This window comes from Argopecten irradians, chromosome 9 (assembly GCF_041381155.1).
Source record: "Argopecten irradians isolate NY chromosome 9, Ai_NY, whole genome shotgun sequence".
Taxonomy (NCBI): Eukaryota; Metazoa; Mollusca; class Bivalvia; order Pectinida; family Pectinidae; genus Argopecten; species Argopecten irradians.
In genome coordinates, this window is record NC_091142.1 from 19,493,571 (window position 1) to 19,637,749 (window position 144,179).

Here is a 144,179-nt window from a genome sequence, read left to right on the forward strand (position 1 = left end):
ATTAAGGGTGACATTTTGAATAAGATGGTCAAAATCTGGGATTAGTTCTATGATGAAATGGCGGTAGCAGGTTCAAATTCTTTGGCCCAACCAGTGCGACTTAACATAGAATTATTAATATTTCCAGAATCCACAAAAAAACATACACATGTATATGACCCTCTGGTTATTGATCGGACACTTTATACAGCACTCGACTTAATGGAACCTTGCCTTGGTTGAGAGTAGTGAGGTGGTCCTTTTTACCTATGGTAGATATAACGGGACCAGGTGGGGTGTGCTGTTCGGTGTCTTTGGTAGTGAGGTACCACAATGAAATGGACAAGAATTTATACATATATGTACCATAACCTCCCTTGGCCAAACGGATAGGTACCGCCTGCAATACATCACATACACGGGTGATATCTCTAAAATGGTCTTAATTAACGGCATTAATTAATAAGCAAAAACAACCAACCGCGTCACTTTTTCGATAAAGACATCAACGTCGAGGAAAACAAGTCGTGTTTATATATCCAATGAGGCAAGTCGATCTCTGTTTACATAATATAATCTTTAGGACTTAGAGGGAACAGCACATAACATCTTTTGTAACAGAGAAAACACGAGAAACTCCTCTCGCCAATGCAGGGTTTAAACTATCGACCCCCATTTGGTCAAAAGAAGGACACTCGTCACACATTTAACACTTGTGTGATAGTAAATATCAAGTAAAACCATTATCAACTTATAAAAAAATCCGTTTGAGGTTACGAGGATACAAACGACTACACGACGACAATATTGATATATTCTGTACGTCGTCTTGACATCGATTATAGTAATTACCACACTGTCTATTTCGTGGGCTTCATTGATTTCGCTTAATTTGGTCTTATCAAGTCGAGATGGATCGAGTGACCAAAGATCAACTACCGTGCAATCTTTGTAGGAAAGCAGCATCGAGGACCAGTTTCATTCCTTTAAGAATTTAGTAGTTCTTTAACTTAATATTCTCCATAGAAAAGCTTTTCATAATTTAAGGAATGTTCCTTGATTTAAGATGTTTTCTTAACTTGTAAAATACTTTCATATGTTGAATTTTAAGTTAAAGATTTCTTACAGTTAAGAAATAATCATGAAAGTGAACTCATATGTATTGTAACTGCTCTTTGCGCACGTATCAATATCAATACAATTGGTGATTGTTTTGATGTAATATATGAACAACAGAATTGTACAGTTATTTTTTATGTACGACAAATGAATAACAGTACAGTAAATTCAAACTCCGCAGCAGCAATGAAGGGCATGTTATTGCTGCCATCTCTTGCCTTGTGTAATACTAAGCTTCTGTATATAGCCTGATGAAGCCAGTACCTAAGCCACACTAGGGGTGATATGATCGATATATAAAATGCTTGAGTGTGGCTGGTCTAGCCTTGTATCACAACAATGGATGATAACCTGGTGTCCACCACTATTCTATTGATGATGATGTATGGACAGTCCTCACAACGTAAGTAGTCCATGTACTTTATGTATTTATATAAACAATGAGCAAATAATGTATATTATGTTTCCTCGTATAACGTTTAATCAAAGTAACCCTTTCTGTAGTTATGTTCAATATCGCAAATATCTCTATTGTCTATATTTTTTATGAAACTTACGACTTATACTCTTAATAAGCTTTTGCAAATGGCATTTGACAAATCACTAACATTTTTACTCACCAAACACAATATATTTTTTGTATTTTAAATGGGTCAAGTGTATACTTCAATTTTAGAAATCAATTCAAGACAAGAATCAAGTTGTATTTATACAAATGCGATATGAATTGTGTATTTTTTCGACAATAATCAGAAAACAAATTTCCGTGAAGGAAGATTGGACTCGAATAAAAATCCATTCGCCCTGAAAATGCACGGTATTTTTGTGCAATCAATTTTCAGAGTAGAATTGATTTTGAGCTCATTTGTACGGTTATTCATTGGCTTATTCGTAATAATAATAGCATTACTTAATGTGATGTAGAAAATAAGATTAGCAAAATCATATTTTAGCAAAACCTATTTAGTGCGAAAAATGTTAAGATATTATTACCGCTAAAATACGTGCGTTTGTTCAAACAATTCAATGCTGTCTTTTTTCGTGGGAGGTTTTATACTATCAATGAGTGGCTTTCTTTGTCACCAAACTCTGGTGTCATTGTTATCACAGTGTACCAAGAAAACAGTTGTAATCTTTGTTTTAAGTACGGACAATATATGAATTGTTTTATCAAATTTGATATGGTTGTGATTTTGATCTGTCTGATAATGACTTTCACACTGACTTGACCTGAATCTCCGTTCCTGGAATGATAGATATCCTTGTTTAAAAATGTCTTTTCAGAATAATATCCTTTTTACCTTGACATTGCATATTATAATATAGGAAGGTGTTTGAATTTTGAAAATCCCTATTATATACTTTTATGAACACTGCATATGAAGACTAGATTTAAGGAAAATTATTAAACCGCTGTATTTGAGGAATAACATGCAGAATTCTTTGGGGGAAGACTCAAAATCATAAAGTTAAAAAAATCTTAGAAGCAGCATTCCTTCTAATTTCGAATGTTATTGGTATCAAATAAAAAGTCTCCATATGTCATATTAGCAAGCCGCCATTTGCATACAAAGGTCAAAAAATGACTCAATGTATATGCTTTTGTAGAGTCAAATCTTGTCAAACACTTATAGCACTTGTAGCACTTATTATATATACTCGTTTAACATGTAAATATAAAGACATTGTTCCATCGTAACAAAATATATTGATATCTTCCTGTACCTTTTTTGTATATTGTAACAAAAATTATAAGCTACACAACAAGGTAGAAGTCAATAGTAGATTAGTCCTAACGCATACGAACAGTTTTGAGCAATTTAGAGATCGCAGAACCAAATTATTTATCTTAGACGAAAATGGTTACGTCTGCCACTGTCCAGGTTGAAGTTGTATTTCTTGTAATTTCCACTGAAAGGATATGTCGTTTTAACATTTGATATTTGAACATGGAAATGTATCTTGATGGTTTAGCTTCGGGTTTTGTCGGAATTCCGAATCGTACCACGTGACTGACGTCCACACATCCTGCACGTGGTGATCCAGGTAACTAGCGTAAGCGCACATGTGTTTGTTTACGTTTTCCTTCTGACTAATATGAGCAAATCGTGCTGGTATATGTCCACAGAGCGAGTATTTGAAACATCTAATTCACACATTGCCGCAATTCACTATTGTGTGTATCAAATATTGTAATGTGCGAGAATTATTTTCTTTGTAGATCCAGGCTGCTGAGGTCGACCACATGTTTTGTTTACACAAATTGTTGAGATTTCTCTTAGTTTCACAACTCTCGTGTTACTTCGGGATTGTCGTGACGATGTTCGGAAGAGTTCGGAATGATTCGGCATCTTTCGAGTCTATTTCATACGTGTACAAGTTAAAAAGATTTTTTACTTTCATAATTAAAATACTTCAAGTGCTGCAACTTTCTAAAAGGTGGTAAAATTAGAAAGTTTAAACCTCGGACAGACGGAGACAAATGTGTATAGCACCTTTACCGTTTTTACTATGACAAAAAGGCGAAAGTGATAGACCATCCAACTTAAAATGAGGTTTTCAAGTCTAGTCATTCATCACTTATTTGGAAGATCATCTCAGGCAGGTGTGAATCATTTTGGTAATAATGTACCATCTGGCTAAAAGTTTAGGTTGGGGTGTCATCTTGTGTTGAATTATTGCACCACAAATAGATAAATTCATAAAATTGCAATATTTATTATCTCCTCTTGTCTTCACATTTCGCACATTTACATGTATTGCCCAGCCCACACATTAAATATTTGAAACTGTATATGCATATTAAAGAGTTATCTGCCCTTGCAAGAAGGTATTGATTGTGACGTCATGTGTTTGCAAGCGTAACGTCACACTTTTCAGAGAGTTTCGCTCACAAAATAGACGTCACAATGGGTACATGCCCACAAGGGAGGTTACTCTGTAATATGAAAAGACAGATTAACCAACCAACAAGCTCCAAAATATTCACCTCTCTATCAAATCTTCTGCCAAGGAATTTCCAGAAAAAGGATTCTAAAACTCTATTTTCAGTTTGGTTCTGTGGTTCTTTTAGAAATATTCAAGTGCATCAATGAAGTGATTTTTAGACATACAAAATTTCTCTAGTTTAATTGAGCGACATTACCTCAACCTCAGTATAGGAGTGATAATAAGCCACCCCCATCCCCATATTTTTCCCAACATTTTGATAATTACAATACTTACAAGTTAAATTTTACACAGACAAATAAGGACTCAAAATGAATTTCGGCACACTGCAAAGAAATCATTATATTTCTGTCTACAGAGCAGTAAAAAGGGTTCATATAGTCATACTATGAAGCTTATTTATTGGTCTACAATTTCATTTCACAATTATAATGTTATTAGAAATTGTTAAGTATTTTCTGCAGATGTGGTTTCATCTAAACATACATAGACCATAAAACAACTTTTACAGTGCAAACATTCTGTGTTGTAACTATTGTTTATACGGCATCAGCATGTTTGTCTGTACCTTTGAGTGATTTTCGAAGCTTAATTCATCAAATTTTATGATTTTCAAAAGAGTACCGAAAACAAAAATAATTTGTCAAATTTTTCACCCATTCATGGCACATAATGGTTATGTAAATGTCTTGAAAATGTTTTGAAATGAAATGAGATGCTTTGTAATGGTTTTAGTCCAATAACCAAAGGCATTTTCGTGTGTTTTTCGCTGTAAATAGGTGTCATTCTAGAACATGTATACCAAAATGTAAATCGAAATATACCACACACTCACAAATCTTAAGATGTTGATGAAAATAACAAGCAGATGATTGGATATGACAGCTTGTAATCGTATCATTAGTAAAGGTTTTTTTAGCATTCACCTTACGAATCTTTACATGTGTTATGTAGTGCTCTATATCATTATTAAGTGTTGTCACGTCGTACTCAAATGCATGCACACTACACTTGGACGTCATTGATTTTGTATTGCTCTCTCTCTCTCTCTCTCTTTCTATTTCTACACTAATATTTCTCTAACACCATACAAGGCAGGCCAATTACAGCTGGTAATAAGTTGGACGTTTATAGAGCGATATCCCTGTCTGTTTATAGATTTGTTATGGGGGTTACTTCTAAAAGATGATCGCCAAGGGATCGCGTGTTGACAAGCCGCCAACTCAACTATTCGTTCAATCGCTTTCCTAGAAATCCTCATTGTTATCAGACAATGTATTTTCTCGCGAATCATATATTGCATGCAAATATGAAATTAAACTCTGATCATTCCAGTGTTAAAAAGTTCCATTGCTGACTTGCATTAGTGTTCTATGTAATCTTTGTATAGTCGTATTATATTCTGTATACTACCCACATCATTTATTACGATATTTCTATGTTATTTACTGTAACGGGGACTACTGAAATAACATTGCTTCTCACAACAAATTGATTACTGAAAACAAATTGATTTCGCGTGTGATATTGCAAAAATTAATTAGAATGTTAGAATTTGATCGTTAAAATGCATCTTTGCTTGCCAACGATATTCAATGCCATATTCTTCTTTTCATCTTTGATTTATTACGAGTTAATAAATTCAAAAAGGAAATGGTCACAAATGTTCTGAAATGAAGATGTACATAATTATACTGATTTTATCTTTCAAAGTAAAAACAAAGTGGTGTGGTATTGATTTCAAGAAAAAAAATTGGTAGATATTAATCATAAAAATATAGAAATTAATCATACAAATGATATATACAATATTATAAGACTCTTTCATCTGTGGATATGAAGTATAAGAATATTCTATCCAAGTGTCACACGTGGTGTGATCTTAATTTCAAGAAAAAGAGTGTAACACGTGTAAACTTATTTTTATTAAAAACTGAGGGCATTGTCAAAATGATTTAGTCTTTCATGGAGATTTTTTATTTTGTCTGGTCAAAATATCTTTCACACTATTGAGATAAGCATATAGAGACCGCAAAACCAAATGATTTATCATAGACGACAATGTTAACGTTTGCCACTGTCCAGGTTAAATGGATTTTTCAAGTCTTGTCACCCGTCACTAATTTTGAAGAATCATCTCACATACTTTTTAATACAAAAGAAATAAAGATCTACCATCTTGCTAAATTTTTATATGAGGGATACCATCCTATGTTGAATTCCGCACCAAAAAATGACCAGTTTTCGTACAGTTATTGTAACATGCAAAATACACAAACAAAAATCCTTGATTTCGATTCATTGCGCATGGAAATCCAGAAAGTTCAAAACCATTCAGATATACCATGAGATTTGAAATCAAGGACATCTTCACAGCCAATATTTCCTAACCTGATATTGACCTGAAATTCAGATTTGAAAATATTGGTTGTATACAGACAACATTACAAAACTATCCGTCTACAAGGTCGTTTTCTTTTCATCACACTCGATAGGGACAACTTACAGTTGTAGTTTATGATCAGAGCTCGAAGGAATTCATTTTTTTTATTCTCGATGTTTGAAAATGATGTTTCTTAACACCCCTTAGTGAATGTGTGATCTCATACCCTGTTAATAGGCATATTGTAACATAATGTCTTCTATATATGGGAGTGGCAGATATGCGTGGTGTAGTAACAGCTCTAGTAAAAAACCACAAATCAGTCCACATATCAGTACATAAAATTTCATTTTCCAATAATAAGAAATAAAAAATATACATATGTCAGAGCGTAAATTTGTGGTCCAGAATGTTTCCATGTAACCAAACATATTGGATATTGGGGATCTTACACGAGTGACTATGTGATATGAAATTTATCGAACGAGTCCAATAATTTGGTTTGCCACGAGGCTCTAGGCGAGTGACTTTAGGTGAGTGGCATATCAGATTATTTAACGAGTTCAAGATTACAGTCATCACATTATCGTTTTATGACAGAAATATAAGTAAAACTTAAGATTTCGTCTCTATATAAAATATTAGAAATCCGTTTCGAATGTGACTCTTCTATCTACAATGTACTAAGACAATCATAAATAGATTATGACGTCAAAATTATATGTGACGTCATGATAGTGTTATTACACACGTGTACGAGGGGTGTTCCAAAATTATTGTTACTTTGGTGATTTCTCGTTGATAGAAGTAATTCTGATCATTTTACTTTGCCCTGTCCCTCGAAGTACTCCCCCTCTGCATTTATGCATCGTTTCAACCGATCGATCCACTTTTGGAAACAGTTTTCGTACTCTTGAATTGGTATACTCATAAGATACTGGTAAATGGCAGAGCCAAGGGCATTTCTTGAATTATATTTTGTTCCAGACAGGTGAATTTTTAGTTTGGGGAACAAGAAAAAGTCACAGGGGGGCAAGTCTGGTGAATATGCAGAGTAGGGGAGGACAGTGACCTTTTCTGCCTTAAAAAACTCCGTTACAATGCGCGCCTTGTGTGCTGGCGCATTATCATGTAAGAGCCTGAGGTACTTCAAACCTGTCTGTGGGCGGCGGCGTTTGTAGACTTTCTTAAGTTTTCGAAGTACAACGTCTCTATAATACTTCGCTGTGACAGTTTTGCCTTTTGGAACAGGGATTTGAATGATTGGACCCTTGTTATCAAAGAATATGACATACAAAACCTTCCTCACGGTGCGTATTCTTTTAGCAATGCTAGGGCGCCTGGCGTTTTTGCTTGCCCAGATTCGATTAGAGCATTTTCTTTTGGGTTCGAAAAAATACACCCATGTTTCATCACCTGTGACCAAATTATCAAAAGCCTTTTTGCTGTATTTTGGGTATTTCTTCAATAAGGATTTGGCCTTGTCAACCCGGGACCTCTTTTGTTTGTCAGTTAGTAAATGGGGTATCCACCTGGCATTGATCTTGCCCAGCTTAAGATGTTTCTTTAAAATGCAATGAATACGTGCTAAAGACAAGCCTGTCATTTTAGCTAACTGCCGGACAGTGTACCTTGCATCTTTTTCAAGGATTTGCCGAATTAGTTCAATGTTATGCTTTGTTGTTGTTGTTGCAGGGCAACCTGTGTGGGCAGCATCTTTAAGCTGCTGGTGTCCCGACTTAAATCGAGCAACCCACCTACAAATAGTCATATATTGACCCTTCCCATATATATCACACACCTCACGATGAATATCCACCGGCTTTAAGCTAAGTAGAGACCTACCTTTGATATAGGCCCTAATTTCAATTACGTTTTCAACTCTCTTGCCAACCAAATTTGTATAGAGTGTAACGAGTGCGCTACAAAACAGTGTACACAGCACCAAGGTCAGTGAAATTGTGAGCGAGATATTTACCTATATCACGCTTCAGATATCACGCTATCGCCACGAGGTAGTTTTAAGCCCATTTAGCACGATTTCCACGATATATTGCGCAAGTAACATTAATTTTGGAACATCCCTGGTATCTTACGATATTAATGTCAAGGTCGTATGGCATGGCTAGACGGGCCAGTGTCCTTTGTCTTAGAAATGTCTTTTATGTACAGATATACACAGATACTGCGCTCTTTTATTGTGTCTGAACGTTTTTTGACACATTTTGTTTCTAAGCAGACGCTGAAAACATATTGAAATTATATTGTAATCTATGCTGGAAGAAAAAAAAGAGTAAACTGGAAGAAAAAAAAGAGTAAATTTAATAGAAAGTTATTTTCATCTTGATGTAGTTCTGTATAATATATAAATGTTTTCCTAACTCAGAAGCACAAATTGACTAGTGACGGAGCTAAAAATCGATACCATCGCCCATGTTTTACGACTAGTTTGTCATTAGGGTAAAACGTGTAGGTGTTCTTGTAAATGCCAACTCAAGTCAAAACAATAAAACTAAATAAGACATGGAATTGCCTTTGTAAATAACGATTCAATAAAGGTTTTAAGTGCCGTAAGGTTTTACCAATAGTTAAATATTTTATCTTTAAAGAGAGATTAACATGTGAACTCATCTTAGGTTTAATTTGGTACGGTGAGGTTTCAGTAGAGCTGAAGTGGTTTATTTAATATTCATGTAACGCGCCAGGTTTTAGAGGTGAAGTGACATTACAGTAAAGATATTCTCTGGCAACTGACAGACTCCTCTTCCAAAGATCATCATGGAATGCTCTTAAAAAGAGTACAGAGGATAGGACTACATGAGATATTTAAACAAGGGCAATATATATATACATGTATATTAAAATACCAAGAATGTTCTTAAAAAGAGAACATAGGACAGGACTACATGATCCGGAAGAATGAGGTTCTTTTTTTTTCTATGACAAAAGATAATATCCAAGTGAAGGTCCAATCTGATTTACGTTGTTATCTCGAATACGAATCGTAGCTTTCATACAATTTAGACTTGGTGCATTGATTTTTTTTATAAATAAAAGCAATTGAGGTGCAACATCATAAAAGTTGTCAGCATATTATGTCCGATCAGTTACTACTGATGTATGCCCGTTGGTGATGCTTTAACCGAAATAGCTGTCGTGTGCAAACAATTAATATCATACAATAATATTGATATCGTACGCAGCAATTCTAGCCAAGTCAACTAAGCAGCAGGGTGTACATAGGAAAGACGTCTATTTGTCAACCAACGTCTTATCAACCAATCCTTCATTAAAACATTTCGTTACCGTATTAAGGTCTAGGTAATACGTTGATTTTTTTCTATAAGCCTGCTCATATAACCGTGGTTCATGGTAACATTAGTGACACACTGCATCACAAAATTTAAAACAAACCTAAATATTGTTAGATGATTTCAAACGTTAAATGTTAAAATGAAAAGTGGTTGATAAATAACGCGCTTTTACACCACCTTGATTCTCATAATTGTAACCAAGCAACACTCTAAATAAAATGGCTGCCGCTTTATAAGAAGTGATAAAAGGAAGATTCAGTTGTTGAAGAGGGCACTTTAAACGAGTTGAAATAATAATGGAAATAAGTTGTTCTAAACACGGAGGATTTTATCTCGCATTATTAACTTAAAAAGAGGAGTTATCTCAAAAATTGACGATTTATTATTTTCTGTTCTCAATTTATATAGCTTGACTGAAATATGCATAGCAATGAATGATAACTGGTTTTGTTTTCAGACTGTGACGTGGGGTGGATAGGTTATGGCGGAAGTTGCTATCTTTTCCAAACTTACCACTGCGCATTTTCGGAAGCTGAGACTCTTTGTATCCAGCACAGAGGACACCTGACAAGTGTCCATAATTTAGACGAAGTGAATTTTCTAAAATCAGAAATCCAGACGGTGTTCACAGATTTCACCGGAGTGGAATAGTAAGATGATTAATGTCGATGAGATGAATTCTATCATTTTCATATAAAGAAATAGTGATCACACAAACTTACCATAAAATTATAATTATATACAAAATCAATCGCAAATTCATACTATCAAACTCGAACCTTTCATTGTGATAATCATTTCGTATTTTTTTTTCATGTTGAAGAATTCTTTTTAATAAGCCGAAACCTGCTATAAAGGACACATCTATAGAAAGATTAACCCCGTTTGGTGCAATATACTATATAATGGACCTCTATATAAAAGGTATTTTTGCTTTGTCCTTTTGCCTTTTATAGACTGTAGTTTCATGGATAAATATTTAACAAAAATTGCTAGCTGACATTCAGATAGACATATGGAATCATAAACTTGCAGTAACACGTTCTGGATCGGATACAATGCACAGGGTGGGTGGACGGACGGGTCAGATGTGGACTTCATTGGATGGAACAATAACCAATCATCGTCTAGTTTGGAAAGGTCAGAGTTCATCAGTATCGGACGGCGTTGGGCTATAGAAACAGATCCCAAAGTACTTCGGTACTACATTTGCAAAAAGCAAGCAGGTATCAATCTTTATTGTCTCTGTTTCTTAAATGTCATCAAGCAGTTAATATTCTATTCAAATTTCTAACCGGATAAGGAGGCAAATTCCATGAAGCGCGCTAGCGTTGCATGTTGAATTTGCCACTGTTCAGTTGGCATTCATATTGGCTATGAGTGCCAACTGAAAGACGGACAATGCTTATATTTACATTTGGTTACAATTTTATGATGAAATCCAAACGAATTTTGCACCTATAGTGAAATAATCATTCGTTATCGTCATGGATGGAACAGCCATTTGAACAGCCGTCTCCCGTGATCGCTGGCACGACAATTGTGACGTCACAATGGTAATGACGTCATCATAAGCGATTGAAGTTCATAGTCTATATCACTGCCAACTGCGCTTGATAATGTAACATAGTGCTGCTGCAGTGGGAATTTAAATATATGTGCATGCATACCTATCCAATGCATCACCTTTTAAGTGAGTTTCATGAACACATCGTATCCTGTTTGAATATTCGCATAAATGAAAGGGTGTGGTATTCTCTATCATTAATATGTAAACCATTTGAAATATAATGTGATTGAACACAGATCTATATGATAACATATACATCAGCTCATATGCTGTCTATTTTGTTTAATAACCACAACGACCACATAATTTACCAGCTTTATTCTGTGTAAAACCAAATAAGGGATGCAAATATAAGGATTGATCTATCTTCAAAAGGAAGATCCATTGGTGATCGTCATCTTCAAAAGGAAGATCCATTGGTGATCTTCATCTTCAAAAGGAATTTCATTTCGTCAGTGAACTGTATTAGACACATTTTCATTATTATTTAATCCGTTGCGCTATCTGTTACTTACAATGTATTTTATTTAGAACCTTAGAATTATGTAAGTCCAAATATACAATAAACTTTCTTTTGCATGCGATGTTAATTTGTAAACTTTCGCGTTTTGAATTCGTGGAAAGTAATCACCTCACAGCAGATTCCATCACATGAACAGTAGAACCATTATGATGGTAACTTTGGCATTAATTCACAGTAAAATTGTCGTCAGGCGTGAAACGCGAAATGACATAGACACAAAATTCTTTTGGTTTACAGTAATGGCGCGTTACCATGACAAATTATTTCTTGGCATTTATATCTCGATGACTGTGAAAACCTGTAGCGAGCAAATGGTATTAAAGTATTTTTTGTCGTTTCTCCTGTGACAAATGTTATGTGGCAATGCGATGTTTTTGTCATTTCTCCTACGACACATTTTATGTGGTAAAATGGGGTATTTTTGCCATGACTACAATAAAACACATCGTCTTATCATATTTGTCCATAATTCCTTCCCACGTAGTAAACTGACTTTGACGTTAACCCTGCTAGGGCTAAACAGCGAGAATAGCGATCACATCACGTCTGAATAATACAACAGAAGAACTCCTACCAGACTCCACTGGGATACATACTATTACATGTAAAGAAATGTTCTACGTTTTCCAATCCTCGTAAATCGTGACAATGTCAGAAACTATTATTTATAATGTCCGTGACGCATGCTCGCAAAGGTTATTGCAGTGTTGATTTCTTAGAAACTCGATTCGTTCCGTACTGATAGTTTGAATACAATTTAGGGTTTTAAATTGCTTTTCACTAATTGTTTGGGTCTATCAATTGCTTTAAAATACTTCAAATCCCACCTGAGTTTTGACTTGACATGTGTTGCTTAACGAGCATACAGTCAATTGATAGGTTACAACACACTAATGCCATTTAATATATTACACGGACGGAGTAACAGGATAGCGGGGGAATCATATATGATAATTATATACATTACTGGCGGAGTGATAAAACCACGGAATGCACTTCACCGAGATAATAAATAGACACACTGATGAGAGTACCGCAACTTTTAAATTATTGACAGCCTACCATGTATACTGTAAACCAATTTTCTTTTGCGTGCATTTTTTTCGCAAATTTCGCGATCAAGGTTGATTCGCGAAAGTTTATCTCCGCGAATTGATATTTATCACATTTCGAGCGCAAATAAATTCAAAGATATTTCCATTCAATTTAAAATCTACGAAACTTATCATCCACTAAATGTTTTGAAACGGAAATCGCAAAATTTGGTAGCCGCGAAAGAAAGTTGATTTACAGTAATACATGCATGTCCACGGTGACAGCGTGTTCCTTCAGTAGGTTGTGATATTTCAATGTCTCCTTGGGATAATGGGAAGCTGTTGTCTATCTTTATAGTATAATCACACTGCAACATACTGCCGAAGACAACGGGCAGCACACTCCTCCAATCTATATTGACAACAGGCGAACCAGAGGACTTTCTCTCTAAGCCTTAGCAAACCAATTATTGTAATCGTTCAAATAAATAACAAAGATGTGTCAGACATTAGGAAGAACGTATTTAAAACAAAAATAATCCCCAATACAATTATCACGGGAGCAACGTTTTTCATACATAAATTGGTCACAGAAAATACTTTGCAATAAAAACATCATAATGGAGAGTTATTTCCGGAATCGAGTCGAGCTTCGTTAATCTATTGTTGCTTGTAATTGAATTTATGGAAATTGTGAATTCGTAAAATTTTAACATGTCAGCATTTTTGCAATGTCGTATTTTTCTTTCAAAATCAATTATACTGCGTGGGACTATGAACTAAATGTTATCGAGGGCAAGTGTAATTTAAATCTAGGTCAACTCTTGGTTGTGCTGCGTTGTCACAGGATGACAAGAATACAAAGTCCATGAAGCAATGACTTTCATATCGTCTAATCAAATAGAATATCACCATGGCTGACAGTGCATGGTGTCAGTGTACTCATCATACTGTATCTCTCAAAACCACATTTAAAAATCGATCGCTATCCCTGGTGACAGATGACGTCTGCGATAGAAATCGAGATATATAGAGGATATCCCTTGTTTCTTGATGAATGGACGGTTATATTTTATATTCTATTGATTACTTTTCACGTCTCTATTTGAAATCTAAACTAGGCCAACTGTTACATGTGCCAGTACATGTGTTTTAATCAGCCGCGATTCTCCACGCTTACTTTGTTCTACACATACATTACATATTCCTAATAATAAAATAATCTAATGCATCACATGTATGCTCCAATAACTAAACAGGGAAAAAATAATGGAATAGATGCCATATAAAATATATCTTTCGTTTGACAATTAAAAAAGTTATTCCCGCCAAAACGATATTTTCACTGTAAATGTTGTGTTCCAATTCATGAATATTGAATGAAATTATCAAAAGTCATTATTTCCACAAATATTTTCACCGCAGAATCTCATATTTCACTCTAAAAATTGAAATAAATAGTTCTATGATACTGATTTGAACAACTCCAGATGGATTTGTTTATATGCGCTTAACAGCTTACCACTATAACCTTTATATGCATTGACTTGAAATGCTTATTTTATTGAATTGTACTTGCATTACATCGTCGTGTAGAAATTTTGAGTTAGTTGCGAGGTTGTCGTCCTTTTTAGGGTTATTTAAGGAAGCGAGAAACATTTTAAAGATTCAAAACAAAAACCATATATTGTCAATAATAAGGCATCGAAAAAAGACTAGATAGGGCGGATTCACGACGTAGCCGGCGAAATAGGTCAACATTTATTTTCGTTTCTTATAAAATACAATGCCAAAAATGCATTAGTCGTCGGGAAATGTAGCACCTAGGTTGGTGAATAAAACAAATACGCGGCATTCTTTCATCGATTTACAATTTGTCTTGTATAATGAGGCCTACACAGGAGACTTAGCTAGCTACCATTAATACCCCGAGGCATGTCCGCAAATCCACAAACGGCTATACACTGTAGATTGTGATAAATACGTCTCAGTCGCCGGATGTTCTTTGGCGAATCTCCTTTTTACATTTTTTGCATTAGTAGTATGGAAGGTCTTTAATTTTATTCGAATTCTAACTAGACCACATTTTTAACTAAATACATTTTCGAAAATAGCAAAGCTTGCGTTAGAGTAAGGTGGCGTTATTTTGAATTGAAATCGTCAATATTTGAATAGAAATTCTTAATACTATTGGTTATAGTAATATAACTTGAATGTTTTACTGTAGGTTAAAGCTTGTCATTTCTAATCTTTTTTCTCGCATAAGAAAAAAAAATGACGCCATTGGAGACAATACCCGGTAATGATGCTGCTTGCGTGACGAGGATGTCGCATATCTGATTGCAATCAGCGGGGACCCTTGCTATTCATATAAACTGATTTGCTGTTTCAGACAGAGGCTGTCCTTCATATTGCCCTCGGCTGTCCGTCTATAATCATTGTAGTGGACATAGCTACAGATTTGTCGGTAAAAACGTCACATGGAAGGAAGCGGAACTGGCATGCGCAAACATGGCCACAAACAACACTTCCGGTTACTTGGTTACCATTGACAACTACAAAGAGGCCATGTTTTTGTCAGCATTCCCTAGCCGTTTAATGTAAATATTGCTGACATTTGTCTTGCAAAACTGTACATGTAAAGTTTAGGGAAAAAAATACGTCTATCGCGTTTAGTTTTAAATTATGCTCATTCGAAGGATATGTCTTTGCTTTTTAATGTGTAATGATACTCGGCTGTGAGGCAGGTCATTTTTAGTAAATTGTAGGCATTGCTCAATAAATCAAAATTATTGCATATATTGTATTCTATCAGTTAATTTTGATATAGTTAATACTGTAATGTTACTTTTGTATATATTGCAGAAAAAGCCGGTACATCTGGGCAAAATATAGGAATGTCGGTAGTAATGGTGAATGGAACAGCCATAATTGTACCAAACAAACACAACACATACAGCACGGCATGCACAATAATGTGTATAACGGTCGGCATAGGCTTTGCAGCGTGACAGATATCCTCTTGAAAACCAGAAGTGTTGGCATCTGTCAAGATATGAAGCCTGCTCTGTGCGAATTCGAACCATTCGAACCAGGTAAAACCATTCGAACCAGGTAAATGGTACTTTTCGGTTTATAACAAATTTCGGGTCAATCGAAATTGTGTATTTTGTGTCTATTTGTTATCGTTCTACCTACAGATGACTCACGAATCACCACGTCTGTTTCCTCAATAAGATATAAGAACGAAATTAAAAGCATCAGCTGTTCTTATTGATTAATTATCTTAAGAAGCATCTTACTCACTTTTAGTTTTTATCTATATTTTTCTTCTTGGTATCTGTTGACATCGCGTCACCTATAGTCTTTAATTAGGTGGTCCCCCTTGTATGGAAAACTTTAGGTTCTGTCACTCTTTGCCAAGAAATACCAGAATGTCTTGAATGTGCTCAGCATAACGACGGCGAGTTTGCCTGTTATCAGTACATGACCGAACGAGGTGTGCTGCTCGGTATCTACTTCGTATGGTTCATGCAGATAACACAGTCACGCTTAATCACAAGACTGACCCTAGTTACTAGTAGGCACAAACACCATACATACATGTATGTATTTGTGTGTATAGAGAAGCAAAAGTCGTCTTAAACAAGACAGAGTTACGAGCCTTCAATTAATCAAACTACCGAGGACACTATAAGTACATCTCTTGTATGGTGTGAAACACTCTGAAATTAAAAAATATCCTCACTTTTAGAAGTTTAATTTGCTAAGAGCCATATAATTTGATTCTTAATTTGTATTCAGGAGTATTCTGCCATTAAATGTTATAAATCATATAACTTAATTTATTTCTCTTGCAGATAAAAGGAAAACAAGTAATGTTCGTTCCTGTTCGGATACCTCTTCATCGACATCATTTTCAACTACGCAGACATCTTTACAACATCTTCTCAATGTAGGAAAGGGAGTTTCCGAATCGTCTGCAGTTACTCGAGATCACAACTCAGAAGAACGATTGAAGAGAAGAGTAATTGCCCTTGAACAAAATCAAACTACCGACTTAAGTAAAGTTATTTCCAAAACAAATCGGACAGATCATAAGACGTCAGAAACATACTTAAATTATAGCATCAACGACATGAAATCAAATAATATATCGAATAATTCCGATGCAAATTTTCATATATCATTTTCGAATTCAACGGAAGTGAACAAATACGAAAATAACTCTACCATTCCTTCCGGTGTTACTCCAAATACGGTTCACGTGGTGATAGGAATTCTGGGTATAATTGTCTTTGTGATACTAATATGTGGTCTGTTCATTAACGACCTCAAATCTATGACCTTACATATCGTTAGAGGTGAAGAGGGGAGAGCAAACAGAGAGAACCACGCCCTTTATCATCCTAGATTAACTGTGCACGCGAACTATCAGAACGAACTCTCCTCCACACAAACTTTGTCTCAGTCACGTGACCGCTTGTCTTTCAAGGATTAAAATGAAGAGAAATTCTGTACACACCCAGTTTAATATTTTTCGTTAGTGTCAAAAGCAACGTTTGCTGATCACGTTCAATAATTCAATCGTTAAAGATGCTCCACCGCCGGCAGAGCATAAATAATATTCAACATTTGAACAATAATTGATGTTTAATCGTGTATATACATGTCTAATCAACACAAAAATAAGTATAAGATTATGTATTTTGTCTATGGGGTATGTACAATCAGTACTTCATTTCATATAGAATATAGAGCCACGGATTTTTTTCGGGATGCAATTAAATATTTTTCATATCTTTAACGTGAAATAAAATTAGAAGCTCAAACTTTTCAATGGTGGTAATGGTGTAAAGTACATGTAAGTAAGTTTTGTAACTTAAGACAAATACTAAATCGTCTACTCCTGATTTTGGTAGTGAAAAAATACCATTTGTCGGCGGTGGAGCATCTTTAAAAATAGGGTATAAAGGATTTAGAGAAGAAAAAACTATTGACTACTTGATCTACATTTTGATTGAAGGGTTGGCATCGACGTACGGAAAGTTAGACATCCAAAAGGTGTTGGTTACATAATATGATATAAAAGACTTTATGTTGACATTGTCATCGCATATTGTATTCTTATATTTAGAGACCACTCTTCGAGCAGAATGTTGCCAATGTTTTTTTTAATCGGATGAGTTGTATGTTTTTGAAAATTCATTCGAACATGTTCAAATTTAGTATCCTTTTTTTTTTTTTTTTTTTTTTAATTCTATTATTAGTTTATCTGTTTCTTGATAGCCTTGATTCGAAAACTATTAAAGAGACACAATTGTCGAGAGTGGACGTGATCGTAATGTCATTTGATAAATTACACAAAAGAAATAGTTTGCATTTGTTATCGAGGTAAACACAATTATAGAACAATGAGTGTTTTAATACAAGTGGTCTATCTTCATTATATTGATGTAAGATGATATTGCTTTTTAACAATCTTGGCGCCCCACCATTGGTCATGATTTGAGCGCTCGATTCTGTGAGAAATGTTTTCGGTCCTATCCCCTAGCTTAGACACATCATAATCTATAAATTTGAAGTTTCTACTTCTGTTTAAATATCAGCAAATGAATAGACCAAGTGTTCTACTGCCATTATAAGTATTGTAATGTGACCAGACGGGTTGTGCCTTTCGGTGTTAATATAGCCTAGAACTCCACTCAGACGCCCTCACTCCACGCACTTTGAATGACATAAGCCTTTGATATGCCATTAAAGGGATAAATCAGTCTAAGATTACTTATGCCATATTTTGCTTCGTGGTTATGTAACAGAATAGGCCTCGCTTAATTGTCCCATTAAGTATGACCAGTTAACCAGGCATCAAACATTGCCATGGTTCCTTTTCTAGTGCTTATACTTAATTCAAAGTTTAAGGCATTTATTCTTTTGTGAATACCTCCCTCGCCATACCCGAACTGCTGTCCTGTAGTTAAGATGTTAGAGTTTACCTGTTGTCTCCATTGTATCTGAGTTCAGACTCCTGGTCGAGAAACACCACAGTCAATAATAAAACTGGTCGTCTCTGATCCTGTTTAGCGTTCAGCGAAAGAGAGAGCTTTTTTCGTTTTCCTGATGTCTCCCTTGACACCGCCTTGGCCACATTTGGCCTTGGGTTGAGTGTTTGCCCCTATGTGTTATGCTCAAGGTTCTGTCTCCTGGTCGAGACACAACAGCCTATAACGATGGTTGTGTTTGGTCCTGATTATCAGAAAGGGAGTGAGACGACTGGTTTACCTGTTGTCATTACAATGTGACCGGGCGAGGTGTCCTGTTTTGTGTCTCTGACGGCATGTTTCAATGTGATAGCACTGTAAAATGGGTAAGGGTTCCAACATCACAAGGAGACACTAATAATTAAATAGCGTGACTCTCTACAAAGCATACAAGAAGCAAATTGTTTTTTCAAAATGGCTGCCAAATTAATCTTTCCCAAAATCCTATGTATACAAACTTTTTCAGACAACAGAAGTCTATCATTGCCACATTTGGCATCGGCCAACTGGCTACAAAGGAGACAAATTTGTTTTGGAAATCACAAAAACTGTTACGAGACTTGAACGTGACTAATACTTCACACACAAAAAAAAGATTCCTATATGACCTTGGTTTTTAAAAGGGCGTGACCATACTCGACGGGTCGTAAAATGTCATAAGCCTGTTCTTCACAGTAATCCAACGTAAAGATGTATATAATAATGGTTGATACATCCTAAGCAAAGTACTTTGATGCGTTGCTTAAGAAATGAGACATTTTTAATCTATGTTGTATATTTTTTTTTTAATTTCTGTTCAATGCTCTCTCAGTTTGAAGCATAAAGAAAGATAATGATGATGATGATGATGATGATGATAATGAATGATGATAAATGATGACGATGATGATGATACTCGAAGGGTTGTAAAATGTTGTCACAACCTCACAACCTTTTACCTTAATAGTAAACGCAAAATATAGAGCTTCTGACAGGATAGATAAAATGGTGTTGCGCAGTCTGCACCAAAAAATCATTTCGTAAAAAATGAAATTTACTGTGCATCGATGATAGACAGTGATTACTAAATTACAAGCAAACAAAACGTTATACAGTCTCATGGCAAAACGGCAAAAAGCTATAAATAAACATGATGAATCTATAGCTATAAACAATGAATATAATATATCTAATAAATGGGAAACAGGCTAGGCTAGGATACGGATACTTGATAACAGGAAATAGTAGCCAGGAACGGCCCTATTGTTTGGAGATCGATCGAGTGTACTACACAAGTTGTTTCATGCCTTATCATAGGTCCTAACTCTTTTCCACAGGTTTTGGGACCAACCATTGGAACTGTTTTTAGAGGCCGTTTTGTTACCCGAATAGTCCAAAACATATTAAATCGGTGTTAAATAAAGCAAAAAAACGAAATTTTTTATTTACATTTATACAGAGAGTGGGGTATTGATTATATACCAGTAAAGGTCATTAAGGTCGTGACCGGGATGATCTAGATCTGTACTCGACGTTTTGACCGGGTGACATCACTGTCTGTCTAGAAGTCTTTAGGGCTACAATTTTGTAGCTAAGGTGTCTTGTATGGAAGTAAATGACATCGTATTGTAAAAATGTATAAACCGACTATTCGTATTCTTCGTTACAATATGTACATTCTACTTTATCTAATAAATGACTACAACCATCACAATGCACTTTTTGATAAGAAGCAATTGAAAGGACTATGTATGGTTTGGGCCCTTTTTGGCTCCAGAATTCGGCAAATTTTCAAAATTGTTATTTAGTATTTAAGATGTTGGAGAATACATAATTAGTTCATCCCAAATTTAATTGTATTGCTAGTTTTCTAATTTCGCAGCTTCAGTTGCCACTCGAAATATGCATAAACTGATTATGACAATATTGGCCATTTTTTGATAGGTTTTTGTTTTAGAAACCATAGAGCGTATCCTCGAACCAACTTTACATTTCTCCTGAAGATGTATAGGAAGTGCAGACATATTCTAAGTAAATATTAAATTTGATCAAGGATGCGCTATATAGTTTCATATACAAAAACTTAGCAAAAATAGGCCAAAATTGTCAAAATTTTCACAAATTTCCATAATTTATGCATATTTTGGATGGTTACCATGGCAACTATATTTGCCAAATTAGAAAAAAAATCATTATAGTTGAATCAGGGATATACTAAATATTTAAAATACAATAACTTATCACTAAATAACAAGTTTGAAAATTTGATGGACTTGGGGGCCAAAAGGGGCCCAAACCATATCTAGTCCTTTACTGAAAACATACTTGTTTTAGCGGTCGTCTTATTTTCAGCGCTTTTGTTTTAAAACCAGCTAATTTCAAATGGTTCTTTTTACACCATTGCTATGACGCATATTTAAAACACACATGTTCACAAAATGCTATTTTGTCAGTGTTAAAATGCATAATTTATTATTCAACACAAGCGTGTTTCTCAGCTCATATGACAAAGAACAGAGTGGATTTATTGTCTTTCTATTGTCAGTGGAAAACTGATGATGATTTTCTATTTCTGCAGAAAATACAAATGTCAACTACATGTAGCTAAAAACAAGACAAAAAGCCCTATCATACTGCTTAGGAAATTTGAATTTCAAAGGAGATTTGGATATTGAAATTTGACAAAACAAAATAAAACACTACTTAAGCAATATACTCATGTCCTTCCAGCTATTTAATGTCAATGTATTAGCTAAATGGTCATCCTCGATACTCCAGGGGTTCCGATCACTTACAATCTCTACACACCTGGACTATCTCATAATAAAACTGGAGACAACAGAACAAAACAGGTAATTTAGTCATTTGGTGTACATGAAAAGAGCCCTATAACGGTACACTGTGGTTGACAGTGTGGCTTTGATGTAAGGCGTCACTCTCTCTGTAATCTTCAAAGGAAATCTTTGCTGGCCTATGATTGGTCAAATGTTTTCCTCTGAGCTGCCTTCAATTTCACTACGAGATAGTCCAGGGGTGTAGAGATTGTAAGTGATCGAAACCCCTAGAGTATCGAGGATGCTAAATGGTTGTTACATGTCCAGGTAACAATGGGATATAGGTGTATGTAAAGATCAATCATAAAAAAAATGGGTCAGCTATTACATCCAACCACATTGTTTTCATTTTGCAAATACTGATTTAGTTAGGCCTCTGTCAAGAACTCCCTTTGTTCCACATAGAGACAAGTTACTATCAGAAACAATGTCACAAACTTTGGTCAAAGAAAAACAAAGACTAAAATCGTCAAGATATGTGTGGTTTATTGTCTGATTGGTATGAAATACTGATCACCTAAGATCATTGGATACTGATATGTCAAACACTTAACTAGGAAATATGCTAGAGTATTAAAAAGTACTGGTAAATATCAAACCTGAGACAACTTTCCTCTGTATACAGCACACGTAAAACAGGAAAAATCAACACAGAACAAAAACAAGAACAATCCTACATGAAAGTTTTAATGTAATACATGAAGCACTTCAAATGAGCAATAATATATAACAAATTAAAATTGTGTTTAAAAGTTAGGGACCAAAACACCACCTTGGTAAACACCTCACAATTCCGGAAAACACTTTTTTATCTGAACCCATTAGGGTCTTTTGAACAAGAGATCAAACAGATGAACAATTCCAGAACTCAGTTTCATTGAAAACATTTCTTAACTTAAGTTTTTTCCTTAACTATTTTTTATGGAAAATTTTAAGTTAAATTTTGTCGCTATCAAACAAGTTAAATTTTGTCGCTATCAAACACAGGAGCTGTCAAATAAGTATTTTTCTTCAATTACAAAAGTTACTTATGGTAGTTCACACCATTACCACAATTGAAAAGTTTGAGCTTGTCATTTTACTTCAAATTAATTATATTAAAAATAATTAATTATGTCCCGAAAAAAAATCTGTGGTACTATGTCTTATATAGAATGAAGTACTGATTGAGCATGCACCAAAAGCCAAATCTTATATATTTTTTGTGTTTTAGATAAAATTATATATATACACGATCAAAAACCAACAATTTTTCAAATGATGTGTATCGTTTATGCTCTGTCGGCAGTGGAGCATCTTTAATTAAGGAATCCCTTGAATTTAAGGAACATTGAAGAAACCGAGGCATGAACATTTATGGTAAAATCATAATGAATCATCTATGAATGTAGGTAGGGTGGGGGAATGTAGTTTTACAGTATATATAATATACAAATATAATAATACCACAGGGTACAATGTAAAAATCATTTCAATTGGAAATCGAGGAGACACTATATAAGGTTTACATAAAGGCCCACTACAGAAACGGCTCCTGATTTTTAAAAAGATAATGTAAAATGACATTGATAATTTTCATAGAGTTGCAAAAGTTATTAGCTGTTTACCGTTTACTACACTTATCATCACCTTCTGAACAATTTGATTAAAATAAATTCACTCTTATTTTTTGTTTTCTGATCGGTAGTGGGCCTATGCATTGTTTATAATAATATGTATAAATACACATTCTTCACAAACATCTTGTACGCTAATTGGCATATATAGGTAAATATTATGGTTTTCTAATTTGGCACTTCATCTCAGTTAATATGTATGCATAGGAATTCTTTTCATTTAGCAAATAAAGTATTAAAAAATCTTCACATCATCATCAAATGTAGAAATAACATTACTGAGAATATAAAACATATATATATATATTACACTCCAAAATCAATTTACAAGCTAAGTTTTCATTATGGCTCAATAGAAAAGAAGATTTCCTAAATCAGATTTAGTAGATATAATTCATTTGTTCTGAACAGCACTCTTGTTTAAAATTGTATCAAATAATTTAGAAGCAATTTTCATCTCTATTGAATTGACACAAGGATTCTAATGATGTACATGTGTTAGAATTGGGAGTTTATTTTTTAATGATATAATGTTATGAAATTTGTAATGAAATATAAGCATACAATACTTTTTAATGATTATTTTATTTCATACTTTTTCATTTTTTTTTTAAATGATACTATACTTATTTTCAAGCGTTGACAGTTTCATGATTTTGACTTAATAAGACCACTTTCTTGTAGTCCTAATTGGCATCATCATGGCATTATCAAGTCAATCTGAAATACATGTTTATATACATTGGATGGTCTTTATACAATCATTTTAATGCATAAGACCAAAAAATATGTCTGTTTAGAGTTACATTGGCAAAAAAACCAGGGTCGGTAGGTCGGGATTCTTTTTTTTTTTTTTTTTTTTAGTGTCTTTCACTCTAAAATAATGGCCGGAACCGGAGTCTGATGATATTGATGTTAATTCTTTTTGCATGCATCTTCTTAATAAATACAATTTTTAAATCAAAACAATAAAATGTCTTGAACGAACAAAACCAGTCTATACATGTTGTACACATCGTTTCAGCTGGATTTTTTCTGTTTTCCAACAGACATTCCGAACAATCTGAAGACACAAAGTCGTATAAGTTCAAAGGTTATTGTCAGAGTAAATTCTGGTTTCAGCATATGGATCTTTGGTACCCGACCTACAAAAGAAACACTATAATTAATGTTAGTAGTAGATGTTGATTTACGAAAATAAACTATTAAACTCTAGAATTTACTTTGAAACTCATGATAGTAAATTGCACACAACAGAACAGTAAATAAATACTACAATATCTAAATACTGTATCAAATGGTACAACTATATAGACTGAGTTTATGATCAGAAACAGATGATACAGTATAAACAACAGATATAACTTCCACTCACCTGTCATGATGTCGGTCCATTTTAACAAGAACTTATCTCCTTTACGTATCACAGCTGCGGTGGCTGCATCCAGTAAGATGGGGAAACGGTACGTCAGCTGACAAAATGCCATGGACCTGTGTATAAAAAGCATCTCTACATACATCTGTACACCCAAGAACATAGCAAAATGGTACATAATGAATTTCAGCTGTGTGCCAGGTTAAGAGACGGAAGAAAGTATTTGGGAAAAAACCCTATCAAACTACATTCAGCAATTGGCAATTGCACCACTGGGATTTGAACCCACAACCAAAAGTTGGAGGGCTATTGGTAATACATGTATATCAGGACACCTTTACCACTTATCTACTGCAGCGTCTTTATATATATCATCTAACTAATAAGTTCTATGAACTCTTATATTTACATAATTTCATATAGGACATTTTGAACCAATATTTTTTTCAAACAAATCCTTATAATTTAGTTGTAATGACAACACCAGCTGAATTTGTTGGATTTTTATGATTCTCAAACTTAAGAAATAAATCTATGGACACATAAACTAATTCTAAAAAGAAACCTCTGATAGATTATCCATAAGTTTTGAACATTGATATATACAATGGCAAGCGAAGTGTTTTCCATACAATACCAGAAGACATTATGAAATTATACAGTCACACTTTTTTAATGACCAACTCTGTATAAAGATCACCTGCATAGAAGAACATTTTCTTTGGGTCCCAATTGACAATTTTAATGAACTTTACCTGACATGTGTATGTGAAGATCCCTTGGCTATATACGCGTAGACCACTTTTTTCTTGACCTGTGGACAGTTTTAAAAGACAAGTTTGACGGATTGTATCAAAATACCCATACTCACCATCTAAAGTCAAACCCAAACTTGTTCATCCACCTATGATGGTAAATCTGCATCACATCTTTATTGTAGCTACCGTGAGTCAAAGTTTCGTCTAGAAACATGGCAGCCATTTTCCCACCTTCCATAGCATGGTGAATACCTTCCCCTACAATACAACAATAAAAGTATCATATCTATTGGGTTTTAATTTCACCTAAAATATCGAAATTTTTCAAAACTCAATTTGCTCAATATATGGTGAATATACAGTGTATTTTGTCAAAACTGGCTCTTGTCTAATCCGATTCCTGTGTATCCTGACATAATTTTATGGCATTTTCCTTCGTATAATTTATAGTAATTAAAGCCTTAGTGTTTAATCCGGAAGTAGCTATATTGGCTAAATATGCTGGTCTCAGTGACAACCAAATTAGACATGTTACACAGTGTATATATACAAATCTGCTATAGCTGGTCTCAAGCCCATGCTGAGAAAAGAGGAGTGATATTTAAGTAGAGGAGATAACCTAAATCATTAAAAAAAACAAATCAGTCCTATTTGAATATAGACATTCCTTATAATTCACCTGTCATAGGATCAATCATGCCTGCTGCGTCACCAACGATAAGGACATGGTCCCCATAGGTCACCTTCTCTCCTCCCAGTCTAAGGCTGGCTGTGGACAGAAACAGACCAGTATATACCATAGTATAGCTCAAAAAAGTACTTGTCCATGTGGATAGGTCACTATAATAATATAATAATTATGCTTTTATTAGAGACAGATACAGACCATTTTCTATTTACTTAATATCTTTATCAGAGGTATACCGTTTTCTGGACAATTAGTCGCACATGTGTATAAGTCACAAAGGCCTTTTTTAACATTTTTTTTCAGGCTTTCATACACATAAGTTGCACTGATAAATAAGTTACACGTAAAAATTGAGGCCCATGGACCCACGTAACCCTCTGTGTATACGATCCATCCTAATGAAGTAACGCTGTAATGATTATCGACGACTAGAATCACGAAAACTATCTTTCAAAAAACTTGTACTGTAAATAAATAAATAATACTAACAATGATGTAAATATTCAGCAAGTAAAAATGGATTTTTGTCATTGTCTGAATCCTTGTTTTATCTTAAAGTAACACTCACTGTACTATCCCAATGTTTCAAAATGAAAAGATTTGAAAACCAGTACCTAAAGGACCTCAATAAGGCAACTGCAAGGTTATCTGAAACATCGTAATCTCAGGACCTTTCATGACAACAAGTTCACTTACATACTGTAAGTTCTATCAACCATACTGCACAAATGAAAATCCAAGGACATGAAGGTCCTTTTTAACTCACTAAGTAAACGTACCAGCCTTCATTCTCTCAATTTTGAAGTCATCTCCAAGCGCCCTGCTGATATTCGGGTCGTTCTTCATCAGGTCATCATGCCAGTGGGTAAGGTCGTCAGGCGTGACCTTTGGGTTACCAGGTATGATGTACACACAGTAGTTCAGAACGTCGTTAGGGTGTCGGAATAATGCAGAGTAGCCTGAAATATAATCAGAAACCATGGTGATAGTGATATACATGAAATTCAATTGCCTTTTACTTAACAAGTTTAGGTTAGGACATTGCAGTATTATGATGTCCTTTCCACAATTATGTTGATGACAAAAATTCATAATTTCATTCAGGTTACATCATCCTTGCTTGCACTGCTGACACCAACACATCATTACTAGAGACACAAAGTGGTGCACATGGTAAGAAAATTATCATTCACAATCTTTGGAGTGAAACAGGAGATCTCATCCCTTGGAAACCTCGGGGTGACATTCTCCTGACTCAACCCAGCCCTAAATGTGTAAACAAATCTATTATTCTGTGTTGCCACTATCATACATACCTGGCAGCATCCCCTTGTTGTAGAATACAACACCGTCAGCTTTGAATTTGTGGGTACCACCTTCAACATAGGCCCGGGAACAGTTACTATCAGGGGGGCGGGTGATGAGGCCTAGCTGAGGGGGTCCCAAGGCGCGAGGGGGCACCATCAGCACACACCAGTACCTGGGGGTAAAGTTTACAGATATTATAAAGATAGGAAGGCCTAGCTGTGTCCCGAGGTGTGAGGGGGCACCATCAGTACACACCAGTACCTGGGGGTAAAGTTTACAGGTGTTATAAAGATAGGAAGGCCTAGCTGTGTCCCGAGGTGTGAGGGGGCACCATCAGTACACACCAGTACCTGGGGGTAAAGTTTACAGATATTATAAAGATAGGAAGGCCTAGCTGTGTCCTGAGGTGTGAGGGGGCACCATCAGTACACACCAGTACCTGGGGGTAAAGTTTACAGATATTATAAAGATAGGAAGGCCTCGCTGTGTCCTGAGGTGTGAGGGGGCACCATCAGCACACACCAGTACCTGGGGGTAAAGTTTACAGATATTATAAAGATAGGAAGGCCTAGCTGTGTCCCGAGGTGTGAGGGGGCACCATCAGTACACACCAGTACCTGGGGGTAAAGTTTACAGATATTATAAAGATAGGAAGGCCTAGCTGTGTCCTGAGGTGTGAGGGGGCACCATCAGTACACACCAGTACCTGGGGGTAAAGTTTACAGGTATTATAAAGATAGGAAGGCCTAACTGTGTCCTGAGGTGTGAGGGGGTACCATCAGTACACACCAGTACCTGGGAGTAAAGTTTACAGATATCATAAAGATAGGAAGGCCTCGCTGTGTCCTGAGGTGTGAGGGGGTACCATCAGTACACACCAGTACCTGGGAGTAAAGTTTACAGATATCATAAAGATAGGAAGGCCTCGCTGTGTCCTGAGGTGTGAGGGGCCACCATCAGTACACACCAGTACCTGGGGGTAAAGGCATGACAAAAAGTTGAGGTTGTTTAGGTGGTACACATTGAATAGACTGGTAAGGGGATGCTTACTTATTTATTCTTTTGATTCTATAGAAAGAGAACAACAGTACTGTAAACCAACATATTTTCATCTGACTAATGGACAAGATCGTGTATGCCTTCAATGTCAGGTCATCAATGTTATTCAGTTTGATCCTGACCCTCCCTGCTCTACAAGTATTATGGAGGCAGGAAATACAACTGGATACATTGGTTGCATACACCAGATCGTGTTGGGATCAATGCCTTTTGGTAAATCTGGGATTTCCTGCCATTTTACATATATTCAACATATTTTCATAACTTAATATCAGACAGGTTTTTATTTCTAAAGCCTTCTTCAGAGTGATTTAATTTTGCAATTTTCAATTTAAAAAACATAAATGTATTGTTCTACATTCCTTATTATGACAAGAAATGTGACAAATTCCACAAAAACATGGTTAAGTATTTTGATTTAATACTATTGAAATTCCCAAATCGTTGATCAATACGATTAAAACAGGTACAACATATGTCAAATTCACTGCACGTTTAAACATTAACCACTGAGGAGTTGATGAAATTATTTTTAGACAAGAACATGCATCTTACAATGTTAACGCAACTGTAAGAGCGATTTGATTAGTTCTAGACAAAAAATTGTTTACTACACAGACAAGGGTCAGGGTTCGGCATACAAGGCTATGTGTAATGGCGATTGAACTTTTCACTTACATTTGACTACAGTGAGCTTTTCTGACATATCACAGTTAAACAAACTAATCTAATTTCCCTTAGAACTAGTTTGTTTTCGAAATATGTGCAAGTTTAAATGTACTCTTAGACCGAATTGTCCCTTTAAAGCAACCTATGTTTTGAGAATTTTAATTGCCCATGACATACTTGAAAATTAATCACACCAGAAAATGATTTACCTTGATGAAGAAGTAAGCTAAAGAATAAGAAAACAGATACATACCCTAGATTTAAATGTGGCAGTGGTGCCCTCTTTATGAAGTGTCCATAGTCCAGACTCCTGGTCAAACTTAGCTTCAGTCACAGGCCAATCCTCCCTCAGGTCCGCCCCTATCCTAAGTAATGCTTATCTTTATAACACATGTTATGTAACTAATATCACATTTGTTAACTTTTGCCATCATACTATTTGTGTCACTTGAACACATGTATAGTTTTAAGTAATTAAAATGGAAATTCTACAACATTAAGATATTCAGAATGTGTTTGTTATAGTTACAATATAACTGTTATGGTATTTAATTTTTTCCAATACAATTTGTACTTACTTTCTTGCTGCCTTGGTGAGAGCTTTGTCCGATACTCATTTTCTATCTGCCTTGGTGACAACTTTGACAAATACTCACCTCCAGGCATTTGTTTTGTCCAATCCTCATGTCCCTGCATGTCCCTGCCTCCTAAGTTGGTGACAGCTAGTTTTATCCAGTACTCACCTTCTTGCTGCCTTGGCGATAGCTTCGTCCAAGTGTATACGTTTACAGGCGATAGCAGCAGGTATATCCCCAAGTCCTTCCTTACTTCGGCCAATATAGCTCAGGCCACCAGGACTACACAGCCCTCCACTGTCTGCCTGACAGGTTCAACAATATACAGTTATTAAAGTGAACAGTCGGGCAAGGATGGCTAAAGTCGGTAAAAATGGTGTGAATGTATCCAGTATAATTTCTTATGAAATAGAAAAATAAAATCTTTCGTCAAAATCTGTCTGCGTACAAAGAAATTTATTTAAACTATAGCATTCCTAATACCTCCTCCCGGCTGACTATGTCCGTGGTTACATTTCCACGCAGCCTTGCTTTCAATGCTTTCAACTTTCTTTATTTCAATGGTCAGAACTGGGAAACGAAAGCAGAACTTGACCGTCCGTAATACACTTTGTACTTACTTTCTTGCTGCCTTGGTGAGAGCTTTGTCCGATACTCATTTTCTATCTGCCTTGGTGACAACTTTGACAAATACTCACCTCCAGGCATTTGTTTTGTCCAATCCTCATGTCCCTGCCTCCTAAGTTGGTGATAGCTAGTTTTATCCAGTACTCACCTTCTTGCTGCCTTGGCGATAGCTTCGTCCAAGTGTATACGTTTACAGGCGATAGCAGCAGGTATATCCCCAAGTCCTTCCTTACTTCGGCCAATATAGCTCAGGCCACCAGGACTACACAGCCCTCCACTGTCTGCCTGACAGGTTCAACAATATACAGTTATTAATGTCATACTCAAAAGTTTATGCTTTTCTTACATAAATAGAATTAACACCACTACCTTCCTATTGATGTATTTTGTACAGTAATTCAAATTCAAATTGCATTTGATATCATCTATCACTGAATACAAAAATTTTCTTATTATTATCTAGACATAACAGACATCACTATCTATATGTACCCTGTGTATTACTGCATAATTATATAGCATTTTCCTTCTTAATTTACTATTGTAGTAACTAAAACCTGTATAATCCGGAAATCTGCCTATATCAGCCAAATATGCAGGTCCTAGCGATAGGTATTAATTAAGACAATATATACATGTTTCATATGTTTGCCAGGATAAGGTCATCCTAACTGTGTCTATACATACCACGTGAGCTTTCTTGTCCTTCAGGAGTTGATCATACAGGCCCATCTCCATCAGGATTTCAATGGCAGTCTTACATACAGCATCCCCACAGTATTTATCCCGGGGGAATTTCTTCTTCTCTAACAACAGGCACTTCCATCCCAGCTTACCTAAACAAATTTTAATGTAATATAATGTATTTAATTCACTTTTCATTGTGTATTTTCTTAGACAGATATTTGATTGCTATGCATTAAGAGATCATATTTTACATGATTTTGTGACATCATAATCACCGAAAAATGGCCTAATCAACCCTATATCATACTTTACCCACATCATCATCGCTGTATTAATCTGCTTATACATAATTACAAAATTTCCCACTCAAACAGTTACTGATCACATAGACAAACAATCTATTACAGGGTTTGGTTGGATTAGTTTAACGTCCCAATAACAGCTAGGGTCATATTACGGATGTGCCCAGATTAGATGGGGGAGGAAATCTGGGGTACCCAAAGAACAAACACCAACCAGTTGTCATTACCTGGCAACTGCCCCACATGGGATTCAAAATTGCGACCCATAGGTGGCGGATTTGTTTCATATTTCAAGCCATCTTAATCACTCAGGCAACATAGCCCCTTCGTATTGAAATGGATATCATATAATTTAGTACATGTAGCCGCAAAAGAAAGTTTACATTAATTTGTCAAGAATCAATACAAAAGAATCTAATATTAAGTAGACTGAGAATGCTCATTTTTTCTTAGACTAACAATTATGACATTGTACTAGGAAGTCTTAAGCAAATGTTGTTAATTTTTGATATATCTTATCACTTTGATCTTGAAAGTAGGTCAAGGTCATTCAAGTAAACAAACTTGAAAGTCGGAGCTCTTTAGGCATTTCACATATTGAGATTCCGTTTGGAAAATATTCACAAAGTAGGAAAGCCCTAATTCTAGTATACTTGTAGACCTCTCAGTTATTGAAAAGATCCAATTTGTGACATATGCAATGAAATTCCAGGCAATTTCTTTGAACAAATGTTTTGGTAGCAATTCATCCCAGAATACTTCAGGGTCAATATCCGGTCTCTAGGCTTTTTAGTTATATATAATAACAAGAAGTTGTTTAAAGATTTTATCCTATTTGATCCCTGTGACTGACCTTGAATGGCAGTCATGCTTTAAGCCCAATATCGCGTTTATCACGTTATATGATATCGACTGAAGGTAAAGGTCATTAATTTGAACATGCTACAGGGTCAATATATATGAGTACTACGGGCCTTTTTGCTATAGAGAAGAAGCTGTTTAAATGAAGTTTAAGGACTGTACATGGCTGACAGCATACAATGGCTATAGGTCATACAGCTGATACTGTGGGTCAGATGACCTAAAAAAAACGTAAAATAATGTGTTCCACTAAATATTGTTGACCTTCACAATCATTTGGAAAATCGATTTGGTTACTACCTGACATTAACATATTTTAATAATATACCCTGGTAAATATTTATGGTTCGTGAATTTTTTAAGGTTTTCATGCAAGGATCAGAGAGGATCCCATTAACACCCCAGGCAACTGTTTAACTGGCAACAGGTTTGACATAATTTGCTACTTGAATATGTTGAAATATGCAATCTTTATTATCTTTTTTCCATTTAATATGCAAAAATTTTAAAGTGATCATCATTAGATATAATTATATAGTCATATGATGCTCTGTACATGAATCAAATTAACTTCAGGTATATACCACTTACTACCTGCCTTGGAGATCAATTATACATGTCATAAATTCATATATCTTAGATAATATCCGTCAACAGGTTGATACTTGTAGCCAAAGTTTGACTATCAATCCCTGCTAAACTATTTACATCTATTAATCCTAGGGGTCAGCACGGCAAAATGGACATATGTTAATGTATTTCTCAGATGACATTATTACTAACAATATTTCCGCATAACATCTGGTTTATTTCTTAACACTAATAGAACTAAATGGACATCCATTGTATTTTCAAGATGGTATAACTACAGTATAACTTGTCTAAACCGGATGTGAACGGGACCAGTCTATTTGTTCGGTTTATACAGGTGTCCGGTTTATAAAGGATAGAACCTTATCACAATATGTTCACATGGAAATCATCAGAAGACTTTTTTTATTACAGCACAAACAATTATTCACACATATGTACATGGTAGAACACAGAATTCCATCCTACGTTTTCTGAGGTGTACATGTACGATCCATTTCTCTGTGTGTGCTACATTCAAATGAACTCTCAGAAGTTATGTGTATGTTTTATTGTTAGAATTGACCGTGAAAAGTATTCACAAATACAATGTACATGTAACAAAACCGTCGAATGAAAAGTGAAAAGTTGTCACTATCTAGCCCTTAGTATACCGGTACAGGTAAATCCCCTTAGGCGCCTCATGATCAGTCCCATGTTGTGAAAACATTGCTGCCGGTTTGCCCAAATTAATTTTACAAAGAAAGGTATAGTAACATTACCTAGACAGTTCCGGTTTTCAGAGTAGACAGGTTCCGGATTATGCAGGTTTTGGGTACAATAGTTTATTAAGAAATTTGCCGGGACCAAACAAATTAATCGGTACATTGTATAGACAAGTTTCCGGTTTATACAGGGTTCGGTTTAGACAAGTTATACTGTATTACCAATATTTCCACATGATATCTGGTATTAATTCTAACCACTTAGAGAAGTAAATGGATGTATATTGTGTTTCTAAGATGATATTAACTATTAACAATATTTCCGCATAACATGTGGTATTAATTCCTACCACTAACAAGAGGAACAAGGACATAGTCATTCAGATCCCCCGCCAATGGAGATATCAAAGCTAAAGTAAGTTTGATTGTGGAGACTTATGTGTATGAAAAAACCCAGGAAAAAGGAAGTTGAGCTAAAGAAAGATGGTGTATAATTCAAGTAGAGCGGGGCTGCAATTGTTGAATCAGGTATACAGCCTTGACATTTATATTAGACTATATACACAAAGATGGGTGGAGTTTTGCAAAGTAACATTTACCATTTACCATGATATTTTCAGCAATGTTTCTATGGTAACGGAAAAAAAGTGCAAAAAATGAAAACCTAAAAATAGCAAAAGGTACAACTAGACCATAAAAAGAATGTGTCTATGAAGTTTCGTGGAAATATCTCTGCTGGTTTTAGAGTTATACTCCGGAAATGAACCTGCTACAAAAATATGATATTTTCAGCAATGTTTCTATGGTTACAGAAAAAAGACACGAAAAGTGAAAACCTAAAAATAGCAAAAGGCACTACTAGACCATAAGAACAAAGTATCTATGAAGTTTCATGGAAATATCTCAACCGGTTTTCCAGTTATGCTGCGGAAACGAACCTACTACAAAATATGATATTTTCAGCAATGTTTCCATGGTTACGGAAAAAATGCAGACAATGAAAACCTAAAAATAGCAAAAGGCACTACTAGACCATAAGACCAATGTGTGTATGAAGTTTCGTGGAAATATTTCTACTGGTTTTAGAGTTATGCTCCGGAAACCATTCGTACGGACGGACGGACAGAACCCATTTGTATATCCCCCGCCAACTTCGTTGGGCGGGGGATAACAAATGTATGATCACATTCAAATTAAGTATTGATTCAAATAAACCATTATTTTGTGCTAGAAGATAATAATTGCGTAATTAGCAAAGGACTATTCAATGAATGTTAACAAACAAACAATAAACAAACAAACAACCAAAAAAAATAAATAATGGTGCTGACCTACAAACATGGTTTAATTATTTGTATGTAAGTTTGTAGTAGCACATATCAACCCCACACTCACTAAATCAAGCCACCAGGAAGTGAATATGTGTATAGCCAATAGGTAATTATACTTGTGTATAGGGTACACACTTATCAGTGAACCAGTAGCTAAGTGATGATTAGTACCTATCACTAGGATCTCCATCACTCTCATACCATATTTGACCCAATGTGATTACCCTTATATTTACATACTTGCCAACTTTTTGAAATTCGCATGGGATTAATTTCACATTTATAAACTTTAAAGCTCAAGAATATCAACTTAGTAACCCCTATGCATATTTTGAACTGTTCTTTCTGATGGTATAGTCAGATTTTTGATATTTTGAATGTTATGGTATTGAAAAAATTGGATTTGCCAAAATGGCCTAAAATGGGGGTTCAAAATCGGGATTCTCCCTCCAAAATAGGGCGGGTTGGCAAGTAATACAACATTGCACCTTGATTGAGCCTTGTGTGCTTGACAAATTGACAAAAAGTGGAGACAGCCATTCAGAATTGACTAAGTTAAGGACTACCATTACATGATTTTTGCCATTTTTTGCCATTTTTCGCTCAGAGATCCGTAACATTTCTAACTTGATTGGTTGGTTGACAGGGCATTTATGGGGTCAAATACAGTATGTCCATAGCAATATCGTCAGAAAAATTTGGACTTTTTCACTCGGCACTTCAAAAAATTAAATTCAAGATAAAGAGGCCTTGAAAAGTGGCAGCTATGGGGTACTTTTAGACAGGGGCAGGGATATTTATTGGGTCAAATACAGTATTATTTTCATGGTCACATTCATTTATTTCATTATCTGTAACTGTTCTACTGTAGTAGTACTTGGTCATACAGTTAGGTCCAAAGTGAGTTGGGGTTCAATGTACAAGGTCATCATGGATATCATACATGTAGCTTTAGATTTGTTAGCAATAAATACATTCACTGTTGTGTTAGCTAGAGTATACCAGTAAAGCCCAGAATTATAAACATTACCATATTCAGCCACATAAGTGCCCCTGTCCCTAAAAGTGTCCCTCCCACTTTTTGAGACCTTTATTTCACCATTGTAGTATTATATAATGTACCTTGAATTAAATGCAGACAGACATTATAAAACTGGGTGGGTTTCTCATTTTTTTTTTTTAAATTCAATGATTAAAGCTTTATAATAATCTGTGCACTAATTTTGTGAATGTTAGCCCAAATTTTGCCCTTTGAAATGCCCCTTCATTTTTTCAATGTTTAAATATTATTGCCTAACATATTGAACCAATAAGCACCTCTAGGGTGTTTAAAATAATGGAAAGGTGCTTGGTGATTTTCTTACTCAATAATTTCAGGGGCCTGTACCTTTTCACTTGGAAAAAATTTACATAGCATTTTTCTTGAAATATGTATATTTTGGAGAGTTTTTCTTTATTTGGGAAAATATTTAAATGAAACTGGGAATATATAGCAAAATTTCTCTAGGAGAAGGGGCCTTTATTCGGCCCCAAATGTACCTAAAAAATCACTGATGCTTAATGAGACAAAATTATTGCAAATCTATGCTGTTTGGTCTTTATTTATGCCCAGGCAATTGAAATTGAAGCCTCACAAGGGGGAGGGGTGCTTATAGGGACATTGGCGCTTATTGGGGCGAATACGTTAATTGTTTTATACATTATTATGTTCATTACAACATTTCCAAAGTACAATGAACAACAGTATAAAACAAACAACTGGGGACCAACAAGATTACTTTTTTATAAGCATAGTTTACATATATACTGGTATATATAAACGCCTTATTGAAAACTTCACAGTCAGCAATGAAAATTACTATACGTTATAACCATGAATTTGATTTAATTGTTTCCATTATAAACATGTTTCATCCAATTATTCTACTTTGTAATGTTTTCAAATTGTTTATTAATAGATTCATTGGTACAGGATTTTGAATGAGTTTTCAATATTACAGTGTACTGATTTTTTGCTGTAATTAGAGACTGGAGTGTTTAAAAATTACAGTGAATTGATGCATTCATGCAAGCGTCCAGAATGGTCTTTTGGATCATTCAAACAACAAGTAATATGAATAGTTTCAACTGAGCATGTGCCTGTGAGTAATAACTTTGAAGAGCGAGTGAGAGAGAGTGACAAATATATTTATTATATATATATATATATATATTCATTGCATATCAAAGAAACACAATTTAACAAAGGATGGCAATTTATTGACTCATGCCCTATTAGGACCTCAAACTAACAATGTAATGGCATCCAATCGCCTAGCCAAACATACCTGCGCCTTCTACCACTGCGCCACACCAACCTCCCAAATAAAGGATGTTTCTATGACAAAGTGATAGTCGGTTCAATATGCTGACATGATCAATCACTGTGTAAATTGTCAAATTAGACCTTTGGATCAACAACACATGGTGTATATGATACATTGTGTTTAATAATTATGACATGTCAAAGAAACACAATTTTAACAAAGTTTTTAGTATTTTTCTTCAGTTACAGAAGTTACTTACTTTACACCATTACCACCATTGAAAAGTTTGAGCTTCTGATTTTACTTATAGTTAAAAATATAGAAAACAATTAATTGCATCCTGAAAAAATTCCATGTCACTATATCCTATATGGAATGAAATACTAATTGTGCAAGCACCAAAGGCAAAATAAATTATTTCATAAATATATGTTCAACATGTACGCTGTACCTTTACCCGAGTCAAAGTCACGCACGTTTAACAAATGCAATACATAACCACTGAAGAGTTGATGAAATCATTTTTAATGAAGTCATGCATCTAATAATGTTAACACAGCTGTAAGAGCGTTTTGAGTAGTTCTAGACAAAAATTCTTTACTACACAGGCAAGGGTCAAGGTTCGGCATACGAGGCTATGTGTTATTGCAATTGAACATTTCACATACATTTGACTACACTGGGCTTTTCTGACATATTACAGTAAAACTGACCATAGTCTAATTTCCATTAGAACTGGTTTGTTTCCGAAATATGTACAAGTTTTAATGTACTCTTAGACCGAATTGTCCCTTTAATTTAATATTTATGTTTGTTGACAGTAACATATTTTGAAATGAAATGGAAATGAATGACTTTAATTAACTTCTAAGCTGATTTCCAATAATTTCAATGCCAAAATACATCATGAAAAATCCATAAGAACTATAAAGGCAGTCATTTTGTCATGACATTTTCAATCCTGAAATCCTGGTCCGTTTACGATTATACCGTTTGACTTGTTGGGCCTATAGTGGTTCGTTTATTAATGAAAGACGGACCTAGTGATTTTATATTGTTTTCAGACGAGCCTTGGCAAAGCCCTCACAGGCCTGTATCAAAAACTGCAGGTCCCTCAGGATTTATACCTGAAATAATGACTTTAACCAACGGTCGAACCAGTTGTTCTGAATAAAGGAAAATGGCCCTGATGTCATGTCATAATGTTTACTGATGTCAAGACATGATATCATCATGGAGTTCCTGATCAGCACAAATAAGAAAAATATTATTTAAGTGAAGGCACTGGATACCAATTGTATGATGAAAACACTTACCCAGGAAGTATCCACATGTGGCTCCTGCAGGACCCGCACCAACAATTGCCACATCATAATGGTCCTTGTCTAAGTTCTGTAAAAATATACATTTGATAAAAGTTTTAGTTCCTATCAACAGCCAAGCTAGACTGATAGGCTATCACTTGAACCTGTAATTAGCAAAAGACTGTGTGTAGATGTTCATATTTCCTCAATAAATTAAGTCAGCAGAAATCTTCTTCTGTATTCACATAGGCCTATATAGAAGCATGATTTCGTCATGGAATGAAATTTAATTCACTAATTATCAATGTACAAAGTCTGGATCCTGATTTCAGTTTTCAATATACATGTATTACCTTAATGTTATATGTGCCGTAACTGGACGAAAATTTTGGTGTGTTAATTTTTCTTCATTAATCTATTGAAAATCATAAGGTTTGATGAATTAAGCCATGAAAATCATTCAAATGGCTTCAGATGCCTTATAAATAATAGTTACAACAAAGAAATTATGTAACTGTAAAATTGATGTTTTTATGCCTTATATATGTTTAGATGGATACTTTCCTAGAGAAATCACTTTGCAATTACTAATAACACTGCAAAAATGCAAAATGAAATTTTAGACCACAATTTGGCTTCATGGTCTGACCGTATATGTGTACATGTATAGGTAAACTTCATTTTAAAACCATAAGGTTTGATGAATTAAGCCATGAAAATCATTCAAATGGCTTCAGACTTACAACAAAGAAATTATGTAACTGTAAAAATTGATGGTTTTATGCCTTATATATGTTTTAGATGGATACTTTCCTAAGAAATCACTTTGCAATTACTAATAACACTGCAAAAATGCAAAATGAAAATTGTAGACCACAATTTGGTTTCATGGTCTGACCGTATACGTGTATAGGTACTCATTTCGCTTCACTTAGATGTACATAATAACATTTAATGATTTTTGACAGTACTGCTAAAAATCATTTTCTGCTCTTATTTGTATTTGTAAAATTAAAACAATGCATTGAAAGTTTTGTAATTTTCATCATGTTAGTAACTTTTGGTGATGAATAACATATTGAAAGCTTAATTATCTTAATTTGTGAGTATAAAAATACTGCACATACAATGTATAACTTTAACTTTTTACCCCTTTTCGATTGTCTGATGATGAACATGATGATGATGATGATAATATGACACAAACAAATCTATTTTCAGAGAAAATTCAGAGAACATAAAATTTTAATGCAGGGGAATTTTGAAAAAATATTAATAAATTTGTTTTCGCTTTGAATCTAATATAGCAACATCATTTGATTATATGCCTTTTATAACTTGAAAATGGTGACAATAACATGTACTGTATTGCAGGCCTAGCATTTATATATATTAAATTTATTTCACCTAGATCTATGTATTTGAAATAAATATTATCGCTGTTGCTGCTGCTGGAAGTGATGAGGATGAGAGTTATCTCCCCTGGTCCGTAAGTCATTTAGAAGGCTTACCTTGTCTTTGTCATGTGGATATCTTGTTGGAAAACTTTTAACATCTTGTTCTTTTGCTGGTCTCAGGTAAACAAAATAGACGAAAAGAATGCTTAAAAGAAAACATAAGAAAATGCCAAGCCACAATGCAACCATGACTGTGCCTTTTAGTCACTAGGCCTAGTCTGTAACCTACCGGTACATTGTTTGTGTTCGTGCCCGGCAGAATGACCTTTGACCTCTCTGTATAGCATGTGAAACATTTTCAGTTCTTCATCATAAAATTATCTTCTGGTATATTTCATGTGCAATTTTTTTTTTAAATATTACAAATCACAAACAGAAAAATGAACTGTAGATTTATTTATTCCCTAAATATTCGCACCGGAAGAGCACCTTGCATAGTCCGCACGTGACGTCATATCTCGATCTGCTGCGATCGGCCCACCCGTTTATCACGCTGTCATAGCGAACTGACAAGGAGGATGCCTTCTATTTATGAATAGTAAGTTGGGGATGTATACTATCGTCATATATCGTGACTCTGATTTGATAATCGGTCGGTCAAATTATTCGGCCGCCGATGTCCATTTAGGCCCCGTTTAGTTCGGAGGTTTAGTTCTATGATCATGCGTCGCGAAGGCCATTCAAGACTGTATAGTGATTCACTGAAATTACAAATAGACCACAGATTGATTGTAACATATGTAGTGTTAGTGTCTCGTGAGATACATAGGCCGATCTGTAAATTCTTATCCAGTACAACAAACTACATGTATTTGTATGGAGTGATATTTGGGACATATTGATTTTTTGCCAAGATGATACAAAAAGTCGATACATGTGGTTTGGTTGTAATCCAGGTACTTTGAATGGCATTCACATAATACCCATTGTTATTATTTTCTCGGTGTCGTAATTATTTATAGTACAATGAGAGGTAACAACTGAATTGTAAAGCAATGTTGGTAAGAAGGCGAGATTTATTTTAACTTGTTGGACATATTGATTATTTGCTGTCTTGGGGTGATACATAACAAAGTACAACCTAGAGAGATTTGGGTACCAATCCAGGTATATTTTGTTGTACTTCGATTAAGATCATGGTAACAATAGAGAGACTGGCTGTGACATTTTGTAGTATCATAATTATTTAAACATTACTAACATCAGAAAATATATATTGATGTCCTAAGATGAGGTTACAACACCAAACATATATATGCATGATTTCTTGCGTAATGTATATATATAAAAACAGTGGAGAGTCATTTCGCTATTTTGCCGTCTGGTGATGGTCAACTACCGCGCAGCTAGTATTTAGGATGACGGCAGGAAACAAAGACGACCCGCATTATGACATTTTATTTATTCTACTAATCAAATTGTTCTGAAGGTGATGATACATTGTATGTGAAGTATTAACAGTTAGTTAATAACTTTTGCGACTTTAAAAGTTGCTTTGGAAAGGTAGTGGGCCTTTAGAATGTTATTCCAGTGCATGTACTGCAATGTTTACGTTACGCTCCAATTAATTAAAAGGTCTCGCAATTAACTCCCCTTATTTTTCCCAATTACAAGGAAATATTCCCAAATCAAATCGCTGAAAATTGTCTTCTCTCCACTCGTTATAAAGTAATTATCCTAAAATTAAAAACCAACTACACTCTGAAGATCAAAGTTACCTTCAGATAAAATTAAATACTTTTACAATATCTAATTAATCACCTTTACCATATTCTGTAATGGGTAGCTTTTTCCCAAAATTGCTCATTTCCCAGGTTCTCAAATTGTTACAAAATCTGTTTTCCTAAATTACCCTGAAAAATCACAGAGTTGCAATTGTAAGATCTTGTACTGGGGCATCACAAAGAGCATCGTTGTGGAGCAGGGGCTATATTTCGGTTATATCATCCGTGTTTTCTGAAAAAAGGTTGATTTTTTCGAGAGAGAAAAAAATGATTATAAAAAAACCAATAGTTTAAGTATCTTTTTTATCATGAAAGAGGCTTTATTCTATAAAATTTCGAAACAAAATCTTGCCATTTGAATTTGATCTGCACATATAGACTTTATATAGCTCAAATTCTAGATCTGCTATTTTGCTGTTGAGATCAGAAAATCAAGTTGCTTTGACACTACTAATGCGGTATGCATATTTAGAGTTAGACAATTTTACTACATGTACTTGGTAATAGACCAAACGTACCTGATACTAAGTATATTCTATGTGCGCACAATATCAACAAACAGCTTCTCTCTTAGTCATCATGCAGTGTAAAATTTTCTGTGAGAGTTTTTTCCTGCAGTTCATCCCCTGCGTGAATAAACTTCTATCTCAGAGAATGAGAAATATATTAATGCAGATTATATACAACTTATATGAGTGCATGAAGGATCTAGAAATATTCCACACAAGGTGCCAGCTGAACCTAATATAATGATACCGAACGTGGAAAATTCCTATCCTTCATACCCAGCATATAAAAGAGAACAAGGATTATCAACAAATTAATTATAATTATTAATTATGTTCTTTTGTTGTTGTTTTTCAGTCGTGTGGTACTGCCCATGACAGTAGCAGAGGTGAGTGACTGCATTTATTAGGTTTTATTTCAATATCTAAATGGATAATTTATATTCATTTACATGAATTTGAGGATTTCATTCAGTTTTTTATGAACTAGATACTTATGAACTATGTATATATATATCAACTTTATTTATTTTACATCGATTGCGAAACAAGTTATACAACTTATACAAATCACTTACGATGACCTGGATGAGCGCGCAAGGGGTCTTTGAGTGCCTGGAAAAAATCAACATTTTTGGGCAGGTCACCCCTGATCTATGACCTTTTCGCGTCCATGCCAGGGATCGAACCCCGTCCAGCTAGGTGAAAGGCGATTGGCCTAACCACTACACCACCCAATCACCTAAGACTTATGGACACTTAGGATAGCGTAAGGCAGGAATTCTGGATATGTTGGGATAGCATAAAAGCAAACCCTTCTCAATGGTGTCTAATGAAGTCTTGTAAACACAATCAAGGGTTACATAGATGATAACATGTACAAAAAATGCAACCATATTCAAGTGTATCAATGCTGATTTAAAAAGTACTAAATAGGATTACAGCAAAAATATGTACTTTTATATATTACCCAGAAACGATTATGTGACGGTACGTTAAACTCTTCAGTACTTTTATATAAATATTATAGAACACAACATGAATTCAGTTTTATAGTAAGATATCAAGCAAAAATTAATAATTGTGAGAATAATCAATTCTGAATTACCGCTATGCAAACTCAAGGGGTCAATACACCGTGTCAAAAATATCAATTTGACAATTTGTCGTGTTGCAATAAATCAAGTTTCAACTTTCTTTGCCAATAACTGTAAATTATATGTTTTCAGTACCAAGTGGCACAATTATGGTCTGTGGCTGAAGCTAGCAAAAATGAAACTGGAGGAGGTGAAGGCATCGAGGTCCTTGTTAATGAAGAATTTGACTTTGAGGATGAGATTATGAAGAAAAAAGCAATCGATAATGGTTATTTTAAAGACCAAGACAAATTTAAGAAAGGCCAATACACACACAAGATCTACCATTTAGAAAGGTGGGTATATAAATACAAAACTATTACTTCAGAAAATATGTTGCACTTGTGTCCTATACTGTTGCGCATGCACCCAAAAGCAAAATGATTTTTTGTTTTTTTTTGTTTTGTTAATTAGACATATTATATATACATGATTACACACCAATTATTGTTCAAATGATAAGTAGTTATCGTTTATGCTCTGTCAGCAGTGGACTGGAGCATCATTAAGTTCTACAAAATAATGTTGTAATGTTGTTATGGGGGTTATATTAAAACCCTTTTGAATTTGTGTTCATTTCAAATGCGAGATTATCAACTTTGTTTCAAAGATTTGATTTTACTTACCTTTAACTTCTAGATGTGATACATGAAATAGAGGTATATAAAAGACACCAGCTTTAGCGAGTGTCTTTTGTGACTTTTAAAAAGTAACTTACAAGTGTGTAATGAATTCCAGATTGGAGTTGTATGACCTGTTTCTACCAATTTCGAATCATCTACAAGAGGGCCAAAACAAGATAACGTTATTTGCCAACATATGCAAATAAACTGTAGTGATATCATCATAAGCAAATATGCAGTGATTAATGTTCAAAAATCCTAATTGCTCAAAGAATGTATTAATAACAAATCATTTTAATTATGAACAATTGTTGCATGCATTCCTACCTACTGAATGTCCTTTTTAATCTAGATTTCTATAGGTAATTGAACAATGAACTAATGGTTGTCAAACAACTACATTCAGACATGTTTACAGCAAAGTGACATTCAATGCCCACCAAATATTCATCAAACCATTGTTACACTCTGGTAATGTTTTAAATTTATGAAATGAAATATTCTAAAATATGGCTTTCAACATTTAAAAAAACTAAGTCTAACATGAATATATTTCTGGTTCATTGTAATTTCTAAAGTCTGGAATTAGGGTGTTTTTGTATTACTTTATGTACTAAGCAATCTTTTATACTGCAAACACAGACTTGAAACTTGCACATGCTTATATTTTTGGTCAATGCTATTTATTTTATTTTGCCTTTACATGTGATTTCTGTGTTTGTAGTCGAGTACCAAAATTCATCAAAATGATAGCACCGACGGGATCATTAAAAATCCATGAAAAGGCTTGGAATGCATACCCATATTGTGTGACAGAAATTACAGTAAGTATATATAGATACCATTAAAAATGGTATCAGTTATTTAATGATAGTGATAGTGAACCTTTTAAAAAAATATCCTGGTTGTCTAACAAAAACTACATAAAGATTTTATTTACTTTAACATTGTGATTATATGATAAAATACATAAGCCATAATGCAAACAATGATTTTTTTTAATATAAAACAAAACTTCAAAGTCTTCAGAAGATTATGTTCTTACACACACTATCAGTCTCCTTATTTAGTCATTTTTCACATGTGAATTTCCTTAGAAAACCATGTGATTATAGCAATAAAAGTAATTATAATTAATAATAATTAGCATCCACTAGCAAAATGGCGCTACTTTCTGTATCAGTTACGGTAAATTCAAAGACGATTGTAGAGACATTCTTTTTGTCCTGGTTTATCTTAGAAAGTTGAGTTAACATACCAACCAAAAGTGTAAAACTAGCATCCTTTCTTTGCTATATGTGTTATTTCCAGAATCCAGACTACATGAAAGACGGGTTCTACATCATCATTGAAACTATACACGCTTCAGACAGAGGAACACAGGAAAATGTAAGCAACAGGGCAAGGATAATGGGAGGGACTGTTGCTGATTTAATACAGGATCTTGCATGGGTTTGTCAAGTGGACACAAATATCTCAAACAGAGTGAAAGATTTTAGTTAATCTCAACATTCCACCTGACAGAATCTTTTTTAGCTCACCTGGACCAAAGGGCTGCTGAGCTTATGTCCTGGTGTGCCGTCCATGCGTTGTCCGTCCGTCAATATTTCGTTTAAATCACTACTAGTCATAGAGTTCTGCATGGATTGTAACCAAATTTGGCCACAAACATCCTTGGGGGGAGGGAAACAGAACTTGTATAAATTTGGGCTCTGACCCCCTGGGTGCAAGAGGGGCAGGACCCAATAGGGGAAATAGAGGTAAATTCTATAAATCGCTACTTGTCCCAGAGTTCTGCATGGATTGTTACCAAATTTTGCCACAAATATCTTTGGGGGAAGGGGAACAGAACTTGTATGCATTTTGGCTCTGATCCTCCGGCGACAGGAGGGCAGGGCTCCATAGGGAAAATGGAGGTAAATCTGATAAATCGCTACTAGCCATAGAGTTCTGCATGGATTGTAACCAAATTTCGCCAGAAACATCCTTTGGGGAAGGGAAAAAATGTTTGTATAAAATTTGTGTCTGACCCCTGGAGGGCGGGAGGGGCAGGGCCCAATTAGGGAAATAGAGATTAATCCCTAGAATTTACATCGCTACTAGTGGATTGTAACCAAATTTAAACAAATTTGGCCAGAAAAATTATTTGGGGAAAGAGAACAGAGGTTGTCTTTGAACCTCTGGAGCAAAAAGAGTACATGGGGCCCAATAGAGGAATTAAGAAACAATGGACCTGTATTCAGATCATTACTTGGCATTACAAACCAGGTTAGCGATACAGGCCCTGTTGGCCTCTTGTGTAGAATTTGTATGATATTGAGTATAAGTGTTGCATGTATTTATTCATAAAAGACAGAGTTATCTTTCCCATAGCAGTTGCAGGATAACCCAGTCAAGTATGGGATAAACAAAACGAGAATGGAAGAGAGAACAAAGTCAATTTAGTGATAACAAAATGGCCTGTTAAGAAGGGAGGGGGGGGGGAGCATAGGTTGAAAAAGGTGACAAATTCAAATCAGTTCTTATAGATGGGATGGGAGTCCAGTTAGGTGAGGGAGAAAACATTTTTGGGGATGAAACAGAGGAAAACAGATATAGGGGAAATTGTCATCCTCGAAACAGGCAATTAGATCCTTTGATGTACATCAAAAAAATCAAATAATGGTAAAACTGTGGTTGACTGTGTGGCTTTGAAGTAGCTATGTATAGGTTGTCGCTGTCTCTCTAATCATCAAAGGAAGTCTCTGAAGACCTGTGATTGGTCAGTTTTTTTCTTCTGAACAGCCTTCAGTTTTACTATGAGATAGACAAGGGGTGGATATAACTACAGTAATAGTAACCCCTGGAGTACTGAGGATGGCAAATAGTATGTTAAATTTTGAAATAGGGATGTAAAAATAATTTCACTGTGATGATAACTGAAGTAATTATATAAATGTATGATATTAAAATGCCTATACATAATTTATTAAACTGTTTTAGACATCATTTATTAAACTGTTTTTAATAGGCTCGTGGAGATTTTTGTACTGTTAATAAACAAACTTGTTGTTTTAACAGGCTCATGGTTTAAACCCTGTAGACGCTAAGGCTCGAGTGGTTGTACCTATTGACATTTCCAAAGACAAAGTCTCCAACAGTGTAAGTCCTGATTTCTAGATCTTGATATTGGAAATCTGTATTGGTTTTCATTACATCACTATTATATACAAAATGATAAGTATGTAGATCATAGAATATCAAAAACCATGGTTTCTGATTATTGGATAATATTTCATACACAGATCTTCAAAATTATACTATATTTACTGATTAATCACAACTAGAGATTGATACACATCAAATAAACACTCAGAAAGCTTCCAGACAAAAAATATTTACTATGTCCTTTTCTGTCCTTGCATATTAGAGAGTTAGCTCCCTTTTGGGTAGGTATCGATTGTTACATCATTATTTTGTGAACTCAATTCACGTCGTTTCCTCCAAAACTTATGACGTTACGCTTGAAACACATGACGTCACAATCAATACCTGACTACAAGTGCAGATAACTCTGTAATATGCAAATTAGGAATATGGAATGAAGTACTGGTTGAGCATGCACCAAAAGCAAAATAGATTATCTTATATTAGTTTTTTGTGTTAATTAGGCATATTTATTATATAATTTGTTTACACCAATCTATATATCAAGAAATATAATATTTTCAACTATTACACCGACTGTTCAATAAAACCTTGTTATATTGCACGGTTCGAAGTTATATTGCATGCTTCCATGGAAACGTTATATTGCATGGTTCGAGATGTTATATTGCACGGCTTTAGGAACACCTCGCTGTTGTTGTTCAGTTTTGTAGAAAACTTCCGAGGAACTGCGAGTAACAGTGAGTTACGTTATTATGACGTCACAAAGGTTCACGCTCAATTTCGCGCTGGATTTATAGATCTCGAATCAAGCACGTCATGTAGACGTTTACTGTACCGAGTAAAGGACGAACACGATGAATGTATTAGATCAAAAGGCTGCAAGCAGGTCTAATAATGTGAAAACAGACAATAAGACATCCAAACCGGAGTTACAACGTGACGTACGTGGGCTATACGTCAATCTTCAATAGGATATTAAGGTTTTTTCCGTACGGTACGGTGTTGATGATTTTGTTAAGTGATTGTCGTATTCGTTTTATAAAAAAAATATTCAACTGAAAAACTGGTGATTATGTAATAAAACAAATATTCCATGGTTACTGTGCTCTAGTTCATAATATTTACCCCTCGGTGATGGTAATCAACAAAAATTATATTGCACTCGGCCTTTGGCCTCGTGCAATATAACATTTGTTGATTACCATCACCTCGGGTTAAATATTATGAACTAGAGCACAGTAACCCATGAAATATTTGTATAATATACACCATTAAACACCAATTATTGTTCAAATAATCAGTATCGTTTATGCTCTGTCAGCGATGAACTTATGAAAATATTTTACTTGTGATCTTACTTGTTTTCCTCCATAGCATTGGTAGTTAACCCATTTACTCCTAGAAACACATTTAGGCTCTCATAAATCAAGGATGAGACCACTCCATAATTAATAAATCAAAGATGAGACCACTCCATTATGGAAAATCATGGGTGAATGAGTTTATCACATATCCTTGACTGCATGGTTATTTCAAGTATTCACTTTTTACAGGATTACAAAGCAGAGTGGGATCCTGCTAAAGTGAGAGCTGAGAAGTCAGAGAATACAGGGAAGCCGATAGGCAGAGGTCCACTGACGGGTGACTGGATAGTAAGTATTAGTGCACTGATATTAATAAAAAAAAAAAATCAATCAATAAAAGATTTACCGACAATCAATCGTGAAATTAAAAAAATTGGATTTTGAAATTAGGAAAAAATGATTGTTGTGAAATTAGAAAACATTATTAAATTAGAAAAATCTATATGGATAACATTTAAAGATTATCCGATGATCAAAATTGTGAAATCTGAAAAATTGATAATGAAATTAGAACAAATATGATTGTGAAATTAGTAAAACATTATTTATGAAATTAGAAAAATCGATTATGGAATTAGAAAAAGTTGAACACTTGTGTCAGAAAGCAAATTTTTAGCCCACCATCATCAGATGATGGGCTATTCAAATCGCCCTGCGTCCGTCGTCCGTCCGTAAACAATGCTTGATATCACTATTTCTTAAAAACTGCTGCAGGGATTTTGTTCAAACTTCACATGGAGGGTCCCCTTGGTCCATATTTGTGCCATACAGATTTTGAGGCTGATCGGATAAACAAGATGGCCGCCAGGCAGCCATCTTTGATTTTGGCAGTTGAAGTTTGTTATCGATATTTCTTGAGAACTATTGAAGGGATTTTGTTCAAACTTCACATGGAGGTCACCCTTGGTTCCTAGTTGTGCCATACAGATTTTGAGGCTGATCGGATCAAAAAACAAGATGGCCGCCAGGTAGCCATCTTTGATTTTGGCAGTTGAAAGTTTGTTATCGATATTTCTTGAGAACTACTGAAGGGATTTTGTTCAAACTTCACATGGAGGGTACCCTTGGTCGTTAGTTGTGCCATGCAGATTTTGCGGCTGATCGGAAAAACAATGATGGCCGCCAGGCAGCCATCTTTGATTTTGGCAGTTGAAGTTTGTTATCGATATTTCTTGAGAACTACTGAAGGGATTTTGTTCAAACTTCACATGGAGGTTACCCTTGGTCCCTATTTGTGCCATACAGATTTTGAGGCTGATAGGAAAAACAAGATGGTCGCCAGGCGGCCATCTTGGATTTTGATAGTTAAGGTTTGATACCCCCATTTCCCAAAAAATGCTGAAGGGATCTTTCTCAGATTTATTATATAGGTTTCCCTAGGGCCCTTGTTGTGCATATTGCAATTTTGGACCAATCGGTGAACAAGATGGCCGCCAGGCCACCATCTTGGATTTCGATAGTTAAAGTTAGTTATGGCTATTTCTCAGATAGCACTGAAGGGATCTGTCTCAAAATTTCATATGTAGGTTCCCCTAGGGACCTTGTTGTGCATATTGCATTTTGGGACCGATCGGTTTACAAGATGGCCGCCAGGCAGCCATCTTGGATTTTGTTATTCAAAGTTTGTTATCGCTATTTCTCAGAAAGTACTGAAGGGATCTGTCTCAAAATTCATATGTAGGTTCCCCTAGGGCCCTAGTTGTGCATATTGTGATTTGGGACCGAACGGTCAACAAAATTGCTGCCAGGCAGCCATCTTGGATTTTTATATTCAAAGTTTGTTATCGCTATTTCTCAGAAAGTCTTGAATGGATCTTTCTCAAATTTCACACGTAGGTTCCCCTAGGGCCCTAGTTGTGCATATTGTGATTTGGGACCGATTGATCAACAAGATGGCCGCCAAGGAGTCATCTTGGATTTTGATAGTTGAAGTTTGTTAACGCTATTTCTCAGAAAGTACTGAAGCGATCTGTCTCAAATTTTATATGTAGTATGTTTGAAAAAGTTTAAAAAGTAGAGAAAAGATCCATCTTTCCTTTGTCAGATATAGATCATTCTTTGGTGGGCGCCAAGATCCCTCTGGGATCTCTTGTTTAAAATCTTTTGACCTGTTATAGGAATCTTGTACAAGTACATGTAGTAGGATTGAGCCCTTGGCACAATATGGGATAGCAAATTATATTTGAACTTTGACCCATATATATAGATATTTCCTGGTCATGTCATTATAACAGTTGAAGTTCAATCCCTTTATCTGTATAGCAATTTTGAACTTGAGAATAGATTCCTTATTTGACTTGCATTATGACTTAAAATTGTTACATGATACCTAGTAAAATAATAAAATTTCATTTAATTGCTCAATTTTACTGAATGTTTATTTTTTGTACTTCAGTCATATTCATGGTGTTTATTTTTTGTACTGCAGTCATATAAATTTTATGATGTTTATTTTTTGTACTTCAGTCATATTTATGATGTTTATTTTTTGTACTTCAGTCATATTTATGATGTTTATTTTTTGTACTTCAGTCATATTTATGATGTTTATTTTTTGTACTTCAGTCATATTTATGATGTTTCATTTTTTGTACTTCAGTCATATTTATGATGTTTATTTTTTGTACTTCAGTCATATTTATGATGTTCATTTTTTGTACTTCAGTCATATTTATGATGTTTATTTTTTGTACTTCAGTCATATTTATGATGTTTATTTTTTTGTACTTCAGTCATATTTATGATTTTTATTTTTTGTACTTCAGTCATATTTATGATGTTTATTTTTTGTACTTCAGTCATATTTATGATGTTTATTTTTTTTGTACTTCAGTCATATTTATGATGTTTATTTTTTGTACTTCAGTCACATTTATGATGTTTATTTTTTGTACTTCAGTCATATTTATGATGTCCATTTTTTGTACTTCAGTCATATTTATGATGTTCATTTTTTGTACTTCAGTCATATTTATGATGTTTATTTTTTGTACTTCAGTCATATTTATGATGTTTATTTTTTGTACTTCAGTCATATTTATGATGTTTATTTTTTGTACTTCAGTCATATTTATGATGTTCATTTTTTGTACTTCAGTCATATTTATGATGTCCATTTTTTGTACTTCAGTCATATTTATGATGTTCATTTTTTGTACTTCAGTCATATTTATGATGTTTATTTTTTGTACTTCAGTCATATTTATGATGTTTATTTTTTGTACTTCAGTCTATATTTATGATGTTTATTTTTTGTACTTCAGTCATAAAATTTATGATGTTTATTTTTTGTACTTCAGTCATATTTATGATTTTTATTTTTTGTACTTCAGTCAATATATTTATGATGTCCATTTTTTGTACTTCAGTCATAATTTATGATGTTCATTTTTTGTACTTCAGTCATATTTATGATGTTCATTTTTTGTACTTCAGTCATATTTATGATGTTCATTTTTTGTACTTCAGTCATATTTATGGTGTTTATTTTTTGTACTTCAGTCATATTTATGATGTCCATTTTTTGTACTTCAGTCATATTTATGATGTCCATTTTTTGTACTTCAGTCATATTTATGATGTTCATTTTTTGTACTTCAGTCATATTTATGGTGTTCATTTTTTCTACTCCCAACAGAATACTGTTGAGCCTGTAATGTGTGCATACAAACTAGTGTCCTGTAAATTCAAGTGGCTGGGAATTCAAGGAAAGGTTGAACGGTTTATACAGTCGGTAAGTGAAAACCTCTGTAGCTGAGAGCTCTTTTCTATTCTGTGTAGAGATCAAAATTGTTTTAGTAGCTGAGTTTTTTTCTGTAGGGATGAAAAAATTTCAGCAGCTGAGAGCTTAAATTTCTCTTTTAATCCAGAATATGATCAAATTCTTCTCATATATTGATAAGTGTATATCAAAGGCCAAAAAGAGTTCACATCTATCTGTGACATTCTATATTATTAGCCTGCACATTCTATGTAAGCCTATGAAATCTTTTTTATTTATACCTCCGCAAAGAAGTAAAGGGAGATATGCTGGAATTGGGTTGTCTGTCTGTCTTTCCATCTGCCTGTCTGTAGACACAAATTTGTCTCCTCCTAAACTACTTGACAGATTTTGATAAAATTTGGTACACAGAACCCTGATATAAAGGGAAGTTGACTTAATTGTAGAGTTATGCAATACCTCTATCAAAGGCCCACTACCTTTCCAGAGCAAAATTTAAAGGTTTCTTAAAAACATTATAACATAAGAAAATACATATCAATGACCTAAGATGAGGTAACAACACCAAACATATGCAAGATTTCCTGTGTAATAAATGATAACTTTGGAGATTCATTTCGCTGTTTTGCCATCTGGCGCAGTGAAAGTCAACTACCGCGCGGTATTTTAAGATGACAGCGGGAAACATAAGACAGCCATCATTATGAAAATTAACGTTTTATTTATTTTAATTAAATTGTTCAGAAGGTGATGATAAGTGTAGTATTAACGGTATTTATAACTTTTGCAACTCTACAAAATTATCAATCTCATTTTACATTCCCATTTTAAAAATCAAAAGCCATTTGAGAAAGGTAGTGGGCCTTTAATGGAGTTATTACTAAATTTGTGCAACAGGAGGTATTAGTGGGCCACTTTGACAAGATATTAGTGCTTCTTTTGAAAGGAAATTTTCCAGTTTCAAGCATTTTCAGAATTAAGAGACAACAAACACAATTAATGAAAAAGCAGGTGTTATCAGTTGCAATTCTGTCTTACAAATGATATAGTTGGCTATTTCTTACACATTTAGCAATAGGCCCTATAATAATTAAAAACTGAAGAATGGTCAAGCGGGACTGTTGTTAAAAAAACATTTTTGTCGTAATCGACACATTGATGTATCATGTTCGATATCATGTTTAATTACGTCATGATTCAGCTCACACCAACTGTATAATACAGGTGGAACAATTCCGGAATTTAATTCTGGTGCACTAGATTTTGATTCCATTGATTTGGGACGTTCCGGACTGTGAATCGAGTACTCAACTATATAAAGTTATGAAATTAGAGATTGGTAAAAACACTGATTTGCTTATTTTATTTTCTGCAGCAAGAGAAGAGGATATTTACAAACTTTCATCGTCAAGTGTACTGCTGGATGGAGAAGTGGTTCGGTTTGACAATGGACGACATCCGTGAAATTGAAAGGAAAACAAAGGCAGAATTAGATGAGGTAAGTCATTTTATAAAAGCAAACAAACAATACTATTACTTCTTTTATTACCACATTCAAACTAGTTAGTTTTCAGGGCACTTAAAAATTGAAAAACTGATGGGGGCACTTAACAGGACCAAAGGAACCTTTCACAAAATAAATGAAGTCACGTGCACCAAAATGGGTCAACATCATCACCTCTCTCTATCGCTATACTTACTGACATCACTCTCTAATTTCATTGTCCGTCATTGTCGTTATGGAGCCGTCGATTAGCAACTTCGGCAAACTTTTTGAGAAATAACTAAAAAATTAGAAACATTGTGGGGAAATAAAAACACAGACATAAAGAGGAGTATGTATGTTTTTGTTTGTGACATAGCTGGTTTTTATTAGCTCGCCGATTCGAAGAATAGGGGGAGCTAATGTTGTCACCCAGGCGTCGGCGTCAGCGTTGGCGTTCCATTTCACGTTAAAGTTTTTGAGCAAGTTTCTGTTTCGTCAATTGTTTAAGCTTAAGTCATCATAAATGTTTATGATTTTATTTTCCTAATTTGTATGGATGCTGAACGTGATAATACAACCCATTTGGGGCCCTTTAGGGGGTTTTTGAGTCTGTTAATTTGTCATATTTTCATGTTGAAATAGTAAATACTTGAACATCAACTTCTTCTGAATAGGCGAGCTTTGCTGTTCTCCAACAGCTCTTGTTAGGTCACCTGAGTTGAAGTCTCAAGTGATCTATTCGAATCGCCTTTTGTCCGTCGTTGTGCGTCATGTGTTCCTAAACAATTTACATTTTCGACTTCACCAAAACTGCTGAAGCAAGTTCAATGAAATTTTGCACAAACCCTCTATAGTATAAGGTGTAATTGTGGGACTGTTGGAGGGGCCAAAAGGGGTAAAATTGACTAAAATTTCAAAAATCTTCTCCACTTGCTCATGTTGTAGAATCAAATACTCTTCATAGATTGAAAGGTCACAAGACCCTCTACAAAAATTGTGAATTTCATGGCCGTAAGGTCTCTGATTTTCCTCAGTGGATCGAGGGGGGCAAATTTGCTATAGTTTATATAGAAAAAACACATTACTGAGCATTATTTGCTCAATTTTCATAGGAAATTAGTCGAACTTAGCTAGTATTATTAGCTTGAGATAGAATCATATCAAATATAGGTCCTGGCTGACCCCAGGGGCCAGAGGGATGGCCAAAAAGAGTGAAAATGCTAAAATTAAAAAAAAAAAAAATATTCTCCACTCGCAGAATGGTAGAATCAAATATTATCGCTATCGCTATTTTTCACAAAGTGCTGAAGGTATTGTTCTCAAAATTCATGTGCAGATTGCCTTAGGTCCCCACCTATGCATATCACATTTTGGGACCGATCAGTCAACAAGATGGCCGATAGGCCACCATCTTGGATTTTGATAATTGAAGTTTGCTACCGCTATTTCTCAGAAAGTACTTTAGAGATCTGTCTCAAATTTCATATGTAGGTTCCAGTAGGACCTTAGTTGTGTATATTGCATTTTCGGATTGTTCGTCAGCAAAATGGCCGACAGGAAGCCATCTTGGATTTTAATAATTAAAGTTTGTTTTGTATCTCAGAAAGAACTGAAAGGATCTTTATTAAATTTTGTATGTAGTAATATGTAATTGTTTGAAAAGCAGAGAAAAGATCCCTCTTTCCATTGTCAGACGTAGATCATTCTTTGGTGGGCACCAAGATCCCTCTGGGATCTCTTGTCATAATTTTCGCATATTTAAGATGGTTACCATAGCAACCACAGCTGCACTATCAAAGATGTACCCAATATTTGATATTCAAAAATTTAATTACTAAATAACAGGTTTGAAAAATTGATGGATTTGGGGGCCAAAAGTGTTCCTTTAGTGGTATTTGTATGAGCAAATCAGATATATTAATAACACATGTTTATTTGTCTTTTTTAACCCAGCAACGAAAACAGGGTGATGTAAGAGGTACAAAGGTGGACGATAAGGACACTAAATGATGATTCATGCATTAGCAGTTGACTTGGTTGGAAAAAGCTATGCTGTGACAAAGTGCCACTGAATGGCTGAACATGCAGAAACCAGACATCTTCTGTCAAACATTATTTTATCACCTGTGTCCAGTATTGGATTTTAACAAACTGATGCTGTTTAGGACTCTCTTTAATTGTTTTCCTGCATAAACCAGAACAGGACAATTTTCTGAATTCATGTCTCCTAGTCTTATGACTCTTTTAACAGAGACTTTTAACTGTTATGAGCAGTTTAAATGTACTCATGTGCTGTGAAATGAAGATTGATGTAAAAATAATGGTATGAATAGCACAGAACTGCAGCTGAATGTGACTGACAATGAGTTGTAATCATGGTAGATTTTAAAAGTTGAACGTATCAATATATGCTTTGTCTAAGTATTAGTCTATCTTTAATTAGATCTTGCACTCTGTAGAAACTACACAAGACAAGGAGTACATTTATTATTAGTTAGAATTTATCAGAGGAAAACAGGAGAACTCTGGTTTGTCACAGTACAAAAAAACACTTTCACTTTGATGTTCATAAGAAAGACCATCTGTATATTTCATGTGTGTTTTTTCTCATCATAATTTTGTTTTAATTCCATTTGATCTAGAAATACCAGGTATTTTTACAAAAGGGGTTTCACAATAACCCCTCCCCTATAAATCGTGGTATTTCGCTCTCATTAATGTGGAGATTGTGAAGCGGTATATTATCATGGATGACTAAAGTAATTATATGCAAATTATATATTTTTGAAAATGTTGGAAATCAATTATTGTTTATTCCATGCTATAAAAAAGTTGCTAAAATAACAGTGTAACCTGTCCAAACCAGCACTTTTCTAATCAAGGTCCCTTTTTCTCTTTAACTTACATGTACAGTTATTTATGAAAAACCTGTAAAATCTGCTGGATTCCTGTGTTTACGGCATAGTTGTAGGGCATTTTCCTCCTTATAAAGAACCTGTCTAAACCGACAAAAAATGCTGGTCCCCGAGACATCCAGTTTAGACAAGGTGCACTGTATTGGATTTATAGAACTTTACGTTTACGAGTGAGGGGATCCTTTATTGTGGATGAGATACCACTTATTAAAGGTAACTTCTCAATGTCTTTATTTTGAGGAGTACAAAATTTGTGGAGGGTAAGAAGTACAGCTTCATAAATCATGTTAGTGATGTGATTCTTTGTGATTGATGAGATTGATATTATGAGAAGTTATTATTAAGCCTTGATTCAAAGGAATTGCATAATAAACAACTGTACAAATCACTTCACCTTGATATACATACTGTTATGTATAGTGTCCTGAAGTTCTAAAGTTTCTATTAAGGAAATTACTCGTAAAAAAATTGTCGTAATAAGAAATGATTGTTCTGGATAAAATATGTACAGGCAATTCTATTCATGCAGCTTTTATACATTTATGGTAAAACACTAAAATTAGCTGCCAAATAAAATAGAATGAATAAAAGGTCAAGTGGAACTTGTATTTCTCACAAAATGAAATAACTGTGAAAAATTTTGTTAGCATGAAAATGTGAAAAACATTCAATAAAATAAATACTTTCTCGGTTACTTCTATCATCTGTTCATCCAATGAAATCGACCAATATAAACAAACAATTGCAGAAAAAGACCAAGTTACAGTTAACAGTACACCTACAAATAGACTTTATATTAGATGTTCTTGATTTTAGTGTGATATAACTGTAAAATATCTATACAGGGTGTATTCTTCATAATTTATAGAGTTTCAGTGATAGTGATAATTTTATTGTGACATCGCCTTTTTTTTTTTTTTGAAGAAAAAAAAAATAAACAACTGTACAAACTTTTTTTTATGTTTTGGTACATTTTGTGAAATCCTTTTTATTTGTACATTTTCTATTTTCAACCTACATCACTTTGAAATATACTATTCACATCAATAACACCATTAATTTTAGGTATAGCATATTCAAAACAGGCAGGTGAAGCAAAGACCACTGAAACAAACATGAATGTATATAAAAGTTACATTGTAGATTACCATTACCATGAGGTGTGGGCTTTAGATTCTTCTCAATGTTAAATACTGGCTAAAACAATCTTCACACTTTTTTAGAAGTCTATAATAAAATATTTTAAGAGGGAACTGAAAACCATGGTTTTGATTAAATTTACTCTAAATCATCACTTTTCTTCACTGTAAAACTAAACAGCACCATAATCTTTTCAATGTTTGATTAACAATTGAATCAAGTTGTTAATATAATTCTCTGAGGATGGTAAATTGATCTGGTTTTACTGTCCTAATTAAAACATCAGTCTTTTTTCTGGTCCTGTGTGATATTACGAGTATCCATTTAGGCAATGATTGAGTACCAGGTATTTGAGACTTTTTGTGTTAGAGTTGTCTCCCTTGGAAGCAGGTATGACTTGCGATGTAATGCCATTTATTTTGAGTAAAACATTACTTTCTGTGAAAATGACACATGTGAGAAAACCAGAGATGGAACAACTATTACTTACTTTCAAGGGAAGAAAACTCTGAAAAATAGGAAGTCCAAGTATAATTTGGAATCTCAGTATATTAAGATTGTTTGTTTGTTTTATTATCAAGTCTTCATTTTGTTGTGAGATTTGAGAGATAGTGTTACCGGTAGTAGTGGGTAGCACTGCAACTGTACTTGTAACTGGAAGATAATATAAATTATCATTAATTTAACTTTTTTTCTGTGCTTCTCTGATACTTGTGTTAACACTATACGTATTATGTATCTGTTAGCTCTTACTGGATATGTTATTGAAGATGATCTCTGTTATTGCATGGAAGCTGTGACTTACTGCTATTAAAACCGAAATTCAAAACCAATGATTTACCAGGTATGCATTTTGATCTATCAGAGTTACTTCCCCTTTTGTTTTATTCTGTCAGTATACTAATCGCAACATCTCGGATAAATATCCCACAAACTTTGGTTATATAACATACATACACACAATGTATATGATATCTGAAGATTGCTGGAAATCTCTCAGATAAATTGTGATTGTGTCAGTACCTCACTCCATCAGTTCTGATGGATAAGACAAAGGGAAGTAACTCTCATGTAACAGAATGTTGGATATGTTGTGTGGTGAACATTTGTCTTATGTTAAGTTGTTTCCATTTTCTGTCCTAAGTGTTCCTGATAACTTTTCCTACTACAACTAAGTATTATAGCCCTGCAGAGCATGGTTGTACAGCGGTAGACAGGGAAAATATCATCACTATTCCATATTTGTGTGTATTTAGATACGATGATGGCAGTGTGTGGATCTTAGTAACAAAATCATGTCGTTCTCCGATATTGTGATTTTCAGGATAGATATTATTGATATGTTATGCTTATTTATTAAATGTGACAAGTACCAAGCTCATGAATTAAATATCTTCATACACATTGCCCCTTAGTGTTACTCTTGTTTGTGACAATATGGAGTTATAATACAGTTCATCACATAAATTGTCTAATGTGCAACCCCCCCTCCCCCCTTTTGCATAGTACAGAGTAATCTCCCTTGTGGGCAGATATTTCAATTAAAAAAAAAGAAAATTGTGACGTCTAAGTACAAATTATGTCGTTTTCTCTGAAAAGTATAATGTTATGCTAGCAAACATTTGATGTCACAATTAATACCTTCTCGAAAGTGCAGATAACTAATATGCAAATACTGAACAGAATATTTTTCCTATGTCATTTAGTGTTATGATGTGACTTGGAACTGCTTTCATGGACTATCCGGAACAGGATATACATTGTCAGGGGCGTAGGAAAGGAGTGAAATGTTCTAAAAATGCACATTTGAAAGAAAAAAGTGTCCTCATGCACATTTCTGTACTTCATTTTAGAAAAGATTTCCGCTGCGCGGCGCGTTTACTAAAACGTTCAAGCACGTAATGAAAATTCAATACACACGAACTAGATTTAAAATGTCCATCAAGGGATTATACTATTTCAAAAATGCCACTTAAAAATTTGATCTGTTTACATGTCTTAGCAAGAAAATCAATTCATTATTATTTTGGTTTACACAACAACATGCCGATGATGTGAATCCAGTATGTTCAGATCGAGCTGGGTTGCATAATGGTATGACGTCACTCACAATTATCATTTCTAAATTCAGGTAACTTTATATCGAAAAAACAACGTATTAAGAACGCTTTAAAATCATCAGAATACAATGTAAAACTCATCTCAGCCATTCCAAATCGTGATTTTTTTTTCTCGGGGAGACCCACGGACCTCCAAACAAAATCTCACGCTCTTGGTGGTCGCAAATTCATCAAAATACATCGTAAAACTCATCTCAGCCATTCTAAATCGTAATTTCTTTTTCTCCGGGGAGACCCTCGGACCTCCCAATCACTTAAATCTCGCGCATTCGGTGCTTGCAAATTCAACAAATCGTAAAACTCATCTCAGCCATTCTTAATCGTATTTTTTTTCCCCGTGGGAGACCCCCCCCCCCCCCCCCAAGCACCTCACTATCGTGTCTTCGGCGCTCGCAAAATCATCAAAATATATCGTAGAACTCATCTCAGTCTAAATCGTAATATTTTTCCAGGAATACCCCCCCCCCCCCCCCCCCCACACACACACACACACTCGCACGCTATTTTGCGTATTCATTAATTTCCTGTTAACGACGCAACTGTCTATAGATGTGTACAAGGATTACAATTATAATGATATATGAAAAAATGTATATAAAGTATCTCCTGTGGGTGCGGGCGTGCGAGGGGGGATGTTACGAAATATTAAGAACCTTTTTTAGTCCCCATTACATTCCATCTTCCTGCGCCACTGTTGTGACATCAGTAAACAAAGATACAGTGTGTATAACACCAGGATTCGAGTATATTGCGACAAAATGGCTGCATCCTTTTGATTTTCGCCAGACATTTTCATATTGATTTTCCTGAAGATAGGGCGTAAGAATTGTACCTGCTGCCCCTATTGCATGATCGTAAAAGGCGACAAAATTTAGGATATTATCTTTTCTCTTCTTCCTAACTGACTTTATCCTTCCTAATGCCTCCCTTGGCACCGTCTCACTTTTGGCCTTGACATGCTTCAGTGATATACTGGCACTATAGAAAGGGCAACAGTTCCAGTATGCAAAAAGACACAACATGAATATACCACAGTCTCCCAAATCACGCATCTCGCACAACATACACGCAACACACCGCATACATGGGAGGCCGTCCTTGCATGACCATAGCTGTTAATAGGATGTTAATTAATCAAACAAACAAAAGTCCTACTTCAAAACCGAACAGTCAACCACAGTGCTCTTTTGATGTACATCAAATGACTAAATTACCTGTTCTACAGCCTCCAGTTTTACTATGAGATAGTCCATGGGTGTGAGATCGTATGTGATAGGACCCTCTGGAGTATCTAGGATGGGGGTATTCCGCTAAACTGCCTATATTAAGCTTTTTTTCATTTATTGTTTATTTGGTTGGTTTTTTTTTCTTTTGCCTAATATATAGTCTATATATTAGGCAAAAAATAATTTAAAAAAAACTAATAATATAGGCAGGTTTAGCGGACTAGGATGGGGGTACATGCAACGATACAGAAAACTGAACCTTTAAATTGCTTTGTTGTCCAAAAGGGACGTTCCTTATCAAAAATGGTTATTGAAGATTACTAGCGGACTAGTGAAATGGAGTGTATATCCAAAGGTTTCAAGTGGAATACGCTGCTCGGGACACCTTGTGTCAATTTTCTGGGACAGACAGACAGACAGATTCTTTATTTCCTCAATATTGATATTACATGTCTTACACGAATAAAATGTTATAACATTAACTCGATGGAATCAAAGATAACATGGTAACTGGTGCATAAATTACATATTTTGTGATAAACAATGCAGGCTATGTACATAGTCAATTGGTCAGTTTAGCCGACATTTCAGATAAAGTGTCACTTTGTAAGAAGAAAATTTACTTCAGAGAGCATAAGCTCTACGTATCGGGCAACACCGATGATGCAGCTTTCCCACTCGTCATTTTCTATTTCCATGCAAAGTCTACTACCAAGAAGAAACAAATATCGATCATCATCTTCGAGTAAATATATGAATAAATGTATTCTAGTGATAATTAACAGCTCCTATCCAAGATAAAAGTAAAAGATAGAAACAAACGATGCTCCGGACAATCGCGGGTATATCGACTGATACGGAACAGGAGAGGACGAGATACTGCAGAAACATTCAACGTTTTAGAGGATATAAGTTCATAACATGGCAAGCATTTGTTAATGCTTATTAGCGATACCTTTCATCGTTTATGTGCATGATTGTGTTATTGTGTGTTGCGAACTACTAAAAACTGGGCCTCTGCGTATACAATTATCCAACTCATTTTACACATACACTTTTAATCAAAACATTTTTGTAGTTTTATTATAGAGTGACACATAAATATATTAAGTGTATAGTTCGTTATTTTTTCAATTTGGTTCAGCGAAGCACCGCCAGCTAGATTAACAACCCACTAATTATAAAAAGGTGTTATACTGTACACTGACCCTGATGTCATGTATGCTTATCATGATTAGTCCGCTAAACCTGCCTATACTATTAGGTTTTTTTTAATTGTCTATATATAAGCAAAAAAGCGAAAACAAAAAAACAAAAACAAATAATATATATGCAGGTGTAACGGACTACATGATGATGAGAACCATGTGAATGTATCTAGAACAATACTGTAATTTGAATCAGATTAAAACTTGTAGAGCTAGAGCGAACAGTCTCCGAGTTGTATGTAACACAACACTTTTCGGTTTAAATATTTGTGAATATTAAAATTAAAACAGAATCGTAAATAGGTATTAGGAAGTTATCGATCTGACCTACCAATGAACCTTACTTTGAGGTAGATATGGTCCGGGCTATGCGCTTTATATATACAATGTATATGTTAAAAGAATGAATTACATGTACGTCATCATATTGGTCCAAAGACTTAAAATTCTAGGCTACATTTCGGAATAGCCTAGGTGAATTACACAAAAGACAACCGTCCTAACTGAATCGACAACTTAAAAAAATATAAGTTATTCTAATAGTGACGTAATTTATAAGAGATGCATTGCTTAAAATAACGTGACCACTTTCAGTATACATGTGGATGGTTGTCTCGCGTTTCAGGGTCAATATGTAGGTTAAATATTTCCTATTCAAATTATACAGCATTATGATCTTTTCTGGTTATAAAATATACCTCCCATCTCAATCCAGATATGGAAAGAACCATTTAGTATGTGGTACTGTATCTTAAAATTATTTTAGGATTATAATTTTGAATGGTGCTTAACTTTGATAGGCATAATGTTACACTTTCCACAACTGTCTAAATCTGGGACATATTATAACATCTGTGTGTACTATAGGATTGATCAGGGATGTGCGTTTGAATATTTTATAAATTGTTACCGAAAATTTAATATATTGATACACATGAATGACAGTATGACCTTTGGCTATGTATGTTGCCATACACTAGAGCATTTACAGGAACGGCAATAGTCAAAATGTCCACTTGGTGTCCTCAGGAAAGTCCGCAGAACCAATCTACATCCAATGGATCTCAAATATCAGTAAGTCTTTATGTAGTTGTTTCTTTGAATCATGAGTTTCAAAATTAATTTCATTTCTGAAAATTGTATTATCCACCGACTGTATACCTTATTAGCATTAGACTGTGTAATACACATGAGTTGCGTGGAGAATTTCACCGCAAAAGCTTTATGTTTGATAACAATTTTCTTGTCGTTAGTCTTTCATTACCGGTTAATTAAACATTGAACTACATTCTGTTGGCAATTATGGGAGTATGAACGCCAACTGGACAGCTGTAAATTTACTGAAGCGTATGCCAACTGGACAGTGACAATTAATAAAGCGCGCTAAGTTGAATTTGCCATTACATTTGATAACAATTTTACAATGAAATTTCATCTTTATAATGCCTGATTTGACCCAACCACAATCACTACTGAGATACACAAGGATACCCCCCAAACTCGATATCGGGTAGCTGCGACAGGTTACAAAGCCAATTGCAACTCCGGTTTCGAGATGTTTCCTTGTAATCGTCTGTCTCGAGAGCCGATAAATTTAACTGGTCGGCATTTTCGGCTAATTTCAGAAGTGTCCCTTTAGTGTTTCTTAGATGTTGTTATTCCCCTCCTTGTCAAATAACTCCGCAATCGGGAACTGAAATCTTTGATGTGGTGTAAGGTTACCCTTTTAAATTAGGCTTCGGTGTAAAGTAACACCGCTGTGGTGTAAGGTTACCCTTTCAAGTTAGGATTTGGTGTAAAGTAACACCACTGTGGTGTAAGGTAACAATGGTGTAAGGTAACACTTCAAACGAAGATCTGGTGTAAAGTACATGTAACACCGAAGGTCTGGTGTAAAGTACATGTAACACCGAAGATCTGGTGTAAAGTACGTATATACATGTAACACCGCTGGGTGTAAGGTTATCCTTTCAAGTTAGGATTTGGTGTAAAGTAATTCCACTGTGGTGAAAGTTTACACTTTCAAGTTAGGATTTTGTGGATTTGGTGTAAAGTTATACCACTGTGGTGAAAGTTTACACTTTCAAGTTAGGATTTTGTGGATTTGGTGTAAAGTAATACCACTGTGGTGAAAGTTTACACTTTCAAGTTAGGATTTTGTGGATTTGGTGTAAAGTAATACCACTGTGGTGTAAGGTTTCATTTTCAATTGAAAATTTTGTGTGAAGTAGTACTACTTGGGTGTAACGTTACACTTTCAAGCGAAATTTGGTGTAAAATAACACCATTTTTGTTACATCAATTTTGGATTTAAGTTACACATAATTTGGGTAAATAATACATTTTACTTTGTTTTGATTAACTTTAGGGAACGGTGATATCGGTTTTTTTTACATTAACACTAAACGTATACAGTGTACGTATAGCTAGCACAGTCGTTAGTCATGTTGTAGATAATATTACCTTGCCTTTTCATCTCACGAAATATATCGACAAACGGTATAGAGTTTGTCTTACCAAGTTGCGGTTGAAGCTGGTAGATGTAAATGATCATTCAAGATCGAGACGATTTTGCAGTATGTGTGATTCAAGAGAAATTGAAGACGAATAGTTTATCCTTCAATGTAACAAATATAATAATTTAAGAAAAACATACTACTGGAAAAAACCATTTGTTTTTAAATTAATTGAGTTATTAAGAGTGAAAAATATAAAGGAGGCGCGTTCGTTATCAAAATATATATAATATACATGCACAAGGAAACACATCTTCGCTAGCCACGTGGAGTGTAACGTAATCAGAAGCCTTGGCTAGCGAAGATGGAGGAAACAATTAAAAACTAAGAAATAATCAAGGTATCGACTGATGTACAGTCATTATAATTCATTTATTAGATAAATGATATGTTGTAACTATACGTGTATACTACATTCCCTATATGACATAAGTAAATTGTTTTGTATACGTCAAGCTCATTTGTATGTTCAAATATTTGTATGACTGATAGGCCGAAAGTTGGAAGCCAAACCAAATGAATAATCCATGCACCTATTAATATAACTTTCAAGTCCTCCTTAATTTTACTTCCTATCTACATACATATTTGTAAGGGATAATGTAAATCCATACGTAGACTCGTTACGGTTGAGTGACTTCGGTTACCTTCATCCTCAAGTCGCGTCATGTGAGAAGACGAACGTAATAGAACAATCGGAACACATCGCCAACTTCTTCTAGTTAGGAGAAAATGACGAGGTGATCCGATTGGTAATATAAGTCATATGAGCTGGTCAAAACACGGTCACATTTTTTTCGTTACACATTATTTTCGAAATCATAGAATCTATATTGAATACTTTAGTTTTTCTGCTTTAAATACAAAAGTAGTTATAGTCATCATAACATTTTAGCATTGGGGACTCATCACTTATATAGATCGTTTAGGATAATTAATTAATACACGAAAATACTGTGTAGGAGACTCACAAACGAAAAATATGGCTGATGAATAAGCCCAATTTTGCCAGTTTTTCGGAAGAAAATAAAAAAACATAAAAACATTTTTAAAAGTGCATGTACTTCCAAAGTCCGCTAAACCTGTCTTTATTATTAGTTCTTTTCCCTAATATATCTACTAGGCGAAAAAGTCTAATGATATACAATTGTAGGCAGGGTTAGCGGACTAGTACTTCCGAAAATCAATTAGTTATACGTTAAAATGAATTGCATTTGTAAATTCTAAATTGAAAGTTACTGTTCAATTGGTTAGTTTAAAAATGATGGGCAGGTTACGAGAAAAAAAAATACAACAAAAAACATTTACATAATAGTTGATCTGATTAGAAAACAGATGTACACTGCATGTGATATACATGATCATGTTCTGTAATATTGTCTCATAGAGATAAAAGAATGCCTAAATACATTGTCAGGTTTTTAAAAACTCGTGACTACTCATACCAACCTGATGGGGTTGTTTTTATTTGTTAACATGTTAAAGTTTTATACGTTCTAGCGCATTTTGGTTGATTAAAGTATACCGATGAAATATGCACAAGCGCTTACCTCAACCTCATTACTCCGCATATCTATTTAAAACATATTTGGTGTTGATGATTGATTTTTTTTTTACTTCTTAAGTTAGATTTTAGATATATATTTGTGGATACAAGAGACAGATTACAGAAGTCTTGTCTCCCATCATCCGTAGCGAGCTATAGGTAGTACGTCGGTCACGAGACTTTCAGTAAGTATAACGCTCAGATGTAATCTGATCGTGGTATGGAAGTGTGACTGGAATGGGTCTATCATATCGGGCGTGGAAAGAATTTATTCGTTTGTGATCTTTTATGGCAAATTATACTTTACCGAGGATAATTGCTTAATTATGATACTGAATGAGTGATATGTGGAATACTAATTAAAGTACAGGAAAATACAAAGATTTTATCTGAAAAAGTGAGATGGCTGAAGCTGGAAACTTTACCTGGAAATTCTGCAGAAGTTCCAGTATTTGGGTAAATATTTGTTCTTATCTAGCTAATTAAGGAATATTTACGAGGACTTCACTGTATCATGGTTTATGATTACATACCCTATGGTGTATATCTAGAAAATAATGGTCTTGGAATTACTATTAAGTCGATACGAATAACATTATCAAATATAATTAATCGATTAAAAATTTAGTTAGAAAATATATTCTCAGAATAAACTAAGTACATACAGTATACACACACACACACACACACACACACACACACACACACACACACACACACACACACACACACACACACACACACACACACACACACACACACACACACACACACACACACACACATATATATATATATATATAAACAGTAACTAATTGTCGGATTCCCGTTACTTTGGTGAAATACTTCCGACAGTGAGATAGCAAGTTATAGAAGGGCAAAAGTTCCACTACAAAAAGATACAAAACGAATGTACAACTAGATATCATATGTACCAAGGACGTATATCTCACTTATAAATCCTTGCATGTACTTAATACCGCAGCCTCCTTAAACGTACGCACATTAACGCACGTAACACATTACAAATAGGGAAGGCCGTCCTAAATTTTAAGTAAATTACCTTGACATCAAGTATATAGCATCAATCTTACTCTTACGCAACGATGACGTGTTACTAATCAGTTTCTTAGTAGAGCGCTGATACTAGATTATCTCCCCTAGTTTGGACGCAGAGACAAAAAGTTGAACTTTTTTTCGTGATTTTTAATATTCCAGAGACAAGTGCTCAGTCTTGTATAATATGAATTGTCGGTAATTATTGAGATTTCATCGCAATGAGATGGTCGATTTCACATGTACTGACATCCTCGATACTCCAGGGGTTCCGATCACTTACGATCTCTACACCCCTGGACTATCTCATAGTGAAATTGAAGGCAGCTCAGCTGAAAATATTTGACCAATCACAGACCAGCAAAGATTTCCTTTGAAGACTACAGAGAGAGCGACTCCCAACTTCAAAGCCACATATAGTCAACCACAGTGTACCGTTATACGGCTCTTTTGATGTACATCAAAGGACTAAATTACCTGTTCTGTTCTGTTGCCTCCAGTTTTACTTTGAGATAGTCCAGGGGTGTAGAGATCGTAAGTGATCGGAACCCCTGGAGTATAGAGGATGATGTACTGACAACTGTCTTCTAACTTACCCATATAAATAGAGCGTCATAATTGTGGTGTTTGTTTTTCTTACTATTAAACCAGAAACAAATATACATCATCTATGTTTCTGATTAAACCCACAGGGGGCCAACTCAATGAAAATGGATGTTGTCATACATGTTTTGTATTTGGTGGATGGACTGATGAGTATATATGACAGTCATGTGATATTTTTTCGAAAAATACGAGATTTGAAAAATTATTAAAAAATCGGGATATTTGCTATAAATCTGTTTAGATACAAAACATGTATGACAACATCCATTTTCACTGAGTTGACACCCTGTGATTAAACCATTATACTACATATAATATGGTGCTCCTAACCAAACTTTAACTCGGAAGGACATCATTATCACTTCAACACTACTACTAATTTCAGGCTGTTGGATTCAGAGGGTGACACCCTTATATCCCTACGGCCTAATAGTCCGAAGGCCCGTTAGTCCGAAGGTCCAATAGTCCGAAGGTCCAATAGTCCGAAGGCCCGTTAGTCCGAAATTTAGTAAATATTGCAAGTTATATAGTTGTTATAATTAACGTACAGTTGTATTTTCACGAATACATTTTTCTGCAGTGCTGATCTGACAATTTATATGGACGATTGGACGGCAAGTTGTCATTTCTTCATGGAGCATTGCGAGTTCAAAATTACATCAAAATAAAAAATAATACTAAAACAGGTTTATATGTTATATTTTATAAGATATCTCACAAGCATACAAGCTTTAAAGTTGTCCGATTGTAAGCCTTATGTACACTGTAATTTGATTGCATTAGGGTTAACGTTGCTCCATGAATAAATGATGTATATAATCAAAATTTACCGAAAAATGACCTTTATTATACCTTACATACGTTATATTTTACAATATGTACATGTATTTTGCGTTTCCTTCCCCTTTCTTTGACTTGTTTATTCTACCCTTAATGACAGAAATGGTCCGCATAATGATTTTTTTTTGGGGGGGGGGGGGTGATTTTAAACGTGATTGCATTGTAAATTAAAATGCATATACTCTTTAATATTAGATACGTTTACGTATTTCAAGATTATGCTCTTTTTTAAAATTCGCATCATTTCGTTTTTTATTATCATTTTTCATCAAATCTATAGTCACATACATGTAAGTATACCTTAGCAAATTTACAACAAATCTTTTGCATCGAAAACCGTAAAAACATTGCGAGTACTGTTCACATATAAATTCCAGTTATATTTTTTTTTCGGACTATCGGGCCTTCGGACTAACGGGCCTTAGGACTAATGGGCATTCGGAATATTGGGCCGTAGGGATATAAGGCAGTCACCATTCAGAGGCTGTGAATGGTAGTGATGCTAAACTCTACTTATAGCTCTTTCCTTAAAAAGTATAAGTCTAATCCTTATCAATCTTGGAATATAGCTAAAGGCCATCATTAGATCGATCACATCAACACATTTTTTTGCAGGATTCCGATTTCAGGACGTGGGATTCAGGGGCTGTGAAACTTGCTAGGGATAAATCATCAATGCGCTACTCGGGCGATACTTATAATTACGCGTAATTCTTGTATAGATCCAGATCTATATAGGCTTTAAAATGTTTAAGAGCAAATATTATTAACATGTTAAGTTTATATTAACTCGGAAGGTTGTCTACATTAGTATCACATGAATACAGGTACGCGAGAAAAGTTTAATTTGGAGCGCGAAAATGTTGCGCGAGAATTTGCGAGATTTTGCACCTGCTGATGGAGAGGGACGTGCGCGCCATGTTTCATTCTGGACCGGATTGACCATTGACCTTTTAGGGACCACTATAGATTTAGGTATAGATCGCAGTTGAAGGTCAAACTTGCTGTTAAGGTCATTTGGAATACTAATGTTAGCTACGTACATGTACTGTCTGTATCAGAAACATATATATGTATATAAATATTTCTGACTGTACATAACACAAACTGTATCGGTCCTGACTACTGTGACAAAACTTTCATTTATGAGAAATTCGAAAGGTAGATTTAGACACAGGGCCTCGTTACTATATATCATCACTAGTAACGAGGCCCTGTGGTCTAGGTTAACGTTTATGGCAATCCTTATATTAATAAAATTTGGTTTATGGTCGCATCAAGGACGTCAAACACACATATACATTGTATACTTGGGTCACATTATATATATATTAATCTCATTTGAAACCCTTTGTTTTTTCTGTTTACTTCCAATTAACATAACTTTAGTTTTTTCAGTGTTAATGACCATTTTGTTAGTTTCACACCAACTTTTAACATTTACGAAGTCCGATTGTAGACAAGACTCAATAACATCAGTTTTCTTGTCTGCTACTTGCATGGATGTGTCATCAGCATACATAAAAACTTCACATTGTTTACAATGGAGAGGCGTATCGTTTACATATAATAAAAACATCAGGGGACCAATAATCGAACCCTGTGTTACGCCAGTTAAAATTTCACATGGGTCGCTAAGCGATGATTTAAAACATACAGTCTGAAAACGATTGGACAGTAATAGTAATATGCTGTGGTTAACAAGGTCGAAAGCCTTTCTAAAATCAACATACATAACACCAATGAGGTTTCCTTTATCAATTTCCTCGTACCATCTATTGGATAATGCTATAAGAGCAGTTTGACATGAATGTTTACTCCTAAATCCAGACTGTTTTTCAATAATAAGGTTGAATTTTGTTAAAAAATCATAGAAGCTAGAGTTCACATGTTTTTCTAAAATCTTTGATAATAATGGCAGGATTGAAATAGGTCTATAGTTGGTAACACTACTTTTTTCACCCTTTTTGTAGATAGGATTGACTTTAGCATGTTTAAAGTTGTATGGTCTATCACTTTCGCTATTTTTGTCATAGTGAAAACTGTTTAAGTGTTATACACATTTTTCCCCGTCTGTCCGAGGTTTAAACTTTCTACTTTTACCACTTTTTATAAAGTTGCAGCACTGGAAGTATTTTTAATTATAGAAGTAAAAAATCTTTTTAACGTATACACGTCAAAAATAAACTCGAAAGATGCCGAATCATTCCGAACTCTTCCGAACATCGTCGCGACAATCTCGAAGTAACACGAGAGTTGTGAAACCAAATGTCAACAATTTTTTTTCATAAACAAAACATGCGGTCGACCTCAGCAGACTGGATCTACAAAGAAAATAATGCTTGCACATTACAATATTTGATACACACAATATTGAATTACGGCAATGTGTGAATTAGATGTTTCAAATACTCGCTCTGTGGACATATACCAGCACGATTTGCTCATATTAGCCAGAAGGAAAACGTAAACAAACACATGTGCGCTTACGCTAGTTACCTGGATCACCACGTGCAGGGCGTGTGGACATAAGTCACGTGGTACGATTCGGAATGCCGACAAAAGCCGAAGGTACTGAACATGGCGGTGATTGAAGGCGCTGTATTCAAAACCAGGAATACATGATCCCTAGATTTCGGCGCTCTTATAGGCCGACATATTCTTTTGGGGAGCTTAATCAATAAGTTACATGTGCATGTTCAAATATCAAATGTTTAAGCAATGTATCGTTACAGTGAAAATTACCAGAAATACAACTTTAAGTTGATCGGGAAATACATTTTGACTTATACACATGTTTAACAATGAGGTAATAGGTTCAGCAATGACAGTAGCTGATATTTTTAAATATTTGAGAATCCAGCCAAGATTTATTCATTTTTTACATTTCCCCCTCTTGTTTTTTTTCCTGTAGCTTATTCTTATTCAAAATAATTATGAAATAAAAACCAATTTATGTCAAATTTTGTTACAATGCATATACAAAATAAATAAAAGAGAAATATTTTACAAACATATTTGAAGATTATTTGGACCATTCTCTTAATAGATCAATATCAAAGATTTCCTTCCCGTATTTTGCCACAGCCTTCTCTGCATCTGGTTTTTCTTGATCTACATATCCCTCTGTTTGTCCATAAAGAATTCTTATTGCTGTGCAATTTCTCAAAAAGTACTGAAGATATCTCTCTCAAATCTAATATGTAGGTTCAATTTGGTGCCTAGTTAATTGCATTCTGGGACCAAAATGCTTGTATATTGCATTTTGGAAACAATTGAAATTCACAGAATAGCAGACAGGCAGTCATCTTAAAGTTTGTCGATAGAAGTTTGCTATAGCTATTTCTAAGAAAGTACGTACTGTAGTGATTTTACTGCTACTTAATATCACTATTATTAGTCCTTTATCAGTATCATCAGATAGTGGACTGTTTAAATCACTATTCGTCCGTTGTTTGTCGTCCATTCTGTCTGTTTTCAATTCTTGTTACCGCTATTTCTCAGAATGCACTGAAGGGATCTGTCTCAAATCCCATATGTTGATTCCCCTGGTGTCCTAGGTTTGTATTTTGGGACCAATCAGTGAACAAGATGACTGACAGGCTGCCATCTTGGATTTTGATAGTTGAAGTTTAAAAAGCAAAAGGCCCCTGTTTACTTTAATTAACAATCATTTGCTGGTGGGTGCCAAGATCCCTCTGGGATCTTTTGGTGGGTGCCAAGATCCCTCTGGGATCTTTTGGTGGGTGCCAAGATCCCTCTGGGATCTCTTATTACCTGAATAGCTTCCTTTTAGACATGTTACTAAAATTTTTGTTGTGTAGATATTATCATAGTTGTTATGGAACCATGAATGTAAAAACAAAGAAAATTGTTTTATATGATATTGTTACCGTATTTGACCCAATAAGCGCACAGGGCGTTTAAAAATTTGAAAAAATCATAATGAAAAGATGCTGATAAGACAAAATTCTTGCAAATCTTTACAGTTTTGTGTAGTTTTGGTCTTTTATGCCTAGGCGATTGTAATTGAGGCCTCAAAAATGGTGAGGGAGGCTTATAGGGACATGGACCCTTATTGGGTCAAATACAGTACAATTGTTCTATCTGCGAACCACAAATATTTCAACCCACACAAAATAATTTGGAAGTTAGAAACCATAAATGAATATACACTGCACAACATACTCACAAATAATTCTTTTTTAATATGAACTGTCTTTATCCACAGAATTTTTCAGAGATAATTGATGGTTCGTTTCCTGAGTTCAGCGAGTGTTTCCAGCAGACCTTGTTAGTATGGATACCGTGTGGAGTACTACTGCTGTCCTTCCCGTTCTACCTGTATTACTTATACAAACAGTCCAACGGCAAAATCAACATTGCAAGTCCATGTTGCTGTTTCCATGTCGCAAAACTGGTAAAGTTGTGATTATTAAGTCTGAAACTTCATAGTATAGATCTTGTACAGTTAATTATAAATCACTCTAAACTGCACTTGTGATGACATACTGATGTTTCTGGCCACACTCGTAATGGAATTTCGGCTAATAGCATTGCTTATATGAATTTATTATCATATGATAAAAAAAACTGAATGATAATTAAAAGATATACCCAGTCACACTCTCTGGCAATGCTGACTGGTTACTTTCTGTTACAGTTGGTAAATGTATTACTGATATGTCTGGTTTTGGTTGAGCTTGTATACCAGACACAAGTACAAGAAGATTTTCCTATAGCTATAGCTATCGCCTGCAGCCTCAAAATAGTGGCTTTTGTAAGTATTACTACATACATGTATCTTAGATATGGTAACACTGGATTAAGCCATGGTGCACAAGTTATTGATATGATAGTTTTAAGATTGATCTCGAACTCAGAAACTGGAAAATTCGCAAGTATGTGGTACAACATACCTTTATCAAAGACTTGCACATCAATGAATTGAAAAAAATATGAAAATACTGATTTATGATTATTTATTTGTGCCATGAATTAATTATACATCTGTAAATTGAGCTTCAATTATAAATTTGTAGATGGAGCTTCAATTATTCATTTGTAAATGGAGCTTGATTTCAAATCTCAGTTTCAAAAGTTTGTGTGGTGACAGGATAATCGATTCATGGTTCGACTAGAACATGCATCGGGTTAGCATTTTAGGCACCAATCCAATAAATCTCCATACACATTTGATATGGCAAAAATACCTCTCAAATGAAATTACTTCTTTGGGACCAGACCTGGTATCATTATGTGATTGTTGAGATGTCCTGTTGACTTTGTGTTTTGATATTCCCAGATGTTATCAGGCCTACTGACACACATCCTCAGGATTAAAGGGATCCACACGTCAGGTCTGCTGTTTCTCTTCTGGCTGTTAATGGTCGTCGCTGGAATTATACCGACATACACCAAAATTTTAAGTGAGGTATGATACCCAAAGTTATACCGACATACACCAAAATTTTATGTGAGGTATGAAATCAACAGTTATACCGACATATACTAAAATTTTAAGTGAGGTATGATATCAACAGTTATACCGACATACACCAAAATTTTAAGTGAGGTATGATACACAGAAAAATCTTACAAATGAGACATGGTACCTTCCATTTCAATTTACCAAAATACAGTAAAATGGGGAAAAAAAGAGTATCTTTACCCCAACTTGAACTTTGTGGACAGCTGCTATAGTCATTTTAGTAACCCCAAATTTTCCTAGCCTGACTATTTAATCACTAGTCCAAGTTAAATATAAGCCGTTTTGCTTCAGCACTTAAATTCTTACCCAAATTACTGGACGCTTTCATGAACACAAATTCTAACAAAATGATGCATCCAGACTGAAATAATGCATGTTCTCAAAATGTTTGAAAAATGCAATTGAGCACCGCTCTTGTAATGTAGCATTTAACAATATTAATCGAATGGGGAGCCACTAGTCCAATCGGACTAGTTTATTACAATTGGCACCTGACTGTGAATTACTAGTCAAGGGCATTGAGTAGTGCTTAAAGTCGCAGACTGTACTTACAGTATACACTAGCTTACCATTTTTGAATGGAGTATAAAGCCTACCTCACAGTTTATTAAACAGAATAAGTATACCTAACTCACTTTATTACTATACACATAAACCTCCAGGGTACGATTACATACACCTCACAACACTTACAGATAAATGTGTACCTAATACAATCTCACTTACAGATAAATGTGCCTCACTTACAGATAAATGTGCCTCACTTACAGATAAATGTGCCTCACTTACAGATAAATGTAGTATGGTAGATTTTATAAACCAACTCTTTGCATACGATTTACTTTCGTGTATTTCCTGATCCAAGTAGCGATTTTCATTTCAAAATAAGTTAGCAAAGATTAAAATTTGTGGATTGAAAAATTGAATGGAAAATTTATAAATAAATATGATGTAGATGATAATTCATGGATCACATGCAAAAGAAAGCTGGTTTACAGTATCAAATGGCAAGTTGACTGCTATTCACAAGTTTTTGTTTTAACATTTTAGAATCAGCAAACTGATTTCTGTACTACAGGGAATATTTTAATTTTACAGACTGGAGTATTCCATATTTTCATATTACAGAGTTACTTCCCTTGTGGTTAGGTATCCATTGTAACGTCATTATTATGTGAATGAAACCAAGGACGTATATGAGAAGGATAAGTCACACTGGGTTTTGGGGAAGTACAAGGCAGGAGCTTTTGTGTTTGTGCACTGACCGTGACATTGGGCGTCGACTGATTTTCCTTTGATATCCGCCGGCGCAGCCTTTGATGTAGCTTGCGGGTGCGAGGGTTACCGTCTTACTTTCTGAAGCGGGCCGTCATTTCATGAGCTGTCATATTTTTGAACGAAAATTTAAGACATATCCTCTAAATCTTTCGTCCTAAAAGCAAGTGATAAACGTGAAATTTAATAAACTTTACATTGGTGTTTTGTTTGATTCGATAAGACAAGTATTTGTTGAGAAAAATGGTTTTTATTCCCAGTTCATAGGCGTCTCGCGTGATGTTTAGTAATGTAAAGCGATCGACAGTCACGAAACCTTCTCATTTATAAGTCATGGTGAAACTCATGTCGTTTTTTCTGAAAAATACGATGTTACGTTCACAAAGACATGACGTCAGTCAGTATCTACACGCAAGGGCAGATAACTTTGTAATATGCAAATATAGAATAACACCTATCAGTAGTTGCTCTTGTCTGATTATTATATATAGTAATTAACACTATCAAAATTTGTGTCCATTTGTTTGATTTTACAGGATTATAAGACTGATTTGTTCCTATTTGTCACCTTTTTCTGCTATTTCCCACTACTGATATTACAACTCCTTCTACACTGTTTTGCGGAGCACAAGTTATATATACTGGACAATGAGGAAAAGGTAAAAAAAATAACGAAGATATCAAATTAAGGTGTTATCCATTTGTATTTAGGCATAGAAAATATGTAATTTTATAAACACATTTACCACTAAATTTTCATAAGTCCAAATGTGTTTTCAGGAGTATATGAGTTTTGTGTAATATTCTTTAATACCTTTGTTAAATACAGTATATTTGTGAACATTTTGAAGAAAAAGCAAAGGAAACACATCAAAGAGTAATAAGGTACATTAAGGTGCAAATTGTCATCAACAGATCACTAGTGTTTAAAATCATGCTTAGATTTTACAGGACTATAAAGGTAATATCATGTTATACAAGATTGTACATATGTCTAACCATCACCCTGGCTCCTCCTATGAATGAAGTAGGGTGTCATACATACAAATGATGAATGATGCTTGGGTTGGGTATGTAGATGAATAATGCTATGTTTTTATTTGAACAGGAGCAATGTCCAGAAGGAAGCGTGTCCATACTGAATCAGCTCTATTTCTGGTGGATGAATGGGTGAGAAACTGCATGTGTATATGGCATCAGACTTCCCAGTTCCCAAGATTATAAAACCATCTTTAGTCTGAAAATGACTATAGCCAATCACAGATGATGTTACTGGATGTAACGGCAATTTTGGTTGGCTGTTAATTCAAATATAAGGCAAAGTCAATGTTTAAGTCCAAGGTCGTGAAGTGTGATCTTTCGAAAATTTTAGATTTTCAAGTAGATTTTTGGACAATCACTTATGGTAATTACAAAATAATGGATATCTTATTGCAAGGGAGGTAACTGAAATATATAAAGACGGAATTGCTTCATAATTATTTTCCAGAATTATGCATCAGCTGTAAGAATACATAAGAAATTAGCAATTTTCTGAAGTAGTAATAGTTTAAAAATAGCAATATGAAGTTCAAGGTTCGGTAATCTTACTATGTATTTTACAGGATGAACTTTGCCACATGTTGATATGTTGTTGTCTTCACAGATTGGTAGTAAAGGCATTCAAAAGGCCACTAGAGATTGATGATTTATGGACACTGAATCCATGGGATAAAAGTCAAGTGTTAGCTCCTAAGTTAGAGACTGCATGGGAGAAGGAGGTCACCAAAAGTCTTAATAATGATGGGTAAGGTCAAAGTCAGAGAAGGTCAAATTTGGAGAAATTTGAAGTTTGAGAAGTTCAAAGATAGGGATGCATGAAAAAATTAGGTCAGAAGAAGTCTAAATAATATGAGAAGAGCTCAAAATTAGAGCATCGTGAGAAATAAAATGTCAGCAAAAGTCAAAGTTAAAGGAAGCTTGGAAGAGAAGTCTTAAATGATGATGGGTATGCTAAAAATGTCTTGTTGATGAACTGCCTCTTTATTCTTCATGAAAACTTTCTTTTGCAATAAAAATAATACCATATACACTCCTGATATGCATGATTGTGATACATGTACTCCCATTACTATGGTATCTGTCTCCATATTTCACTCTGATCACAATACAAACTGAAAGTATTGCCTAACTTTTATGTTTTATTTCAGATCCATGTCATTGTCTGGATCCAGTAACAGTACTGCTAGTCAGTTTAACAACCGTTCCTTTGTCTCCACCTTCACGGAGAAAACCCCACTCCTCTTGGAATCTGAAACCGATAAAAATTCTCTCGGAATCAAAAATGGCTATGGAAAACCTGACATACCTAAACATAAACCTTCACTGTTCCAAGCTCTGTTTAAGACTTTTGGACCTACTTATGGCTGTGCAGTAATATTTAAATCTGTCTCAGATGTACTTCAGTTCATCAACCCTGTTCTACTACAGTAAGTAAAGAACTTTGTAGTACCTTGATCATGTGGACAAGTGTGACACACACAATTTTGTAACATGATATGTACACCAAATGTAACTATTCTCACTGAAATATACCAGAGTTACTTCCCTTCGTTTCATTTTGAAGTACTGAGCCAAAGACGATTTGCCTTCTACTTCTAGAATATAACTTCCAGGCACTTGATTTGCAGCTCTTCTAGCTGCTTCTGGAAGCACTTCCATCTATGAGGTGGAAGATCTACTGTGAAGACATCTTTTCTTCTTCGAAGAGTGCAAATCAAGTTGAGCTCTGACAAAGTTAATCGATGAGAAGTAAATCTGATAGATCAGAATGAGATATATAACACAGTTTTCTAGATGAATGGGTCTGACCATTCTTGAACGTCTTGGGGTTACTATCAATTGTTTGGTAGTAACGACAGTGCAAGTAACTCCTTGGATGTTGAGGATGGAGTCTGCCTAGCCATGTTTGCTTTCTTTGATTTGGGTTCTCTTGTTTTTTAGCCCACCATCATTAATCAGATGGTGGGCTATTCAAATTGTTATTCGTCCGTGGTCTGTCTGTTAACAATTCTTTTCTCAGAAAGTACTGAAGGACTCTTTATCAAATTCCATATGTACATGTAGGTTCCCCTAGGGCCCTAGTTTGCATATTGCATTTTGGGACCTATCGGTCTACAAGACGGCCACCAGGCAGCCATCTTGGATTTTCATAGTTAAAGTTTGTTAACATTATTTTTCAGAAGTTACTAAAGGGATCATTCTCAAACTTCATTTGTAGGTGTCTCTAGACCCTTAGTTGTTCATATTAGGTTTTGAGACTGAGCAGTTAACAAGATGGCTACCAGGCAGCCATTTTGGATTTTGTCGGTAAAAATTTGGTACTGCTATTTCTTAGAAAGTGCTGAAAGGATCTTTCTCAAATTCGGTATGAAGGTTCCTGTTGGGCTATAATTGCACATCTTGGGACCAATCGAGATAGCAGCCATCTTGGATATTGGTAGTTGAAGTTTGTTACCACTATTTCTCACTAGTATTACAGGGATCTGTCTCAAATTCCATATGTTGGTTTCCCTTGGGCTCTTGTTGTGCATAGTGCATTTTGGGACAGATTGGTCAACAAGATGGCTGACAGGCTGCCATCTTGGAATTTGATAGTTGAAGTTTGAAAAGAAGAGAAAAGATCCATCTGTCGAATTGTCAGACATAGATCAATCTTTGGTGGGCACCAAGATCCCTCTGGGATCTCTTGTTCCTACTGTTGGCCGGTTAAGGTGTTACAGAATCATAATTGATAAAGATGATACATGATATAGTATGCATGTACAGTAATACATGTTGATGTTAGGTATTGAAGGTATGAATATACTATGATATGTTTCACTGTTTGCTTGTGTTCTGTGGCTGTGTTGTATGTGGAATATACAGTATAATCTCTTTAATTAAAAAGTCCCTGTGTATAAGGATACCTATAAGGACCTGAGGAAAACTTGATTTGCGCTCTTCTAAGAAGAGGATTCTTAGAAAATCTTCCTGTTGATAGATGGAGGAGCTTAATTCAAGCACAATTTTCTTCTTTGTCACCAGATACATTATAAACTATGCAGACAATCGTGACAGTCTTCCTCAGTGGAGAGGCTATGCTCCTGCTATACTAATGCTGTCTGTAGCCCTCGTCCAGTCTGTCTTTTACCACCAAAACCTCAAAATTGGCATGACTGTTGGCATGAGGATTCGCAGTGCGTTGATATCGGCAATCTATAAAAAGGTATGTGGACTTTTAATTATCAAACCTGTATTGTGTATTCGGTCAAATCTTGGTAAGTTGAACTCTAAAATTGTAAATCAACTTATTTCCCGAAAGTTTGATGTTTTTATGGATATTGTGTAATAGGAGAGGTAGAAATGTAGCGCCCAGACCCGGATTTGAACCTGGGATCCTCCGAAGACTAGCCGAGTGCTCTACCGACTAGGCTACATGGTCGCCAATGATCGACCCAGTCCAATCCTGCTACAATTGCAATTTCAATGTAAAGATAGATTTATAACAGGAAATTTCCACTAACCCATGGGCTAGTAATGATTGTGAAACCAATAGCCCTGACCTGAAATTCACTAACCCTAACTTCGGGCTAGTGGAATTGCAGGGTTTTTGCCAGGCCTTTATAGGGTCCGGTAACCGGACCCATTCCCAATTGAAAAATAGCACTGTATTTTCCCAAATTCAGTCACTATTTTCCCAATCATTTTCCAGTCATTGCATTAGTGACGTCAAAATCACCTTTGAACATGCCCAAATAAGTAAAAACTTGAGGTCTGAAATCCGGATTTTAGTGGGTGCCCGGAAACCTGTCGTTATAATTATCTTAATTATAATTATAATTAGCTTAATTATCAAGATACAGACATGCAGATGGTCTTAAACGATAGAAGAGATATCAAAGTAGGAGAAAATAGAGAGAAAGGGAAAAGGAAGGGGAAAATAGCACCGATTTCAAAAAAAAAAAAAAAAAAAAAAGTCCCACGCGCTGGTTTCTGCCTCCCATGACCCGTGCCTGGTGACCTTTAGGGGACTTCTGGTGACTGTTTTTGCTTGTTTGAAGTATGTACTGTTTGTTATCATCGTGAAAATGGCATCAAACCGAAATATGGATGCAAACTGCTTTCAAAGATGGCATTTGTATATATTATAACCTACTATCAAAACTGAGTCAAGATCGAATCCTGCCGGCCGTCGAAAGGATATGAAAAAACTTAAAAAATTGAGTCAAGTAACCAAAAATATATAAATAATCAATACACAGTGTTTATTTTTTTAATTAGGTATATCGATGATATAATTCATTCTTAAATAATATATCAAAATTAAGTTATTTGCATACTTTATTTATATAACCAAAAATATATAAAAAAAATCAATACATAGTGTTTATTTTTTTTTATTTTGGAAAATTAGAAAAAATATTATTGTAGTATCTAAATATAACTTAAATTATAAAATGTAACACATGGATTATAAAAGTGACCATAATAACACATGGATATAAAAGTGACCATAATAACAAATGGATTATAAAAGTGACCATAATAACACATGATTATAAAATGGACCATAATAACACATGGATTATAAAAGTGACCATAATAACACATGGATTATAAAAGTCAAGCCTAAAAGTGACCATAATAACACATGGATTATAAAAGTGACCATAATAACACATGGATTATAAAAGTGACCATAATAACACATGATAGTAAACAGCTAGGTTCAAGCCTAGTCAACCAGCTTGGGAAGCCACCATAACAATAGGCAGGTGTAGTGTGTTCAGGTAATTAAGGTAACAGTAGAGAACAATAGACAGGTAACAGTATCATTAACTGTCCTCTAGGGAACAATAGACAGGTGTGAAACATCCAGGTGAGGTAATTAGTCAAGGTAACAGTACCCTTACCTGTACTACAGATAACAATAGACAGGTAAGCTGACTGACTACAATACAATTACCTTGATTACAAATCTGTTCACTAGGACAATTAGGATAACAGGAGTGATTACTGTAAAATCAAGTCACCTTTCTCTACCAATCAGGGGTGAGATTAACTGTTCACCTCACCAATCAACCAATCAGAATGTCCTGTTACAGTAGACAGTTACCTGTAATCAGTGGGCTCCACCAATGGCAGACCGAGGTAACTGTAGTCTGAATACCTGTTACTGGTGTCAGCCAATGACAGACTTCTGTGTTGACATCCAAGCCAGGAAATTCAGTATAAATAAAGTGTCAAGTGTCAGAAAATGTCACAAATCACTCAGCTGCCAAAGTTGACATCTGCCACAACCTGACATCACTCAGAATTACTGCCATGTCTTATGACGTCCCTTCACCGATGCCATTTGAGGTTAAGCCTGACACAACCTTGTCCGATATAATTGAAGCCACCATTCTTGACGGTCACACTCAACTTGATGACCTGCTAGATTTCCTGAGTGAGGGAGTTCCACCACTCGAGACCACCACTACCCATCCCCACTGCGAGAACACCACTACCCGTCCCCACTGCGAGACCACCACTACCCGTCCCCACTGCGAGACCACCACTACCCGTCCCCACTGCGAGACCACCACTACCCGTCCCCACTGCGAGACCACCACTACCCGTCCCCACTGCGAGACCACCACTACCCGTCCCCACTGCGAGACCACCACTACCCGTCCCCACTGCGAGACCACCACTACCCGTCCCCACTGCGAGACCACCACTACCCGTCCCCACTGCGAGACCACCACTACCCTCCCCAGCGACCACCACTACCCGTCCCCACTGCGAGACCACCACTACCCGTCCCCACTGCGAACCACACTACCCGTCCCCACTGCGAGACCACCACTACCCGTCCCCACTGCGACACCACCACTACCCGTCCCCACTGCGAGACCACCACTACCCGTCCCCACTGCGACACCACCACTACCCGTCCCCACTGCGACACCACCACTACCCGTCCCCACTGCGACACCACCACTACCCGTCCCCACCACTACCCCTCCTCCCACTGCGACACCACCACTACCCGTCCCCACTGCGACCAACCCCCCCACTGCGACACCACTACCCAGTCTCCAGAGAAGCCCACTAGCGCCTGCAGCCCTGTATCAGAATCCCGACCTGACTCCATCTTCAGTTTGCTGTCTTCCACTTCACCACCATCTACTCCACTCCTCAACCATCCATTCTTTAGTGAGCTCCGATCTATCCTCCTAGATGAGTGTAAGAAGTCTTCCACACCCAACTCCCTTCTGTCTGCCTTCCAACCCAAGTCCTACTCCTCTGTATCTGACCGAGAACGCCGACTACAACAGATGTTCAAGAAACTCCACAGTGTCCATGGTGATGAGATTCAGCAGCTGTCCAGCTTCTACAGATACCAAGCCGGAGCAGTGGAGATGGAGCGTCTACAGAATCTACGAGATAGTCCCGCCACCTACCACCCATCGATCAACAGTTACTTTGACAACCAGCTTAACCTCATCATGGACCGTGTGGAGACCAGCCTTGATGGACTTGACACCACAACCCGTGAGAGGACCCGCCACCAGAGTGAGCCACTGTCAGCCTCGACTCGTCCGCTGTCCAGACCCGTCCTCTCCAGGAAGGCCGTCCGTCTGATGGAAGAATGGTACTACCTAAACACAGATCATCCCTACCCGTCACCAGATGTCATTTACCGCCTCGCCGACCAAGGACACATCAAGGAGGAGCAGGTCAAGAAGTGGTTCAGCAACAAGAGGAGTCGTACCAACAACACCAAGACTTTGTCCGAGATCTCCAAGAGACGCCGCCGACTTCAGGGATCCCCCAGTGTGATCTATCTGCCCAGCTTTGACTACTGCTGATGTACTATTTTGTTGTGTCAGTGCTATCATGATCACCTTCCACATCGGTTTTAAAATGTATATTGTAGTGCTTGTGATGTAACTAGTGCTTTGTATATATGAAGATACAAACTTTGTCAGATTTGATTAAAAGTGCTATTATAATTGTGTTTTGTATTATGTTACCAAAGTAGTGCTGTTGTTTTATGCTGTACCTAGATGTGTAGTGTTTTGGCTAAAGTATGCCTGAATGTTTTCTGTATTCATATTTGTTTGTACTATTTATATTTGTTCTACATTGTTCTATATTGACTGTATCATGTTATTTAGTAATAAATTGATGTGATCAAGTATTTGCTGTGAGTTTTTTTTTTTTTGATATGAAAGTCTATCAATAGTTTTTAAATAACATGAGAATGTAATTGGGATCTTTTAATTGAAAAATAAAATTGAAAAAATTACTACAATAACTATTTGTAACCCGAGCAAACTTCATTTCATGTGATATCCCTAAGAAAATTATGCATCAGTGTACAACCTGTGATCTACCTTATTGAATGTGTTTCATAACAGAATGACTGAGTGATCTCCCTTATGGAAGGTGTCTATGACTGAGTGATCAACCTTATTGAAGGTGTCTATGACTGAGTGATCTCCCTTATCGAAGGTGTCTATGACTGAGTGATCAACCTTATTGAAGGTGTCTATGACCGAGTGATTTCCCTTATCAAAGGTGTCTATGACTGAGTGATCTCCCTTATCGAAGGTGTCTATGACTGAGTGATCAACCTTATTGAAGGTGTCTATGACCGAGTGATTTCCCTTATCAAAGGTGTCTATGACTGAGTGATCCTCCTTATCGAAGGGACCTATGACTGAGTGATCCTCCTTATCTGACCTTGTTTAGGTGTTATTTCCTTTACTAAAAGTTCAAGGAACTCTCACATGATACAAATTACTTGGTATATGAGCAAACCTAGATGAGACAATATATCGCACACAAAAACCATGTCACTGTAACCTATATTTTAAACTTTAAACTCAGCTAAGAAAAAGCTTGTATTAAAATCATGTCTTTGACCTCAATTTTAAAACTTTTGCATTTTTAGGTCATCTGACATTTTGAACTTCTTCTCAAGTTCTACCAGTGCGATTTGGCTGAAACTTGCATGAAATGATCCTGACATGGTCCCGACAAAGTATTGTTATTTGTTATTTTTCGGGTCGATTCGAAATTCAAGATGGCCGCCAAAGCCGCCATCTCGAAAACATATTTTGAATTTCTTCTCAATTTCTACCAGTGCGATTTGGCTGAAACTTGCATGAAATGATCCTGACATGGTCCCGACAAAGTGTTGTTATTTTTCGGGTCGATCCGAAATCCAAGATGGCCGCCACAGCCGCCATCTTGAAAACACATTTTGAACTTCTTCTCAAGTTCTACTGGTGCGATTTGGCTGAAACTTGCATGAAATGATCCTGACATGGTCCCGACAAAGTGTAATTATTTTTCGGGTCGATCTGAAATCCAAGATGGTCGCCAAAGCCGCTATCTTGAAAACACATTTTGAACTTCTTCTCAAGTTCTACCGGTGCGATTTGGCTGAAACTTGCATGAAATGATCCTGACATGGTCCCGACAAAGTGTTGTTATTTTTCGGGTCGATCCGAAATCCAAGATGGCCGCCACAGCCGCCATCTTGAAAACACATTTTGAACTTCTTCTCAAGTTCTACCAATGCGATTTGGCTGAAACTTGCATGAAATGATCCTGACATGGTCCCGACAAAGTGTAATTATTTTTCGGGTCGATCTGAAATCCAAGATGGCTGCCACAGCCGCCATCTTGAAAACATATTTTGGACTTCTTCTCAAGTTCTACCGGTGCGATTTGGCTGGAATTTGCATGAAATGATCCTGGCATTGTCCTGACAAAGTGTTTTATTCTTCGGGTCGATCTGAAATCCAAGATGGCTGCCACAGCCGCTATCTTGAAAACACATTTTGAACTTTTCTCAAGTTCTACAGGTGCAATTTGGCTGAAACTTGCATGAAATGAACCTGACATGGTCCCGACAAAGTGTTGTTATTGTTCGGATCGATCCGAAATCCAAGATGGGCCGCCACAGCCGCCATCTTGAAAACACATTTTGAACTTCTTCTCAAGTTCTACCGGTGCGATTTGGCTGAAACTTGCATGAAATGATCCTGACATGGTCACGACAAAGTGTTGTTACATCTCTGGTTGATCCCAAATCGAACATGGCTACCATGACACTATATCTAATTAATTTCCTACATGTTAAGGCCCTTTGGCCTCTTGTTTAAAATAAAATTTGTTGAAAGAAATTGAAAATGATCCTGACATGGTCCTGACAATGTGACACCATATAAAATTAATTTTACTATTGGCAAGATAGTCAGATGACCGTTAAGGCCCTTTGGGCCTCTTGTCTTTCTTTATTATTATGCATATGGCGCACTGAAACATAAAATGTACATTATCCAAAGTTATGTGAATATATGATAGGAGAGCAAGAAGGCTTAAAAAATACAAATACATTTATTGAAAAGTTTACATCATTTATGAATCATTTCACACTCAACTTGATGACCTGCTAGATTTCCTGAGTGAGGGAGTTCCACCACTCGAGACCACCACTACCCATCCCCACTGCGAGAACACCACTACCCATCCCCACTGCGAGACCACCACTACCCGTCCCCACTGCGAGACCACCACTACCTGTCCCCACAGCGAGACCACCACAACCCGTCCCCACTGCGAGACCACCACTACCCGTCCCCACTGCGAGACCACCACTACCCGTCCCCACTGCGAGACCACCACTACCCGTCCCCACTGCGAGACCACCACAACCCGTCCCCACAGCGAGACCACCACAACCCGTCCCCACTGCGAGACCACCACTACCCGTCCCCACTGCGACACCACCACTACCCGTCCCCACTGCGACACCACCACTACCCGTCCCCACTGCGACACCACCACTACCCGTACCCACTGCGACACCACCACTACCCGTCCCCACTGCGACACCACCACTACCCGTCCCCACTGCGACACCACCACTACCCGTCCCCACTGCAACACCACCACTACCCAGTCTCCAGAGAAGCCCACTAGCGCCTGCAGCCCTGTATCAGAATCCCGACCTGACTCCATCTTCAGTTTGCTGTCTTCCACTTCACCACCATCTACTCCACTCCTCAACCATCCATTCTTTAGTGAGCTCCGATCTATCCTCCTAGATGAGTGTAAGAAGTCTTCCACACCCAACTCCCTTCTGTCTGCCTTCCAACCCAAGTCCTACTCCTCTGTATCTGACCGAGAACGCCGACTACAACAGATGTTCAAGAAACTCCACAGTGTCCATGGTGATGAGATCCAGCAGCTGTCCAGCTTCTACCGATACCAGGCCGGAGCAGTGGAGATGGAGCGTCTACAGAATCTACAAGATAGTCCCGCCACCTACCACCCATCCATCAACAGTTACTATGACAACCAGCTTAACCTCATCATGGACCGTGTGGAGACCAGTCTTGATGGACTTGATACCACAACCCGTGAGAGGACCCGCCACCAGAGTGAGCCACTGACAGCCTCGACTCGTCCGCTGTCCCGACCCGTCCTCTCCAGGAAGGCCGTCCGTCTGATGGAAGAATGGTACTACCTCAACACAGAGCATCCCTACCCGTCACCAGATGTCATCTACCGCCTCGCCGACCAAGGACACATCAAGGAGGAGCAGGTCAAGAAGTGGTTCAGCAACAAGAGAAGTCGTTCCAACAACACCAAGACAGTCTCCGAGATCTCCAAGAGACGCCGCCGACTTCAGGGATCCCCTGGTGTGATCTATCTGCCCAGCTTTAACTACTGCTGATGTACTATTTTGTTGTGTCAGTGCTATCATGATCACCTTCCACATTGTTTTTAAAATGTATATTGTAGTGCTTGTGATGTAACTAGTGCTTATATATATGAAGATACAAACTTTGTCAGATTTTATTAAAAGTGCTATTATAAATGTGTTTTGTATTATGTTACCAAAGTAGTGCTGTTGTTTTATGCTGAACCCAGATGTGTAGTTTTTGTGCTAAAGTATGCCTGTATGTTTTCTGTATTCATATTTGTTTGTACTATTTATATTTGTTCTACATTGTTCTATATTGACTGTATGATGTTGTTAATAAATATAATAAATTGATGTTATGAAGTATTGATCTACTGTGAGTTTTTTTTCATATGAAAGTCTACCAATAGTTTAAAGAACATGAGAATGTAATCAGGATCTTTTATTTGAAGAAAAAAAAAAGTAAAAAATAACACAATGGCTATTTGTAACCCGAGCAAACTTCATTTCATGTGATATCCCTTAGAAACTTATGATACAGAGTACAACTGTGATCTTCCTTACTGAAGGTGTTTCATAACAGAATGACCGAGTGATCTCCCTTATCGAAGGTGTCTATCACTGAGTGATCTCCCTTATTGAAGGTGTCTATGACTGAGTGATCTCCCTTATTGAAGGTGTCTATGACTGAGTGATCTCCCGTATTGAAGGTGTCTATGACTGAGTGATCTCCCTTATTGAAGGTGTCTATGACTGAGTGATCTCCCTTATTGAAGGTGTCTATGACAAGGTGTTATCCCTTATTGAAGGTGTCTATGACAAGGTGTTATCCCTTATTGAAGGTGTCTATGACAAGGTGGTATCCCTTATTAAAGGTTTCTATGACTGAGTGATCTCCCTTATTGAAGGTGTTTATGATTGAGTGATTTCCCTTATCGAAGGTGTCTTATTAAAGAGTTTTCTCTCATATTAAAGGTGTCTATGACTTTGTTATCTTCGTTATTGACGGTGTCTATGACTGAGTGAGCTCCCTTATTGAAAGTTTCTGTGACTGAGTGATCTCCCTTATTGAAGGTGTCTATGACTGATTGATATCCCTTATTGAAGGTTTCTATGATTGAGTGAGCTCTCTTAATAATGGTGGCTATGGCTGAGTGATCTCCCTTATTGACAGTTTCTATGATTGAGTGAGCTCACTTATTGAAGGTGTCTATGACAGAGTTATCTCCCTTATTGAAGATGTCTATGATTGAGTGAGCTCCCTTATTGAAAGTTTCTGTGACTGAGTGATCTCCCTTATTGAAAGCGTCTATGACTGAGTGATCTCCCTTATTGAAGGTGTCTATGACTTAGTGACCTCCCTTATTGCAGGTGTTCATGATTGAGTGATCTCCCTTATTGAAGGTGTTTATGACTGAGTGATCTCCCTTATTGAAGGTGTTTATGATTGATTGATCTCCCTTATTGAAGGTGCCTATGACTGAGTAATCTCCCGTATAAAAGGTGCCTATGACTGAGTAATCTCCCTTATAAAAGGTGTCTATGACTGAGTGATCTCCCTTATAAAAGGTGTTTTATGACTAAGTGATCTCACTTTCATTCTTTACCAAATACTATCGACCTCCCTCCACTGACACAGGTGTGGACAAAGGGAGGTAATCCAAACTCCGGCCAGAAGACAGGGCTTAGCCCATCTGGCAAAATTTTTCAATAAGTTATTCTTCATTTTTTGAACACTTCATAAACCCCTTGTAAAGAAAACTGTACTCGTGGCAGGAGATACAGTTTGATAAATGAACAATCAATGTTTTTTATCCTACAATCCATCACAATTTTCTGGCATCTTCTCTGTAAATTAACTATAATAACGAACTGATTCATAATAATATGAACATGGTCTCATCCTTTTCATTTTCCTTAAAAACTTATTCCTTATATATATACCAACATCCAATTTCCTCTAGTAACCTGGATAATTACCTTATAAAATTATTTTTGATCGGTTTAGAAGCTACCGACACACTCTACTTGTTTTTCTTCTGTTTGATAAATAATACATGGGTCTCCCCCCACTGTACAGATGTGGAATAGGGGAGGCAACCCCTACATTACACCGGCCAGGATACATAAGGGCATGGCCCGCCTGGCATTTTTTCTCTAACGATTTTTATCTCTTTATCTTAAACTATATATACATAGTATAACTGTATAGTTATATTATTAGTCAACGTTTAACGTGGCAGATTAAACAGTTGATCTACATAATTATAGATATATGAAAGAATACAGCTAATCTGGCTTCTAACTCCATTAAATTTTTGAAATTTTATTTTTTAATCTTTTAAATTATCCTTTTAATTAACTATACAAATAATATGTATCCGTACGTAAAAAAAAAAAAAAAAAAAATTTAAAATTTAAGCTGGTTGGTTCCCTCACATTAAGTTACTTTACTAAGTATCAAATAATTATTATTGACGGCGAAGTCATTTGATACTATATTTTTAAATTAATTTTTATAAATAGATTTATATTACAATTTTTGATCAATATATCTAAGTGATTAATAACAAAGTTCTCATTTTTTTTCTCCTCTACTTTAATAACGCATACACTTAATATAATTTAAAAGTCAGCACACACCATAGGAACCCCCGGACAATCTATACCTCCGGCCAAACCCGGCAAAATGACAAAGTACCGTACTTAACGGAAGCGGTGAAGTCCTCTACTGTCGGGTGTAACTGGTTGTACTAGACCCGGGCACAAAACAACTGTTAAAAATACTCCCATATGAACAACAACATACCACAATAACTACACTTTTTATAAAACAGAAAAATCATTTTCATATATACCAATAAAATGTAAATTTTTCATATACATTTATCAGTAAGCCTTCTTGGCCCCTTTCGGTCGCCCTCCCACGACATAAACATACTATCACATGGGACAACGTAACACCTACCACAATAGCGACTGGCGCACATGGGCCTGCCCAACCCGCCATTACCACCCACCAAGTTCCAAGTGATCTCACTTATTGAAGGTGTCTATGACTAAGAGATCTTCCTTGCTTATTGATGATGTGTATATATGTGTGTGTGACATAGGCTTGTCATAATGATCTTAGTATTGTACTATCAGCTAGGCCATGCTAAACTCACTCATATGGACAAATAGTGCCCTTAGAGTGTATACCATATGAGTTTACTTGTATACCTGATGATAGAACAGTACCACTAATTTTAAATGTAGAAAACCCTTAATTGATTTATTAAGCATCATGGATCTCTGTGTACAAAGTAAATGGACAATATATATAAACAAAAGGAAATTAAGTTAATTTTCAGGTCTTAAATTTTTTTTTGTGCTCACAAAACAATCAATGTGTATATGACAATATTTTCTTCGTCAGAACTGGCCGTCTCAATGAAAACTCATGCAGAATATGATGCAAACAGTCACTTTAGACTTACAGGAATTTCTACCACTATCAGTTTTCTGTATTAATATTAGTGTCTTCATTTATTAGTACATGTATTCCCTAGTTGGGAACAAGGTAGGGGACAAGGCATGTGTTGTGTACTTCACTCATTCTAATCATGTTTAGGTGTTATTTCCTGTACTATAAGTTTAAAGGAACTTTAAGGAGCAAACCTAGCTGAGACAATATATCGCACACAAAAACCATGTCACTGTAACCTATATTTTAAACTTTAAACTCAGCTAAGAAAAAGCTTGTATTAAAATCATGTCTTCGACCTGGGTTTCAAAACCAGACTTTTACATGTTCTGTCTTTATTATTATGCATATGGCGCACTGAAACATAAAATGTATAAGAGAGCAAGAATTAAGTCTTAAAGATGCTTCACCGCCGACAGAGCGTAAATGATATTCACCATTTGAGCAATTATTGGTGATAATCGGGTATATATATGTTTAATTAACTCAAAAAAAATAATATAAAATAATTTATTTTGCCTTTGGTGCATGCGCAATCAGTACTTCATTCCATATAGGATACAATGTATAGTGCCATGGAATTTTTTCGGGATGCAATTAATCATTTTTCATATTTTTATTTTGTAAAATTAGAAGCTCAAACTTTTCAATGCTGGTAATTGTATAAAGTAAGTAACTTTTTCAACTGAAAAAAAACTTAATCGTCTGCTCCTGTTTTTGATAGTGAAAAAATACCATTTTTCAGCGGTGGAGCATCTTTAAAAAAGAATACAAATTACATCATTTATGAATCTTTTGAGATATAATATTGTAAATTGTTTCAAGGTATAATAATTGCAGGTATGTGTTTGTTCAACAGGAGGATGTATTATAAGTCTTACACATCCTTTTGTGCTAGACAATTGATGTATAGACAATTAAAAGGCCACATCAACTTCAAACATATGAATCCTCCCACTTGAATAGAACCTGACATCTTCCATGTACCTCTTTATTACTTTATCATTTAACTCAGATTCTCTTTCAATGACTAATTAAAGCAAACAATATGATGAATGCAATGAACATTTATCTGCAATTTGTGTTTATTTCATGCGAGATTTTATGAAATTAGTGCTTTAGTTACATAGCTAGAATTTAGTGGTTTTGGTAATATTATATTACATATTATCTGAATTGATAGAAAAAAATAAAAATTCACCAATAGGTAATAAACAGCCTGTCAGGAATAGCAAAGTTAATGAGTACATATAATTAATAAACATGTAATGAAGGACAGTCTGTAATTAGACAGGAAATGGCTTGGGTGCTTGATCAAAACAATAGACAGGTGTAAACTAGCTGATTAATGGGTAAAAAGAATGTCAGGCCTAGAGCATCAGCTTGGGAAGCCACCCATAACAATAGGCAGGTGTGAGAGTGTGTTCAGGTAATTAAGGTAACAGTAGAGAACAATAGACAGGTAACAGTATCATTAACTGTCCTTTAGGGAACAATAGTCAGGTGTGAAACATCCAGGTGAGGTAATTAGTCAAGGTAACAGTACCCTTACCTGTACTACAGATAACAATAGACAGGTAAGCTGACTGACTACAATACAATTACCTTGATTAGAAATCTGTTCACTTGGACAATTAGGATAACAGGATTGATTACTGTAAAATCAAGTCACCTTTCTCTACCAATCAGAGGTGAGATTAACTGTTCACCTCACCAATCAACCAATCAGAATGACCTGTTACAGTAGACAGTTACCAGTAATCAGCAGGCTCCACCAATGGCAGACCGAGGTAACTGTGGTATGAATTCCTGTTACTGGTGTCAGCCAATTACAGACTTCTGTGTTGACATCCAAGCCAGGAAATTCAGTATAAATAAAGTGTCAAGTGTCAGAAATGTCACAAATCACTCAGCTGCCAAAGATTGACATCTGCCACAACCTGACATCACTCAGAACTACTGCCATGTCTTATGACATTCAGCTTGATGTCGCCTTGCCAGTCCTCATTGAAGCTGCATTCCTGGATAGGAACTCTACTCTGGACGACATTCTAGATATCCTTGCTCGAGACCAACAGACCAAGAGTACAAAACAACCCGACTACCAAACCACAGATTTCACAAGCTACAACTACCATGGAAGTCCCTACTATGATATTACTGGTACCCACTATAAGACCACCACTACCAGCCCCCACTGCGAGACCACCACTACCCGTCCCCACTACGAGACCACCACTTCCCGTCCCCACTACGAGACCACCACTTTTCCCGTCCCAACTGCGAGACCACCACAACTCTCAACTGCGGGACCACCACTACCCGTCCCCACTGCGGGACCACCACTACCCGTCCCCCACTGCGGGACCACCAATACCCACCCCCACTGCGAGAACACCACTACCAGTCCCCACTGCAAGACCACCACTACCCGTCCCCACAACAAGACCACCACTACCCATCCCACAACAAGACCACCACTACCCAGCCCCACTACGAAACCACCACTCCGTCCCCACTCGAACCCCATACCACTACCCGTCCCCACTGCGAGACCGCCACTACCCGTCCCCACTGTGAGACCACCACTACCCGTCCCCACTACACAACCACCACTACCCGTCCCCACTGCAAGACCACCACTTCCCCTCCCTACTGCGAGTTCACCACTATCCATCCCCACTGCGAGACCACCACTTCCCGTCCCCTCTGTGAGACCACCAGTACCCGTCCCTACTGCGAGACCACCACTACCCGTCCCCACTGTGAGACCACCAGTACCCATCCCTACTGTGAGACCACCACTACCTATCCCCACTACTTTCCAATCAGCCCATGCGACCAGACCACCACTACCCGTCCGAACTGTGAGACCACCACTACCCGTCCCCACTGTGAGACCACCACTACCCGTCCCCACTGCGAGACCACCACTACCCATCCCCACAGCGAGACCACCACTACCCGTCCCCACTGCGAGACCACCACTACCCTTCCCCACTGCGAGACTACCGCTACCTATCCCCACTACTTTCCAGCCAGCCCATGCGACCAGACCACCACAACACCAAGCTGCAACACCATCTACAACTTCCCTGCAAGTCCTTATTATGATACCACTTCTACCACTGATTACCAGACTTGTGCTAGCCCTATCTCTGAAGGTAGACCAGACTCATTCTTCGGCTTGTCAGCTTCTCCACCACCCAGCCCGCTTCTCAACCACCCATTCTTCAGTGCCCTACTCCACGAGTGTAAGAAGTCTACCCGATCCAGTCCTCAATCCAACTCCTACCTCAGTTTGTCTGACAGAGAGCTCTTTCTCCAAGATATGTTCAAGAAACTCCACAGTGTCCATGGTGATGAGATCCAGCAGCTATCCAGCTTCTACCGATACCAGGCCGGAGCAGTGGAGATGGAGCGTCTACAGAATCTACGAGATAGTCCCACCACCTACCACCCATCCATCAACAGCTACTATGACAACCAGCTTAAACTCATCATGAATGATGTTGAGACCAAACTTGACACACTAACCGCTGCAACCCGTGAGAGAACCTGCCACCAGAGTGAGCCACAGTCAGCATCGACTCGTCCACTGTCCCGACCCGTTCTCTCCAGGAAGGCCATCCGTCTGATGGAAGAATGGTATTACCTCAACACCGAACACCCCTACCCATCCCCAGATGTCATCTACGGCCTCGCCAACCAAGGACACATCAAGGAGGAGCAGGTCAAGAAGTGGTTCAGCAACAAGAGGAGTCGTACCAACAACACCAAGACTTTGTCCGAGATCTCCAAGAGACGCCGGCGACAGCGTGGATCTCCTAGTATGAGCTGCTTACCCAGTTGCTGCTGAAGCCCAACACCAAATCTTACTGTTGAGAATGTATGATATAGTGCTGTATATTGTCAGAATGTTTGATGTGTATTTTTGATTGATATAAAATGTTATAGTGCTACTTATACTGTATTTTGTGCTATTAATGTATTTTACCTGGTTTTATTGATTTCATGATATTTTCTAACATGATTATGGTTTATGTATGTTTTAAATCATTAATAGTGCTTTGTATTTAAATACTGATATGCATTTAATTTTGAAATTTATGCTGTAATGTCTTATCAATGACTTTTGTTGTACAGATTGTTGTGAATAAAATATCTTAAACTTCATCTTTCTTATTGTTGTTTTCTGTATCTTGATATTTCAATGTTGGATGAATGGTGAAATTGGTGAATGGTGAAAATACCGGTAGTTTAATTTGTATGCCTCTGGTTACAACAGCTGTATTAACCTTTATGAAAGGTCATTTGAAGGCAGCATTTTCAGTTGATAAATTATTATCAATACAAATAATAATAAATGTCAATTAAATAATTGAATAAACATTAGCCCTATTGAAAGATTTTTGCAGATCACCATGAGCAGGAGTCTTTTACTTACAAATGGCCAAACTTATTAATGTATGCATGTGTTGATGTAGTAAAATAAGGTCTAACACATGTAAGCTGACTCTAAATATGACACAATTGTGTGAATTGTTTATTCTCCACTGAATGTTACATGGTTCTTTCTTCCTACAGGCAATGACAATGAGCAGTGAGACACAGAAAGGCACCACGTTAGGGGAGACGGTCAACCTCATGTCTGTCGACTGCCAGCGTATCCAGGATACATTTAACTATCTATGGTCATTGTTTACGGTGCCACTACAGGTCACTATAGGTATCTACCTACTATGGACGTACGTGGAGCTCGGTCCGTCCTGTTTGGCCGGGCTCGCAGTTCTGATGCTGATGGTGCCTCTCAACTCCTTTGTGGCTGTGAAACAGAGGAAGTTTCAGGGCCTCGTTCTCAGATATAAAGGACAGTGTATCAAACTATTTAGTGAGATCCTGAATGGAATGAAGGTATTTAGGTCCAATTCATTTCAAAATTTTAACTGATTATTCAAAATCAGATTTAAATAAATATATGTTGATGCTTCAATCATGAAAGACTATAATACCCTGTATGTGTATTGATATGGTTACAAGTGAATTTTCGTGAATTAAAAAAAAATCATCTGCTGATAGAAGACACTACCATGCAGATTTCTAAAAATATTGATTGAAGAATCATGTGAAATACATATGCTATGGCAAGAATGGGTTGTTAGCGAGAATTGGTCGCCTGCCAGTATTTATAATTGTGTATTGATGGTGTGCATATCATTAATCCTGTTATATTGTTGCTGTAGGTATTGAAGATGTATGCATGGGAGCCATCCTTCACAGAGAAAGTGTTAGCCATCCGTCAACAGGAACTAACAAGACTTAAACACATCGCCTATCTCCAGGGATTCACAACCTTCTGCTTCTTACTGGCTCCTTTTGTGGTAGGCTTCAGTCTCAAACTTTTCACTTACTCAGTGAGATCCTTTAGTTTGCTTATTTAGGATAACATCTTCACTCAAGTTTAAACCTTAACATGACGCTACCCAAATTGGAACACTTTTTGAAAATAATTGTAAAAATGTTCTAAGGTGTGGTTGAATCCAGTTTTCTTAACATTCAACAAATAGATGCTTTTAATATTAATTTCATAATTTGTTTACTTGTCAGCAGTGCATATTTTTTATAAATATAGAGCCTGGAAGTATGCTCAGTCCAGCTCTGTGTTTCAGCAGGTTTGAGTACCCAAAATGGAACACCCCCTAAATAAAGTTTGATTAAAAAATTAATAACTTGAAAGGTCTTGAGTCAGTTGGCTTAAATTTGTTTGGATAATGTGGGGCTAGATTTTCACTTGAAAACTGATTTTCCGTTAAGGTGAAATCATTTAGATTAGATAACTAAAGGTAAAATCTTCTGTGCAAGAACAAAAATTACATTTGAAAGTTGATACCAAAATGTTTTGAAAACTGTAGAGTATAAGAATTAAAAATTAAAAAATTCATAATAACAGCTGAATGTATATAATGCTAGGTATAGATTGAGTGATCAATTTTGAATTTTAATCACATCTATTTCATGGTTGCTCTTGGTAACAGGTGATGCTTGCTACCTTTGCGACTTACGTTGTAACGTCAGAGACACACACTTTGAGGGCTGACCAGGCGTTTGTAGCATTGGCCCTCTTCAACATCTTAAGGGTCCCAGTAAACCTGCTATCACAGCTCATCTCCTACGGGGTTCAGGTAACATTCAAATGTACAGAAATATGTTAAATGAGCTTAAAAAATTGTTATTAGAGTGTTGGGTTACTTGTTTTGAAATTAAGTTAAGTAGAACAATAATACTAATCCCCTACAAATGGTATTTGATGTTGGAGACAATACAGTTCAGTACATTCTCCGCCTCTTCCAGCCCTGGTAGACCACTTGTCAGGTGCTGTTATTTTAATTAGTAAAGTAATTTTCTCTAGGTTTCTTGTTCTCCTCTGCTTTCCACGTAGCACATCTTAAATGATTTGTTCAAAGTGTGTCAAAGCAATGCTTTTATTCATATCATATGGTAAATGAAATGATTAGAGGGCATACATATTCCTAAAGATTCCCTAAGTAGGCTTTAAATATCTATAAGCTTACTAGATTTATTTCTGTAAAAACCCTGATGCTGATGAAAGGTCCTAAAGAACTGTAGATTTTGTAACGGCAGTGTTTTATTGATTGACAGGCAATGGTATCCATCAAAAGAATCCGAAATTATCTGAGTGGTACTGACCTTGACCCCAACAATGTGCACTTTACAGATATCAACGGTAAGTGATAATTATGTCTGGAACCTTGACCCTAACAATGTCTTTACAGATATTATGTAAGTTATGATATACGGTATGAGTGATACTAACCTTGACCCCAACAATATTCACTTTACAAATAACAATGGTAAGTGATAATTATGTCTGGGACCTTGACCCTAACAATGTCTTTACAGATATTATGTAAGTTATGAATTACGGTATGAGTGATGTTGACCTTGACCCCAACAATGTTCACTTTACAGATAATAATGGTAAGTGATAATTGTGTCTGGAACCTTGACCCTAACAATGTCTTTACAGATATTATGTAAGTTATGATATACGGTATGAGTGATACTAACCTTGACCCCAACAATATTCACTTTACAGATAACAACGGTAAGTGATAATTATGTCTGGGACCTTGACCCTAACAATGTCTTTACAGATATTATGTAAGTTATGAATTACGGTATGAGTGATGTTGACCTTGACCCCAACAATGTTCACTTTACAGATAATAATGGTAAGTGATAATTGTGTTTTGTGACCTTGACCCTAACAATGTCTTTACAGATATTATGTAAGTTATGATATACGGTATGAGTGATACTAACCTTGACCCCAATATATACAACAATTTATTGAGAAGTTATGCTCAAACTAACTACTGTGGTTATATGTACAGACTATGCAGTAGAAGTCAATCATGGTACGTTTATCTGGGATAGGGAAATGCCTCAGCCCACACTTAAAGAGTAAGTATCTCATTTTCTCATAGAAATAATCTTGATACAAGTTTATGATTGAATATAAAACTTATATCCCATCATTTAAAAAAAAACCCAGCTATGTTATGAACCTTACTCTGTTTTTCTGTAATATCTGCTATATAAAATCAACAAATGTAGTAATCTAACACTATAAAAAGGGCAACAGTTCCACTACATGTATTACGAAGGAGCCCTACATGAACATATACTACAGTCTCCCAAAACACACACTGCATTCATGAGAGGTTGTCTTTAAATGATTCTGGCTGTTAATTGGGTTGCTATTGGTAGAACACAGCATACATATGGTAAAATGATGGTAGTGTGAAAAATGTTAGATAATTATTTGACAAAATTCTCAAGGCATAGATATCTTAGCTTTTCAAAGGTATTTATTTATATTAAGTTAATAATGAAAATTCCCAGTGACATCATTTATAATGTCCTTGTACTATGCTGAGGTGAGAGTCTACCAAGTTTTCCAAACAAATACAAATATGACCTCTAAGTTAATTTTCACAGGAGTCAAATCGCCAGTGAATACTGTTGTTGGTATGAAGTATTAATAAATACAAGATTTTTGTGTAGTTCTGATCATCACAGTATACATTTCTATCAAATACATTTGTACATGTGTTTCACAGCATACATTTCCATATCCCTGACGGCCAGCTAGTAGCAGTTGTGGGACAGGTCGGGTCTGGGAAGTCTTCCCTTATCTCCTCTCTACTGGGCGACCTCAACAAACTTCAGGGCAATGTCACAGTCAAGGTCAGTCCCAAGGTCAACACCAGCAAATTAAATCTAGTAAAAGTGTTGTCATGGAAATAAATGTTTTTATTGGGTAATATGCCTGGTATCCACTGACTTGTTCATGTAATATGTTTTGTATATGTTTTTGACTTTGCTGTGCTAGAAGTTGTGATGTCATGCATCATAAGTGATGCTCATCAGGAAACCCAAGAGTATGACATTTGCATTTAAAAATGGCACGACAATAAGTTGGCTCAGCTTATAATTTCTGCAAAATATTTTTGATACCAAAATTCTTAGAAATATAAAGTAGAATTATTGGTGTTTTGTATTCATTTATGTGAAATTTTAATGAAATCTCATAAAATTATCTATGAAATATACACATGTCTTCTTTTCCACTAATTACAGGGAAAGGTTGCCTACGTTCCCCAGGCAGCTTGGATTCAGAATAATACACTAATGAACAACATCCTGTTCGGTAAACAGCTACTTGCCAAAAAGTACAAGAAGGTGATAGAGGCCTGTGGACTGGGACCAGATCTGGAGATGTTACCTGGTGGGGATCAAATAGAGATAGGAGAAAAGGTATTACTATAGGGCAAGAGAGATTGGAGAAAATGTATTACTGTAGGGCAAGAGAGATTGGAGAAAAGCTATTACAGTAGAGCAAGAGAGATTGGAGAAAAGGTATTACAATAGGGCGAGAGAGATTTGAGAAAAGGTATTATAGTAGGGCGAGATATTAGAGAAAAGGTATTACTGTACTGAAGGGAAAGAGAGATAGAAGAAAAGGTATTACAGTAGGGCAAGAGATAAGAGAAAAGGTATTACTGTATTATAGGGAAAGAGAGATAGAATAAAATTTATTACAGTATTGAAAGAGGGAATGGAGTAAAGATATTACTTTAGGGCAAGAGAGATTGGAGTAAAGGTATTACTGTAAGGCAAGAGAGATGGGAGAAAAGGTATTACTGTAAGGCAAGAGAGATTGGAGTAAAGATATTACTTTAGGGCGAGAGAGATTGGATTGGAGAAATGGTAGTACTGTAAGGCAAGAGAGATGGGAGAAAATGTATTACTGTAGGGAAAGAGAGATGGGAGAAAAGGTATTACTGTAAGAGGCAAGAGAAATTGGAGTAAAGGTATTACTGTAGGGAAAGAGAGATGGGAGGAAAGGTATTACTGTAAGACAAGAGATAGTGGAGAAAATGTATTACTGTAGGGAAAGAGAGATGGGAGGAAAGGTATTACTGTAAGACAAGAGATAGTGGAGAAAATGTATTACTGTAGGGAAAGAGAGATTGGAGGAAAGGTATTACTGTAAGACAAGAGATAGTGGAGAAAATGTATTACTGTAGGGAAAGAGAGATGGGAGGAAAGGTATTACTGTAGGGAAAGAGAGATTGGAGGAAAGGTATTACTGTAGGGAAAGAGAGATGGGAGGAAAGGTATTACTGTAAGACAAGAGATAGTGGAGAAAATGTATTACTGTAGGGAAAGAGAGATTGGAGGAAAGGTATTACTGTAAGACAAGAGATAGTGGAGAAAATGTATTACTGTAGGGAAAGAGAGATTGGAGGAAAGGTATTACTGTAAGACAAGAGATAGTGGAGAAAATGTATTACTGTAGGGAAAGAGAGATGGGAGAAAAGGTATTACTGTAGGGAAAGAGAGATGGGAGGAAAGGTATTACTGTAGGGAAAGAGAGATTGGAGGAAAGGTATTACTGTAGGGAAAGAGAGATTGGAGGAAAGGTATTACTGTAAGACAAGAGATAGTGGAGAAAATGTATTACTGTAGGGAAAGAGAGATGGGAGCAAACGTATTACTGTAAAACAAGAGATAGTGGAGAAAATGTATTACTGTAGGGAAAGAGAGAGTTTAGAAAAGGTATATTTGTAAGGCAAAAAGAGATCAGAGAGTAGAGTGCCTATTATTAGCTCACCTGGTCCAAAGGACCGAGGTGAGCTTATGGGATACCGCAGCGTCCGGCAACAATCAGCTTCTTCTCCATAACCACTGGTCGGATTTCAACAAAATTTGGCTGGTAGCATCCTTATGGGCTACTAACTGAAAATTGTACAAATGATGGGGCTGATCCCCTGGGGGCCTGAGGGGCTGGGCTAAAAGGGGTCAATTTTGCTATTTCCATTTAAACGACTTCTTCTCTGAAACCAAGCATGGGATAGCTCCCATAATGCAATGGTAGCATCCTTATAGGGTGGGGATTCAAAATTGTACAAATGATGGGGCTGACCCCTCGGGGGCCTGAGGGGCGGGGTCAAATGGGGTCAATTTGGCTATTTCCATAAACCGACTTCTTCTCTGAAACTAAGCAAGAGATAGCACTCATAATGCAATGGTAGTATCGTTATAGGGTGGGGATTCAAAATTGTACAAATGATGGGGCTGACCCCCGGGGGGCCTAAAGGGCGGGGTCAAAAGGGGTCAATTTGGCTATTTCCATATAAACGACTTCTTCTCTGAAACCAAGCATGGGATAGTACCCTTAATGCAATGGTAGCATCCTTATAGGATGGGGATTCAAAATTGTACAAATGATGGGGCTGACCTCCCGGGGGCCTGAGGGGCGGGGTCAAAAGGGGCCAATTTGGCTATTTCCATATAAACGACTTCTTTTCTGAAACTAAGCATAGTATAGCACCCATAATGCAATGGTAGCATCCTTTTAGGGTGGGGATTCAAAATTGTGCAAATGATAGGGCTGACCCCCCCAGGGGCTTGAGGGGCGGGGTCAAAAGGGGTCAATTTGGCTTTTTCCATATAAATGACTTCTTCTCTACAACTAAGCGTGGTATAGCACCCATAATGCAATGGTAGCATCCTTATAGGGTGGGGATTCCAAATTGTGCAAATGATGGGGCTGACCCCCCCCGGGTGCCTGAGGGGCGGGGTCAAAAGGGGTCAATTTGGCTATTTCCATATAAATGACTTCTTCTCTGCAACTAAGCATGGTATAGCACCCATAATGCAATGGTAGCATCCTTATTGGGTGGGGATTCCAAATTGTGCAAATGATAGGGCTGACCCCTGGGGGCCTGAGGGGCGGGGTAAAAGTGGTCAATTTCCATATAAATGACTTTTTCTCTGCAACTTAACATGGGATTACTCGTGCTTAGGGCTGACCCCAGGGGCCTTAGACGGCAATAGATGCGAGGTCAAAAAGGTCAATTAGGCTACTACTTTCATATAAATTACTTTGTCTCTGAACCTATGTATTGGATAGCATATTTGTATGGTATCAATAGCATCATTGTATGGTTGTGATTCAAAATTAAACTTTGGGAGTCAATTTTGCTTATTTTTCTGATTGCCAGAGTCTTGTGATAATTACTAACAAAAAAACAGGTGAGCGATACAGGCCCTCTGGGCCTCTTGTATTTATGATGTTGACTTAATAACTTGTGTTATCCAATAAGTTTGAGGATTATATCTTGTGTTATCCATAAATTTGATGGTTATAACTTGTGTTATCCAGTAAGTTTGAGGGTTATAACTTGTGTTATCCAGTAAGTTTGAGTGTTATAACTATATTGTCCACAGGGTTATAACTTGTGTTATCCAGTAAGTTTGAGTGTTATAACTTGTGTTATCCAGTAAGTTTGAGGGTTATAACTTGTGTTATCCAGTAAGTTTGAGTGTTATAACTATGTTGTCCACAGGGTTATAACTTGTGTTATCCAGTAAGTTTGAGTGTTATGACTATGTTGTCTACAGGGTTATAACTTGTGTTATCCAGTAAGTTTGAGTGTTATAACTATGTTGTCTACAGGGTTATAACTTGTGTTATCAGGTAAGTTTGAGTGTTATAACTATGTTGTCTACAGGGTTATAACTTGTGTTATCCAGTAAGTTTGAGTGTTATAACTATGTTGTCCACAGGGCTATAACTTGTGTTATCCAGTAAGTTTAAGGATTATAACTATGTTGTATAAAGGGTTATAACTTGTGTTATCCAGTAAGTTTGAGTGTTATAACTATGTTGTTCAAAGGGTTATAACTTGTGTTATCCAGTAAGTTTGAGTGTTATAACTTGTGTTATCCAGTAAGTTTGAGTGTTATGTTGTCCACAGGGTATAAACATCAGTGGAGGACAGAAACAGAGGATCAGTCTGGCCCGCGCTGTCTATAGTAACTCTAACGTCTACCTCATGGACGATCCTCTCAGTGCTGTCGACGCTCACGTCGGCAAACACATCTTCACCAAAGTCATAGGACCTAAGGGTCTACTCAAAAACAAGGTACTGTATACAACCCAGTCAGAGTTAGCGGAACTTAAAAATTTAGAAATGTTAGACCTTTCACAAAATGATTGGACAATTTAAGTGACAATTAATTTTTCAAAAGAAATGACTAAAACTATATGTTATTAATATTTTTTGTCTGTATTTGAAAAAATATTTAGTTTCAAAGTAAGTGAACTTTAGCCCTCATAAAAGGGAGAGGGCACAAGCATTTATGAAGTGGAATATTTGGTATATGGTACATGTATTCGCTGAAAGTTGAGAAATAAAAACGTAATTTAATTGTCAGAATTAGTCTGTCTAACTTTATTTAGAAGATAGAAATGATGTAAAACGAATACCTAGAACATAACTATGTATAGTTAACGAGATATATCTGACAAGTTTACCTATAAGGGTGGGCCAGTTGTTCAAAAGGTGATTAGGCTAATCACAGTTTAAGGACAATTTTCAATTCAAGATAAAACAATTTCAGGTAATACAAATTTTACAAAATTGTATAAGAACTTAAGAACTCTAATCTACTTACATGCTGATTTTAGTGAAGATATAACGACAAAATTTGCAGTAAATAAGAAATGAAAATTTCACTAATCATGTGATTAAGCTTATCGTGCTTATAACAACTAGACCCAAGGTTTGTTAAATCATGTGTTAGAGAACCAAATGTAATTCTTTTACATGTAGGCAGCGGGCTTGCCAAGCCTTTATAGACTATTTCATAAAAAAGTTCTCCTTGAAATTAATAGTTAAGATGTAGCCCAGTAAAAACTTTGATGCGTTATATTTACTGATTCTCCTTTAAGACAAGAGTTTTGGTGACCCATGGTATCCAATGGCTACCGATGATGGACAATATCTTGGTGATGGTGAATGGCAAGATCTCAGAATTTGGTTCGTATGAGGATCTTATCTCCCATGATGGTCCTTTTGCTCAGTTCCTTAAGGAGTACTTCTTAGAGGATGAGGAGGAAGATGAGCAAATTGATCCTGAAGGTAACAATCCATGGTTACCTCCAAATCGTTTATAAACAAAGTATAGCAACCTCTTCTTATCTTGAATACTTTGTATCCCCAGCCCGCTAAGCCTGCTATGTCTGGATAGCAAATTATCCATTCTGCTGAACTCTGTATACTTTTATTACTCAATGATTATAATAATCAAATAAAATCTGAAGAATCATCCAGAAAGCGAGTTTTCTAGAATATTGTCATCCAAGTTATTTCGGGGCTACTGTATTGTAACTGACTATTGATTGATAAGCATTTGATAAAAGTACTTTGGAATATTGTTAAAATGATAATGTACCATCTTGTTTAATGTTTTCCGTTTGATAAAATCTTAATCATCAGTAAATTACTGGTTTATCACCCATATAACTATATTGCTTTGGCCACTGTGTATTCAGTATTGCTATGTATGATTTATACCTATAGTGAGAGCCATGAAGGACAAGATATTTCAACAGGTAGAGACAGTTACGTCTGACGGACTGACCTCTGATGACCAGCGAAGTCTACCTCTCAGTTTACGACGGTAAAAATCATTTTAGACACCTATTCGGAACAATATCGTGTTTTGTGACCAAATTATCTGAATATGTAGGAAAATGATAAATTACACAGCGTTGAGCTAGGATTTCACATATTTAAGGTTAATGTATTCTAGGTTTGATTGGTGAAGATATTAGAAATTCCTAGAATAAAACTAAGAATTATAAACCTATCGATAACGATCACACAAGGGACCAAAAATTATGGTCTTTAGCCAAGAGGTCTTCATACACAGGACATTTTGTTGAAATTGACCATTTATACATCAAGATGCGGCAGGCTTGTGGAAGATATCCGAAACCATAAACATTCATGGTCCTAAAATCGAGGGCTAGTAGCCATGTAAAATGTCAGATTTGATAACTACTTGGCCCAAGAGTGAGAGTTAAAATATAATTAATTATCATCACTTGTTAAGGAATAAAATAATCATCATTGAAACAAAATTGATTTGATATATTCATCTGATTGAGTGTTGATAGTTATATTGACAGACTTTGTGCATTATAATTATGAACGTACAGGTTATGTTACTTAAATGATATGTGATTGACATAAAATTTTAGTGCCAGTGTAAGTCGGCGAGGAAGTCGTCTTCTCAAAAGGAAGGAGGAGGTTCGCAAGCCTGTAATCACTAATACAAAGCAACAGTTAATTCAACAGGAGACTGCTAAAGTTGGAGGGGTAAGTTAGACTAAAACAGGAGACCACTAAAGTTGGAGGGGTAAGTTAGACTAAAACAGGAGACTGCTAAAGTTGGAGGGGTAAGTTAGACTAAAACAGGAGACCACTAAAGTTGGAGGGGTAAGTTAGACTAAAACTGGAGACCACTAAATAAATAGACTAAAACAGGAGACTGCTAAAGTTGGAGGAGTAAGTTAGACTAAAACAGGAGACCGCTAAAGTTGGAGGGGTAAGTTAGACTAAAACAGGAGACTGCTAAAGTTGGAGGGGTAAGTTAGACTAAAACAGGAGACTGCTAAAGTTGGAGGTGTAAGTTAGACTAAAACAGGAGACTGCTAAAGTTGGAGGGGTAAGTTAGACTAAAACAGGAGACTGCTAAAGTTGGAGGGGTAAGTTAGACTAAAACAGGAGACTGCAAAAGTTGGAGGGGTAAGTTAGACTAAAACAGGAGACTGCTAAAGTTGGAGGGGTAAGTTAGACTAAAACAGGAGACCGCTAAAGTTGGAGGGGTAAGTTAGACTAAAACAGGAGACCACTAAAGTTGGAGGGGTAAGTTAGACTAAAACAGGAGACTGCTAAAGTTGGAGGGGTAAGTTAGACTAAAACAGGAGACCGCTGGATATGGAGGGGTAAATTAGACTAAAACAGGGGACCACTAAAGTTGGAGGGGTAAGTTAGACTAAAACAGAAGACCGCTGAAGTTGGAGGGGTAAGTTAGACTAAAACAGGAGACCGCTGAAGTTGGAGGGGTAAATTAGACTAAAACAGGAGGCTGCTAAAGTTGGAAGTGTATGTTTGACTAAAACTGGAGACCGCTAAATAAATAGACTAAAACAGGAGACTGCTAAAGTTGGAGGAGTAAGTTAGACTAAAACAGGAGACTGCTGAAGTTTGAGGGGTAAATTAGACTAAAACAGGAGGCTGCTAAAGTTGGAGGGGTAAGTTAGACTAAAACAGGAGACCACTAAAGTTGGAGGGGTAAGTTAGACTAAAACAGGAGACCACTAAAGTTGGAGGGGTGAGTTAGACTAAAACAGGAGACCACTAAAGTTGGAGGGGTAAATTAGACAAAAACAGGAGACCACTAAAGTTGGAGGGGTAAGTTAGACTAAAACAGGAGACTGCTAAAGTTGGAGGGGTAAGTTAGACTAAAACAGGAGACTGCTAAAGTTGGATGGGGTAAGTTAGACTAAAACAGGAGACTGCTAAAGTTGGAGGGGTAAGTTAGACTAAAACAGGAGACTGCTAAAGTTGGAGGGGTAAGTTAGACTAAAACAGGAGACTGCTAAAGTTGGAGGGGTAAGTTAGACTAAAACAGGAGACCACTAAAGTTGGAGGGGTAAGTTAGACTAAAACAGGAGACCACTAAAGTTGGAGGGGTGAGTAAGACTAAAACAGGAGACCACTAAAGTTGGAGGGGTAAATTAGACAAAAACAGGAGACCACTAAAGTTGGAGGGGTAAATTAGACAAAAACAGGAGACCACTAAAGTTGGAGGGGTAAATTAGACTAAAACAGGAGTCCGCTAAAGTTGGAGGGGTAAGTTAGACTAAAACAGGAGTCCGCTAAAGTTGGAGGGGTAAGTTAGACTAAAACAGGAGACCGCTAAAGTTGGAGGGGTGAGTTAGACTAAAACAGGAGACCGCTAAATAAATAGACTAAAACAGGAGACTGCTAAAGTTGGAGGGGTAAGTTAGACTAAAACAGGAGACCACTAAAGTTGGAGGGGTAAGTTAGACTAAAACAGGAGACCGCTAAAGTTGGAGGGGTAAGTTAGACTAAAACAGGAGACTGCTAAAGTTGGAGGGGTAAGTTAGACTAAAACAGGAGTCCGCTAAAGTTGGAGGGGTAAGTTAGACTAAAACAGGAGTCCGCTAAAGTTGGAGGGGTAAGTTAGACTAAAACAGGAGACCGCTAAAGTTGGAGGGGTGAGTTAGACTAAAACAGGAGACCGCTAAATAAATAGACTAAAACAGGAGTCCGCTAAAGTTGGAGGGGTAAGTTAGACTAAAACAGGAGACCACTAAAGTTGGAGGGGTAAGTTAGACTAAAACAGGAGACTGCTGAAGTTGGAGGGGTAAGTTAGACTAAAACAGGAGACCACTAAAGTTGGAGGGGTAAGTTAGACTAAAACTGGAGACTGCTAAAGTTGGAGGGGTAAATTAGACTAAAACAGGAGGCCGCTAAAGTTGGAGGTGCATGTTTGACTAAAACTGGAGACCGCTAAATAAATAGACTAAAACAGGAGACTGCTAAAGTTGGAGGAGTAAGTTAGACTAAAACAGGAGACCGCTGAAGTTGGAGGGGTAAATTAGACTAAAACAGGAGGCCGCTAAAGTTGGAGGGGTAAGTTAGACTAAAACTTGAGAACGCTTAAGTCGGAAGGGTAAGTTAGGCTTAAAGAGGAGACTGCAAAAGTTGGAGGGGTAAGTAAAACTAAAACAGGAGACCAATAAAGTTGGAGGGGTGAGTTAGACTAAAACAGGAGACCACTAAAGTTGGAGGGGTAAGTTAGACTAAAACAGGAGACTGCAAAAGTTGGAGGAGTAAGTTAGACTAAAACAGGAGACTGCAAAAGTTGGAGGGGTAAGTTAGACTAAAACAGGAGACTGCAAAAGTTGGAGGAGTAAGTTAGACTAAAACAGGAGACCACTAAAGTTGGAGGGGTGAGTTAGACTAAAACAGGAGACCACTAAAGTTGGAGGGGTAAATTAGACAAAAACAGGAGACCACTAAAGTTGGAGGGGTAAATTAGACTAAAACAGGAGTCCGCTAAAGTTGGAGGGGTAAGTTAGACTAAAACAGGAGTCCGCTAAAGTTGGAGGGGTAAGTTAGACTAAAACAGGAGACCGCTAAAGTTGGAGGGGTGAGTTAGACTAAAACAGGAGACCGCTAAATAAATAGACTAAAACAGGAGTCCGCTAAAGTTGGAGGGGTAAGTTAGACTAAAACAGGAGACCACTAAAGTTGGAGGGGTAAGTTAGACTAAAACAGGAGACTGCTAAAGTTGGAGGGGTAAGTTAGACTAAAACAGGAGACCACTAAAGTTGGAGGGGTGAGTTAGACTAAAACAGGAGACCACTAAAGTTGGAGGGGTAAATTAGACAAAAACAGGAGACTGCTAAATAAATAGACTAAAACAGGAGTCCGCTAAAGTTGGAGGGGTAAGTTAGACTAAAACAGGAGACCACTAAAGTTGGAGGGGTAAGTTAGACTAAAACAGGAGACTGCTGAAGTTGGGGGGTAAGTTAGACTAAAACAGGAGACCACTAAAGTTGGAGGGGTAAGTTAGACTAAAACTGGAGACTGCTAAAGTTGGAGGGGTAAATTAGACTAAAACTGGAGACTGCTAAAGTTGGAGGGGTAAGTTAGACTAAAACTGGAGACCGCTAAATAAATAGACTAAAACAGGAGACTGCTTAAGTTGGAGGAGTAAGTTAGACTAAAACAGGAGACCGCTGAAGTTGAAGGGGTAAATTAGACTAAAACAGGAGGCCGCTAAAGTTGGAGGGGTAAGTTAGACTAAAACAGGAGACTGCAAAAGTTGGAGGAGTAAGTTAGACTAAAACAGGAGACTGCAAAAGTTGGAGGGGTAAGTTAGACTAAAACAGGAGACTGCAAAAGTTGGAGGAGTAAGTTAGAATAAAACAGGAGACTGCAAAAGTTGAAGGGGTAAGTTAGACTAAAACAGGAGACCGCTAAAGTTGGAGGTGCATGTTTGACTAAAACTGGAGACCGCTAAATAAATAGACTAAAACAGGAGACTGCTAAAGTTGGAGGAGTAAGTTAGACTAAAACAGGAGACCGCTGAAGTTGGAGGGGTAAATTAGACTAAAACAGGAGGCCGCTAAAGTTGGAGGGGTAAGTTAGACTAAAACTTGAGAACGCTTAAGTCGGAAGGGTAAGTTAGGCTTAAAGAGGAGACTGCAAAAGTTGGAGGGGTAAGTAAAACTAAAACAGGAGACCACTAAAGTTGGAGGGGTGAGTTAGACTAAAACAGGAGACCACTAAAGTTGGAGGAGTAAGTTAGACTAAAACAGGAGACCACTAAAGTTGGAGGGGTAAGTTAGACTAAAACAGGAGACCACTAAAGTTGGAGGGGTGAGTTAGACTAAAACAGGAGACTGCTAAATTTGGAGGGGTAAGTTAGACTAAAACAGGAGACCACTAAAGTTGGAGGGGTAAATTAGACTGTTTACGAGGGATAAGTTATTGCTAATACAGGAGACCACTATGATAGTGGTACTAATACAGGAGATCAAGACTTCTCAAATTGGGGTTGGGGTGGGTCGGGGTAGGTTGATGTGCAACATATGACTGCTTAATATAGTGGAGTGTGACAGGATCCAACTAAACACTACTAAAGACGGATGGGTAAGGAAGTAAGAGGAGTGATTCAGAGCCCAATAGAACACAAGATACAATAAGGCCTATACAGGAAGCTGATTAATTAGTGGTAATCAAAACAGATGTATGTTTATGTGGGAGGGTATGGTAGGACTGAAATGTACGTGATACTTCTAAATTTTGAGGAGACACATGTAATTACATTTGTAGACCTCAAAGGAAACATTCAAATAAGCAGATACAAGCAACGCTTTAATTAAGATAAATAATAAATTTCATCAAGTAGTCAAAAGTAGATTATTTAAAGAGTGAGGGCATTTCACGATATTTAGTCCATGTATACAACTCATAGATTTATATGATTATTTAAACACAAAATAAGGAAAAAAGGTCTATCAGAGCAATTACAAATGTTTTGTCCTAGTTGATAAACAATCTTAATCCCCTCAGGTGAAGATGGAGGTATTCACGTCTTACTTCGGAGCGGCTGGTTGGTGGGCTGTCGCCCTCATTATGGTTCTGTTTTCTGGGTTTCACGCGACGAGTATTTTCTCAAACTTCTGGCTGACATTCTGGACAGAGGATAGCTTTCTACTGAACAGGTCCCTAGAGGGTACCCCGGAGTTCATCGACAGATCTTACGATTACCTACTGATTTATGGTCTACTGGGAGTATTACAAGGTATATATACAACTCATTATACTTTGTTATCCCCCGCCCAACGAAGTTGGCGGGGGATATACAAATGGGTTCCGTCCGTCCGTCCGTAGAATGGTTTCCGGAGCATAACTCTAAAACCAGTAGAGATATTTCCACGAAACTTCATACACACATTGGTCTTATGGTCTAGTAGTGCCTTTTGCTATTTTTAGGTTTTCATTTTTTTCACTTTTTCCGTAACCATGGAAACATTGCTGAAAATATGGTAAATGGTAAATGTTACCTTGCAAAACTCCACCTAACTTTGTGTATATAGTCTAATATAAATGTCAAGGCTGTATACCTGATTCAACAATTGCAGCCCCGCTCTACTTGAATTATACTCCATCTTTCTTTAGCTCAACTTCCTTTTTCCTGTTTTTTTTTTCATACACATAAGTCTCCACAATCAAACTTACTTCAGCTTTGATATCTCCATTGGCGGGGGATCTGAATGACTATGTCCTTGTTTGATCCAATAAGCACCGCTGATTTTCTTTTTTCCCAATTTTACTAAATCGTATGTTGAATTAAATCCAGACTGAAACCATGAGAACTGTTTACATATAATATAGGTTTCTCTATTTCTTATTTTAAATTGCTCTGTGCAATAATTTTGTGAAAGATTAGACAAAATCTTGGTCCTATTATTTTCAAATTTTACTAGACCGTTATGTTTTGAATGTTGTGAAAATTAAAAACACTAAAAGAATTAGAGATTATATGAGGTGATCAGGTGATGTAGTTACGCTACTAGCCTTTCACCTAGCTGGCTGGGATTTGATTCCCTGTAAGGACATGGAAAGATCAGGGGTCACCTTCCCGATCATATGGGTTTTCAGTTCATTCCTGTTTCCTCCCACTCTAAGACCCTCTTGAGCTTTCATCTGGGCCACAGGGGTTTCATTATCTTTCAGGAGAGGGGGTACAACTGCAATTTCAGGGGGTACTTTTACACGGCTAAGTTTACCTGGCAAAAAGTACTGGGTACTGCCTGATATTGAAACCTCTGGAAGTGATTTGTGCAAGTTGTGTGACTTGTTTTGCAACAGATGTAAAATAAATAAAGTTTATATATAATTAGAGATTACACTATTAACTAGTATTTTGATCCCACACAGCTGTCTTTGTCCTGATCTATGGTCTGATGCTAGCCGTGAGGATGGTGGTCGCCGCCGGTAAACTTCACCAGAAAATGCTTCTCACAATCATGCGGTGTCCGATGACCTTCTTCGACACGACACCGATCGGTAGAATCATAAACAGGTTCTCGAGTGATGTGGATATCATGGACAATAATCTGCCAATCACGTGTCGTATCTCGAATACCTTCTTCCTTATCTCACTGAATACCTTCTTCCTGTCTCTAAGTACAGTGATCGTGGTCAGTGTCAATACCCCGCAGTTTCTCATCATCATTGTACCTGTGGCAGTTCTCTACTTCATCATACTGGTGAGGAAATTTATTACCTATAATTATACCTGTTATTTCTGAAATTTAGGTGTACTCTTAGATATCAAGGTGTACTCTTAGATATCAAGGTGTTCTCTTTGAAATCTTAGGTGTACTAGATCTTAGAATCATGTGAAAGTGAACGGCCATTTTTCAAGTATTCTTACCCAATAGTTAAAGTTATTATTAGATTTGTAGATTATTTGTTTTAACCATGCTATGTTTGTTTAGAACCATCTATTTTAGGTGAAATTGATGTCCATACTGACTAATTAGAGTATATTTTTGATTGTGTTTTTGAGATGATTTCATTGTCTAATATTTTTAAAGCTTTTGTTACATTTTTTTCCATGATAGAAATTCTACATCCCCACGTCAAGGCAGCTGAAGCGACTTGAGTCAATGACGCGGTCTCCAGTCTATAATCATTTCAGCGAGAGTGTGTCGGGGGCGAGTGTGATCCGGGCGTACCGAGCACAGGACCGCTTCATCAAGGAATCCATGGATCGCGTCGACCAAAACCTCGTCTTCTACTATGCATACTTTGTGTCAGCTAGGTCTCTGTTACATTATATCTGTTTTATTAGTTTAACATCCTATTTACAGCCAGGGTCAATAATTAGAACATGTCATGTTTATTGGTGAAGGAAAGTCAGAGTACCTGGAGAAAAACCACTGACCAGTAGCCAGTATGTGGCAACTGCCATCGTCTATAATTATCACTACAAAACTTTAAAATTCACAGCTAGTTAAGATAAGAAAGATACTGCTGTTGTTGTATCTCAGTAGTGTCCTCTCATGCAAATCTGATATTAAAGTCTTTTAGCTTCTAATTTCTAAATTAAAATATGGAATGATTGTTTAAAAAGAAATGACTAGGTGTTCTAGTCAGCAGTAATGACATACATCATTCTATAATATGAATATAACATTAAATCGATTCCTTAAAATCTACAACTAGCAATGATAGTTCATTATGTCAAAACATGTTTAAATCGAATTTCAAGGGACCAACAAAATTACTTTGCTATGAATATTAAAATATTACCATTATTTGTTGTACAAATATGGTGTTGCTTACATATGTATATCTTATAGGAACCGTGTTAAAAGTATGTCCATTATAAATGTGGTTTACTGTATATTGAAATATTTAATGAATTGCAAAAGTAGATAATATATAACTAATTTAGAATTTAATCCCCTTGAATGCTGTAGATGGTTGGGAGTCCGCCTGGAGCTGTTGGGAAATTTACTGATCCTAGCCGCAGCTTTATTTGGTGTTTTTTCACCTGGTCAGTCCGGAGCAGTGGTTGGTCTGTCTATATCATATGCGTTACAGGTAAAAATGACAGGTGTGCTAACCGCGCAGTGTTGTTTCATTATACAACATGAAACTGAAATTAGTTGCAGATATGTTTCTGACTTTTAACTTGTTTTCTGTTCCTCTGAAATGTCCTCTTTGCTCTACATTCAATAGTCAAAAGTCTTTAAAATTCTTTTAATAAAAGCAAATTGAAGAAAAAAATCAGATTGGATATATGTTATGATTCATTGGCTTAAATGAAGAGAAGTTAGAATGTCTCAATTAATAATTTCACAATTTAACCTAAAACAAGAAAATTCAATTTGAACAAATTTGTCATGATGTGGCAATAAGAATTTTGCATATATCATTGTCTTTATTTATATAAATATTATTGTAATGTGAAATTGTGATCTCCAGTTTGGAGGAAATAAATTAATATTTATATAATACCCATTATTCATTAGTTTGTGGACTTAACTTCCACAATCAAGTCAATATCATGTGGAATTGAGAAATCCCTGAGAAAATTACCAGCTATAGAATATGTTTGGGAGAATTCATTGATATTTGTGATCCAACATTTGTCTTGTACTCTCTGATATACTGATGTCATTGCTGTTGCCAGGCGACGAGTGTACTAAACGTGTTGGTGGTAAACATTAGTGACCTACAGAGTAATACAGTGTCTGTGGAGAGGATCAAGGAGTACTCTGAAGTCCAGTCAGAGGTATGCCATATATTTCTGTATTTGCATATTACAGAGTTATCTGCCCTTGTGGATAGGTGTGGATTGTGATATTGTGTGTTTCTGAGAGTAACATCATATATCTCAGAGAAAGCAACTTGAATTAGTTCACAAAAATAATGATGTCACGATGGTTACCTACCTGAAAATGAAGTAACTCTTTAATGTGCAAAGATGGAATATGTCTGAATTATAACATTACCATGGCCAGGATTTGTTTGGACTCTGGTTGAGGTGGCCTGGTAAAATATTTTATTTTGATGAAGAATTTCCAACATCACCAAAGTATTTGTTAATATGTTATGGATACACAGAGCATCTTGTTTGTACTAGCTACCGTCACGTAGGCATATAATAAAAAGTGATACAGTTCATATACAGAAGTGATTCGGAAAAAAGAGGCGGATAACTCTGATACACCACAGACTTGGCTAACTACATTGTCTCAATAAAATATTATATAACTGGCATATTGTTATATTGATATTAAATGTTTATTTTACTTTTTGGGCCTCTTGTTTTTGTCTTTATTTTAAATGTTGAATGTCATACACACTCTCTTCATACAATCAGAATATTTGAATTCCCTGAAAAATCAAGCATAATGTTATGAAATATTAAGTCAATTTATTATCTATAGGCGGAATGGTACTGTAAGAATCCTCCACCTCCCGGCTGGCCACGACAAGGGGAGATAATTTTCCAGGACTACAAGATGAGATATAGACATGACCTTGACCTAGTTCTTAAGGGAATTTCTGTCAACATTCGCCATGGTGAGAAGGTAAGCTACAGGCAGCAGAAAATTTATCAGAGACACACTTTTCAATATTTCTGGATATTATTGTTAGTCTCAAATAGCCACTTAAATTTTGGATTCAGTTTTGATGTTTCCTCTTGAGACATATCTGTTTCTAGAAGTTTCAAACTAGGGGGAGATAAGGTATATTTAAATTCAGCTGAGAAAATCAAATTGTATCAGCAACTTAGAGTCTGTTTTTGAAGGTTTAAAACTGTTGTAAAGTGTGATATTGTTTATTACTGTCATTAAGTTTAGAGTAATTATATAAGTTTTGTCCTGTCCTGAAAATGGGGAAAAATTATCTTTGATTCAGGCTTAAGATTAAAAATGTCAGTCATAATGACCATTCCACAACCTTTGACCCAAAGAAGAGAAATTCAGTTTGGTGTACTTTTGCTTCTAATTTACTTTACTAAGTAAGTAATGAATTGTTTCATACAAAAATTTATTGAATTATCTTTAATTCTTCTAACCTTTAAATCATGCTCATTTACAGATTGGCATCGTTGGGAGGACTGGGGCGGGGAAGTCATCCCTCACACTGTCACTGTTCAGACTGATTGAAGGCACTGGAGGCAGCATCATCATCGACGGTGTTAGGATCGCAGACATTGGTTTACATAACTTACGTGACAAACTCACTATACTACCGCAGGTAAGGATTAAAGTCATACTTGTAATACATATGTTATTAGCAGGCAAGTGGAAATATGTTCAAATGTTCCGAAATTTTACCACTGGCCCTCCATCTCTGGGATTTGATTTGGAGGTGTAGTTGCCGGGTGCTACACATAGGGTGGTGTTTGTTCTCCAGGTACTCCAACTTTCCTCCTTACCAATATTTGTTTTGTGGCATTGTGTCTCATATTTATTTTCTAGGGCATAATTTGTCTTAATTGATGCTTATGGTGCTAGATCCCTTTACTGCTTTCTGTGTCATTTAAGATTTCACTCCTTGGACCCAGTTCTGTTTTCTGTGAAATTTATTTTTGTTATTTCTGCCCAAGGATCCTGTGTTGTTTTCTGGGCCGTTACGGATGAACCTTGACCCTTTTGACCAGTACAATGATGACCAGCTATGGACCGCATTACAACAGGCTCATCTTAGTGAGTTCATCAAGACGTTACCGGGGATGCTTAGTTACCAGTGTGGGGAAGGAGGACAGAACTTCAGGTAATGCTACTTTTATTCCTCCTAGCACTTACACCACCCGGGTTGTTTTAGAAGGTAACCTTGGCTCGTTTTCACTTCCTTTTGAAAAATTAACCCAATTAATTATTTCTTTATATTTCAGTGTTTATGGTCTTGAAGTCATTTTCGAAAAGAAAAAAAAAATACCTTAACTATAATTTTTTTCAACCAAAATATTGATAATGTATTTATTGAAAACAAAATAAAGGGGAGATAACCTGTTTACATATTTGAAACTGCCCTTGGTACGTCTACACCTTGAAAAATTGAAACCCAAAGTTTTTGTGTCAAGAGCTTCACCATATTTCGAAACATTTTAGAAATACCATACAACATAAGGGAAACTAGAAACTGAAAAATATTAATTCAAATTGCTATTTTGTAGGTTAAATAACAATAAATAGTAGGTTGTCCTTGATAGATTACTGATCATGATTTTACACTATTAGATGGCAGGAGATACTGAAGTAAACAAAGAAGTCCTGGAATAATTTTAGACTTGGTGAAAAGTTATCATTGAAGCTGTATTGTACATTAACAGTGTAGGACAAAGACAGTTAGTGTGTCTGGCCAGGACGTTACTGAAGAAGACCAATGTACTGATCCTGGATGAAGCTACAGCCGCTGTAGACATGCAGACCGATGCTTTGATACAGGAGACCATACACAATGAGTTCTACGACTGTACAGTTCTGTCCATCGCACACCGTCTTAACACCGTACTTGACTATGACAAGTAAGTTTCATTCTGTATCTGCACAGAGTTATCTGCCCTTGCGGGTGTAGGTGTTGGTTACGACGCTGCATGTGTATGTGCATGCACTACCTCATATTTTAAGAAAATGTTTTGAGTTTTGCTGAGGAAATAATGATGTCACAATTGTTACCTACCAAAAAGGGTAGATAACTGTAATTGGCTAACACAGAATTGAGTACCCAAAACAAAATCTCAGCTAGCCAAACGTTACATATATACACTTGGCAAACATGATTACCTGTGTTGATATTTTCACTTAAGCTTTTAAACTGTTGGCGATATGGTAGTTTTTCTTGTTATGCATCTATAACTTTAATATTTCTATTCACATGCCAAGATTTCCACATCTTGACATGTTTGCTAATGAACCAACAATGTAGATTACAACATGAATGTCAAATGGATTTGAAATTCTCAAAACTCCTGACAGTATAACCAAAAAAAAGGTTAATGCATCATGAAATTACCACAATCTTAAGTTTAATTGCAATGAAAGGCCACTTCATTTGTTGAAATAGGGAAAAAAACCGGATGTAATTTCAAGTCAATGGTTAATGGAGAAATGTATGTAGATATTGTGTATATTTAAATGTATGTTGTTTTCCTTTTAATTTCCCAGGGTAATGGTCCTTAGTAACGGCCAGATAGCAGAGTTTGATTCACCTGCCAAACTCCTTAGTAATCAAGATTCTGTCTTCTATGGAATGGCAGCAGACGCAAAACTTGTGAACAACTTTCAAAATGGAGGCAGTAAGGGATCCTGATGTTTGTACCATCGCCTACATGGTATGGCACACTTTGCTGTCAATGAGTCTCATTTCCTGTAATTATGACATCATATTTTGATGTGATTTCTGTGATGTGATAATCACTGGAATAGATGTGACTAATCGACAGAAAATCGTACTCTACCAACATCGTTTTAGGATCTTGAAACCCTTATTATGACACATTTATGTGATTTTTTGTGATCACCAACATTTCCTTGAAAGACTTTTGCTGTTTTTCGAAAGATGTATTAATTGAAGGACATACATGGTAGTTATTGAACACCAGAAATATTTTACAATCCTCAAAAAATGAAATGTCAGCTTGCTACTACAAATGTTAAATATTACATTATACACATTCCAAAAGCCAAAATCAATCACAGAAAGAGAGCTTTGTTCTGATGAAAGGTATGTTATGTGCATGTTGTCAGTTTTGTTTGTAAGAGGTCGAGAGTTTTAATGCTCAAATTATTATTACATGATTGTTTACTTGTACCTCCCTTGTAAATATTCTGTCTCTGCATATTACAGAGTTTCCTCCCTTGCGCATAGGTATCCATTGTGACACCATTATTTTGTGAGTGAAATCCATATTGTTTTTAAACATATAACGTCACAATCAATACCTACCTGCAAGGGCAGATAACTCTGTGGTATGCAAAAAACAGAAGAGGATGTTAACTCATATTGTTAATATATAAATATGTTCTAATGTGTTAACCGAGGGTGAATATTGTTTAAAAGGTGCACTGGAATTAACAGCAGCAAATACTCCATATGACTAATTTACAAACAATGTATTCGCAAAATATTCTCACTACTGTAATAACTATTAGAAGTTGGTGAGGATCTATTCCAAAAGCACTGACAAAAAAAATCATTACAAGAATCTAGATCTTTGCATGTATTAACTAGAGTTGAAAACTGTCTGGAAAAGCCACAAACAGAAACGTATATAAGTAAGTGGTATTCATATTTAAGTCAAATTTTAATTCACCCCTAGACGTATTTGAACTCTTTTGATCCAAAATCATGAATTGCTGATCAGAAATTTTCATGAGAATGTACAAATGATACTCCAAGAACGTTACATGTCTTATTAAGTAGTTACATGGTCACAAAGACAGGTTTTGATGTTCTTTTTTTTTTTTGGGGGGGGGGGGGGAAGATGACACAACAAGGTTATTGTAGAGGCATCAACAAATAAGTTGCAGTATTTATATGTAATAATTGTGATGAATTAAAGATATGTATCTCTATCATGATGTTTGTTACCTTATTGATCACCATATCCATCTGTTAAACCAGAAATTTGTCTGTCATTAATATCAAGGTCAAAGTAAAGTACAAATGGTCAGTGTCTGAAATTTGTCCCAAAAATTGCATAAAACTATTTAAAGACGAAAGAACTTGCAACATTTTGAATACATTTTCACAATTAAAGTGTTGATTCCGATTATTGTTGATAAATCTGCATTCAGCTTTATTACAAGTCAGGATCTATGGACGAAAAAGATGAATAAAACACATGAGATTAGAGTGATATTTATTACACAGTAAAGCATAAATAGTACAGTAATAGAAATTTTAGCACTTTTTACACATGTAGCACTTTCACATTTATAGTCATACATATCTCACATAACAAATACATTTAGCACTTCATGTTTATAGTCATACATAAATTAATACAAATACATATCAAGCACTATTTCATACATCAATGAATTATACAGCACATAACAATCAAAGCACAATACAATGCATCAAAATTAGATTTTACATAATTTGTAGCACGATGAGTGAAGTTGTAGTCGTTTCAGCAATAGTCAAAGCTGGGTAGATAGATCACACTGGGGGATCCCTGAAGTCGGCGGCGTCTCTTGGAGATCTCGGAGACTGTCTTGGTGTTGTTGGTACGACTTCTCTTGTTGCTGAACCACTTCTTGACCTGCTCCTCTTTGATGCGTCCTTGGTCGGCGAGGCGGTAGATGACATCTGGGGATGGGTAGGGGTGCTCGGTGTTGAGGTAGTACCATTCTTCCATCAGACGCACAGCCTTCCTGGAGAGGGACGGGTCTGGACAGCGGACGAGTCGAGGCTGTCAGTGGCTCACTCTGGTGGCGGGTTCTCTCACGGGTTGTGGTGTCTAGTCCATCAAGGCTGGTCTCCACACGGTCCATGATGAGGTTAAGCTGGTTGTCATAGTAACTGTTGATGGATGGGTGGTAGGTGGCGGGACTATCACGTAGATTCTGAAGACGCTCCATCTCCACTGCTCCGGCCTGGTATCGGTAGAAGCTGGACAGCTGCTGAATCTCATCACCATGGACACTGTGGAGTTTCTTGAACATCTGCTGTAGACGACGCTCTCGGTCAGAAACAGAGGAGTAGGACTTGGGTTGGAAGGCAGACAGAAGGGAGTCGGGAGTGGTAGACTTCTTACACTCATCTAGGAGGACAGATCTGAGCTCACAGAAGAATGGGTGGTTGAGTAGTGGAGTGGATGGTGGTGAAGTGGAAGACAGCAAACTGAAGATGTAGTCAGGCCGGGATTCTGATACAGGGCTGCAGGCGTTAGTGGTCTCGAAGTGGGGACGGGTAGTGGTGGCCTCGCAGTGGGGACGGGAAGTGGTGGTCTCGCAGTGGGGACGGGAAGTAGCGGTCTCGCAGTGGGGACGGGAAGTAGCGGTCTCGCAGTGGGGACGGGTAGTGGCGGTCTGGCAGTGGGGACGGGTAGTGGCGGTCTGGCAGTGGGGACGGGTAGTGGCGGTCTCGCAGTGGGGACGGGTAGTGGCGGTCTTGCAGTGGGGACGGGTAGTGGCGGTCTCGCAGTGGGGACGGGTAGTGGCGGTCTCGCAGTGGGGACGGGTAGTGGCGGTCTCGCAGTGGGGACGGGTAGTGGCGGTCTCGCAGTGGGGACGGGTAGTGGCGGTCTCGCAGTGGGGACGGGTAGTGGCGGTCTCGCAGTGGGGACGGGTAGTGGTGGTCTCGCAGTGGGGTTGGGTAGTGGTGGTCTCGCAGTGGGGACGGGTATTGGTGGTCTCTAATGGTGGAACTCCCTCAGTCAGGAAATCTAGCAGGTCATCAAGTTTAGTGTGTCCATCAAGAATGGTGGCTTCAATGATATCGGACAAGGTTGTGTCAGGCTTAACCTCAAACGGCATCGGTGAAGGGACGTCAAAAGACATGGCAGTAGTTCTGAGTGATGTCAGGTTATGGCAGATGTCAACTTTGGCAGCTGAGTGATTGGTGACATTTCTGACACTTGACACTTTATTTATACTGAATTTCCTGGCTTGGATGCCAAGACAGATGTCTGTCATTGGCTGACACCAGTAACAGGTATTCAGACTACAGTTACCTCGGTCTCCCATTGGTGGAGCCCACTGATTACTGGTAACTGTCTACTGTAACAGGACATTCTGATTGGTTGATTGTTGAGGTGAACAGTTAATCTCCCCCCTGATTGGTAGAGAAAGGTGACTTGATTTTACAGTAATCAATCCTGTTATCCTAATTGTCCTAGTGAACAGATTTGTAATCAAGGTAATTGTATTGTAGTCAGTCAGCTTACCTGTCTATTGTTCTCTGTAGTACAGGTAAGGGTACTGTTACCTTGACTAATTACCTTACCTGGCTGTTTCACACCTGTCTATTGTTCTCTGTAGTACAGGTAAGGGTACTGTTACCTTGACTAATTACCTTACCTGGCTGTTTCACACCTGTCTATTGTTCTCTGTAGTACAGGTAAGGGTACTGTTACCTTGACTAATTACCTCACCTGGATGTTTCACACCTGTCTATTGTTCCCTAGAGGACAGTTAATGATACTGTTACCTGTCTATTGTTCTCTACTGTTACCTTAATTACCTGAACACACTCTCACACCTGCCTATTGTTATGGGTGGCTTCCCAAGCTATTGCTTTAGCCTCATTCTTTGTACCCACTAAATCTGTTCCTGTCATGATTTTTGATGACTTTTACATTTCAATGAGTAAGTTATTCTTGTTAATTGTTTAATCAGTAAAATATTTCATATTGATAATTTTACAATATAAATGATATAAAGATAATTTTACATTGTATTGTCACAAGTACACTTTCTCTTTACATTTATTTAAGTTTTATTGAAGTTCAATGTGCTATAAACTTAACATGTTTTTCTTTCAGTAATCTATGAAAACCATTAGATTTGATGAATTTAGCTGTGAAAATCATTCAAATGCCTTATAACCGTTAAAACACAGAATTATGTACTGTAAAATTGGTGTTTTTTATGGCTTGTGTATGTTTAGTTGGCAAAATATCTGCAGAAATCACTTTGTAATCGTAGTACATGTAATACCACTGAAAAAAAATGTGAAAAGAAATAGTAGACCACAATTTGGCTTCATGGTCTAAACGTAGGTACTCATTTCACATGACTTTTGATGCAAATATAATGATTTTTTTGCAGCGCTGCCAAATATCATTTTCAGCTCTGATTTGTACTTGTAAAATAAAAATCTATGTATTGAAAGTACTGTAATTCTCAAAATGTTGGTAATTTTTTGTGATGAATATTATTATACTATATTAAAAGTTCTTCTTGATTCATTGGTATAAAAATACAGCACATATAACTTTACAGCAAAATGTTTTTGATATTGTAAATTATGACAAGAACACATTTAGTGCCAACATTAGTGGGTTGAAAGAATGGGGAAGCCACCTATTACATGTAGAATCAGTTGTACAAAGACTCTTTCTTGATTTTGTAGATAGATAATTAATGAATTTGTAATTAATACAGTTTTATCTAAGAGATACAGATATACAATCAAGAAGAACATTAGTGTTGTGTTATTTTTACAAATGAAGTGAATTAGGAATAATTTCAACTAATTTTATTATATATGCAAATACATATAAATGGATAAGATAACAGGCTTAGCCTAAATAACGCTTCTCCATAGTGGTGTCTATATAATTCAATTAATTAAAATATTATTTTAGTTTATTAACTGCTCACGCACACACTTACTCATTCTTCTTTCATTCCACTAGGCTAGTGATTTAGACAGATCTTAATAATAGAATTGTGATGTAGGCTTAATTCGTATACATATTATAAGAATAACACGAAGTAAACCGTTAATAGGTAAATACAAAATCATGGCAGTAACAATACATGTATGCATTAGTTATCTATTAAAAAGGAGCACTACTTTAAAGTTGCTCCACTGCTGACAAATGGTATTTTTTCACTATCAAAAATAGGACCAGACGATTTAGTATTTTTCTTCAGTTACAAAAGTTACTTACTTTGCACCATTACCACCATTGAAAAGTTTGAGCTTCTAATTTTACTTCAAGTTAAAAACATGAAAAATAATTTATTGCATCCCGAAAAAATTCCATGGCACTATATCTTATGTAGAATGAAGTAATGATTCCGCATTCACCAAAGGCGAAATAAATTATTTTATGTTATTTTTTGCGTTAATTATACATATATATATATACATGATTAAACACCAATAATTGTTCAAACGATGAATATCATTTATGCTCTGTCGGCGGGGGAGCCTCTTATATACATCAAATATGAGATAATTAATATATTAAAGTGAGAAAATTAAACAATGAATGTAGCAGTATGTACTCAGTGTGTATCTACATAAATAAACTTTGTAACAAGACATAATTAAACATAAGTTTTTTAAACTTCCATGCTACTGTTCAATTTCTATTTCACCCAATACAACAGGTAATTTAGTCATTTGATGTACATCAGAGAGCCGTATAACGGTACACTGTGTGGCTTTGATGTTAGGCGTCGCTCTCTCTGTAATCTTCAAAGGAAATCTTTGCTAGCCTGTGATTGGTCAAATGTTTTCCACTGAGCTGCTTTCAATTTCACAATGAGATAATCCAGGGGTGTAGAGATCGTAAGTGATCGGAACCCCTGGAATATTGAGGAAGATATAAAATGAAATATTCAGTTTGATAAGCGTATAAAAAAATTTCAATTCAATTATTAAAATGGTTTTCATTCTAGTTACTTGAGGTACCATAGCCATGAATACATAATGTTATAAAAAAAAAAGATCGGCTGTTTAAACGATTAGCATATGCACCTGTAGGTCTGTTATATACAGTTCCATGATGGAAATTCAATTCAAGATGGCGGCCTGTCGGCCGTCTTCTGCACAACTAGGGCCAAATGGGAACCTATACAAGCAGTGGCGTAGGAAGATGAAACGGGGGGGGGGGGGGGGGGGGGGGGCAAAGGTCCTCAATATTTTGTAACCCCAACCCCCCCCCCCCCCCCCCCGCCACACCTACAGGAGGAGATTAATTCAACTCCCAACCATATAATATATGCTTTATGTACATTTTTCATATATCACTAAATTTAATCCTTGTACACATTTATAGACAGTGGGGTCGCTAAAAGGAAATAAACGAATACGCAAATTGGCCATATTTTGAAGGCGCAAGATTTTGGTGTTTTATTAGGGATCTGAGGGTGACCCCCGGGATGAGTTCTATGTATTTTGATGATTTTGCGATCGCCCGAAAGCGCGAGAAATTTGGTGTTTGGGGGGTCCGGGGGTCTCCCCCGGGAAAAAAATTACAATTTAGAATGGCTTAGATTAGTTTTACAATGCATTTTAATGAATTTGCGAGCGCCCAAAGGCGCGAGAATTTGGTGTTAGGGGGTTCCGGGGGTCTCCCCCGGGAAAAAAATTACGATTTAGAATGGCTGAGATGAGTTTTACGATAAAGTTTAATGATTATAAAGCGTTCTTAACATGGTAATTTTTCGATTTAAAGCTACCTGCATTTAGAAATGATAATTGTGTCGTCATAACATTATGGAACCCTACTCGATCTGAATATACCGGCTTCACACCATCGGCACATTGTTGTGTATCAGAAAAAAAAAAATTAATTGTCTCGCTAAGACATATAAACAAATTGATCTTTTAAGAGACATTTTTTTAAATAGTACATAGTGGGAATCCCTTGATGGACATTTTTAGTCTAGTTTGTGTGTATTGAATTTTTACAATTTAAGGTTTGACATTATGTGCTTGAACCTTTTAGGAAATGCGCCGCGCAGCGGAAAATTTTCTAGAATGAAGTACGAAAAATGTGCAGGAGGACCTTTTTTCTTTCAAATAAGCTTTTTTAGAAAATTTCAGTCGGCGAAAATGGGGGGGCAAAAAGACATGTTTGCCCCCCCGTCCTGGGGAACGGGCAGTTGCCCCCCCCCTGCCCCCCCGCTTCCTACGCCCCTGATACAAGTTTAGACATATGCCTAATTCGGAGAATAGCGGTAACAAACTTCAATGATCACAATCGAAGATGGCGGCATGCCGGCCATATTGTTATCCAATCTGTCCCAAATAACACAACAATGGTCCTAGGGGAACACGTGCATGGACTTCGAGATATTCCATGTATAATAATGATATACAATAGTTAAATCTTTTATCGACGTATATAATCAATCGACACTATAAAACATAACAAAAGCTATATTACATACCTAAATATGTACATTTTATAATTTGTATCTCATATGTTGAACGCAGTTGTCCAAATAAATAAGTACATTTTATAATGTTTATCTCATGTGTACGAAGTTGTCCAAAGTCACAAATATCAATATGTGAGTATTTTAAACCGAAAAAATAACAGGAGGTAACAAAGCAAACATAATTTGGTATTTTTTACTAAGTTATTTTCTATGGTGGCAACAAATACCATTAAAGGTCCGCAATATCAAAAGATAAAAAGAAAGTTCAAGGAGTTTCGTTGAATGATTTTGGAGCTACAGCCTGGGAAAGAATCTCGGACGGACGAAGAGAGCACAATTTAAATTCCAGCAAACGCGTTTTGCAGGTGATAAGAAATGCAAAAATAACATGATTGAACTGATAAACTTAAAAGTACTTGACCAGTTAATGTAGAAATAATACTGTATTTCATTATTAAAACCACCTAATTACCGTAAAAATCGTCCACAAGTTTTTGAAGTAAGAGTTACTTCCCTTTGTTCATTGGTATAATCAAATATTTTACTTAAAAATGTACTAATCTCTTTTGTAGATATCGGGTAGTTTTTTATTTAATTGTGAGGTTTACTTCTTTCAATGATCACTGATATACCGATCGGTACCAATTTGTTACTATTTTTAAGTTATTACCAGTACAGGATCCTAAGATCCTCTACACTGGAATCAAATATACATCTTGGTAATGGTGAGGATAAAAGTGATTGTGACCACAGTTCCAAATCTAAAATATATCTGATATGTAGTTATAGAAAAAAATATTCACTGTTGTTGGCCGTATCACATCTTCTGGACGATTGTTCCATATCTTGACCTCAGGTAATGCTAAAAAACCTTTTCCGAATGTCCATCTTGCTATGTTGTGCATAAAACGTTATAGAGGTAGGCAGGCTGGTAGCCTTGCTTAAGCCCCAATGATATTATTGGTGATAGACGATTGTAACCCTATAGAGATAGACAGGCTAGTAGCCCTGCTTAAGTCCCCATGAATATCATTAATAGATATGATATTTGAATATTCCCGCTAGGTAAACAGGAAGTGGGGTACCTGTTGAACCTTGACAGAAGTTGTTATGTTAGCCGTGTATAATTGTGGATCGCGGGGCTGAGTTAATTATAGTGTATTTTATAAGAGTACAAGTATTAGTTATTTAATAACAACCATGTATATATTTATTAGGCTGTGTTTAATTTCATAGTGCATTATTGTGGTGTATATAGTGTTGCTTAGACCTAGTATTGATGTGTAGTATATTTAAAGGTCAGTAACGCGGGATTGTTTACTCATGTTTGCAGCCAGAGTTAGGTTGTTGTTTTAAGGCATGGCCAAACTAGGTGACCGAAATATCAGTAAATTGTTACGGCACCTACTTAGTAGCGACTACGTGGGATGTTCTGGAAGGCATGGCAGGACATCGCACGGTCTATGCACGTGTTAAACTAGGTGACCAACTTATTAATTAATTGTTACCGAATAGGTATGGGTATGGTAGGGACTACGTGGAATGTTCTGGAAGGAATGACAGGACATCGCGTAGTCCACACACCTGTTTAACTGCGCAGTATAGTTTGTGCAAAATGTGCATATTACAGGCGGTTCTGTCCAGCCTCAACCAAGTCCAGTCAGAAAATCAAAACATTTCTATTTTGTTAAGCCTGCATCAGGCGCCGGTAAGGCTGTATTCTGAATTAAAATTAGTAAATTTTGACAGTTTATGATGAGCTGGGTAACCTTTGGGGCAAGCATTGTCCCAACGGCACGTGTACCAGTCACGTACCCAATCATTATAAATAGAGGGCCGCAATAGGCCCCAGTCAGACGGAAACCAGACGGAGACTGAAACTAGACTGAAATTAGACGGACATCAGACGGGAATAAGACTGAGACTGGGTACTTCCGCCTCACATACACCTACGTCACCGCCTCCTCTAGGGCCACCTTTGAGAGAGAGAGAAAGTGAGAACTCTTGTCTACACTTTGAATAAAAGCCGTCAACAAGCTTCTACCCTACTCCTTGTCGTCATTTCGACCAACACAGCCATCCATAGGACGACAAGGTGGGGTAAGGGCTATGTTATTTGGTGCTGCATGACCAGGCTCTTCAATATAAAGAAGAAAAGAAAGAACCTGAAGACGAAGAAACAGACGGCTAAAGGTAAGCGAAATTTCTCTACTTTGATTAGTACCTCTAGTAGCTGACCATTTTTAATGTTGTTTAGGTATTTAGTGGTATAGTTTGGTTAGTTAGAAACCAGGTACTGTCAGTATACATATTTTTGGCAATATTTAAAAAAAAAAAAAAATATGTCTCTCAATTTAGATGTAGACATGGCCCAATTAACTGAGCGTATGGCAGGTCTAACACAGACAGAACAAAAAAAAATATGCCCACAGATCAGAATATTGCTCAGGACGATAGTGAGGTAGTGTTCAGAAACATGGCACAACATTTTAAGAACTTCTCTGCAGCTATGACAGCACAGGGAGTTTTCCAGGTCGTTAGGTCATTTGAGGGTGACCCCACTAAATTCAAGACCTGGATAAAAGAAATAGAAAAATACGCGAAATTAGTAGGGCTAGATGACAAGGAAATCCCTAAAATAGCGTATCAAACAAGTGTAGGTTCAGTAGGGGATTTTATCAAACGATATTTAGACGATTTAGAGGGAGATCTGTCTTGGGAGGACCTTAAGAAACTCCTCAAACAAAGATTCGCTGACATAACAGATTCGCATCAAGCTATGGCCTTATTACGTAAAACGATACAGAAACAGGACGAAAGCGTCCAGATATACGCTGAACGACTCCTGCAAGTAGCAGAAGACGCGTATCCTGATGCCCAGGAATGTGAAAAGGGCATTGTTCAAAGACAATTAGTTAACGCCTTTTGTGATGGGTTGCATTTCGACTATGTTAAGATGAAGGTTATGCGCGAGGACCCAGACACATTAGAGAGGGCGGTACATATAGCTATGCGCGAACAGAACCTTAGGAAAAGGTTCAATCTAAGACAAGACATGAATAATGACAATGACATGGTCTTAAGGCCAAGACAGGAACATGTATATGACCCTCAGGTAGCCCCTACGCAAGACACATACTTTAACCTTAGACATAACGAAACTAACACGAGGCGAGAAGTACCAATGGACATTGACCACACCAGACAGAGACAGTGTTATAAATGTAAACAAAACAATATCATAAGACATAGACCACGCCCAGTACAAGACAGAAATAGTTTTAGGGAAACACAGAGACAGACACCCCTTAATAGAGCCCCTAGAAATAGGTATTCAGACAATAGCAGATATCATAACCAAACTCAAAATAGGTCGTATAGTACAGGTAACAGAGTGCAAACTCAGAACCCCCCACAAGTGCAGTCATTAGGTCGAAATAAACAAAGATCACAATTCAGATGTTTTCAATGTAATGAAGAAGGTCACATAAGAAAGAACTGTCCCCAATTAAATAGAAAAGGTAGGCCGTTAAACTAAAGACCTCGCTTCATAAGGAAACCGATGGGGCGAGGTTGAAAAGAAATAAGAAGCATGTGTCTAAGAAAATAGAAATATCGGGTAACCCAAGTACAACTGTGATAAAAATAGGTAAACAAAAATTAAGAGCTCTCTTAGACACAGGTGCTGAGGTTTCCATAATCAGCAATAGGATTTTTAAGATGTTACCGAATAAACCACGACTAAGAAAAGAAAGCATGACTCTCCAATCCGTCAGCAGTACACCGCTCAAGGTAATAGGTTCAGCAGACATTTCATTTCAAATAAGACATTTGACCTTAAGACATAAATTTTATGTTGTTGTGGCATGAACAGAAACTGCATCCTTGGTTTAGATTTTCTTAAACAAAATGGCGTTAGAATGTATTTTGACCTTGCATGTATGCGTATAGGTAAGACCTATGTTCAATTAGAGGAAGACATACATATTGCCTCAATAATAAGGACCACCCACAAGACATTGTTAAGACCGCAAACGGCAACGGTATGTCAGGTAAGACTCCCAAGAACTTTTAAGATACCAGGATCAAAGCTCTTAGAGATATCAGCAAATGACACTTGTATATATGATGAACCTGGTTTGACCTTACAAAACGGTGTAACAAAGGTCACGAACCCTCGCAAGATACCTATCTTGATACTTAACCAAACAAACAGGACGATTAACCTAAAACGAGGAAGTGTAGTAGGCAAAGCACAGGCCTTAGAAGACAAAGACATTTCAAGTATAACTGCGACAAAAGACGATGACAAAGACGAAGAAAACTTTAAGGAGGTAGATGTACCAGACGAGTACAGTGCTGAGACACTAAAGATATTAAGAAGAAACAAGGATCTATTCGCCAAAAAGGATTCTCAGCTTGGACATACAAAGACAGTTAAGATGCATATAGAAACAGGAGATCACAAACCAATTAAGAACCGACCTTACAGGACACCCCTGAAGAAACGTCAAGTAGTGGACGAAGCATTGACGAGATGTTAAAGGCAAAGGTCATAGATAGGTCTAGAAGTCCCTGGAGTTTTGGCTTAGTGGTAGTTTAAGAAAGATGGAAGTAAGAGAATGTGTGTAGATTTTAGGAGTTTAAATAAGATCGTTACCCCGATGTCAGTACCTCTTCCTTTGATAGATGACATTTTGACCCTCCTAGGACACTCAAGATATTTCACTACATTAGATTTAAAAAGTGGATATTGGCAAGTAGAACTCGACGAGGAAAGTAAACAAAAGACAGCTTTTGCCTGTCACAAAGGACTATTCCAATTCAACAGAATGCCTTTCGGACTAAGTAACGCCCCTGCTGTCTTCCAAGAATTGATGAATATTGTCTTACAAGGATGTGAACAATTCGCCACGGCTTACCTTGATGATGTCATAATTTACAGTAGGACAGCCGAAGAACACCTGAAACACTTACAGATAGTCTTCAACAAGTTAAGACAACATGGTCTCAAACTAAAGCTTAAGAAATGCACTTTCTTCAAGAAAGAGACGGAATATCTTGGCTTTATGATTACGGACAAAGGTGTAAAGCCGGACCAAAAGAAAGTTGAAGCTATTAGGGCCTTACCAACCCCTACTTGCGTAAGAGATGTAAGAGCATTCATTGGAATGTGCGGTTACTACAGGAAGCACATCCCCAACTTCTCAAAAATAGCGGAATGTCTTACAGAACTAACCAAGAAGTATGCTAGGTTCAAATGGACTGAAGAATGTCAGAAGTCATTTGACTATCTTAAAGAAAGTCTTACAGTAGTACCTCTACTAGCATACCCAGACCCAAACCAACCATATGTGCTTTATACAGATGCATCAGACACATGCATAGGAGCTTGTCTTACACAGAAGACAAAGGAAGGTGAAGAAATGCCACTTTATTACTTGTCACATAAGCTTAGCCCAACACAGCGTAGGTGGTCTGTGATAGAGAAGGAAGCTTTTGCTGTGGTATATGCTCTTCAGAAGCTTGATAACTACTTACACAACAGTTCCTTTGTAATAAGAACGGACCATCGCCCACTTTCTTACATATTCTCAGACAAGAAGACATTGAATAAGAAACTCTCCTTATGGTCCCTTACTGTAGCGTCCTATAATTGTAAGGTAGAATATATTGAAGGTAGATTTAATTGTTGCGCGGACTTACTATCGCGACTACCAACAGATACAGCGGAAGAAGCTGAGGATAAGCAAGGAGAAACACAGGAAACTATAGACATTCATGATGTCTTGGACGTAGATGACAGAGCCTTAGAGATTGGAGCTCTCAACTCTAACAAGTTTAAGCCAAGAGACTTTGTCAGTAGTACAGTTGATACTCCAGACGATATTGTTAAACCTCATATGGATCTCCCTAAAGACATAGACATAAGAAAAACTCAAGACAATGACGAAGTCATATCAAAGCTGAGACTTAGACTTTGTAATGGACAAGCAACCAAGAGTGAGGAGGAGCGCTTCTTGGTTGTAGATAACTTAGTGTATTATTTGTCAAACGCGGAATCAGATGACCCGGTCTTGAGACTTTACATTCCGAAGGAACTTGAAGGAATGGTGATAAGACAGTATCATGATTTCCTAGGTCATATGGCAGTTGACAAAACATATGACGTAATAAGAAAGAAGTATTATTTTCCTTTGTTATACAAGAAGGTTCACCAACACATTGAAAAGTGTGTGACTTGTCAGACAAGAAGTCACAGTAACCCTCATCCTCCTCTTCAAGACAGCCAGATACCCCCATACCCTTTTGCTAAGGTAGCAATGGATTTGTCAGGCCCTTACCCCCAGACATTATCAGGAAACAAATACATCGTGTCGTTCATAGATGTTTACTCTGGCTTTCCGGAAGCATTTCCAGTCCCTGACAAATCAGCAGCAAACATTGTACATCTTATCTTGGAAGAACTATTCCCAAGATATGGTAGCGTATTAGAACTGGTTACAGATAACGGTTCAGAGAATATCGCTAGATCAGTAAAGGAGACACTAGAAGCATTGAATATCCACCATGTTACCACTTCTTATTATTGCCCCCAGTCAAATGGAAAGGTGGAGAGATTTCATAGAACGATGGTAGACATTTTGGCCAAGAAGATCAAAGAAAACGTTAACACGTGGGATCTTTTCTTGAACCAAGTATTGGCCGCAGTAAGATTTCATACCAGTGAGGTAACAAAGGCTTCGCCTTTCTTCCTGCTTTATAACCGCGATGTAGTACTCCCCTTGGACACAATCTTAAAGCCAAGACGGCGGTATGCCGGTGAAGAGTTACACAAGATCGCCTTAGAGCAGCAACATAAGTCCTTTGTTCTAGTGCATAGACACATGAAGCAAGCGAAGAAGAAACAGAAGAAACTCGCTGATAGGAACTGTAAAGACGAGAATCTTAAGACAGGAGATCCGGTTTACATAAGAAACCATAAGCGTACCTCAAAACTGGACAATAAATGGACACCTTACTATAGGATTATTGAGCAAACTGGACCAGTAAGTTTTAAGGTAAGAAACCAGCTTACAGGTGAAGTCACGAAGACACACGCGAGGCATTTACGATTAGCAAATGTTGATGAATGGGAGTTGCCCAAAGATAATATAGGTCGACCTTTAAGGAAATCGACATATGTAGTTCCCCCTGAGAGCAGTTCAGAGGAGTCTGAGGAGGAAACATCCTTAAAAAGAGTCATAAGATATAGAAGACAAGAAAGGTCAGATTCGGACTCTGAGGATGATATTCCGTTAATGGAGCTAAGACAAAGGCTCCGGACTCGAGAATTGGACAAAGCTAGTCCTATTGATTCAGATGATGAACTTATACCTTTATCACAATTGAAAGGTAAGTTAAATGAAAACAATAACGCTGACACTCAGACAGATGACGATGATGATGATTTTGTAGATGCGTCTGAGACTGGTTGTACTGCTGATGACATGGAGATTGATGCGGTAAATAAATTAGCAAATGAAGTTACGCCCCAAATCTCCACCGCAGTAGATAAAACATATCAAGATGACGGGCTCCACAATAGAAAAGATGTAGATTCTAAGAATCAGACAAAGAAAGTTAAGAGAGATATATCAAGAGACTCTGAGGACAATTCAGAGCTATTTAAAAAATGTCTGAAATATTTTCTTCGTGATCAATAACGAGATTCATTAGTGAATCGTTTCTTATCGTTTCAGAAAACGAAATATAAGCTTTTGTTCTTAATCTAAATCCTTACGAGGAAGTTCTTAGAAAGTTAAATAATAGTCTGTCAGAAATAACCAAAAGCATCCTAGCAGAGTCAATAAAACACCATGAAACATCTAGAACGAGATTAGGTCTTAATAACAACCTTATAATACTGAACCATGAAGTTGAAAATTTAAGAAATACACAAGACTTTCTTCAGTCAGAACTTACCGACATTAGGACACTACATCAAGCCAGAACTAAAAGAGCTTTAATTCCTATAATAGGTAAAGCACTGAATTTCCTGTTTGGTACTTTAGATGAAGGTGATATTAATACAATCAAAACTAACGTAAACCTCTTAAGACGTAATCAAGTCAATCTTCAGCATGCAGTAAGGGAAAGCTTAACAATAATTCATGCTGCACAAGGTCAAATCACTGATAATAGAAGGAATATAAATGACGTGATTGATACCTTAGAGAATCTAAGAAGCATAGCTCTAAATTTAACAGAAGCAATACAAGATATTGATGAATATTTAAGTACATACACTAAGATCGACAGGGCCCTTAGTGAAGCAAAGGAATTAGTTGGATTAGCTAGAGATTATCTTAATCATTTGAAACTTCAGATCAATATGCTATCTTTAGGACATTTAAGCCCTTCAGTCATTTCACCCCCAGACTTGTACGAACTCCTTATAGAAGTAGAAAGCAAACTTGACCCAGGTGTAAGAGTACCTTTTGACCCGGAAACTGACCTTTGGGAATTTTATAAGACAGTGACCTGTACGACACTTATTAGTACTGATAGCCTTATTGTAGTTATTTCCATTCCATTAATAGACATGATTGGCAAGTTTGCTGTGTACCGAGCACATAACCTTCCTCTTCCGTACCTTGGATCGAATCAAACAAATATTTTGGCGACTTATAAATTAGAAGCAGAAGCTCTTGCAATCAATGAAGCGAAAACACAATTGGTTACAATGACAATTGAGGAGATGAATCAATGTGTAAATAGCGTTAAAAACTACTGCAGGTTTCGTAGTCCAATGTATACTATAATGGGAAATAAGAAATGTATTGTTAATCTTTTTATGAATTGGACCAATAATTTAGTTAAATATTGTACTACAGTAGTACAAAATACAAACACTTCCCCTATGGCCCAGTATTTGACCAATGGCCAATGGATAGTTGTCCATGATAGATCCTTGACCTTTACACTGAAATGCCCCTATAGAACCCAATCTGGTACTGTGGTGACCAGATACCCTATTGACACCTTATCCCTTACGGAAGGTTGTTCTGCATCAAATGAATATATGACCTTGCCCTCATATTATCATTCAGAGAGTAAAATATAACCTAACAGATCATTTTCAACAGGTGATTTCAAATTATTATGTAGGCTCCATTGAACTCTGGAAACCAATGACCCAAAGACTACCAAATGTAAAAAACATTAAGATACCCCATAAACTTAAGCCTATAAAGGAAATCCCCATTGATGAGTTGATAAATGAACTTGACAATTCATTTGATCTTGAACCCATGGAATCTGATTTGCCCCTCTCGACCTACTTGTCGATAGTAGGTGTGGTAGTAGTTGTTGTTTATAGTGATATATTTATGTCGTAGGAGAATTAGGGATAAATGTCAGAAATGTAGGTTAGGTAAATGGTCAGTGAAAAGGGGAAAGTCAGAGTCGAGTGTCTCGCAAGCCTCAAGACCCATGCAAAGACACAAAAGTAACCAATCCACAGAAGACATGACAGCCTTAGAAGAATTGATGACAACATACATCAAGGAACTCATCCACCAGGAACAAGAAAACAAAGAAAAACCTACACTGATGTCAGGAAATTACCCTGAAGGCGTTGACCTCGCCGAGGCAGATGTAACTGCCCCATCAGGAAGTGGAGGAATTGAATCGGGTAAACAAGACTGCCTTACAACCCGAGTACGAAGTGTAATATACCCAGACTTTAGAAAAGAGCTCAGTCTTCCATAGACAGATATAAAGTAACGTCTTGGTCGTAACAAGACAATGTCTAAATGTGGAGAAGGAAATGATAATGACCCGGTGAAACTTTATGCCGTGATATTTAACGTCTTGATGATTAAAGAGACTTACGAGACAAAGATATACATATAATGTCTCGGTTATTACAAGACAATAAGGAAACGTCTTGGTGTTAACAAGACCATCTCTTGTCTGGATATTAACGTTAATCAATTAAAAAAATCACAATGTCTTAATGCGGATAAGACAAAATGTGACCTCTTCAAGAACCGTGGTGGATGACGGACCTAAGAACATAAAGAAGCTCTGGATATAACTAAATAAGCAGCAACTGTGGAGATAAACTGTGGATTTTTATATATGAGCAGCCATATTATTACGAATGATTTTTAACGATGAAGTTACCATGGAACTGTGTGACTGTTAAATAGGTTCAAACTAAAATGGACGTGACTGTGAAATAATATTACTGATTTTCAACGACGTAGTTACCATGGAACTGTGTGACTGTTAAATACATTGTATGTTCGAACTACAATGGAAGTGACTGTGAAATATGTTCGAACTACAATGGAAGTGACTGTGAAATATGTTTGAACTACAATGGACGAACTGTGAAATATGTTTGAACTACAATGGACGAACTGTGAAATATGTTTGAACTACAATGGACGAACTGTGAAATATAATTACTGGCCAATTTTAAGATGTTGTGACCATAGAACTGTGACTGTAAATAAGATTTTATATTGCATGAATATATAAAAGAGATGTTTAAAGTAGAACGTCCAAGATAATTAGAATATGTGTATGTACATATTGTGCATTAAGGTAAAGAGTTGTAACGTTTAATAGGATAACTTCGCGATAATTAAAAATATACTGCATGACGCATGCGAATGAAAGAAGGTTGAAAGGAGAAATGAATGAAATGGCCACTAGTTACTATTTAGGGAATATTTTTTAAAGGAGGCGGTGGTAAATTGAAATATTAATAATACTTGATACTTTGCGTTAAGAAATATGTAAGCCATTCTGAGAAATGCCTTACATATTGTCTTGTTTGAAGAAAGGGGCGATTGTAACCCTATAGAGGTAGGCAGGCTGGTAGCCTTGCTTAAGCCCCAATGATATTATTGGTGATAGACGATTGTAAACCTATAGAGATAGACAGGCTAGTAGCCCTGCTTAAGTCCCCATGAATATCATTAATAGATATGATATTTGAATATTCCCGCTAGGTAAACAGGAAGTGGGGTACCTGTTGAACCTTGACAGAAGTTGTTATGTTAGCCGTGTATAATTGTGGATCGCGGGGCTGAGTTAAATTATAGTGTATTTTATAAGAGTACAAGTATTAGTTATTTAATAACAACCATGTATATATTTATTAGGCTGTGTTTAATTTCATAGTGCATTATTGTGGTGTATATATAGTGTTGCTTAGACCTAGTATTGATGTGTAGTATATTTAAAGGTCAGTAACACGGGATTGTTTACTCATGTTTGCAGCCAGAGTTAGGTTGTTGTTTTAAGGCATGGCCAAACTAGGTGACCGAAATATCAGTAAATTGTTACGGCACCTACTTTGTAGCGACTACGTGGGATGTTCTGGAAAGCATGGCACAGGACATCGCACGGTCTATGCACGTGTTAAACTAGGTGACCAACTTATTAATTAATTGTTACCGAATAGGTATGGGTATGGTAGGGACTACGTGGAATGTTCTGGAAGGAATGACAGGACATCGCGTAGTCCACACACCTGTTTAACTGCGCAGTATAGTTTGTTCAAAATGTGCATATTACAGGCGGTTCTGTCCAGCCTCAACCAAGTCCAGTCAGAAAATCAAAACATTTCTATTTTGTTAAGCCTGCATCAGGCGCCGGTAAGGCTGTATTCTGAATTAAAATTAGTAAATTTTGACAGTTTATGATGAGCTGGGTAACCTTTGGGGCAAGCATTGTCCCAACGGCACGTGTACCAGTCACGTACCCAATCATTATAAATAGAGGGCCGCAATAGGCCCCAGTCAGACTGAAACCAGACGGAGACTGAAACTAGACTGAAATTTGACGGACATCAGACGGGAATAAGACTGAGACTGGGTACTTCCGCCTCACATACACCTACGTCACCGCCTCCTCTAGGGCCACACACATGAGAGAGAGAGAGAAAGTGAGAACTCTTGTCTAACTTCGACCAACACAGCCATCCATAGGACGACATATTTTCCTATCATCTGGTACTGTTCCTGTTTTCAATGAAGGACCGCGGTGATTGAGGCTCTATTGATGGGAAAATGAAATTATTCTTATCATTAAAAGATGCTCCACCGCTGACAAATGGTATTGTTTCACTATCAAAAACAGGAGCAGACAATTTAGAATTTTGTTTCAGTTACAAAAGTTATTTACTTTACACTATTACCACCATTGAAAAGTTTGTGCTTCTAAGTTTACTTAAAGTTAAAAATAATTAATTGCATCCCGAAAAAATTCCATGCCACTATATCCAATATGGAACGAAGTACTGATTGCGCATACACCAAATGCGAAATAAATTTTTATATTATTTTTTGTGTTAATTAGACGTATATATACACGATAAAACGCCAATTATTGTTCAAATGATGAATATCATTTATGGTCTGTCGGCGGTGGAGCATCTTTAAAAAAAAGATGTCTCGACATATTACGTCAAACCCTCCACCTTTGGGTCTCGAGTTCGAATCCCATGTGGGGCAGTTGCCGGGTACTGGTCGGTGGTTTTTCTCCGGATACTCCGGCTTTCCTCCACCAACAAACCTGGCACGTTCTTACATTACTCTGGCTGTTAACAGGACGTTAAACTAATCAAACCAAAGTTTTCAATGAAATGTTTGTTAGTAGTGACAAAATTGCCTCTGCTGTTTTCTTTTTAAATAGGAAAAGAGGATGTTATACTTCCCAACTGTAATTAACATCATTGTCTTTGAAGTGTCCAGACCAATCGAAATCCGTGATTTTCTTATTAATTTGTGTGTAACATAAACCCAACTTTTGATTCTATTCTTGCTGCAAAGTTAACTGAATATCGTTTCATTAAGCATAATGAATACAATTTGCAGTAATGATAGTCCCAAAATGAGGGTCGCAAATTCAATGAGCAATTTTTCTTCGACAGGATATTCCCGATAACTTACTTTGAAAAAAAAAACCAATGTAGTGTGTTCTCGCCCTTTTCGCATAACCGTTTAGGTCTTAAATTCAAACTAATTTATTCCGGGATAGTTGAAATATCCAATAACGTGAACACGGGAATAGTGCTTGCTGGACATATCTTGTATCAACGTACGTATCTATCATTATTTTCAACTGTTCCAATGTTGGATCTATAAATTAGACATACATTTTTTCTTTATTATTCAAATCAATATTTTTACGCAGAAATAATCTTCATCGTCCGTGTTGAAGGTAACTTCATTACATACGAGAACCTAATGAAAGTACAACATACGCGTACCAATTATCATAATCTAGATTTTGCAAACACATAGAGAAATGGTTCCAGATGTTGTATTCTGATTTTACGACCACTTATTATTTTTGGCTTTAACTTCAATGATTCTTTTGTCTGGATTTACTTATTTGGATCTAATTGCTCCTCCATTTCATTTAAGTTGATCAGCATTAATTGGTATATAAATATTTTAGCGCCCTGACTTCTCAGATACTTCCGACTGATTTTTTGTTATTGTTTAATACACTTTAAAGTTTTAATACAAAAAAAAAAAAATCTACTCTCACGATACTACACATATCTGTTGTTAAATTTTATATTCCACGTATCAGGCCATTTACTTATATTGTCGACGTCGTTCTGAAATTTGCATCGTCGGGAATCATTTTCACAACCATGTTTAGCATTACAGATTCTTTGTTTTGCTAAAGTTTTACAACTTATCGCAACATATTTACAAATACATACACAATAATACATAAGACATTAGGACATTGTTCACACAACAAAACCTATACACTTTCACACCAACTCATACAAGTTTGACAAAAAAAACCCATTAAATTTTATATCTTTTGTAGTATCTATAGCAGAAACGAATTTCATCATTAATATCATCATTACAAAATGAACATTCCTAGGTATATTCCTGTATCTTCCCCTCTCTCTATTCAAATCATGGGCAGATAACCGAAATTTAGATATGTTTCTCTTAACTTAATGTCAAAAGATTTATCTAAATAAGGTTAACAAAAATAAGTTGTGATAAGATGTTTGTATACATTTCCTTTAAATGAATCATTTATCAAACGTATACATTCCTATCTAAAAAGATCTTCTAACTTGAATTTAAATATATCAGAATCAGATTTAAGAAACAGTTTTAAATCATATATTCACGTACATATATAGCCAAAACCACAATTATTAAATTTCAATTTCAACTGTAAAATCTAGCTATCATTGTTTTCTTCCATTTCATTAAGACATTCCTTTAAAATGCAATAGTTAGTATTTTTAGTTTCATCCAGTAATTAAATATTCTAATCTTCCTGATAATAGATAAAGAAACTCTTCCAAGTTCAACATATACCATAGCATAAGTAGTGTTTTTCTTACACAAAGTACTCTTTTTAAGACGCTGATGTGTACCTTTCCAAATACTTTTTACTGAGGAAATTCATTACATTACCTTGATGTCTTTTGTACTTTTTCTTCAGTCTAGCTTCAATTTTCTTATTCTGTTTTTTCTTGCCAATACGCTCACTGTGATTTAGATTTACATTGACAAAAAATTCTTAGGGCTGTTTGATAAGCTCTATATTTTACCTAACACTCATCAGTTAACCAAGGCTTATTACTATTCTTATGAGGTTTGTTCTTCTTGTTTTGAAAAGCGTTTGTATGTTTTTATAACTGGAATGACAATATTGCAAAAAAAACCCACTTGATTAACTTGTTCTGTAAACTGACTTATTATTGTATCAACGGTTTCATCATATCATTAAATAGATATGAAAAATAAAATTGGCCCGAGGACGCCTCCCTGTGGGACGCCAGACTGTATTTCGCTTTTCATTCAAACTCGCCCCATTTCTGACGTGGCATAGTTAACAGCTTCAATCCGTTCCAGATCCGTTATGATCGCTGTTAAATCTTGCAAGGAATGAAGGTCAGACTTGTCGAACGATAGTTTTCTTTTATTGTTTTTGATCCGTTTTTACTTAAAAAGATTGTTGTGTATATCTGTTACCAGGGCATTTTCCCAATCGTATTACAACTTTTCTTCAGTTATGGATTTGTTATAAAAAAGATGTTTTCGAAGGGTTCTAGTGGACCAAGGATTGAACCCTGTGGTAGACCTGCGGTGACGTTAGTCCATACCTAGAATTTTCAATTAATAATAATCCTTTACTTACGATTATTAAGAGAATTTTTGAACCATATAAAGAGTTTACCACAAATTTAGTTTAATAATTTTTGTAAAAGGCAATGCTAATATCGCAAAACACCATTCAATTTTTTTGTCAGTTATTGTAAGTAGTTGGTGATGGAGTCCTAGGAATGATTAGATGATCAATAATGAAGTTCCAAGTACATTTAAAGACACATCTTTCAATCACTTTACCTACTATTGACTATTGTATGTTTTGTATATATGTTTTTCTAAATACTGAGGCTCTGGGTAGCTGTTAATAGGACGTTAATAAATCAAACAAACAAACAAAAATTCTGTCCCCTGGCCGAGACACACCAGGGTCTTTAAAAGTGGTAGTTTCTACTCCTGCTTAGCGCTCAGCATACAGGGAGTGGGACGACTGGTTCGCCCGTTGTCAGTATAATGTGACCGGATGGGGTGTGTTGCTTGGTGTCTTCGGCGGCATGCTTCAGTGATATAGCACTATAAAAAGGGCAACAGTTCCACTATACAAGAAGACCCAACATGAACATACTGCAGTCTCCCAAAACACGCACCTCGCACAACATACACGCAACACACCGCATATATGGGAGGCCGTCCTTACATGACCGTAGCTGTTAATAGGATGTTAATTAATCAAACAAACAAAGCCTCCCTTGGCACCGCCTCACTTTTGGCCTTGAATTTAGCGTTCGCTCCTGTTAGGAAGGCTCTGGGTTCTGTCCCCTGACCGAGATACACCAAAGTCTATAAAGTGGTAGTTTCTGCTCCTGCTTAGCGCTCAGCATACAGGGAGTGGGACAACTGGTTCGCCCGTTGTCAGTATAATGTGACCGGGTGGGGTGTGTTGCTTGGTGTCTTCGGCGGCATGCTCCAGTGGTACAGCACTATAAAAAGGGCAACAGTTCCACTATACAAGAAGACACAACATGAATATACCGTAGTCTCCCAAAACACGCACCTAGCACAACATACAAGCCACAAATCGCATACATGGGTGGCCGTCCTTACATGACCAAAGCTGTTAATAGGACGTTAATTAATCAAACAAGGGTCTAGTACAACCAGTTACATTCGACAGTAGGGGGTTTGTTTGTTTGTTTGACGTTAGAAAGTGGTTGAAAGATGCGTCTTTAAATGTACTTGGAACTTCATCATTGATCATCTAATCATTCCTAGGACTCCATCACCAACTACTTACAATAACTGACAAAAAAATTCGAATGGTGTTTTGCGATATTAGCATTGCCTTTTACAAAAATTATTAAACTAAATTTGTGGTAAACTCTTTATATGGTTCAAAATTCTCTTAATAATCGTAAGTCCCTGCAGGTAGGGCGTTAGAATTATACCTGCTGCCCCTATTGCATGATCGTAAAAGGCGACTAAATTTAGGCTATTATCTTTTCTCTTCTTCCTAACTGACTTTATCTTTCCTAATGCCTCCCTTGGCACTGCCTCACTTTTGGCCTTGAGTTGAGCGTTCGCCCCTGTGAGGAAGGCTCTGGGTCCTGTCCCCTGGCCGAGACACACCAAAGTCTATAAAAGTGGTAGTTTCTGCTCCTGCTTAGCGTTCAGCATACAGCTAGTGGGACGACTGGTTCGCCCGTTGTCAGTATAATGTGACCGGGTGGAATGTGTTGCTTGGTGTCTTCGGCGGCATGCTTCGGTGGTATAGCACTGTAAAAAGGGCAACGGTTCCACTATGCAAGAAGATACAACAAGAATATACCGCAGTCTCCCAAAACACGCACCTCCAACAACATACACGTAACACACCGCATACATGGGAGGCCGTCCTTACATGACCATAGCTGTTAATAGGACGTTAATTAATCAAACAAACAAACAAGTTAGGGAAAGAAATGCCAGGCGGGCAATGCCCTTATGTATACGGGCCAGTGTGGATACCCGCTCGGGCAAGGTTTTACAGTTAAAAGTTAATTTGACAGTTGTACTGCCTTCAGTACTATCATACTGCACCCTTTCATGCGGGTGACTTTACCAACCTCTGCCTCTTCGAGGCATTGTAAAATATCAGCATCCGAGATGTCTGGAGAGACGCCGTATATTACGCCTTCAACTTTGTCTGTAGAGACTGGTTCCTTTACAGATATCTGATACTCGCCCAATTGTTTTTCTTTTAATAGTTTCTTTTTCTGAATGTCATCAGTACATACTACCAATAAATCTCCGTTTCCCAGGCCCCTGATGCTTTTCACTGGGTAATCTATAACACCTGTAATACGTTTTTGGATTTTAATAGGGTTACATTGGGATAGTTTCACATTTTTGCAATGTATGATGATTGCGTCTTACTTACATTGTCTTTCGGGGAGTTTATTCTTTTTCTCTTAGCATCCTGTGAGATCAGGGGTGTCGAAGTTTAGTCTTCCTACAAAGGTAAATGTATCAAAATCCTGAGACGATGTAGTTTGGTATAGATCTTCGACCTCCATACTGCTGCTTCATGAAAAACCGGGAAAGACCGAAAGTACGATGAGCTAACGGGTTTACAAAGACTGACGACGGTCAAGAAACGATTATGTAGAACACGGACGATGGACAGCGGACGATTCGCAAAGAACACAAACGACAGACGATTAACGAATTACAACACACGGACAAGTCCAGACCACGGACGTGGCACAAACAACTCACGAATACCAATATACCACTTTAAATGGCGATCGCGATGTTGTAGGACAGCGATATCGCCTAAATGGCTAGATCGGCGCCCTCCCAAACACCAATCTGATACAAAACTGTCGTGCTGACCACTGGTCAACAAAACAACATGCTGACCACTGGTCAACAAAACAACAGAGTATAACCCGTAGGTATGAAAGAAAATGGTATGTATATAGTGCTCCTGCCATTCCACACACTTGACACTTTATATTTATACTGAATATCCTGGCTTGGATGTCAAGATTTTGTTTGTTTGATTAATTAACGTCCTATTAAAGATGCTCCACCGCTGACAAATGGTATTTTTCACTATCAAAAACAGGAACAGACGATTTTGTATTTTTCTTCAGTTACAAAAGTTACTTACTTTACACCATTACCGCCATTGAAAAGTTTGAGCTTCTCATTTTACTTCAAGTTAAAAATATGAAAAATAATTAATTGCATCCCGAAAAAATTCCGTGGCACTAGATCCTATATGGAATGAAGTAATGATTGCGCATGCACCAAAGGCGAATTAAATTATCATATGTTATTTTTTGTGCTATTTAGGCATATATGTACAAGATTTAACGCCAATTATTGTTCAAATGATGAATATCATTTATGCTCTGTCGGCGGTGGAGCATCTTTAACAGCTATGGTCATGTAAGGACGGCCTCCCATGTATGCTGTGTGTTGCGTGTATGTTGCGCGAGGTGCGTGTTTTGGGAGACTGCGGTATATTAGTGTTGTGTCTTCTTGTATAGTGGAACTGTTGCCCTTTTTATAGTGCTATATCACTGAAGCATGCCGCCGAAGACACCAGGCAACACACTCCACCCGGTCACATTATACTGACAATGGGCAAACCAGTCGTCCCACTCCCGTTATGCTGAGCGCTAAGCAGGAGCAGAAACTACCACTTCAAGACAATAGACTGTCATTGGCTGACATCAGTAACAGGTATTCAGACTACAGTTACCTCGGTCTGCCATTGGTGGAGCCTGCTGATTACTGGTAACTGTCTACTGTAACAGGACATTCTGATTGGTTGATTGGGGGAGTTGAACAGTTATTCTGCTGACAAACACAATATGGTGACTAATAAAATCAATAACAGATACGCACATCCCTGCTACACAATCGATATTTTAACAAAAGTA

The 144,179-nt window shown here is 36.6% G+C and overlaps 4 protein-coding genes and 1 long non-coding RNA gene across 6 annotated transcripts; 4 read left to right on the forward strand and 1 right to left on the reverse strand.

Moving 5' to 3' along the window:
• Nucleotides 1-10,234: 10,234 nt before the first annotated feature.
• On the forward strand, nucleotides 10,235-15,470 carry LOC138330973 (uncharacterized). Its single transcript, XR_011209638.1, has 3 exons — nucleotides 10,235-10,394; nucleotides 10,780-10,970; nucleotides 15,264-15,470. It is a non-coding gene; the product is annotated as an uncharacterized lncRNA (long non-coding RNA).
• Nucleotides 15,471-15,743: 273 nt separating this feature from the next.
• LOC138330860 (putative uncharacterized protein DDB_G0289041) lies at nucleotides 15,744-17,721 on the forward strand. Its single transcript, XM_069278362.1, has 2 exons — nucleotides 15,744-15,966; nucleotides 16,732-17,721. The coding sequence occupies exons 1-2, from the start codon at nucleotides 15,837-15,839 to the stop codon at nucleotides 17,370-17,372; spliced, it is 771 nt and encodes a 256-aa protein (XP_069134463.1). The 5' UTR covers nucleotides 15,744-15,836; the 3' UTR covers nucleotides 17,373-17,721.
• Nucleotides 17,722-24,048: 6,327 nt separating this feature from the next.
• LOC138331717 (conditioned medium factor receptor 1-like) lies at nucleotides 24,049-40,232 on the reverse strand. Its single transcript, XM_069279468.1, has 12 exons — nucleotides 39,998-40,232; nucleotides 38,499-38,574; nucleotides 31,088-31,236; nucleotides 30,549-30,685; nucleotides 29,452-29,563; nucleotides 28,039-28,087; nucleotides 27,479-27,589; nucleotides 26,942-27,121; nucleotides 26,154-26,243; nucleotides 25,588-25,732; nucleotides 24,717-24,832; nucleotides 24,049-24,486 (listed from the first exon to the last, which is right to left on the reverse strand). Exons 1-12 carry the CDS (start codon nucleotides 40,130-40,132, stop codon nucleotides 24,362-24,364), a joined length of 1,425 nt encoding a protein of 474 aa, XP_069135569.1. The 5' UTR covers nucleotides 40,133-40,232; the 3' UTR covers nucleotides 24,049-24,361.
• A 121-nt stretch (nucleotides 40,233-40,353) lies between these two features.
• Nucleotides 40,354-59,115, forward strand: LOC138331716 (phosphatidylinositol transfer protein alpha isoform-like). The gene is made up of 10 exons (XM_069279467.1): nucleotides 40,354-40,481; nucleotides 42,532-42,562; nucleotides 43,403-43,605; nucleotides 44,657-44,756; nucleotides 45,244-45,321; nucleotides 46,993-47,073; nucleotides 48,636-48,734; nucleotides 52,084-52,179; nucleotides 53,543-53,665; nucleotides 55,607-59,115. Exons 1-10 carry the CDS (start codon nucleotides 40,462-40,464, stop codon nucleotides 55,661-55,663), a joined length of 888 nt encoding a protein of 295 aa, XP_069135568.1. The 5' UTR covers nucleotides 40,354-40,461; the 3' UTR covers nucleotides 55,664-59,115.
• Nucleotides 59,116-63,236: 4,121 nt separating this feature from the next.
• LOC138331719 (multidrug resistance-associated protein 1-like) lies at nucleotides 63,237-118,882 on the forward strand. Of its 2 annotated transcripts, none has more exons than XM_069279469.1 (30): nucleotides 63,237-63,336; nucleotides 73,058-73,246; nucleotides 73,490-73,606; nucleotides 74,132-74,260; nucleotides 76,129-76,251; nucleotides 76,701-76,762; nucleotides 77,238-77,378; nucleotides 77,782-78,060; nucleotides 79,658-79,838; nucleotides 95,377-95,703; nucleotides 96,033-96,170; nucleotides 96,825-96,971; nucleotides 97,450-97,534; nucleotides 98,205-98,274; nucleotides 98,934-99,060; nucleotides 99,454-99,630; nucleotides 103,140-103,307; nucleotides 104,117-104,306; nucleotides 104,748-104,847; nucleotides 105,431-105,548; nucleotides 110,346-110,577; nucleotides 111,717-112,048; nucleotides 112,406-112,605; nucleotides 113,267-113,390; nucleotides 113,983-114,084; nucleotides 114,743-114,886; nucleotides 115,401-115,559; nucleotides 115,912-116,078; nucleotides 116,638-116,832; nucleotides 117,473-118,882. In XM_069279469.1, exons 1-30 carry the CDS (start codon nucleotides 63,271-63,273, stop codon nucleotides 117,615-117,617), a joined length of 4,734 nt encoding a protein of 1,577 aa, XP_069135570.1. In that variant the 5' UTR covers nucleotides 63,237-63,270; the 3' UTR covers nucleotides 117,618-118,882. The 2 variants fall into 2 exon arrangements, with proteins under 2 accessions (XP_069135570.1, XP_069135571.1); XM_069279470.1 differs by lacking the exon at nucleotides 63,237-63,336 and adding an exon at nucleotides 66,430-66,780.
• The last annotated feature ends 25,297 nt before the right edge of the window (nucleotides 118,883-144,179 follow it).

Bases quoted from the DNA above. Each gene is read 5' to 3' on its own strand.
- LOC138331717 (XM_069279468.1), bottom strand. From the start codon at position 40,132: ATGGTTGCATTGTGGCTTGGCATTTTCTTATGTTTTCTTTTAAGCATT. The intron at 27,122-27,478 runs GTATGTATGATA...ATTATATTTCAG, and splicing joins CAACAAGGGGATGCTGCCAG to GCTACTCTGCATTATTCCGA. The intron at 26,244-26,941 runs GTACGTTTACTT...TTCTGTCCACAG, and splicing joins AATTGAGAGAATGAAGGCTG to CCAGCCTTAGACTGGGAGGA.
- LOC138330860 (XM_069278362.1), top strand. From the start codon at position 15,837: ATGCACAATAATGTGTATAACGGTCGGCATAGGCTTTGCAGCGTGACA. The intron at 15,967-16,731 runs GTAAAACCATTC...TTTCTCTTGCAG, and splicing joins ATTCGAACCATTCGAACCAG to ATAAAAGGAAAACAAGTAAT.
- LOC138331716 (XM_069279467.1), top strand. From the start codon at position 40,462: ATGCCTTCTATTTATGAATA. The intron at 42,563-43,402 runs GTGAGTGACTGC...ATATGTTTTCAG, and splicing joins TGCCCATGACAGTAGCAGAG to TACCAAGTGGCACAATTATG. The intron at 47,074-48,635 runs GTAAGTCCTGAT...CACTTTTTACAG, and splicing joins AAGACAAAGTCTCCAACAGT to GATTACAAAGCAGAGTGGGA.
- LOC138331719 (XM_069279469.1), top strand. From the start codon at position 63,271: ATGTCCACTTGGTGTCCTCAGGAAAGTCCGCAGAACCAATCTACATCC. The intron at 99,061-99,453 runs GTCAGTCCCAAG...CACTAATTACAG, and splicing joins AGGGCAATGTCACAGTCAAG to GGAAAGGTTGCCTACGTTCC. The intron at 112,606-113,266 runs GTCTCTGTTACA...TGAATGCTGTAG, and splicing joins GCATACTTTGTGTCAGCTAG to ATGGTTGGGAGTCCGCCTGG.